The sequence below is a fragment of the Stenella coeruleoalba genome (assembly GCF_951394435.1).
Source record: "Stenella coeruleoalba genome assembly, chromosome: 12".
NCBI classification, from domain to species: Eukaryota; Metazoa; Chordata; class Mammalia; order Artiodactyla; family Delphinidae; genus Stenella; species Stenella coeruleoalba.
Window position 1 is genome coordinate 29,950,473 of NC_137158.1, and position 144,179 is coordinate 30,094,651.

The window sequence follows — 144,179 nt, forward strand, 5'->3', positions numbered from 1 at the left end:
ATAAATGGTTAGAACACCTAACACAATGAATGATTCCAGTGGGGTTGAAATGAAGATATTGGAAACCACTTAAAATTCATACACGCACTTATTCTTTGGCTCTCAAGATTTCAAACTTAACATGCATAGTACCTAACCACTTCCTGAATACATTGTTTGAAAGAGGTTTAAGACTGATTTTTTTTTCCTTATGTTTTGCTCAACATATTTAGAGAAAGAGAAAAAAACAATTTAAATTTATTGGCAATCAATTTAATTAGGTAAGAAGTAAAGAAATTCAGTTATAGTTCATTTGTCCAGTATTTGTCCATGTAAGAAAATTTTCTTGATAGCTAATGTTTACTCTTTCTAGCATAAGCACTTTTAAATTTATAATCATTTCACATTCAACCAACGATTTCAAACTTCCTATACACAATTTCTTTCTTTCTTAAAATCTGAACACTGAATAGAATTTTATCTTTTTCTTGATGCAAGAATTCTAGTTACTCATTTGCCCTTGCTCTAAATGTGCCTTTAGTTGTAATTGTGGTTTTTACAGCTTCTCCATGTTTCCATGGCTGACAGAAAATGCCACAACCTCACAAAATGAATATAGTTCAAATTTCCATGTCCACACTCAGGCTGTCAACACTGATCAGCAGCCTTTCTCTTTTTCTTGTTCATCTCTCTTTCATGCAGAATCTAAACTTTTACCTATGTCCACAAGCTTCCAATTCCACTACCCACTTTCACCTCCTTCATCTTCCTATTACTTAAGAAAATTGAACCATGAATCTGTCAAGGACTAGTCCATTCCTAACTCAACATTTAACATCAGCTTCCCTTCCTCAGGGGATGAATGGGCCCTCTCCCTTCAGCCTCTGCTCTCCATCTCACTTCTGGTGTACTGGCAGGATTTCCATCAAGTACTTCCCCTGACTCTTCCATCTTAAATCTGTTTTTCCTCTTGACCTAGAAATATATTTAGTCTATTCCATCTTAAAAAAAAAACAAAACAAAGCAAAACAAAAACTCCCATGGATGCTGTACCATATTTCAAACTCCATTGTTGTTCATACTGATTCGCATTCATGATGACTTGTTTCTTGAGCGTTTTATAATTTTGAATTTTGAGCTCAGTTAATCTAAGTCTATGGAAATAATGAGGGAATCTGAGTTACGTGTGGATCTTTCTAGAGAGTAATTTTATTTGCTTCTGTCAGATACCCATGGCCACATTATTTTAATTTCTAGAATTGGGATTATATAAATCCAACTACTGATTCCACTTGAAGTCATGGTTATATCTAGGAGTTCTTAAGAAACGAATTCTTTTTGCCCTACCTAGAGCCAGAGCCAAGGACAAACAAGTGACCTTGGCATGTATCTTTGTTGGCAGGAAGACATTATTTTCCTAGCTTGTCTTTTCACTGAGCAAATATCCCTTTGAAGGAACTGGCTATAGGGATCACTTTGCATAGGTACAAGGTATTGGGCCATGAAAACACAAGTCTCTTTGAATCAGAAAATACCTGCATGCAGCCACAAATCTGGTATTGGCTTACCAAGTCCGATTCCTGCTTTTTCTTTATTTTTGAACAATGAGGAGTGCCCTTGTGAACTTTAAAAAGCTATTGCATTATAACCAGCCCATTTGGAGTAGGTGATCTAGCCCTCCATATTGCTGAAGCGAAAATCCCCAGGTTTTTCTAGCAATAAAGATGGGAGTTCTGTCTTTCAAGGTAATATCAGACTGAATCATTGTGATTATGAGGAGCTCCAAAATACCAAGTTTTATATATCTACAGAACAAAACATGTGCATTGTAACTTATTTTCTGGTAGAAAGCAAAAAATTAGTCCAAGTTTCCTCACCTTTTTATTAACAGAACAGGTAAAAATAAAAATCTACATTGCACAACTAACTATGGAAATTAGATTTAACATAATTTCCATTTCAAAAAGGTGGAGAAAATTAAGCCTTAAAAATTTAAGCAAACTGCCTAAGGTCACACAACAATTAAGGGATGAATCTAGAATGTAAATCCAGAACTCCCTTTTTTAAAAAACCACAATAAGCAACAGGATTCTACCCTCCAAGAACTTCTAATAATGTAATTATTGAGCAGACACTACAAAATAACTATCTTCAGAATAAAAATAAAAGATGTGTAAAAGGAATCTAAGACATACCAAAAGAAGGAGACTTTGTAGAAAAGGACAGAATATTTTTTAAAGAATAAAATCGAACTTATAAGTGAAAAACCTAGAAATTGCTTATGATTTTCATTTCCAGTAATTGTGATCAAAGTAAATCAGGTCAACCTTCATGCTAATAAATATTAAAGCTGGCAAAAAAAAATTTTTTTATTAAATCTACTTGATTTCATTTGAGGATGAAAGAGGCAGGGATTAATTAAAAGAGCAAGATCTAGGGGATGAAATCAAAAAAAGAAGAGCTCTATATTTGGGACCACTTTTCCTTTATGTACATGCTCATACCAGAAGAGATATCTGGGAGAATCAGGAACTTAGCAGGATTTTCAACAGATCATCCTGCCAAGGGAACAAAAATTGGAGTTCACTGTCTGCCTAAGACAGGGGTAGTGATAAACACCTCAGACATTGGTTTGGAACCACAAAGAAATATACCCTACAAATGAGGGTCTATCATTAAAATACAGGCTTTTTATAAGAACTGAAGCCCAGATAAGAATCACCTCAAACTTTTATTAAATTAAAATGATCTGGAATTTCTAGCTATCTACCAGAAGAAAATATAAATCCTCTCTGGTGGAAAAATAACACCATTATACCCCTAAATTATCTCTATTACTTTATGGTAAATGTGATGTTTACTTTAAAAAATAAACAAGGTACAGGGAGACCAGACAATATGATCATAACCAAGAGAAAAATAGATAATAGAAACAATCAGAAAAATCCAAATAATAGAGTCATTAGAAATAGATTTGAATATTTTCAAGGCAGTAAAAGATGAGATTAAAAACATTGGCAGACAACTAAAAATTGTACAAAACGTAGAATCGAATGAAAATTCTAAATCTGAAAAAGTATAATGACCAAATATTAATAACTCAATATATAGGTCCATAGTAAATTAGTCATAGATGTAAAAAGGATAAGTCGGGCTTCCCTGGTGGCGCAGTGGTTGAGAGTCCGCCTGCCGATGCGGGGGACGCGGGTTCGTGCCCCGGTCCGGGAAGATCCCACATGCCGCGGAGCGGCTGGGCCCGTGAGCCATGGCCGCTGAGCCTGTGCGTCCGGAGCCTGTGCTCCGCAACGGGAGAGGCCACAGCAGTGAGAGGCCCGCGTACCGCAAAAAAAAAAAAAAAAAAAAAAAAAGGATAAGTCACCTGGAACATAGGTCAGAAAACAATGTACAGAAGAAGGTACAGATAAACAAAAGGAAGGAAAAATAGAGAAAATTACACAGGAGATTCATAGGGGATGCTGAGAAAAGTTTGAACAGGTGTATAATTGCCAGCTCAGAAGAAGAGTGAAAAATTTGGCTGAAAAATAGTTGAAGGGAGTATGGCTATGGAATTTTCAAAGCTGGCAAAAGAGATCAAGCCACACATCCAGGTAGCATTAGGAAAACTAGAAGAGATCAATACAAAGAAATGTACAGGTAGGCACATCATAGTGAAATCAGTGAAAAAGGAAGAAAAATAACAAAATCATAAAATCAGTTATAGGCAAGGCAGACAGACTAGCTTGATGGGATCCATAATAAGACTCATCATGGCCTTTCCAATAAAAGTAATGGAAGCCAGAGACAATGAATTATATTTTCAAGTGCCGAAAGAAAATAACTGTTAACCTAAAATTCTATAATCAATGAAAATGTCTTTGAGGCATTAGGATATTCACTGACTGAAACAAGGAGAATCTGTTGTGAGTAGACCCACTGATGCTGTTTAATAGATTCCACTAATGGAAATAGTAAAGGAATAATGGTTTCCTCTAGGTAGGAAGAAGATCATAGCGAGTGGGACTGGGTGTGAGAGGCTTCTGGGTGCTGGTAAATTTTATTTATTGACCTTTGTGGTGGTTACAGGTATGTTTACTTTGTAATGATTCACTGAGATTTATCCTTATGATTTGTGCACTTTATGTAGGTAAGTTAAACAGAGAGGATTAATGAACTCAATGTAAATTTTTTTTTTTTTTTTTTGCGGTACGCGGGCCTCTCACTGTTGCGGCCTCTCCCGCTGCGGAGCACAGGCTCCGGACGCGCAGGCTCAACGGCCATGGCTCACGGGCCCAGCCGCTCCGCGGCATGTGGGATCTTCCCGGACCGGGGCACGAACCCGTGTCCCCTGCATCGTCAGGCCGACTACCAACCACTGCGACACCAGGGAAGCCCGAAAGTTCTTAATTTTAATGTATTTTGATTTGTCATTTTTTTCCTTGTGGTTAAGATCTTGGGGGGTAATGTATAAAGAATTTGCCTATTTCAAAGACGTGTAACCATTATTTGATGTTTTCTCTTACAAACCAACATGTTTAAAGGATTTCTCTGGCTGCTATGTAGTCTTAGATAAATGTAATGATTAGGAGATTGCTAGTATAAACTCCTTTACTCAAAGATATCGGTGCCAAAGTCTCAGTAATTCTCCCAAATTTACTTTGTGGACTCAGTGGCTGCTGAAATTCTCACTACCACGTCCACATTACAGGCATTAAAATGCAGGAAGAGGCAAGAGAAACATGTTCTTCCCAGATTTATCAGCTTCAAAGAGCTTCTTCCAAAGCTTCCCCCAGGACAGCTCTGGCATCTCCTCACCCCCTTCATTTGCAATAAATGTGAGGAATAGAAATTTTTTAATCTAGTTACTTTGTCACTCTAATATAGTTAGGATATAATCTTTAACAAAAGAGGAGAGAACGGATCTTTTGGAAATAATTAGCAATATTTACTGAGAGGGGAAGCGTAGAAGCAGGAAAGAAAATGTTAAACCTTGGACTAATTTGGAGAAATAAAAATAGTGGAATAGAGTTTAAAAATCATATAGGTGGAAAAATTAGAGTTTTCTGAAGTCCTTATATTATTCAAGAGGAGAGCAGATAAAGGTTGTTAGAGCAAAAATAAGGGAGAAACTTACTTTGCCAGGGATGAAAAAGAAGGGAAGGTGTATTTCAGAAAGGTAAACTGTCATGTGCAAATATGCAGAGCCCTGCAGGAATCCTGCAGGTTTTGAGAAAGCTAACAATGTGGCACTTGCCTGGATCCCAGCCTTCCCGAAGGGTGCTGAGGAAGATTAGGCTGCAGCTGGGGCAAGCACTTGGGCATAGATTGTCTAGGGTTATTTCAGGAGATTTTTACGAGTCTATACTTCATTTCTTTGACCAATGAAGAGCTATTAAATGTTTTAAAAAGCACAGGTGGCATGACAAACTATGCTTTTAATACAATTATGTTTTAAATATAAATATGTTGTGGAAATGTAAACTGAAATCAACAAAACAGTTCAGCAACTATTGTAAAAATCAAGCATAAGGTGACAATTTAATATTTCACCTTAAGGCACCGTGCTATGTATATCTGTTTAGTACAAAAATAAATGACTATGTCCCTAGACTCAGGTAATTTACAAGACAGGTTGCTGGTGGTTGTAGAGAGAATTGAAAGGAAGTGAAGGATATCAGAGATCAGAGGCAAAGAACTTTCCAGGTTCATGAAGTACCAGAAAATGCTTCTAGTGGTTGGTTTTTCTGCACCTCCATTCCCCCTCGCCAATACCCACGCACATACAGTGTCCCTTTCCATTGTTTGGCTTGTGTGTTGTTGAATAAATGTCACCAGGAAGAGAAAACACTTTTGGGTTTAGAATATTATTTCATTCTGTATGTTTAAATTAGAGCATTTCTTATTTGTTCAAGATGGCAGCATATTGAATTTCTGAAAGCCCACAAATAATTAATAATACTTTACAGACTTGTAAACATGTTTCTTTTTCATATTGCTTTTCTCTGCCAAATTACCCAAAAGAAAGCTATCATAGACAGAATTAAAATGTGTGAAGCCCCCATATGGTATTGTGGCTTTTCATGGTATAGCTATAGTGTTGAATCTCAGTTCTGCCTCTAGTGTTAGAATCAGTTTCAAGTAGAACTACTGAATCTTTTTCTCTCCCATATCCCTATCTATTCTAGTGTGTATCGTTTGCTTGAAAGATGAATGTCTCATATTGCAAGGAGCACAGATGTGCCTCTCTTTCTCAGCTATGATGATGAAAAACTCCAATAAGCAATTATTTCATGAATGGGTTTCACAGAATGCCAACTCATGCTGCAGAACTAATTCATCCTTCTGTTAACAACAAACATTCACCCAAATGTTCCCCCACCTGCCACAATAAATATGCTAACAAATACAAGATTTTAGAAAAACAATGTATCTACCAAGTTCTAAAGCAGTGTTCAATCATAATATTATGGATTTTTATGGGGAAAAATCGTTAGATTTTAACATATTGCAGTATATCACAGTCTAGAACATTGTACTGTTAACAGTATTTCAAAGAAGCAATCTTGTTAACGAAAGTTCTTTCAACCTCAGGAAAAGCAGTTGGAAATTTCTAGCGTAACTTATAAAACATACACACCTTGAGGAGTTGGGTATTTCATTCCTGACCCTTTGTTTACTCTCTGGTGTTTTATTTATAACTGAAGACTTGAAGAAGTGAATTAAGAAGCTTTACTGTTGGTATTAAAAGGTTTTTTTGAAAGGAAACCTCAATGCTTTCCATAATATTTGGGGTTCAGTCTAAACTCTGGGTTTTCTACCTGATAAGCAAATCAGAAAAGTTCTTGAGGCTCATTATTTACCAAATGGACAGTCTCTAATTACTTCAACTACCGCATCACCACCACCTCCAAGATAATCAGTGTGTAACCATCCTTACGTTTGTATCTCAGGTCTAAAGGGAAGAAATGGCCCCTCTGATCTCCAGCTTAGCCCCTCTTTGGTTTCCTGTGGCTGCTGTAACAAATCGCCACAAACTTGAACAACAGTAGTCTATTCTCTCCTTGACTCTTCCAGCTTCTGGGAGCTCCAGGTGTCCCCAGGCTGCAGGCTGCATCACTTTACCTGCTGCTCTTCTGTGTGTCTGTCTTGAAATTCTCTCTGCCCGTCTCTCACAAGGATACATGTGATTATGTTTAGGGCCTACCCAGGGAATCCAAGATAAACGTCTCCTCTCAAGAGCCTTAACTTTATCACACCTTTCATCATATAATGTTCACAGATTCCAGGGAACTGACATGGATATCTTTTTCAACCGACCACACCATCTATCTGTAGTTTTATCCCATACTTTCCTGCTTCTGCTGAGATTTTCTCCCTCTGATTCCCACCCTTCCCCTTGCCTCCTCTTCCCTCCCCCTCGTATCTTTGATTCCTTGCCTTCAATGGTTTCTTCCCTTCATCATATAATCTCAACGTATTAGTCTTTTAGGGATGCGATAACAAAGTACCACAGATTGGGTGACTTAAATAACAGAAATTTATTTTCTCACAATTCTGGAAGCTAAAAGTCTAAGATCAAGGTGTTGTTAGGATCGATTTTTTTGAGACCTCTCTCCTTGGCTTATAGAAGCCCATCTTCTCTCTCTCCTCACATGGTCTTCACTCTGTATATTTGTCTCCTAATTTCCTCTCCTTATAAGGACACCAGTCATAGTGGATTAAGGACCACCCTAATGACTTCATTTTAATGTAATAACCTAAAGACCCTGTCTCCAAATACAGTCGTATTCCGAGGTGCTGGGGGTTAGGACTTCAACCTATAAATTTGGGGAGAGCAAGATTCAGCCCATAACACAAACCATTCTTTCCCATTCTGGAAAACAGCAACAGTGGCAACAACAAAAACTTCCCTTCTAAAGAACTATTCCCTCAAAGTTCCATCTGTATCAGACATTTACTTCCCATCAAATATCCGGTGCTCCTTCACATTTACTGGCCCTCTTGCTGTAAGTCAGAACCTTGGGACTAATTTTCAGTAGGCAGTATGCAGTTCTAATGGACCAGTAGGGGCTTGTACTATGAAAATGTGAATATAAAAAGGAAAAGTAATTTCCTTTTAGAGTCATGGTCTCATAAGACTGGCAACAAATGGATTATAATGTTCGTTTCACAAAAAGCGTTTTCTGTGATATTCTCAGTTGCATTTTGTTCTCATGCTGTCAGCATTCATCAATGGAGGCTATAAGAAATAGATTTATGAAGTCCATCATGACATTTCTGTAGGAAAACTATTTAGTACATCTCCAAAAACCTTTGCTTCCCCAGAGAAGCCCTTTTTACCTTTGTCAATGATAATCTTGTAATTGACATATTTGTTTGTTTGGTTTTGGTTTTTGGTTTTGCTTAAAGTCGTATTTGAGATACAAGTTATATAATTAGAATGTAAGCTCAATAAGGGTAAAAACTTGGGCTGTCTTAGTCATTCACTCATCCCCTATGCCTAATACTGGTGCACAATAAGCATTTTTTAAATAAATGAACGAGCAGCTTTAAAGGGTTATATGGCCTGACTATCTGCATTGTCATTTTTTTCTCCAGATCTTGACTTTCTATGTTTACTTGTATTTCCCTACATCTGATTATATTTTATTTATCCTTATTGAAATAATTATTTCTGTATCAATAATTTTGGAGTATACTTTCTCTAAATTATGAATGAACATACTGCAAAAGTTATGAAAATATCTTCAATAAACATTTAATTGAATGAATTATTTCAGTTGACCTATATTGTTTCCACAGGCTTGATACTTTTTGAATGGTAAAATGACAAGGACAGCCCTACCAAGAGACTTTCTGCACTCATTTTACATCAAGTCAGCAGTCATCACAGAATGGGTTAAGGCAGCAGATCTGAAAATATAAGTCAAGAGCCTCTGGTGTCCCCAGAATCTTTCGGGGGGGGGCGGTCTGTGAGGTCAAAACTATTTTTGAAAAAATACTAAGACATTATTTGTCTTTTTTGCACTTATTTTATCATGAGTGTATGGTGAAGTTTTCCAGAGACTACATAATGTGTGATAGCATAACAAATTGAATTAAGAAGCTAGCTACCTTCTATTAAGCCTGTTAAAAAGAAACCAAAACGGAGGGCACAGTTTGAATATACCTATAGGCCAAACACAGATAGTCATGTAACCAAAATTTAAAGACATCTCAATTTCCCTATAACGCTGACTCTGACCTTAAACAAAACTTAAGCTTTCCTCATATCAGCATCATCTCAGTTTCCTAGCCAATCAAGTGAACATATACACAAACAAGTCAGATAATAAAATGCTATTACCCTAAAAAGAATGTAACTTTCTAGTTACTGATCACTATAAGAAACAATGTACTTCCTCATTCATGCTTTATAAATTTTATTTATAAACTTTTATTTACAAATTTTATAAAGTTTATTTAAACTTTATGAACTGAGCTATAACTGCTGAAAGCCAACCTTTTACTACTCTTAGTTCTGAAGTCTCCCTGTTCATGAATAATTTGTTTCTCGATCAATAAAATGTTTATATCAAGTAAAGTTCTCTGAATTTTCTTTTGGCAAGCCAAATGTTAAAGAGATTTACAAAAACATGAAACAATGCCACTCTTCTCACTATTTTTTTTGTTCTAGAAGACCAGATAATTTTACCACAAATATGTATGTTAACAGGCATATACTGCAGTCATTTTCAATAATTATTTTATTTCTGTTTTAATTTTTAACATGGTAAATATTGTTATATAGGACCCACATACAAAAGCTCTTTGGGAGATCCTCAAAGTGTTTAAGACCACAAAATTTTCCCGAGACTAAAAAGTGAGAAACTCTAGGTTACTAGAAGGAGCTCCTTCCTCTATGTAGTAGGAGAACAAAACCAAAACCAAATGTTTTCTCTTTCATCCTCCTTTGGACAGCTAGTCCCAAGGAACACCTATGACATCACAATTGGCACCATCTTAGAACACACACACACACACACAAATGCTCAATAGAATGAGAAGAATCTGAGTGATGGCTACACAGATAGGCATATACAGATCTAGAGATGTAGCCCCAAAGTTTGTTTTCTCTTTTCACTTCCATCTGACATTTACTCCAAGTCCAAGCCAGAATTACCTTCCCTCAGTTCCCAGCTCCTGAGAAATTAGGATCTCTATCTGATTTTCTTAGCACAATTCCCCAATCAGAGAGATTTCTGTAATACTCAGTCGGTGACCCTTACATTTCTGATGGCACTGCCCACAGATCTTTTTACATGAGGCTATTTCTCAGAGGTATGGCCTTGCTCTGGAATGACATATATATTTCATAGCAAGTGCCAACTCTGATATATTGTCAGCGGTTGGCTGGAACATTGTTTGAGAAGAAATCTGAGGCATTTCCAGGCTTAGCAAGACAAATGCCATCATTGATTAGTGGTCTGCCCTGGGTACTAGAAGGAAGTGTTAGCTTGTGTGCTGTGTATTTGCTGACCCTATAAAATTGATTAGAATCGCTGTTGTCAAACAAATGTAGAGCAAGACAATAAATGTTTAGTCCACGTAAAAATTACGCAGAAATATAGTTACTATGGTAAGTAATAACAGATATCAGCAATATCTCCCTCATAAACAAACTCGATCTGCTTAAAATATAAGCATATATTTTAAGATTCAGAGAAACAAATTCAATTAAAAGAGCATAAGAATTGCCTTAAAGGTTTGCATTCACATAGCCTGTATATCTATATATCTGAAGACATTTTTACCTTTCACATGAGCTAGGATAGATGCCAATTACCCTTGATTTTGGCACTTTAGGAGCTTGGCCAGAACTTACTTTCAGAAACAATCTCCTCAGAATGGAATTTAGGAAGGTGAATTTTAGGGGTGCCAGCTGTGGGTCTTGACAACTTCCAGATGTTGTCACTGTTGCCGCTATAGTGTGGCATCTGCTGCAAGTCCGATTTCTTTACAACATGTCATCTTGTTGGTGTAATTAATAATTAACGCCTAGAGAAAGAAGAAGAGAAGGAAGAAATTGAGAGAGAAGAAGAAGCAAGAGAGAAAGAAGAAAGGAAACAGACAGAGAAAGACAAATACTGTATGGTATCACTTATATGTGGAACCTAAAAAAGAAAAAAAAATTTTTTTAACTCATAGATACAGATACCAAACAGATCAGTAGTTGCCAGAGGTGAAGTGTTGGGACTGGGTGAAATGGGTGAAAGTGGTCAAAAGGTACAAAAGAAGAAAAAAAAAGGAGAAGGAGAAGAAGGAAAGGAGGAGAAGAAGAAAGACACAGTTGTTCCTGGAGTTTTGAGCCAGTCTAACTTTTCCCTTGCTTGGCAGGAAACACAGATACTATGTATTTCTTTAAAATGTGTTCCTATGACTATTAACTCTGCCTACCACTGCCTTAGCACTGATACAAGCTGGCAATATATCCCTTTAAATCATATTTTGTTGGTGAAACAGAAGAATTTGCAGCTCCTTTGAGAGCAAAGCCCAAGCACTGACAAGAGCACTAATTTGTTCCTTTGCGAATTTGCCTTTTTGTCATTTTGCCTGGAGTTACACTGTGGAGAAGTGTACGCTGGAAAGAAAGTGATGCCTGGAGCTAATAAATCTGACTCTAAATACAGCATTGTGAAGGAATTGGGGGGGAAAAGCAAAACCAGAAAAGACTAATATAGTATTTGTTCCCTTGGAAACAAAAGAATACTTAGTGCTTTTGGAATAAATATATATATTTGCAGCACAATTTTCACAAAAGTGTGGCTCTAAAATGAAATTCTGCCAATATAATCACAAACAACACTAGTGAGGAATAAATAGGGGGCATAAATATACAGAGAATTTTATAGTTTACAAAATATTGACATGCATTTGACTCCATAGGTCAGACTACAAAGATTATGTACCAAAGATAAAGTGATGGGAACCAGAATCGATGCTGGTTATTGCTTTACTGATGAAGGTAAACGGTCAGAATGAGCAGAAACTTGCTCCCTCACCTCCCAACAAAACCTACAAATAACAAAAGGGAGTTTTAAACCTCATTTTGGAATAAAAAGGAAAAGAAAAATATACGAAAGCATGACATATTCTAAGATAAATCATTAAATAAATGGCTTTGCAGGATTTAAATTTTAAAAAATGATGATCAGTAGAAAACAGTATGAGTTCCTTAAGAGTAAATCTGGAAAAATTTACTCCTCCTAAGATTAATACATTTGAATTATGAAATTCCATAAACAAGGTGGCATTCCATGATCTTCCCCTTAAACAAAAGAAGTATGGCATTTAGGACAATCATACCCAAAGGCACATGTTAATCTCTTTTATAAAATAAATGAACCACACTGTTTGATGTTCCTAAAGTCCCCTCTGGCTCTAAAATTTTTAGAATCTAGGGTCCTATTGTATGAGTGTCACCAGTCATCACAGGTATATGTCCTTGATTCTCTCTTAATCAATTTTGTTATTAAGTTGAATAAAGACTTAATCATATTTATCAAATTTATAGATGACAAGTGATGGCAGAAATAACAATGTTGAATGACACAGATAATTTTTGGAATAGCCTTAACCATTTAGAACAGTTTGCTCTTCTTGGTATCCCCAGGGCATACCACAAAGCCTGGCATATAGTAGACCTCAAACACTATTTGTTGAAAGAATTAATGAATGAATGGGTCAAAAATAACAAGGTGAAAGTTATCAAATAAAATTAATTTGTTCAGGTACAGAATAGACTAAACCTGGTTTGATAGCAAGTTAGATGAATACCAGTCAGATACAGTTCATTACCAGCTCAATTTAAGCCAAGAGTCCAATTAACAGAAGTATAATATCTAGGGAAATTAATCTCACTGTCATCACTCTAGTCAGACTATGTGTAAAATATTAAATTCCTTCTGGGCATCACTTTCTAAAGTTGACATTGGCAAACTAGAATTTAACAAGAGAGGGTAGCCAGGATATTCAGAAGTCTGGAAATCTTGTCATGAGGTATAATTGAATTATCTGAGATGTTTAACTTGGAAAAAGAAAACAGGAGGGACATGCTTTGAATATCCAGAGAGTTGTCATGGGAAAGATATATTAGAGTCATCCTGTGAATCACCCAAGGAAAGAATATGGAAGCTACAGAGAAATAGATCTTGCTTTAGTATAAGGAAGGAATTTCTCACAGATCTGTCCCAAACTGAATTACTCTACCCTGCAAAGAAGGGAACACTTCATCACTTCAAATGTTCAAGCAAAAAGTACATAATCTATCAGAGACTCACAAATTATTACTGTGGATGGATATTAGCATGGATGATCTGAAGAGCCTTTCCTGCCCTGATATCCTCTGATTCTGTGACCCCTGAGTGATTTGCTGCCTACCTCTTCAACGTCATCACAATCTCTCTTTTCATTGACTTATCTTCTTTTCATTTAATATCTGATACGTTCTCTTTGTTCTTTCTCCCATCATTCTCATTTGCTCATGAAGTAGTCCTACAATCTGACTTTATGTAACTACTACCCAAAGTCCGTAGTTACATAAAGGCTCACTCTTGGTGTTGTACATTCTACTGATGTGAACAAATGTGTAATGACAAGTATCCATCATTATAGTATCATACAGAGCATTCTCACCACCCTAAAAAGCCTCTGTGTTTTACCTGTTCATCCCTCTTCCCTTCCCAAACACTGGCAACCACTGATCTTTTTACTGCCTTCATAGTTTTGCTTTTTCCATAATGTCATGTAGTTGGAATCATACAGTATGTAGATTTTCAGATTGACTTCTTTCACTTAGTAATATGTGTTTGTTTTCTCCTTGTCTTTTCATGACTTGATAACTCATTTCATTTTGGTGCTGAATAGTATTCCATTGTCTGGATTTACCACAGTTCATTTATCCATTCACCCTTTGAAAGAAATCTTAGTTGCTTCCAAGTTTGGGCAATTATGAATAAAGATGCTATAAACATCTGTGTGCAGGTTTTATGTGGACATAATTTTTCAGCTTCTTTAGGTAAATACCAAGGTGTGTGATTGCTAAATCATGTTAAGAGTATGTTTAGTTTTGTAAGAAAGTGCCAAACTATCTACAAGGCAGCTGTACCAATTTGCATTCCCATCAACGAATGAGGATTCCTGTTGCTCCACATCCTAGTCAGCATTTGGTGTTGTCAGCGTTCCAGATTTTGGCCATTCTGATAGGTATGTAGTGGTATCTTGCTGTTTAAATTTACATTTCTTTGATGACATATGATATGAAGCAACTTTTCATATGCTGCTTTGTCATCTGTATATCTACTTTGGTGAGGTGTCTGTTAAAGCCTTTGGCCCATTTTTCCACCTGGTTGTTTATTTTCTTATTGTTGAATGTTAAGACCTCTTTCTATCTTTTGGAAAATAGTCTTTTATCATATGTGTCTTTTGTAAATATTTACTCCCATCCTGCGGCTTGCCTTCTGTTCTCTTGATATGGACTTTTGCAGAGCAGTTTTAAATTTTAATGAAGTCCAGCTTATCAATTATTTCTTTTATGCATTGTGCCTTTGGTGTTGTATCTAAAAAGTTATTGACATACCAGAAGTCATCTAAATTTTCTCCTGTTATTTCCTAGGAGTTTTATAGTTGCATTCTACATTTAGGTCTGTGATCCATTTTCAGTTAATTTTTATGAAGAGTGTAAGGTCTATGTCTAGATTAATTTTTTTTTTGCATGTGAATGTCTAGTTGTTCCAGTACTATTTTTTGAAAAGACTGTATTTGCTCCATCATATTACATTTTGTTCCTTTGTGGAAGATTAGCTGACTATACTTACGTCGGTTTATTTCTGGGATCTCTATTCTGCTTCATTGATCTGTTTGTCTATTCTTTCACCAATGCCACACTGTCTTGGTTACTGTAGCTTTGTAATAAGTCTTAAATTCAGGTAGTGTCAGTCCTTCAAATTTGTTTTTCTCCTTCAATACCATGTTGACTATTCTGGGTCTTTTGACTCTCCATATAAACTTCAGAAACAGCTTGTTGATACCCACAAGGTTACTTGCTGGGATTTTGATTGGGATTGCATTGCATCTACAGATCTAGTTGGGAAGAATTGACATCTTGATGATACTGAGTGTTCCTATCCACGAATATGGACTAATCTCTCCCTTTATTTAGTTCTTCTTTGATTTCATTCATTAGAGTTTGTAGTTTTCCTCACGTAGATCTTATACATATTTTGTTAGATTTATACCTAAGTATTTCATTTGGGGGCTTGCTAATGAAAATGATATTGTGTTTTCAATTTCAAGTTCCACTTGTTCATTGCTGGTATAATCTTAATTTTAATTAACTTAAATTTAAATAGCTTCATCTGTCTGGTGGCTATCCTTTTAGTCAGCACAAGCCATCTCTACAAAGTACAATCATGAATTCTTCCCTTTTTAGGAATAAATGTAAATGTTACTACTGTACCAAAATGTAGTGCTGCACCAAAACATTTACACTGACTTACTCATTTAACATTTATGGAATATACCAGGCACTATGTACCAGTTGTCATCCTAAATGCTAAAGAGCATCTAGGAGCTCACTGAAGAGCTCAGACTACTGAGAGATGTAGTGAGTAAAAATTACAATATAATTTTGCTTGCTGCTAGAGACATCTGAATAGAAAATTGTGGGGATACAGCATGTGAAACAATTGCAGGAATTTAAAAAGTTTCATTGAAGAGTTTTATTTAAGCTGGGACGTCATGGAAGAATAAGTTAAAAAATAAATGTGGGTAGAGGAGAGTGAAGAAGAGGACAGGCATTCCAGAAGAGACATGAAGTCCTGAAAAGGCTTGGTGTATGGAGGACACAGTGTGCTACTCCACATGTGGTATGCAGCCGCAGAGGATGCTGCTGGAAAGTAGACTCCATGCTGATCGTGAGTCTTACATGATCAGTAAGAAGTCTGGATATCAAGTAGTCACATAGTTCATTATACTTCCCCTATTGTTATAAATTTCATACTTTATATTAAATGCCTTTTTAAAAATCTGCTTCCTTAGATTTTCAAGTTGTTTATGGCAAGCTCACGTCTGCCTTATCCACCACTGTACTCCATGGCATCTGGTAATCAATAAGTATTTGTTACATGAATGAATGTTTCTGCTTGTTCTGAAACTTGATGCCCTTTGGGACCACATCACCTACTCTATTCCAAGTTACCGCTTTAATGTCCGGTGTTCCACCTCTCAGTTTGCAACCACATTGCCCAACAGTTTGCCTGTTTGGTGGCAGTACTTAGTGACAGGTTTTATTACTGTTTTCTGCATTTTAAATAAAGCTGGATACTTTACTAGACAAGAACATTTGTGGCATTGGCTTTGAGTGACCCAGAATGAGATACTGAGACGGGAAAGTAACTGAAATAACTCCCCTCCACCAACTCTATAGGGCATATAGTTAAAAGGAATTATATATGTATAGTATATACATTTTTTAAAAAATGAAGAGTGAGGTATAAAAGTAAAACGGATCAACAAAGGTACTCCAGAGTAACTACTTTTTACCGATTTCAATGTAGGGGTAAGCAAAACAAACGTGCTCCTTGTTTCTTCCATTCCATCCATAGCCATATACATTTACTACCTTATGTTTATATTTCTTCATTATTTGATGGAGCTAATCCTCCGCGTAAGAGAAATCGGAAAGGCTCTAGACTACATGAAAGCAGTTCCCAACATTTATGGTACCCAAATTATTCACATTTGTGCAAAAAAAAAAAAAAAGTAACTATCCAACAGGTTCAAAGCTTTGAGCCCAAGTAAAAATAAGCATGATGGGGCTTCCCTGGTGGCGCGGTGGTTGGGAGTCCGCTTGCCGATGCGGGGGACAAGGGTTTGTGCCCCGGTCCGGGAAGATCCCACATGCTGCGGAGCGGCTGGGCCGGTGAGCCATGGCCAATGAGCTTGCGCGTCCGGAGCCTGTGCTCCGCAACGGGAGAGGCCACAACAATGAGAGGCCCGCGTACCGCCAAAAAAAAATTTTAAAAAATAAATAAATAAGCATGATTCCCTATACAAATGGGATTGCCCTTCCTTAATAGCTAGAGAAGAGGGGATGCTAACTGCAGGCCCCGGCACATCTCTTCCTCACCCCCCCTCCCAAAAATAAAACAAAGGGGAGGCAGAAAAAAAAAGAAGAGTGGTTAATTTGATTACACTGCGCCAAAAACATTAGGGATAATGCAAACAAAGACCTAAAGTAACACTTTATTAACTTGGCTTTCCTGCAACCCATCCGCGGCCGGGCAGAGACCTCGCGGCCTAGCTCTCAGCAGTCCCCGCCAGGCTTCCATAGCCGAGGACAAACCTCCCGCGCGGGGTGGGCGGGGCTGAGGCCTTTCGGGCCCCGCCCATGCCTGCGCCGGCCGCACGCGTTTCGTAGCTGCGTCGGGGAGGAGTCTCTTGTCCCTCTGCGCGGCCCGTTCCGCCCCGGCTCCCGTGGCTTTTCGGCTGACGTGTCTACTGGTGGCCGGCTGCTTGGCGAGTAGGGCTGAGATGGCGGACGCTTGGGAAGAGATTAGGAGGTTGGCGGCAGACTTCCAGCGGGCGCAGTTCACAGAGGCCACGCAGAGGTGCCTGACTCTCCCTCTCCTTTGTGGAGTCCAAAATAGCCCCAGGGCGGCCACGCCAAGATCTGAGGCCGCAAACCCCAGGCCTTGGACCCCGGACCTTCCCAGCCGCTGTCAGCGTTCCCGCCCCCTCCCCCGCTCCCAAAGCCTAGATTGCGGCTGCCAGTATAATACCCGGCGCGGGGAGACCGAGAACATCCCCCCACCCTTTAAGCCCCAGCCAGGTGCAGGCGCGGCCTCCCCCCACGACAGCTGGGGCTGGTGACTTGGAGCTGTCTTAAGAACGTCTCTCTAACCCTTACTTAACCGTCAGCAAGTCATTGCCTGTTATACACTTCCTGACTTAGAGCTTGAAAGGAGAGGCTAACCCCAAAGTACAGTACTTTGCAAATACTCTGTTGACCCCTTAAACATTTTGCCTTTTTATTCACCAGAACAGATGTCCTAGGCCAGAACCAGGGTCTTATCTGTCATTTTTAGGGACTCCGGACACTGATATTTCCTACAAACCCACTAACCTTTGCGGGGGGGTGTCCTGAAAAGCACCCTAACTCTGCTTTTTACCATTACCGAGCACGTAAAAAGCTAGTAGAACCCTTTTTTATCCGTTGACTATTCCTTGTCTTGTTTCTTCTGGGGCTGAAGACTTTAATCCCTTGATGCTGTGTTTTGTATCAGTGCGAGCAAACTAGGACACTTAACGTGTTTTCCTATCTCCTACCTACAGATGAGTTGCATGAATGAGACAATAATGCATTCAATAAAAGAAAATTTTGTTTTTTTTTAACTGAAGCTAAATTGAAAATTGAAATAAAAGTAGGGCAGTTTTTTCCCTTATGTAAATTACATGTCCTAATTTTTCAGATTTGAAGATTAGAAGCAGGCCTAGAAGAGAGAGCAAACTTGAAATCTGTAATAGAAAGATTTGTAACAATGAACTACATGATTTAAGTTCGTGTAAACCTGTTTACTCCCTAGAACTTTTTTTAATTTATTGAATTAGTATTATACTAATAAAAGATACAGATTTTGTAATATAGAACCTAATGACTACCCAAACCCTTTTAAAAGCCCATTTTCATACGTTTTCTTAATCATATTATGCACTGAATGTATCAAATGCATTTTTAAAAGTTAACTTTTGTTTCCCTCAGGTTGTCAGAGCGGAATTGCATTGAGATCGTGAATAAATTGATTGCTCAGAAACAGCTAGAAGTAGTTCACACACTTGATGGGAAGGAATATATTACTCCAGCCCAAATTAGTAAAGAAATGAGAGATGAGTTACATGTTCGAGGTGGTAAGTAATTCCTTAGTTTTTTTCTTCTGGTTCTTTGGAAGGGGGGGAAAACCCTTAAAACTATACATCATAAGTGATTTGGAGGTTATAGGACACCCTTTCAATTGTTAATATGGTAATCAGCCTTAATATTTTTAATAGGTTTAGGTAAACCTGATCGTATAATTTAAATGAAGTCAAATATTGTCACTTTAAAAATAGCATTTTTGGGCTTCCCTCGTGGCGCAGTGGTTGAGAGTCCGCCTGCCGATGCAGGGGACACGGGTTTGTGCCCCGGTCCGGGAAGATCCCACATGCCGCGGAGCGGCTGGGCCCGTGAGCCATGGCCGCTGAGCCTGCACGTCCGGAGCCTGTGCTCCGCAATGGGAGAGGCCACAACAGTGAGAGGCCCGCGTACCGCAAAAAAAAAAACAAAAAAAAAAACCATTTTTTTTTTTATTTTGAGTTATGTGGTTCTGTATGTGAATTAATCAGCTGTTTCTTTTCACAGTTCATGAATTTATTGGGTGACTCAGGGGTGGATACTTAGCTGCCTCTTACCAGGTGATAATTATGAAGAGGAAATAGAGATTTTAAAGTATAGATTGTTGAAAATCAAGGTTGTACTACCATGCTCTTTTTTAAACTTTAAGTATTTGCAAATTAGGAATCAATGTAATAGCGTGCTACATCTGTTTATAGGAAATGCTATTACAAGCATACAAAAAAGTTTTTGTTTCCTTTTTCTTTTTGAAATTTGAACAAATTACTGAGCAAATTTGAACACGTTGATTAGATTAGATGCATCTGTGAAAACAACTCATTAGATGTCGTTAGATATACCCTTGGTGTTTGTTTTTTATCTTCCTGCATAGTCCTAATAAAATATTAGCTATAATTTGGAATACTTAACAGATATTCTTTAGCTAATAAGTGGTAACCTACCAGTTTCAAATAATTGAAAAAAGTTTACCTGAATTTAGTTGTATCTCTTTGGTCACAGTAGATAAAATTGCAAAGGGAGGTAAATAACCCCTGTATATCTGGCTAAACCGTGTATCAGCTGATTCTCTAATTGGCCTGATATGACAGATGGAACTTTGAAAATAAACTGTTGTCTGTACCTTAAGTGATGAAAATTTATTCAGCTAATGGTTTGCTTTTGAAGACATTAATTATCGCAGCCCTGTGTCCTTTGTAGAAGGAGGACGTTGACGGTCCAAAACATAAATCTGTTGGAATTTACAGTTTTTGGCTGGTATGTACGTAACACATAATGTAAAATAAATGAATGTCTTTTCTTTAAAGGTCGAGTAAACATTGTTGATCTGCAACAGGTAAATTTCAACTTTATAATAGTTTTTACTTTGATTCCTCAACATTAATTTTTTCAGTGCCCTAAGTATTCCTTGGTACTGGTATCATGTTTTGTGTTTGTGAAGAAATAATTACATAACCCTCACTGACATATATTGAATCAGTTTAATAAGTTCTTCTTTCTCAGTTGACTTGCTTTTTCTTTATTCTTTATGAAATAAACTCATAGTTGTCATTTTATGTAATTACAGAATTTATGTAATTTTGGGAGAAAAATTACCGGTTTCCTGTTTGTTTGTTTTTAATATGTGGAAGTAAAAGAAATGTAGATATTTTTAGAAAATACAGGTATACATGTCATCAGTAAGGTACACTACAGTATATACAAGAAACTGGCAAATTTTGTGTGAAATGGTATATCTTTTAATTTTTATTTTATACTGGAGTATAGTTGATTTATAGTTTTTTTTTCAGATTATTTTCCTGTATAGGTTATTACAGAATATTGAATACCATTCCCTGTGCTATACAGTAGATCCTTGTTGATTATCTGTTTTATGTATAGTAATGTGTATATGTTAATCCCAAACTCCTAATTTATTCCTCCTCCTGACTTCTCCCCTTTGGTAACCATAAGTTTGTTTTCAAAGGCTCTGAGTCTGTTTCTGTTTTGTAAATAACTTCATTTGTATCATTTTTTTTTTAGATTCCTCATATAAGTGATATCATATGATAATTGACTTTCTCTGTCTGACATACTCCACTTAATGTGATAATCTCTAGGTCTGTCCATGTTGCTGCAGATGGCATTATTTCATTCTTTTTTATGGCTGAGTACTATTCCATTGTATATATGTAGCACATCTTTATCCATTCCTCTGTTGATGGACATTTAGGTGGTTTCCAACCTAATTGGAAGCAATTTACCTATTGTACATAGTGCTGCAGTGAACATTGCCGTGCATGTATCTTTTTGAAGTATAGTATTCTCCGGATGTATGCCTAGGAGTGGGATTGCTGGATCATATGGCAATTCTATTTTTAGTTTTTTAAGGAATCTCCGTACGGTTCTGCATAGTGGTTGTACCAATATACATTCCCACCAGCAGTGTAGGAGGGTTCCCTTTTCTCCATAGCCTCTCCAGCATATATTGTTTGTAGACTTTTTGATGATGGCCATTCTGACCAGTATTAGGTGATACCTGATTGTAGTTTTGATTTGCATTCTCTAATAATTAGTGATGTTGAGCATATTTTCATGTTGTTTTGGCCACCTGTATGTTGATGGAGAAATGTCTGTTTAGATCTTCTGCCCATTTTTTGATTGGGTTGTTTTTTTGATATTGAGTTACATGAGCTGTTTGTATATTTTGGAGATTAATCCCTTGTCACCCACTTCGTTTGCAAATATTTTCTCCCATTCTGTCGATTGCCTTTTCATTTTGTTTATTGTTTCCTTTGCTGTGCAAAACTTTTAAGTTTAGTTAGGTGCCATATGTCTATTTTTGTTTTTATTTTCGTTACTCTAGGAGGTAGATCCATAAAGATATTGCTGGGAGGGAGACGCAAGAGGGAGGGGATATCTGTATATGTATAGCTGACTCACTTTGTTATACAGCAGAAACTAACACAACATTGTAAAGCAATTATACTCCAATAAAGATGTTAAAAGAAAATATTGCTGCGATTTACGTCAAAGAGTGTTCTGCCTATGTTTTCCTCTAAGAGTTTTATAGTATCCAGTCTTACATTGAGGTCTTTAATCCATTTTGTGTTTATTTTTGTGTATGATGTTAGAGAGTGTTCTAATTTCATTCTTTTACATGTAGCTGTCCAGTTTTCCCAGCATCACTTACTGAAGAGATAGTCTTTTCTCCATTGTATATTCTTGCCTCCTTTGTCATAGGTGAATTGACCATAAGTGTGTGGGTTTATTTCTGGGCTTTCTGTACTATTCTGTTGATCTATATTTCTGTTTTTTGTGCCAGTGCCATACTGTTTTGATGACTGTAACCTGTAGTATAGTCTGAAGTCAAGGAGCCTGATTCCTCCAGCTCTCTTTTTCTTTCTCTGGATTGCTTTGGCTATTTGGAGTCTTTTGTATTTCCATACAAATTGTAAAACTTTTTGTTCTAGTTTTGTGAAAAATGCCATTGGTAATTTGATAGGAATTGCATTGAATTTGTAGATTGCCTTGGGTAGTATAGTCATTTTGACGATACTGATTCTTCCAATCCAAGAGCATGATATATCTTTCCATCTGTTTGTGTCATCTTTGATTTCTTTCATCAGTATCTTACAGTTTTCAGAGTACGGGTCTTTTGCCTCCTTAGGTAGGTTTATTCCTAGGTATTTTATTCTTTTTGATGCAATGGTAAATGGGATTGTACCCTTAATTTCTCGTTCTGATCTTTCATTGTCAGTGTATAGAAAAGCAAGAGATTTCTGTATTTTAATTTTGTATCCTGTGACTTTACCAATTTCCTTGATGAGCTTTACTTATCTGGTAGCATCTTTAGGATTTTCTGTGTATAGTGTCATTTCATCCACAAACAGTGACAGTTTTACTTCCTTTCCAATTTGGATTCCTTTTATTTCTCTTTTTTCTCTGATTGCCATGGCTAGGACTTCCAAAATGATGTTGAATAAAAGTGGCGAGAGTGGACATCCTTATCTTATTTCTGATCTCAGAGGAAATGCTTTCAGCTTTTCCCCATTGAGTATGATGCTAGCTGTAGGTTTGTTGTATATGGCCTTTATTATGTTGAGGTGTGTTCCCTCTATGCCCAACTTTCTGACGAGTTTTTATCATAGATGGGTGTTGAATTTTGTCAAAAGCTTTTTCTGCATCTATTGAGATTATCATACGGTTTTTATTCTTCGGTTTGATCAGTATGTGTCTTGACTTGTTGCTCCTTGGGTTTATCCTGTAAGGGACTCTGCGCTTCCTGGTCTTGAGTGAGTGTTTCCTTTCTCGTGTTAGGGGAGTTTTCGGCTGTTACCGCTTCAAATATCTTCTCATGCCCTTTCTCTCTCTCCTCCTTCTGGGACCCCTATAATGTAAATGTTGGCACATTTAATGTTGTCCCAGAGGTGTCTTAGGTTGTCCTCACTTCTTTTCATTCTTTTTTCTTTATTCTTTTCCACAGCAGTGATTTCCACCAATCTATCTTCCAGCTCACTTATGTGTTCTTCTGCCTCATTTATTCTGCTGTTGATTGCTTCTAGTGTATTTTTCATCACAGTTATTGTATTGTTCATCTCTGTTTGTTCTTTAAATCTTCTAGCTCTTGTTTAACATTTCTTGTATCTTCCCAGTCTGTGCCTTCATTCTTTTTCCGAGATCTTGGATCATCTTTGCTATCATTATTCTGAATTCTTTTTCAGGCAGATTGCCCATTTCCACTTCACTTAGTTGTCCTTCTGGGGCTTCATCTTATTCCTTTATCTGGAACATATTTCTCTACCATGTCATTTTATTTAACTTTCTGTGTTTGAGGATTCCATTCCACAGGCTTCAGGATTGTAGTTCTCCTTGCTTCTGGTGTTTGCCTCCTGGTGGGTGAGGTTGGTTCAGGGGCTTGTGCAGTCTTCCTGGTGGGAGGGACTGGTGCCTGCCCCCTGGTGGGTGGAGCTGGGTCCTGCCCTTCTGGTGGACAGGGCCATGTCAAGGGGTGTGTCTAGAGGTGGTTGTGGGCTCAGGACGTTAGGTAGCCTTTCTGTTGATGAATGGGGCGTGGTCCCACCCTGTTGGTTGTTTGGCCTGAGGTGTCCCAACACTGGAGCCTGCAGGCTGTTGGGTGGGGCCAGATCTTGGTGCCAAAATGGCGACCTCCAAAAGAGCTCATGCTGAGGAGTATTCCCTGGGGCCTCTGCCACCAGTGTCCTTGTCCCCACAGTGGGCCACAGCAGACCCCCACCTTCCTAGGAGACCCTCCAGGACCCTAAGGTAGGTCTGGCCCAGGCTACTGTGGAGTCACTACTTTGCTCTGGGTCCCAGTGGATATGAAACCTTGTGTGTGCCCTCCAAGTGTGGAGTCTCTATTTCCCCTAGTCCTGTGGAGCTCCTGCACTCAAGCCCACCGGCCTTCAAAGCCAAATGCTCTGGGGGCTCTTCCTCCTGATGCCAGACCCCTAGGCTGGGGAGCCTGACGTGGGGATCAGAACTCTCACTTCTGTGGGAGAAACTCTAACAGAGGATCCAGTTTGTGGATTATTCACCTGGCGGGTACGGGGTTTGATTATATTGAGAAAGCGCCCCTCCTGGCATCTCCTTCTGGCTCCTTCTTTGTCTTTGGATGTGGAATACCCTTTTTGATAGATTCCAGTGTTTTTTGTTGATAGTTGTTCAGCAGTTAGTTGTGATTTTGGTGTTTTCTTGAGAAGAGGTGAGCTCACGTCCTTCAACTCCACCACCTTGTTTCCCTACCTTCCAAAAATGAGCAGAACTGATGTCGTTAGGTTAGAGGACCTTGGTCCTTGTCTTTTTTGGAGAGAGAATTCCACTGTAAAGCAGGCACAGAGTTTATCGGAAGCACAGTATGTGCAAAGAGAACAAAGAAGCAATTTATTTAGAGCAAAGCAGAAATACACACCCAGAGAAGAGTGTGGACATTCTCCCTGATGAGGAGCACACCAGAGAGGTGATTTAAATCACTTATATGGAGGCAGTTTTTCCGGGCCTTTGTTTTCCTTTGGCCAGTCATCTTGCTTCATTTCCCACCTCTGACCAGACCCAGGGCCCTTCCTGATAGGCGTGTGCACCTTTTTGCCAAGGTGGATTCCAGCACAGAGGCCTATGGAAGATTGACAGCACCTTTTATGGGGCAGCGCCCCTTCCTTTTTGACCCCCAAGGAGTCTTTCTGCACATGTGCAGTCAGGGAGGTTTCCTTGACCTCAGGAGTGATAGATGCAGTCATCTTATCTAATTACTTCAGCAGAGCTCAGCTCCTGCCATTAACTTTGTCCTTGAAGTGTCTAGGGCATACAAACCTCCAATTACTCTGCCTGACAAACTCTAGCTCTTCATCCCAGGGGCCTGTCTACCTTCTACCTCAAATCCCCCTGAGAGATGTGAACCCCAAGAAATCTTTATTGGGAGGACGAACAGCAACAGTCTTTCCTCTATAGATTCTTTAGGCTGGCAAGGGGCTCATAGACCCTACCTACTTGGGGTCATGGAGTCCTCACCAGGTTTCATTAAGGGGCCCCAGGGTGACTTCTGTTATTATTCTGGCAAGATCCGTTTCAAGGAATGGCTGGAATCTCTGGATCACCATCATCTTGTCTGGGAAACTGTTGCAGAGAACAAACTGAAGAAGTAGATTAAAAGAAGGCAAGGGCCAAAGATCAGTAAAAGAATTATTGTAACCAGAGGCCCAAGCAGGAGTAAGAACCAGGTTACATTTGGTAACAGTTTTGGTACGGGTCCAGATAGAGTCAGTACTTGGCTTATCCTGTCCAAAGAATGGAACCATTTGGCCTGGTCATATATTTTTGACGTCCTTTTCTGTTAACCCAGTGTGATTGTTGTAGGTGTTACAGTCCCAGTTAGAAGGAGTTGGAGGATTGACAACCTGAACATTAATAGACTAAACAGATCTAATTTTTTTTTCCGGGAGAATAAACCTGAGACCCAATATGGACCTGGTGCTTCGGGGAGACCTGTAGCCACGTAGCCAGTTGTCTAGTTTTATCTAAGTAGGTTTTAACCTTTGATGTGTTATTAAAACATAAATAACAGGAGCTGTTGGTCACTACACATGTCCCTTCTTTCTGTTAATGTATGATCTAAAGCAATTTTATTATTTAAAAATGTAGTAGTTACAAAAGGAGACCTTGAAAACGTAAGGTTGTAGCTACCAGCTGTCAGCTGGTATTGTCCTGAGAACGGCCGGTGGCGTCAAGTTTGACACAGCTCATAAAACTTAAGTTCTCAGCAATACAAAGTCTTTTCTGAAATCACGCCCATAGTGTCACCTAGTATTACCTTGGATGGCTGACTTTTTGACTTTTAATTGTAATTTTTCCCTTAATAGCCAAAGCAGATGTCACCGTTAATGATTTTAATGTTTTTCTAGGTATGAGAAGAGGCAAGAATTAGGGATCAAAAATATCCTTACCTGAAAATATCTAACTATCTGAAGGCCTGTTCTGTCACTTTTTCCCAGAGCACAGAGTGCCTCATTTCTGATTTCCATTCCGAACTCTTTTCATGGGATGTTGAAGGTCAGCAGCTGAAGCAGCTCATGATTTAATCCTTGTAGAGGTAGATGGCGAGTGCCAGTTTCCAGTTGGCAGGGCCCTTTATAATCATAAATTTGAACATGGTTTGGGCGGCATTTTATGACCATTTTGTACCATGGTGCTAGGAATGTTCATTCCCAGGTCTGGTGAAGATTTTGCTGACAGGCCACTCACTGTGCTGTTTATTACTGGACGAGGCCTTGTTATCAGTAGCCAAAAGTCTCTGGACCACCTGTCTTACTAGTCTCTTATGATCCAGGAAAATATTCCCTTTTGTTGCTTCCTCCCATATCTAGAGTTACACTAACAGTCATTGATTTCGTATGAGACTATATATATATCATCATTTTATCAGAGATCAGTCATACATTTGGTAATGTAAGAAACAACAATTTTGTAAAACAGGCAATAAAAAATAATATAGCTAGCAGTATTAGTAAGGTCAGAAGTAAGGGTTTAAGTCAAGAACTTACATTAGGTGCAGCCTAGTACATCCCCAAGTTGTCTGTCTTAGTCTGTTTTGTACCACTTCGTATCTTTAAGGGAAATTATATACATTGGCATTGTCCATAAGACGTTCAGCCTAATTTCCTAATGTTACTAGGCTGGTTATCCTTAGTATAGTCTAATTGTTCGTTTAAACTTAAATGATCATAGCCTGGTGTTAATCTCCAGGTTGTAGATCATGGAGTATGTGACCTTTATCCAAAGGTTGATTATGAAGTTAGGCTTCAGAAAGAAACTTAGAATGTCCCTTTAATAATTTAATTAAATTTTGTAACAATATAATGTTAACAGCAAGGAACTATCTGGGAAGTGAGTCTTAGTAGACACAGGCCTTAATTAACAAAACTAGAATTTAATATTTAGTGAAACATAATCCTTTTTCTAAAATACCCTCATTTCCACCAAACACAGCCAAGATCAATTTGTTTTCAAAATAAGTTTGGTCCATTGACAGCATAGGCTCCTCCATGCTGACTCTGGTGTAACTCCTCAGGAGTCTCAGACTAAATTCCCAAAAGGCCTCTCAAGGCCAAGAAAGCCATGCCAAAGGCCTGCCATCAGATTTTGCTTAGGTGGATTTCTGTCTTCTAGAGGTCCCTAAAGTATTTTGAGATTCCTTTACATGTCAGGAGGCAGTCTTTTTTATTTACCTGATAAGGCTGTTCATAACCCAAGGATCTCCAATTTCTGGAGGGACCAGGCAAAGAGAAAAATGTTTTAATTTTATCCTCAGGTGTAAATTACCAAATTGTTGTAAGCCATAAGTAACTTGAGGAGAAGGGCTTTTATGTATCTGAAAAACAAAGATTAGAAGTTGGTAATATGTCAGAGTCATAAAAATTAATCATATTTACCAGTTCCTTTAATCCCATGTAATTAATTTTTGTTCTGTTTGAGTCCACTTTTTCCATTAGTTTTGTTGACCTTGCCTGATGATTGAGGATGATAGTTACAGTGATAATTTCAAGAAGTTTGCGTTAAGGCTTATATGATTTGTCTAGTGAAGTGGGTGTCTCGATCACTGGAGGTTGAAGAAAGTATACCCCAAGTGGAAAACACATTTTTTAACCATTTCCTTTTCATTGTGAGGGCATCAGCCCTGTAGCCAGGGAAGGCTTTAACCCATCAAGTAAAAATGGAGTTTGCCAGGGAGCTGGGAAAAGCCAGGTGGCCATCTTGGATTTCCCATAACCCTGTTTAATTTACAGCTATTGTTTACCCATTTTAAGTTCCCTGATTTAGGAGTAGACCATTGCCATGTTACAAGGACATCAGGATGGCAGAGTCTGACAGTCAGGGGTTAATCTTTGTAGAAGCAGAGTGAACTTTATCTACATGTGTCATGATCTTTACAGATTCTGTCATTGTTACCTTTTATTTGACAATGTTCCTCCTGTAATTTAATCTGTCAAATAATCCCAGTTAGTGTAATATTTTTCTGAGATGCCTCAGGGGCCCTGTGAAGTGCCTTGAAGTTAGCTGGAGGTCAGAAGAACTTTAATTAGAATTTGACACTTGGGAAGTTTGTTAAAAAATATCAAAAAAATATCAAAAAGTTTTAAAACAGTCAAATAGAATCATAGATCATTGTGAAATAATACTTATTTACTCAACCAAAGTAACAAAAGATTTCAAAAGCAAATACAAATCACCTAAAGACAAAGAAATTCACACAGTCTCTTATCAAAAGCAGCATTCCAAGAAAACTTTGTTCTCTTAACAGAGAGAGAAAAAATTCCAGTCTTCATATCTTCTATCACCGACAACATATATTCTACTTGCTTCACACAGTGAAATGCTTCCCTTATCATTTTAGTAGCTTTAATTACGTATTATACTTGTTAACCCTTAAAAACCTTAACCTCTAGTGAAAACCAAGAAGAAAGCAATTGTGAACTGTTTGTCGTATTGGTATTTCCTGATTAGCAAACTTAATATATTCCATAACCTCTAAAAACATGCATTTTCCCAAAGCCCAGTTTCTTTTCTCAATGTAGTACAAGGCATGTGTCTGATAAACCCAAACATCTTTAGTTTCCCTCTTGCGAGAAGACAAAAGTAGGTGAATTTAGATTTGTTCAGCAATCAATATTTCAGTATTTTATCTTAAAAATGATTTAGACGTTTAATGACTTTTTATCATTTGACTTGATTTAGCAAAACTAAAGTTTCAAGGTACCAAAAATCTGGAAAAACTAAAACATAATTATTCCCACACTGTTTACTCAAAAGCTTTTATCCCATACCAAGTTAATTCTCTTGTTGACAAATGTAACAGATACAGTGTGAACTTAATGACTTTCAGTAAACCTAGGTAAAACAAAGGTATTATACTTAATATTGATGACTCTAAAGACATGTCTGTATTAATAAACTTAAACTAACTTTAATATCAGATAGCAATTCAATACTGAATATTTCCCAGATCATGTGAACCTGAAATTTGTTTAGCTTAGTTTCTCTTATATATAGAATTGTTTGATTTATAAGCACTTACTTTTCTTTCAGCCAATTAAATAGAGTTCATTTACGAATTAGCCTCAGCAATATTATCCACAGACAGAGACACATACTGAGATATACATAAATCCAGACAGACAGAGACCTCACAGTTTCTGCTTGAGGTTTAAAATGCCTCTTTGCTTTTTTTTTCCCTTGGCTTGAAGTTCTACTAATTAACCCAAGGCTGAAGTCTCAGGCAAAGTGGGCTTTGTTTGTCTCTCAAGGACATGATAAGAGTTAACTTCAGGCTTTCTCCTAGGCATATTTTTGTTCTCTCAGGATCAGAATTCTGAAAAAAAGTATTTTAACAAGCTAGCTTTCTCTAATTGCATATGCAGAAAGAACCAGTTTTGCAATTTCAAAAGGGTTTTATCTTAACCAGTTTTTTCTGGAGTCTAAAGAGTATTGTGGCCACACAGTGTTAAAAAAAAAATCATCTTTTTCTGTATTCATAGTTTCATAGCTAGAATTTAGACCAAAGAGTGCTCAAATTGGCCCTAATGACAGAGGCAGACTGGCTGATACATTGTTGTCCCAGGGATACCTTCCATGGTGTTTATGACTAAAAGTGGACAGAAAGAACAAAAAGAACTTAGTGCCCTGGGAGCGTTTCTGAGGGGTGTTTTTTTTTTTTGGTTTAGAAGGAGATCCTCCCATGTTGAATAACCTGCAACTGAGAACAGTGCTTCTAGAAATGAAGTCCAGCATCCTGGAAACATTACTAGGAGGCACCTGGAGGAGATTCAGAGTGTCCTCTGAATGTCCTTCAATCTTAATGCTGATGGGCTTTGGAGCATCCTGTACTCCCCCACTGATTTCTAACCAGACACCTCTGGTCAGCTTTGGTTTCTTGCACAGGGTGCCCTCCCTTCTTACCTGGGGTGGACATTTGAACCAGTGCAGAGTGGTTGCCGGTTTTCCCTTAAGCTTTATAGACATCAGATCTCCCCTATGTCCTATAACAAGATTTCCTACTGGGATGTACTCCTCGGGGTTGAGCATTTGTAAAATTTATGACATTATCTGCTGGGAATTGGCCAGCCCAATAGGCTGTCCATAGCAGTGTAAGGGCTGCCAAAGCTTGAGGGGTTGGGGGGTCCGAGAGGTAAAAGGAGGAACTCTTGGAAGAATTGGAGTTGGGAAACATAATTATTTCCAAAGTCATATGCCCTGGTGTTTTTTGTAACCAAGATAAGACCTCAGGGAGCCTGTGCACTCAGCCTGACAAAGACAGCATTGGCAGTTTAGAAATAAAAAGCAAAAGATCTTCTCCCAGGAGGGTGTGAAAATATGTAGTGAAAAACAGACCCTTATGTGCAAGAAAAGTAGGAAAGAAAGGTGCAGGCCAAAGGAGAAGCTAAGGAAGATAGTGCAAGCAGAGGTCTCTAGCCATAGTTGAGCAAGACGTGCAAGTTTCCTTGGAAGCAATCCAAGTCATGGCACCAGACGACGTCGGCAGGTGAGAGGACCTTGGTCCTTGTCTTCTTGAGAGAAAAAATTCACAAAAAGACATTGTAAAGCAGGCACAAGATCTATTGGAAGCACAGTATGTGCAAAGAGAACAAAGAACCAGGTTATTTAGAGCAAAGCAAAAATATGCACCCAGAGAAGAGTGCAGGCATCCTCCCTAATGAGGAGCACACCAGAGAGGTGATTTAAATCACTTATATGGAGGGAGTTTTTCCAGGTGTTTGTTTTTCTCTGGCCAGTCATCTTGCTTCGTTTCCAACCTCCGACCTGACCCAGGGTGCTTCTCCATATGCAGGTGCATCTTTTTGCCAAGATGGATTCCAGCGCAGCAGCCTATGGGACATTGACAGCACCTATTATGGGGTAGCGCGCCTCCCTTTTTGACCCCTGAGGAGTCTTTCTGCACATGTGCAGTCAGGGAGGTCTCCTTGACCTCAGGAGTGATAGATGTGGTCATCTTATCTCTCTATTCTGGCAGAGCTCAGCTCCTGCCATTAGCTTTGTCCTTGAAGTGTCTAGGGAACACAAAGCTCCAATTTACTCTGCCTGACAAACTTTAACTGTTCAGCCCAGGGGCCCATCTACATCTACCTCCCAGCTCAGAACCACCAGCCAGGATCTGCCGAGAAGCCTTGTTCACGAAGCCGACAGCAGGTTTGGCTGACGTCTTAGCAAGCCTGAGAACCACAGCAGGGGCTGAGATGCATGGGCCAACTTGATCCCCTGAATTCTGGCCTGCAGAGCCTCTCCTGAGCGAGAGAGCCAGGGCTGGGTTGATCTTGGGCCAAGTGGCTGCCTGTGGGGCGGCAGTCTGGTGACTGCTCCGAGGCAATGGGTGGTGTGGGTCGCAGACTCACCAACTCACTGTGTGATCTCTGGCAGGTTGGGACTTGCCTGTTGCGCCCCACCAGACTCCCCAGGCTCCAGGGGGACTCTGGAGGAGAAAAGACCCCTGAAATGGTGTAACTTCTTAATACGAACTTTCTTAGCAAGTGAAAATGTACTTGTTCAGAAATCAAAGTAAATAAGCAACAAGCCTCTAATTTTTTATTTGAGACTTGTTATAATATTTCATATCAATTTGAAATTCACCTAAGGATAAGTAAGTTTTTTTTTTAAGTTTTAAATATGTAATTTCAAACTTAAACAGTATGAACTTATCACTAATAGAATTTGTACTTATTTTCCAGGCGATTAATGTGGATCTGACTCATATTGAAAATAGAATTGGTGACATTGTTAAATCAGAAAGACATGTTCAGCTAGTGTTGGGACAACTGATAGATGAGTATGTACGATATTTAAGTACACTTTTTTGTTTTCTTTTTTTGTAAGTAAATTTATACTTAAATTTAGAACAGTTGTGGCCACTTCAGCATTTTGTTTAGAACACTTAGTGCTGATTTTCATTGTAAGGATCATTGTACTTAAAAAGTAAGTATTTACTTGTGTGGAGTACTTGGAAATAATATAACTTTTATTTTTTTCTGTTGTTTTAAAGCGACACAAAACATAATTTTTATCATCTTTCCTGTATGAGTTTAACTCTGAAAGCAGAATTGTTCCAAAAATATTAATGAAAATGATTGCAGAATTTTAATTGTTGAAAACAATTTCAGCATTTATTATTTGATTAACCTTACATTTAGTTAAATTGATAAGAAAATTTTCAGAATATGAGTAATGAATGGTGTTTACCTAAACATATTCATTACTTTTGAGGCATACCTTATTGCAACAGGAATTAGACATAATAGATAGAGGAAAATTATTATTCCTAATTGGGTTTTTCCTTTTTTTTTTTAAACTATTAGGAACTATTTGGATCGGTTAGCAGAAGAGGTAAATGATAAATTACAGGAAAGTGGTCAGGTAACCATATCCGAACTGTGTAAAACCTATGATCTTCCCGGAAACTTTCTGACACAGGTATTTTTTTCTTAATACTATAATATGTCTTTTCAGATAAATAAAAGAATTTTAATGGGAGGGAAGAAACTATACCTTCTTACCATTAATTGATTTTTTGCAAGTGTTTGACTACTGATGTTCTAACAATATATTTGGGGAATACTTAAACATTGATGGCTCTGATGAGATTGTTTAGACATGATTGTAATCTTCCTGAACCCAGAGACACCCTAAACTTAAGTAGACTTAAGTTCTAGGCCTGCTTTGATGCAGTAGCAGGTATACCATAAGCATATAGGTTTATTTAATGTTCTGATAACAACTGTACAGAAACTTTAACCAGGGTATCATCAGTTCTGATTGCCTAGTTATATTTTAAGAAATATTTTAAGAAATAACTGATGAAGACTATAATTTAGAAGGGGTGCTACTGGCATCTTGTGTGGTAAAGGTCAAGGCTGATGCTAAACATCCTGCAGTGCACAGAACATCCCTTCCCAACAAAGAATTTTCTTGCCCAAAATGTAAGTAGTACCAACATCTTTTGATGTCACCTTTTTTCCTCTAAACTGTCAGTGTGACAGGAAGAAGAACCAAGGAATCACTTATATTCTCTTCATTTTTGGTACTTGTGTCAATACTCAAATCAGATATCTTGATTTATAGTGTAATAACAATGCTACCTGAAAATAGAGGCTAGTTCCCTGTTTGTTTTTTCTTAAAATGGTTTGACATTTTAGAATTATAGAAGTCCATTTGGTACAGTGGAAAGTGCATGGGCTTTGGAGTTAAACAGACCTTGATTTGAATTCTGGCTATGCCACTGCTTAGTTATTCAGTGTCAGGAAAATTATTTCATGTCTTTTGTGCTTCCAGTTACATATCTGAAAATGGGAATAATTGTCTCTTTCATAGATCTCAGTGAGGCTATATTCATGATATATCTACTGAAATGGCTGGCACAGTGGAAGTACTCAATAAATGATGGTTTTGTTTTGTATTTACTGCAACAAAACAGGGAAAAGCAAAATCTCTTTTTAGGTATACTTTAACTTAACAAACCATAATTGCATGAGATTAATTTATAATACAACAGATTTACTCACTCATTTTAGCTGAGTGATTTCTTCTAATTGCATCTAAAATACCATTTAGGGCATAGATCTGTTTTACAAAGCATTTCAGGAGCCTAAGCTCCTGAGCAAATGTATGTAAATCACAGAAGATAAAATCGGCAAATATATGTAAATCACAGAAGGTAAAAAAAAAAAATTTTAGACACTTAAATAAAAGTATCAGAACAGATTCAAATGATTGCTTATAAAATTGTGCTACTGATACATTTTAGAAATATATATAGTTTCTTAATAGTTTCCAGTTTTAATTTTTCTCAGAATCACAGGCAGTATTCTAAAAGCTCATTAAGAAGTTGTTTGGAAAGCATTTTTCTGTACCATAAAAGTATCAGCCAGCTGACTTGAGTAGATTTAACTTGTCCTGGGAAGGCAAATATGTCCAGGCTTATTTTATATGTACCTGATCCCAGTCATAGTGTAGCTGTGGAAAAATACTCTCTTGAGATTACCAAGAAATCAGGTTGTCTGTCAGTATAGATTTCTGGACACAGTTTGTTAATATTTGCATCACAGAAGATAACTTTTCAGGTCTTATGTTTCCCTAGGTCGCAGAATCTTGGAATAACATTTATTTCTCTCTGTTAGTGTTAGAAGCTCCATATAGGATCCTCTCGAAGACCCATGTATATGTCTTGGCTGTCTATGTGTCAGACTGCCTGTATCTAGAAAATTGGTTAATCAATCTCTTTTATTTTACCATAGAAATAGGCCTTATTTTAGCATGTAGCTGAGACTTTTAACATTCAACTATTTGATTTATTCGATTCTTGTCTCTGCCATAAGATTATGAAGTTTCCTAGATCCTAAGTCTTCATTTTACCTTATATATCTTGTTAATTCATGCTTGCTGAAATTATTCAGTCATATGATTAATACAGCATCAGCATGCAACATGACGCTAGTAAGACTGTACAAATGTAAATGTGTAATTTTCTTTCAAATTAATAAGAATTTTCATCCATCTTTACCCTCAGGCGCTAACTCAGCGACTAGGTAGAATTATTAACGGACACATTGATCTTGATAACAGAGGAGTAATATTTACTGAAGCTTTTGTAGCTAGACATAAAGCACGCATCCGTGGGTTGTTCAGTGCTATTACCCGGTAAGCATATTTTAAATTATGTATATTTTTACATTTGTTTGATTATTGTATGCTTTTTTTTTTTAAAGCAGAATCTCATTCAGGCCCCTAGTTTATTAAATAGACAGAGGGCAGCTTCTGTGAAATAGGAATGGGGATTCCAGAGCCCTAGAATGTGGCCACACTCTCTCTAACACACATCTCCTTTACTTGCCTACCTTCACCATCCTTATGACCCCAGATGTACTTCTGCAGAACACCCAGATCATATATAAAGTCACCCTGGGATCATGGAAAGAGTATGCAGTCAGAAGTCCTTGGGTCATATCCCTATCACATAGTAACCTTGTGACCTTGAGTAGATAAGTCAGTCAGTCACCTAACTTCTTTGGGCCGCAGATGGGGCTGGATGACTTTAGAACTTTTTTTTTTTACTAAATAACATTCTAGAATTCTAATGAATAACAATTTTACTTTCAAAATCACTTGAACTTAATGTTTGGGCCCTGTGTAACAAACTCCAGTGTGGAATTAAGAAAAACTACATTCTCAATTCTCTCTTTTCTCCTGTGTCATTTAGTTTATCTCAGTGGTTTTTGGGTCCCACCAGCATTTAAATGTCCAGATTTCTCCATTTTAAAACAATCAAACCTCTCTCAACCCCATCCACTCCCTTTACCATCTTGTTTATTCCTTTCCTTAAAGTGAACCTTCTCGAATTGATGTCTACAGTTACTATCTCAGTTTTCTTACCTTTATTCACTTCTCAACTCACCCACCTGGCTTGTTTTACTTTATAGCACCATTTAACCCCAATTACGGCTTCCTTCTTGAAATGTTCTCATCTCTCTTTTTTTTTTTTTTCTTAACACTATACTTTCCTGGTTTCTTTTTACCTCTTTTGGCTGTACCTTATTAGGCTGTACCTTTTCTGGCTCTTCCTCCTTTCACGAGCCTTGAAAGTTTTGTTTCAGGCCATCTTTTCTTCTCAGTCCTGTACTGTCTGCCTAGGTGCTTTTACCTTTCTTCTAAGTTTCAGACTCATACTATCTGTACAGCATCTCTGTTGAAGTGTTTTATTATAAGTGCCTCAAATTCAGCATATTTAAAATAACTCACTACTGTCCCACTTTCCACCTCTTCTGAATTTATTCTTCCACTGGTGTTTCCATTACCAGTAAATATCATCATCAGGTTGGTTTTGCCAGAAAACTGGGAGTCCTTCTTTATGCCATCCTTTCTCTTACCTCCCTTTCCATAACACATCTTTTGAATTCATATTTTAAATAGTTATGTAATCTTTACTTCTCTGACATCACCATTCTTACCACTTCAGTCCATTTTTTACCTAGACTGTTTCAGGAGCTTTCTAACAAGTCCCCCTTCTTCTACTCTTATTACTTTTCAGGACATTTTTTCGTGGCAGCCACAGTGATTTCTTTTTGTCATTCAACAAATCCAAAGCACTCATTGAACACCTAATACATTCAGGGCCCTGGTGGAACAAAAGACTAAAAGGATAGAAGAGAGAGCTTGCAATCTAATGCAACAGTTTTCTTTCTCTCTTTTTTCCTTTTTTTATCTCACACGTACAGAAAAGTTGCTAGAGAACCTTTTTGTTTTTTAATTCTGTCACATTTGAGAGAAAGTGGCTGACATGATGTCCCATAATCACACTTTAGTCTGTATTTCCTACAAACAAGGGCAACATCCTATAGAACTACAATACAAACATCAAAATCAGAAAATTGACCGTGATCCATTACTACCATCCAGTCCTTGGATCCCATTCATGTTTTACCAGTTGTTCCAATAATATTCTTTATACAAAAAGGATCCAGTTCAGAATCACATAGTGCATTTAATTGTCATGTCATGTCTCCTTAGTCACTGGAACACTTACTTTACTTTCATGACCTTGACACTTGAAGATCACAGGCCAGTTATTTCATAGAATATTAAATCTTTTCTTTCTGCTACTTTGTCATATTTATATTCAGGTTATGCATCTTTGGCAGGAATATCACAAAAGTGATTATATGTTCTTGTCATTGAACCCTATCAGGTGGCATACAATTTAGATTTTTCCAGTTACTGATGAGGTGCACTGTGACTTCTTAATAAGGAGATATCTGCTAGGCTTCTCATAAAGATTCTTGTTTCCCTTTATAATTAAGTATTTATGGGGAGGGCAGTTTGAGATCATGTGAGTTACCCTGTTTTTCATCAAATTTTCAGTTTATTCATTTATTAAATCACTGTGGACTTATGGTTTTCTATATTATTCATTGGATTATAATCTATTGTTACCATTATTTAGATTTTCAAATTGGCTCTGATTTAGCTAGTGGAAGGCCTTTCAAGCTGGCTTCTGTGTCCTTTTGACGTGTCCCCATCATTCTTCCAACACTTCTTTCTGGCACAACAAGAAGTTCCAGGCTCAGTTCATACTTTACCTGTTCCAACCTTGGAATCAGCCATTTCTCCAACGAGCCCTGGTTCCTTTTAGTAGAGTATAGTATTTAGAAACCAAGATCTGGACACTAGATTGTTTATTGCTGTTTGGTTGTTCCTACTCCCAAGCCCTCTCAGCAGACAAGCTAAGGTATACACGTTACACAATTGTATACACCCCCCTATATATCTATATTTTTGTATTTTTGTGTATCAGGAACCATGAGTTCACACTGATACCTCCAACACTCTAAGTCTTGTTCTAGTTTTCTCCTTTTCCATAATTGTAACTCCCTTCTCTGTCCATGAGAAACCTAGCTCCCATTATCCTTAATGTATTTACTTATTTGATTAATTCCCCTTTATGTGACTGATCTCCCATTTGCTGCTACAGCTCTCTTCCCTATGTGGATGTCTGCTTTACATAGGCTCTGACAGATTCCACCAGATCACCCTTCTAACACAAGAACAGTAGTTTTTTCCAGGAGAGGAACTGAGTAGCTGAGTGATAGGAATGGAGGGGGACTCCGTTTTGTAACTTTTTTGTACCCTGAACGTTTATCACTTAGTCAAAAAAAACAAAAAAAAAACCTAAAAGTGTATTTTTCCTATTAACAAATATTTATCCTTTTTCTTTGACTAGTTTTTGTGGTGAGTGTAGTTATCATCTGGTTCAGCAAATAATATTTTCCTGACTCATAGTAGCCCTGAGTTTCTCTGTATGGAGGTATTATCAAACCATGAGAGCAAAAACAAATTTTGAGCCACAAAAGATGTTGCTAGGCTGTGTGGCTTCTAGATAGTTCCATTTAAGGTAATGTATCTTCATATTTGCCTCTTAAATACAAGGAACCAACTCAGTTTTCTGGTCTAACTTCAGAGAGAAGACCTGCATCTCTGATTGAAAAGGGTTTATGTTTATTGTTACTATAGGTAGCCAGAAAGAAGAGCAGGAAGTAGTTAGTGAGAAGAATACTAAGCTACATTGTATTCCAGATTGAAATAATTCAGCAGCTAAGTTTCATTGTACAAAAAAAGCTAGAAATTTTGTGCAATCCAATTAAACTTTTATTGAACACCCACAGTAAGTTATGCACCCAGCAGTTTTAAGATAAATTTCTTCAAGATGCCCTCTGCATTTTTGTAGGAATGTGTTCAGGTAGAAAGGAACAGAAAACAAAAAACATGAGAAGGTTGTAATAAGATAAACAGGAGAGCAAACTTCACGTAATTGGACCTAATTGGTCCGGGGTGGGGGGGGGCTCTAGATAATTCAACTGAAAATTTTAGGTAAAATAATTTAATACAAACCAAATTGATCTATATAGGAATTCGGTAAAAATAATAGTTTAGTCAAAAATCCCCAAACACAGCGGTTTTAAGTATTAATTCATATTTAGACAACTGTTTCTGCTCTCCCAGGTTTGTCATAGGGAAAATTTATAACATTTCAAATAATCAACAAGAGAGAATCAAGTAGTTAGAATAACTTAAAAGTCTTTTAGTTATATGTGTAAGAATAAAAACACAGACTAAACCTAAACCAGAGAACTGGTATAATTGGCTTAAAATGAATAGGGATGAAAAAATTGGAGTCAGAAAAAAGTCTAGACCTTTTTCTTCAATAGTTTCCTTTACTTAAAATAAATTGTAATTATTATAAAAGAAAAGCATTCACAGGGATCTATCCAAAAGAAATGAAAACATATCTCTGCACAAAGGCATGAAACAAATCTTCATAGCAGCATTATTCATAATAGCCCCAAACTGGAAATAATCCAGGTGTCCATCAACTGACAAATGGATACAAACAACAAAATATGGTATATCCATACACCAGTATGCTATTCAGCAACAAAAAGGAGTGAATACTGATCTGTGCTTTATTATGCATGAACCTCAAAGACATGCTAAGTAAAAGAAGCTGGACACAAGAGACCACATACTGATTCCATTTATAAGAAATCTCTAGAAAAGCACATTTGTAGAGGCAGAAAGCAGATCAGTGGTTCCCTAGGTCTACGGGTGGCAACAGGAATTAACTGCAAATATCTGGGAAGGAACTTTTTGGGTGATGGAAAGCTTCTAAAACTGGATTGTGGTGTTGGTTGCTCAGTTCTATTAATTTATTGAGATTGTTGAATTGTATACTTAGAATTGGTTAGATTTATATGTAAATTTTGTATATCTCATTAAAGCTGTTCAAAAAAAAAAGAAATGGGGCTTCCCTGGTGGCACAGTGGTTGAGAGTCCACCTGCCAATGCAGGGGACATGGGTTTGTGCCCTGGTCCAGGAAGATCCCACATGCCGTGGAGCGGCTGGGCCCATGAGCCATGGCCACTGAGCCTGCGTGTCCAGAGCCTGTGCTCCGCAACAGGAGAGGCCACAACAGTGAGAGGCCTGCGTACCGCAAAAACAAAACAAACAAACAAAGAAATGTATAATCATTATAGAAAAGACTGATAAGCAAAAGAGAAATTAAAGTGGATTTCTCCCAGTCATACACCCTAACTGGAATACAGCATTCAGTTTCCTTTCAATATGTTCGTGATCTCGTTTTTCTTCAGAGATGAAATCATATAACATTCACTGACTTCCCAGGTGAGGGGAGCCTCACAGACAGAAAAAATAGAATGAACAAGAAATTAACATACAATAAAGGGCAAGACAGATAGTCAAGAGTCACCAAATTTGAGGTGAAATTTTGGTGGGAAAGCAAATTGATCACAGAATGGGAAGACAGATCAATTACCTGGTATTTCAATAGCATAATTCTGCTTAAGGATGTAAAATTTGGTGCAGTTTTTTTTTTTTTTTTTTAGTTGATTTACAGTGTTGTGTTGATTTCTGGTGTTCAGCAAGCAATTCAGTTATACATATATATGTGTATATATATTTTTCTTCATGTTCTTTTCCATTATACTTTATTACAGGATACTGAATATAGTTCCCTGTACTATACAGTAGGACCTTCTTGTTTATCTATTTTATATATAGTAGTTTGTATCTGCTAATCCCAAACTTCTGATTTATCCCTCCCCCACCCCTTTTCCCCTTTGATAACCATAAGTTTTCTATGTCTGAGTCTTTCTGTTTTGTAAATAAGATCATTTGTATCATAGTTTAGATTCCATATGTAAGTGATGTCGTATGGCATTTGTCTTTCTCTGACTTCACTTTGTATGATAATCTCTAGGTCCATCCATGTTGCTGCAAATGGCAACATTTGACTCTTTTTTATGGCTGAGTAATATTCTATTGTGTGTGTGTGTATATATATATATCACATCTTTATCCATTCATCTGTTGATGGACACTTAGATTGCTTTCACATTTTGGCTATTATTAATAGTGCTGCTATGAACATTGGGGTGTGTGTATCTTTTAAAATTAGAGTTTTTGTCTTTTCTGGATATATGCCCAGGAGTGAGATTGCTGGATCAAAAGGTAGCTCTATTTTTAGTTTTTTAAGGAACCTCCGTACTGTTTTCCACAGTGGCTGCACCAGTTTACATTCCCACCAACAATGTAGGAGGGTTCCCTTTTCTCCACACCCTTTCCAGCTTTATTATTTGTAGACTTTTTGATGATGGCTATTCTGACCCATGTGAGGTGATACCTCATTGTAGTTTTGATTTGCATTTCTCTAATAATTAGTGATGTTGACCATCTCTTCGTGTGCCTATTGGCCATCTTTATGTCGTCTTTGGAGAAATGTCTGTTTAGGTCTTCTGTCCATTTTTGATTGGGTTGTTTGGTGTTTTTTGTTTTTTTTTTAAATTGAGCTATATAAACTGTATATTTTGGAAATAACTCCTTGTTGGTCACATTGCTTGCAGACATTTTCTCCCAGTACGTAGGTTGTCTTTTCATTTTGTTTATGGTTTCCTTTGCTGTGCCAAAGCTTATCAGTTTGATTTGGTCCCATTTGGTTATTTTTGCTTTTATTTCTGTTACCTTGGGAGGCTGATCTAAGAAAACATTGCTACAATTTATGTCAGATAATGTTTTGCCAATGTTCTCTTCTAGGTGTTTTATGGTGTCATGTCTTATATTTAAGTCTTTAAGCCATTTTTGAGTTTATTTTTGTGTATGGTATGAGGGAGTGTTCTACCTTCATTGATTTACATGTGGCTGCCCAGCTTTCCCAGCCCACTTGCTGAAGAGACTGTCTTTTCCCCATTGTATATTCTTGCCTCCTTTGTCGAAGATTAATTGACCATAGGGGTGTGTGGGTTTATTTCTGGGCTCTGTTTGTCTTCTGTTATTGTTGTTTTTGGCCGTGTGGCTTGCGGGATCTTAGTTCCCTGACCGAGGATTGAACCTGTGCCCTTGTCAGTGAAAGCACAGAGTCCTAACCACTGGACCACCAGGGAATTTCCTGGGCTGTCTTTTCTGTTGCATTGATCCATGTGTCTGTTTTTATGCCAATACCATGCTGTTTTGATTACTGTAGCTTTGTAGTATTGTCTGAAGTCAAGGAGGGTTATGCCTCCTGCTTTGTTCTTTTTCCTCAGGATCGCTTTGGCAATTCTGGGTCTTTTATAGTTCCATATAAATTTTAGGATTATTTGTTCTAGTTCTGTGGAAAATGTCATGAGTAATTTGATAGGGATTCCATTAAATCTGTAGATTGCTTTGGGTAGTATTAGTATTTTAACAATATTAATTCTTCCAATCCAAAAGCATGAGATATCTTTCCATTTCTTTGAATCATCTTCAGTTTCCTTTGTTAATGTTTTGTAGTTCTTAGCATATAAGTCTCTCACCTCCTTGATGAGGTTTATTCCTAAGTATATCTTTTTTTGATGCAGTTTTTAAAGGGAATTTTTTTTTACTTTGCCTTTCTGATATTTCATTGTTAGTATAAAGAAATGCAACAGATTTCTGTATGATAATCTTGTATCCTGCTACCTTGCTGAATTCATTTATCAGTTCTAGTTTTTGTGTGGCGTCTTTAGGATTTTCTGTATATGGTATTATGTCATCTGCTTATAATGATAATTTTACCTCTTCCCTTCCAACTTGTGTACCTTTTATTGCTTTTTATTGTCTGATTGCTGTGGCTAGGACTTCTGATACTGTGTTGAACAGAAGTGGTGACAGTGGGCATCCTTGTAGTAAATTTCAGCGGGAATGCGTTCAGCTTTTCACCGTTGAGTATTATGTTGGCTGTGGGTTTGTCATAAATAGCTTTTATTATGTTGAGATATGTTCCCTCTGTACCCACTTTGGTAAGAGTTGTTATCATGAGTGGATGTTGAATTTTGTCAAATGCTTTTTCTGCAGCTATCGAGATGATCATGTGGTTTTTGTCTGTTCTTTTGTTTATGTGGTGTATCCCATTGATTTGCTATGTTGAACTATCCTTGTGAACTTGGGATGAATCCCAATTGGTCGTGGTGTATGATCTTTTTTATGTGTTATCGGATTCGGTTTGCTAATGTTTTGTTGAGATTTTCTGCATCTACATTTGTCAGAGATACTGGTAATTTTCTTTTTTGGTGGTATTTTTGTTTGGTTTTGGTATCGGGATGATGGTGACTTCATAGAATGTCTTTGGGAGTGTTCCCTTCTCTTCAGTCTTTTGGAAGAGTTTGAAAAGGATCGGTATAAGTTCTTTGTATGGTTGGTAGAATTAATTCCCCAGTGTAGCCATCCCGTCCTGGACTTCTGTTTGCAGGGAGTTTTTTTTATTACAGATTCTGTTTCACTTCTAGTGATCATTCTGTTCAAATTAATTTGTTTCTTAATTCCGTTTTGGAGGACTGTATGTTTCTAGAAACTTGTCCATTTCTTCTGGGTTGTCCAATTTGATGGCATATAATTGTTCATAGTATTCTCTTATGGTTTTTGTATTTCTGTGGTATCAGTTGTTATTTCTCCTCTTTCATTTCTTATTTTATTTAGTTCTCTCTTTTCTTCTTGGTGAGCCTGGCCAGAGGTCTGTAGGTTTTGTTTACCCTTTGAAAGAACCAGCTCTTGATTTTATTGATTTCTTTTTTTTTTAATTGCAGTATAGATTTACAGTGATGTGTTTCAGGTGTACAGCAAAGTGATTCAGTTACATGTATGTATAGTATATGTGTGTGTATATATATTTTTCAGATTCTTTTCCCTTATAGATTATTACAAAATATTGAGTATAGTTCCCTCTGGTATACAGTACGTCCTTGTTGTTTATCTATTGATATTTTATGTATAGTAGTATGTATATGTTAATTCCAAGTTCCTCATTTATCCCTCCCTCCTACCTTTCCCCTTTGGTGACTATAAGTTTGTTTTCTATGCCTGTGGGTCTATTTCTGTTTTGTAAATAAGTTTATTTGTATCATTTTTTTTTTTTAGATTCAACATATAAGCAATATCGTATGATATTTGTCTTTTTTGGCTTATTTCACTTAGTATGATAATCTCTAGTTCCATCCATGTTGCTGCAAATGGCATTATTTCATTTTTCTTATGGCTGAGTAATATCCCATTGCGTGTGTGTGGGTGTGTATGTATATCTGTCACATCTTCTTTATCCATTCATCTATCAATGGACATTTAGGTGGCTTCCATGTCTTGTGTATTGTAAATAGTGCTGCAATGAACATTGGGATGCATGTATCTTTTTGAATTATAGTTTTGTCCAGTTATATGCCCAGGAGTGGGATTACAGGATCATATGGTAGCTCTAGTTTTAGTTTTTTTAAGGAACCTCCATATTGTTCTCCATAGTGCCTGTACAGATTTACATTCTCACCAACAGTGTAAGGGTTCCTTTTTCTCCATACCCTCTTCAGCATTGTTGGTAGACGTTTTTGATGATGGTCATTCTGACTGGTGTCAGGTGATACCTCATGGTAATTTTGATTTGCATTTTTCTAATAATTGGCATTGTTGAGCGTTTTTTTATCTGTATTGGCCATCTGTATGTCTTTGGAGAAGTATCTGTTTAGATCTTCTACCTGCTTTTTGATTGGGTTGTTTGTTTCTATTTTTTTAAATCTCTTTTATTTATTCCCTCTCTGATCTTCATTATTTCCTTTCTTTTTCTGACTTTAGGTTTTGTTTTTTTCTTTTAATTCTTTTAAGTGGTAGGTTAGGTTGTTTGAGATTTTTCTGATTTTTTGAGGAAGGCCTGTATTGCTGTGAACTTCCCTCTAAGGACTGCTTTTGCTGCATGCCATAGATTTTGTATGGTTGTGTTTTCATTGTCAGTTGTCTCAAGGTATTTTTAAATTTCCTCTTTGATTTCATCTTGACCCATTGTTTTTTTAGTAGCAGTTGTTTAGTCTCCATGTAATCGTTTTTTTTCTTGTTTTTCTTTCTGTGGTTGATTTCTAGTTTCATGCTGTTGTGGTCAGAAAAGATACTTGAAATAATTTCTATCCTCTTCAATTTGTTGAGGTGTGTTTTGTGTCCTTGTATGTGGTCAGTCCTAGAGAATGTTCCATGTGCACTTGAAAACAATGTGTATTCTGGTTTTATTGGATGTAATGCCCTGAAAATATCAATTAAGTCTATTCTAATGTGTCATTTAGGATCTCTGTTGCATTATTGATTTTCTGTCTGGAAGATCTATCCATTGATGTGAGTCTGGTGTTAAAGTCTCCTACTATTAGTATTTGTTTTATGTATTCAGATGCTCCTATATTGGGTGCATATATGTTAAAGAGTATAATATCTTCTCCTTGTATTGATCCTTTTATCATTATTCAGTGCCCTTGTTTATCTTTTTTTATGGTCTTTGTTTCAAAGTCTGTTTTCTCTGATATGAGTATTGCTACCCCCGCCTTCTTGTCACTTCCATTTGCATGATACATCTTTTTCTATCCCTTCACTTTCAATCTATGTGTGTCATTTGCCCTAAAGTGGGTCTTTTGTAGACAGCATGTTGTAGGCTCTTGTTTTTTTATCCAATCTGCCACTCTTTGACTTTTGATTGGAGCATTTAGTCTATTGACATTTAAGGTAATTATTGATAGATATGTATTTGTTGCCATTTTAAACCTTGTTTTCCAGTTGATTTTGTATTTATTTGTTCCCTTCTTTTTCTTTTTGTCTTTCCTATTGCGGTTTGATGGTTTTCTTTGTATTATGCTTTTGTTCTCTTCTTTTTGTTTTTTGTGAATCTATTGTATGTTTTTGATTTGTGATTACGCTGTTTTTCAAGTATGTTAACCCATTCCTGTATCTACTTGCTACAAACTGGTAGTCATATAGGCTCAAACACATTCTAAAAAAAAAAAAATCTGTATTTTCTTACTTTTCTCCCCCATATTTTTTGATTTCGATGTCCTCTTTTGCACCTTCATGTTTATCCTTTTGCTGTTCATTGTAGTTAATATCGCTTTCACAATAATTTTTTTAAAATCTGTGTACTGGCTTATTTAAGTGATTTACTTTCCAGTTGTGATATTCTTTTTCTTTCCTACAGATTCTTGCTTCTTTTCTATTGAGAGAAGACCTTTCAATATTTCTTTTAGGATAGATTTAGTGTTGCTGTATTCTTTCAGTTTTTGCTTGTCAGAGACATTCTTTCTCTCTCCTAAATGATAATCTTGCTAGGTAGAGTTTCCTAAGTTGTAGGTTTTTCCCTTTCAGGACATTGAATATATCTTGTCACTCCCTTCTGGCCTGAAACGTTTTTGTAGAGAAATCAGCTGATAGGCTTAAGTAGGTTCCCTTTGTAACTAATTCTTTTGTTTTCTCTTGCTGCCTAGAAACCTCTCTTTATCTTTTAACTTTTGTCATTTTAATTATAATATGTCCTGTTGTGGGTTTGTTTGGGTTCATCCTTTTGGGACCTTCTCTGCTTCCCATACCTGGATATCTGTTTCCTTCCTTAGGTTTGGAAGTTTTCAGCCATAATTTCTTCCAGTACATTTTTGATCCCCTTTTCTCTTTCTTCTTCTGGGATCCCTATGATGTGTAGATTGGCACACTTTATATTATCCCATAGGTCTTATATATTGCTTTCATTTTTTTTCATTTGTCTTTCTGTCTGCTTTTCTTATTGGGCAATTTCCATTATTCTTTCTTCCTGATCATTTATTCATCTGCATCATTCAGTTTGCTGTTTATTGCCTTTAGCTCAGCTTTCATCTCAGCAAATGAGTTTTCTAATTTTTCTTGGTTTCTCTTTATAGTTAGTAACTAGTTCCTTGTTACAGTGATCTGCATTTCTATTGATAGCCTTTCTTAATTCCTTCAGTAGTTTTATTACCTCCTTTTTGAACTCAGGGTCTAGTAGACTGGAGAGGTGTTTCATTTTTTGTTCTTTCAGGGGAGTTCTCTTGATCTTTCATTGCATTTGGCTCCTCTGCTTCATTTTACTTATATTTCTCTTACTGTAAGAGTTTAGGAGAAACAGTTATCTACTGTGGTCTTGGAGGGCTGTTTTTATGTCGGAGCATCCCCGTGTACCCTGCATGAATCTAATATTTTTGGTGTGAGAGCTGTTTTTAGTGTGGGGCCCTGCCATGTCTTTGCTCAGTATGTGCTGGCCATTATCCCATTGATGGGGGTGTGACTGGTGTTGTGGTGACCAGAGCCTGCAATGGATATTGAGCAGGGCATCCTCTTTGCTCTGTGGTTGTCACAGCCCTGTTGGGGACAGGGTCTGCTCACCAGTTGTTGGAGTAGAAGCCCCCAGATACATTTCTAAGCTACTGCAGTGTGAGATAGGCAAGACTGGAGTGCTCCCGCTGGGAGAAAAGCCACTGCCTGTTCCTCCACAGGAGCTGTTTGCCGGGAGGGCATCTGTGGTGTTGCCTGTCACTCGTGCAGTCTCACAAAGTATGCTCTTGTTGGCACTGCCCCGGCCCTCCTCAATCATGGGAATGCAGGCAGTCGACCTGTGTGACCCTCGGGCGCTGTGCTCACAAAACCAGCAGCGCAGATCCACTGAAGTCAGGCATCTGAACTGTCATGGTCGCACACCTGGACCTGCCCTGGGAGCTACAGAATCAGCCCAGACCCCAGCTCCACCTCCACGTATGCATGCCCACAAAGCTTGCAGCTGCTAATGCCAGACTTGTCCCAGCCACAGGATCGCCAGTAATCTGCTTGGATGTCCCACAGGTGCTGAGCTTACAGAGCCACCAGCAGCAGCATAAATCCGCAGATTGATCAGCTGCTGGGACACAGCTCAGATTTCAGCCCCACCTCCAAGTGTGGGTAGCACTCCCGGGCTTGCATGCTCCCAGAGATCATAGAGGCAGAGCCACACCTGCTGTGAGCACGCAGAGATTGAGGCTGCTCTGATGGGGCCTTGCCCCTCCCTTTGCTTGAGGGTCACCCCATTAACAGTGGGGCTTCTATGGCAGACCCAGGCTCAGTCCTGTGTACACCTCCTGTTGCAGCCCAAAGCATACTCCACCCCCTTCAGGCTGTCTCTGCACAGCGAATCCCAGTCCTCTCCCCAGGTCTGTCCCCTGAAGCCCAAGTTTCAGCACCTAGCCTCCATGCCCACTAGCAGACATGCATCTGGCTGGGGAGTACAGCAAGGTGGTCAGGACCGTCTGTGCCAGCCTCTGTTCTGCCTGTGGCAGGCTGGTTGCTGCATTCTCCTCTGAGCCTCTGAAGCTGTCTTGCAGGCCTGGCTGATGTTCCAGTCAGTGAAGGGAGTTCCCAGTTTGAGGGAACCTTCCCTCTTTCACAGGTACCTCCCAGGGACGTAGATCCTGTCCCAATTCCTTTTTTTTTTTTTTCCTATCCAGTTAAATGGTGATCTTTCTTGCAACTTTGGTTGTATGAGATCTGCCAACATTCAGTAGGTATTCTGTGAGAATTATTCCACATGTAGATGTATTTTTGATACATTTATGGGAGGAGGTGAGCTCCACGTCCTTCTCTCCCGCCATCTTGATCTGTGGTGCAATTTTTGCCTCATTTTTTTCTTCTAAATTAATTTGTTTTTCATAAACTAATCATCCTAGTTTTTTTTAAATTCATAAGTCTGTGTAACTCTATGATGAGTAAAATGTTTTTAAAATTTTTTTTCCTTTCCGTAAAGGCCTACAGCAGTGAATTCTTTGATTTCAAAATACGGATTTCAGGAGCAGCTTCTTTACTGTGAGTTTGCTTTAAAGTATATATCACTTAATTAGCCGTTGAATAGACTAAATGTAAAACTTAACTAATTTTAATGTTTTTGCCTCTTTTAATCTTAAAACTTATGTAACTAAAATATTTCTAGGGGGCTTCCTGGTGGTACAGTGGTTGAGAATCTGCCTGCCAATGCAGGGGACACGGGTTCGATCCCTGGTCTGGGAAGATCCCACGTGCCACAGAGCAACTGAGCCCCGTGCGCTAAAACTACTGAGCTTGTGCTCTAGAGCCTGCAAGCCACAACTACTGAGCCCACGTGCCTAGGGCCTGTGCTCTGCAACAAGAGAAGCCACTGCAATGAGAAAGAAGCCTGCACACCACAATGAAGAACAGCCCCCACTCGTGGCAACTAGAGAAACCCCGCGTGCAGCAACAAAGACCCGACACAGCCAAAAATAAATAAATTTATTAAAAAATATATATTTCTGGGGCTTCCCTGGTGGCGCAGTGGTTGAGAGTCCACCTGCCGATGCAGGGGACACGGGTTCGTGCCCCGGTCCGGGAGGATCCCACATGCCGCGGAGCGGCTGGGCCCGTGAGCCATGGCCGCTGAGCCTGCGCGTCCGGAGCCTGTGCTCTGCAACGGGAGAGGCCACAACAGTGAGAGGCCCGCGTACCGCAAAAAAAAAAAAAAAAAAAAAAAAAAAATATATATATATATATTTCTGGTTGGGAAGTTTCTCTATACCAATTTTCATATACGTGTCTTGTTATACCCACCAAACATTTAGTGTTGGGTACCTCAAGGGGAGTGGAATAAAAAAAAATTGTGTGTGTATAAAATACTCTGTTACGCATATGCATATAGAGATTTAAAATTTGGGGATTAAGAATAATTTTTACTTTGTTTCTTACAGATTTTTACTACATTTTCTTATGAAAGTAGTGTTTGGCTAAAAAAAATTTTACAAAAGGCTTATAGACATTAAAAATTCTTAGCATTCAAACAGTACAGTAATATCTTCAAAATAATTTTGGTCCATTGACTATTTTGTGTTTTTGTGAAACTCTTATGAGATTTCGAAGATTTTTTTTAAAGCTTGGCTGGAGTAATTTTTAAAAGCAGTGACAATCTTTCAACTCAGGTATCTGTGCAAATATAAAATTAAAATGAATAATGGAAAAGAAATTTAAATACAGAACCAAAAATTAATTTTTGTTCACTATATTTTTCAGAATATGGAGTTCAATTTAAATTTTTAAAGACAAATTTAAAATTAAAATGTGACGTATTTCTGAATTTCCATAATCGGAGTTGGTGAAATTTCATTATAATGTAAAGTTCTTCAAGTAATAACTGATAAATTGATAACTTTGTCTGAATTTAGCTTGGGTTTGTGTTGTACAATCACACAAAATTTAAAATTATGTGCTGCAGTCAATTGTGAAATCTAGACCTTTCTGATGTACTCTAATTTACTCAGCATTGGAATTCTGAAATTCATATGTAAACTAATTTTTATTTCTGTTAAAAGCTAACTTTCCTGAATCATTCTTTGTGCCAGACATCTTTCGACTGTTCTTGTTGGTTCACTTAGGAATAACTCCTATCTGCTTTGTCTCTTTTTAGGGGATTTTGATATTTAAAACAACAAAGTGTGTAGTCAAATGTTATCGTTTAAATAAAAATCATAAATTTGGTGTTAATGGCAGGCACTAGTAGGTGGCAGAGTTGAGGTTTGGACTTAGGCTATCTGGGTCCATATCCATCCTCTTAACCATGGCATTATATTTCTGTTATGGGTAGGATTAAAATGTGTTCCTTCAATTTAAACAGTGGAAAAGTAATTAATTTATACAGATTTTCATGGCTTTATTTCACACTGTTGATTCTAATAGGATCCAGCTGTCTTGATTTTTCTAAATATGAGGAAATTGAACTTGGTAACACTAGTGATTGTGTATTATCTATTCTCAGAGTGTGTAATTGTCTACTTTTAATCATGAGATAAATATTGGCATTTTTTCCCAAAATTAGACTAAAAAATTCAACATTAATATTAATTAGTTTGTATTACAGTTCAGCATCTTTAGCTAGTTACCAAAATTTCCTGAATTTATGACCTGAGAATTCTCATAAATGGCAGGAAAGTTTTGTCTAAAATATAATGTCTTTATTTAGTATGAAATTTAAATTTTAAATTGCTTTTTTAAAGGGTAAGAATAACTAAATTGTGAAATTTTAGTGTTTTACTTTTTGAGATTTTTACCTGCTCTGATTTTTTTCTGTTTGTTTGCTTTTCTTTTAAGCTGTTCTTGAGGAACTTGTTAATAGTGGACGCTTACGAGGCACTGTGGTTGGTGGGAGACAAGATAAAGCAGTGTTTGTCCCTGACATTTACTCCAGAACACAAAATACTTGGGTGGATTCTTTTCTCAGGCAGAATGGCTATCTGGGTAACTTTTTTTCTTTTTAACTAAAACTCATTTCTAATATTAAACACCTTCTTAGAAAGATTGTACTAGCCCTGGGAGTACACATGTACTTTACTGTTGGCCAGCAGACTATAATGGTTCTTTTTGAGTATAAAAGCAGTCATCACACTGTAGGTTTTTGTGGGTCATGTTAACTGAGTTTAATTCCATAGTTATTGAACAGTTGTAATGTAGAAAGGCCAGAAGCCGGTATTGATTGTTACCAGCCTTCTAGTAATGTGATACTATATGTGATACTTCAGGTTCTTTTTAATTCATAAAAAGTAATTATATTTATTATATCTTGTAACTTATGAAGTTGCCTGGTTTTTTAGTTACATAATCTTAGAAATATTTTATTGCTGTCAGTTTTACAGTGTTCATTTTTATTAGTTATCCAGTACTTCAGAAACATAGAAGTTATTCTAAATTTTGTTTCTGAGGTTCCATCATTTGGATAAAGTAGACTAATTGAATTTAATCATTAAAACAAGTAGCATTTATATATAAAACTCAGTTTGATCAATTTCATAACCCAAGTCAAACTATGTAAGGGATCAGTTACCTATAAATAAGTCATTAGTGTTCAGTTTAAATGTGTGCTAGAATGAATACTGGCTTGGCTTATGTTTTCTTGACTTTCTACAATGTGCCTTCTCAGTTTCTTCAGCCAAGGACTTGGATTAGAATTTTGTTGTAATTAATTTCCTTAAATATTATTATTTGAGGACAGAGGGTGCATGGTAGATATCTCTTAATAACTTTAATGGCTGCAAATTTAAGTCTTAAATTTTTTACTTTTGTTTTATATGCTAAATCTTTTACTAGTGTAAATTAGACTAGAGATTGCTTTGTCCTCAGTTGTCTAATGAAACATTTGAAAAATAAGTTCCATTCCTTTAGTTAACTATAATCAAAATTCCAGTTTTTGTTTCTCTACTTAAATCATTACATTCCGTTATCCTCATTTCTACTTTTATTGCTCTTTAGTCCTCATGTTTCCCTTTGACCCCTCAATTGGAGAGAGATAAAGCTGAATTAATGAAGTACTTGAACCAATTTTTCTACAAATATGTTTAGTAATAAAAATTTGGGAAGTTTACATAACCAGGGAATAGGCTATGGTACACTTCTATGTTTTATTCTTAAAGAACTCTATTATTATACAGTGCATTCACAAAGAATAGATTTTGGTAGAACTTAACTTTTTCTGAGGTTTCTAAAAGGTGTGAATGATGATTCTATTCCAACCTCATGATGTATTTCTAGAATTTGATGCTTTGTCCAGACTTGGAATCCCAGATGCTGTGAGCTACATAAAGAAAAGATATAAGACTACACAACTCTTATTTTTGAAAGCAGCTTGTGTTGGTCAAGAACTTGTGGATCAGGTGGAAGCATCAGTAGAGGAAGCCATCAGCTCTGGAACATGGGTTGATATTGCAGTATGTTTTATCTTTTTCTTCTTAATTTTCCTTTAAACCAGTGACAACTGATACTTCACTAGTATATGGCCGTTTTAAGAATTAGGATGTAGCTTTCAGGAAGGATACTTTCATGGTTGATGGGGGGAGGAGGGGTATTAATGAAAATGTTAACTTCAGATAGTAGAAAGAGCTAAGAAGAAATGTATTTTGGAGGCAAAGTTATCAGGACTTGAAGTTGGAATGTTTGTGAGTTTTTGAGAGGAACTCAGTGTGACTTATAGGTTTGGGGCCTGATCAACTGAATGGAGAGTGGTTCCATTAATTGAGATGGGGGAGCAATGGGGAAGAGAAGATGGGAGTCTGGGGGCAGGAGGCGCAAACCACGTTGTTTTGAACAGGACATGTTAAAATATGAGATGCCTGTTAGGTATATGAGTGGGGGGAGGTTAGGGAAGCAGTAGGATATGTGATTTCAGAGTTCGGAGTGAGGATAAAGTAGAAATACAATTTGGGAAGTTGTCAGCATATAGAGGGTTTTGAAACCATTGGACTTAACAAGATCACTTAGGGAGAGAATACATATAACAAATGGTTTATCTGTATTATATTGCATTTATACTTTGTTTTCATTTTGTTTGTAATTCTAGCCTCTGCTACCCAGTTCCTTATCAGTGGAAGATGCTGCAATATTGCTTCAACATGTGATGAGGGCACTCAGCAAACAGGCTTTAGCTGTAGTCTTTAGCGATACTATTGTAGTCAGTGAAAAATTTATAAATGATTGTACAGAACTGTTCAGTGACCTGATGCACCAAAAAGCTGAAAAGGTATGCCAAATTTCCTTTCACCTACTAATTTTAACAGTACTTTCACATTAGAATCATGATGACTTTTGAAAAATGAGGTAAGCAGTATACCCAAAACTGAACACTGTGTTGTTTCATATGTTATTTTCCTTCAATGCATCATTCCTTTTTATTTCCTCTCCTGGATTTGTTTTTCTCCTTCTTCATTCCCATCAGAACATAGAAGTTAGAACTTAGGAAGCTGCTTTTATAAATTGAAATCTTACAAATGAAATTATATATTTCACACTTAAGTCACCTGAGGGTATTGGTCCAACATTAAAATCCATAAAAATGATACCTGTGGATTATATGCATAAATGTATAGTATATTTATCAATCAGTACACATTATATTTACTAAATCTAGCAAAGCCTCATAATTTGACCTATTTGGGATATACCAACGGGATAACTTATTGAGGAAAGAAATTGTTACTATTAAAATTGATTAGTTCCTCAGAGCAACTGCTATGGAAGTGTTTAGAAGCAGAGGTCATGCCAGGTCTGCTTTAATGACTGTTCAATTCATGTTTCTGGTTAGCAGCACCCTCATTATAAAGCTTGCTCACAAAATAGGTAGAAAAAGCCCATTTATATCTCAGACTGTTAATAAATTCATGAGGGCTTATTAAATATATAAATTATATTTATCTATATTCCTTTTAAGCTCCTTAATAGTCTTAAAAATGATATAACTTTTCTACCTTTGGCCTGCAAAGCATCAGAGAGGAGTAAAAAGTACACAGGATTGATATCAGTAAACCTGAGTTCTAATTTCAACTTGTTTACTCTGTTTGCCTTTGACAAATAGACTTCCAGTTTCCTCATCTTCAGAGAAAAGGATGGTGATGCCCCCTCTCACAAGGATAAATATAAATTAAGGAGCAATGTAAATAAAATGTTTAGTACATGTTAGCTACCAGTTACTAAATGACTACATTATTATTTTCATTTGAGACCCTTTACTAAAATAGAAATTTAACACAATCATTGATTTTTTTTTTTTCTTGTGCTCCTCCCTCCAACCACAAAAATAAATTCAGGAAAAAAAGTGATTTTTTGTTTGAACTGTTAACATTCTTAACATTTCTTTGCAAAACTGAAAAGCAAATATTTTTAATGTGAAAATGTATGTTTGTCACTACAGATTTAGAACTCTTTCCCATGATAAAGAATCAGTTTCTCAAATTGGAAATAGTTCATTGTTCCTAACATAAATTTATAAAAAGCAAAGATCAAGAATGAGTCCAGAGGGGAAAAAAGTTCACATGCCTAAGTATGCAACTCATATGTGATCATTATGGTGGGGTGGGGATGGAGATTTCATTATCTTTCTAGTAATCTCAGGTATCCAAGTGGCACTGGACCTTGGGAGTCTTAAAAAGAGAGGTAGCAAGGATCATCCATTAAGCAGTGCTAAAGTTAGCCAATAACAGTTGAAGAGGATTACATCTGATGCTGTGTGATCAGCTGTTCAGTGATAGGATAAGATTTCTCATTAGCTGGTAATAAATACAAAAAGTCAAGAACAGCAAGGGAGGAGACTTATTTGGGGCCTGGAGAAACAATCTCAGAGTGGCAGCTGAGACAAAGCTCTATAGTTCTTAGCAATGAAACCAAACAAGAACAGTTAGGATGTGAGTATAAACAACTTTTATTTTATGCTTTTTGTAATGTTATATATTGTTGCCTACAAAAAATAAGCATGTTTTATTTCAGGAAATGAAAAATAATCCTGTTCATTTAATCACTGAAGAAGATCTGAAACAAGTCTCCATTTTAGAAAGCGTTAATACAAGTAAAAAGGATAAAAAAGATGAACGAAGGAGGAAAGCAACAGGTAACAAATTATTATTAACAAGATTCAAGATGAGTTTATTTGTTGCAGTGAACTTTGCACTTATCAGACCTTTTGAAAGGCCTTTTATTTGGTTGATTCACCTTTAACTGTTAATATTAACCAAATCTTTTGCTAGTGAATTAACTTTTAATTATGAAAATATTGGTGATTATTTAGTTTCATAAGCTAATTTCATGATCTCCTGTTCTCATTCTTTATGTTCCTGCTCCAGTAGCTTTTCTTTTCTTTCTTGATTCTCAAATTTTGCAAGTTTGTGTTCACCTCAAGGCCTTTGCACAAGCTGTTCCCTCCCAAGCTTCAAGTAACTGTTTCCTTCTTGTCATTAAGAGCTCACCTTTAAATGTCAGTTCCTCACAGAGGCCTCCCTAACCACCCAGAATAGTATATACAGTCCCTCTCCATCGGATTATCCTCCCAGGTTTTTTTTACAGCACTTTTATCACTGTGATGTCTTTTATCGTTTGGGAGTCTGCTCCATCTCATTTATTGTTTCCCTAGTACTCAGAGCAGTCCTTGGCATATTTTAAGTGCTCCATAAATATTTATTGAGTGAATGAATTTCCCAAGGACTTTTAAAAATTCTTTTAATTTAGAGTCACTGGAAATTATCCTAGGTAGCACTGGCATACTAGTAACTTGCATTTGGAAATTAACATGTATTTTCCATACTTTTTATAGTAGGAATAATTTTATTAGTGCTGTATCAGGGTTAAAGAAATTAGATATTCAACATATTTCATTACTAAATACAGCTATATTAAACACGTTATAAAAACTTCATTTGCTGTGGGAATTCACTATATCTTTGAGATTCCTTCCTCTTCAAAAACCTTTTTCTACAAAGTCTTTCAATAATATTTTGAAATTTCTGTTCTAGGAAAACTACATAGTAAATTACCGCAATAAATCAGTAATATTCATAAGCATGCATATTTTGTTATTTTAAGATATAATTATAAATCCACCTTAATTAATTGATTGCACTTACGTCAGTAAAACTAGTCTGTTTTATATCCTTCTAAAAATTCAGGTTCATCTGGTGTTTTGTTCTGATAGTGCTGTTGTTTTATAATAGTTTAATTACAGTTCATGGAATAATGTCAAACAAGAACATCTTTCCCATAAGAAACTTATTACCAAATGTAAAAGATACATTCACTTTAAACTTGTGCTTTTGAAAGTTGTGTTTTTCTATCATGAAAGCAATAGAACTTATAGAATATGATGAAGTCTAAGGGAATTCTTAGAGTTTAGAAAAAGATCTTTGTTTATATAAATCATTTTATTGAAGAAATGAATCTTTTATGAAGAAATGTATTTTCAATATTTTTCAGTGTTACAGTTCCATTACTAAAGTATCCTATTTTGTTGAATAGATATTTTAAATGTAAATATATAATAGAGAAATACCTCGGTAACAATTTTACTTTTATTTACAGTGTTTTAGTTTCATAGTTTGTATTTTTTTAGTCTTCATTTAGCCAGTAGGTGATTGATAACTGTATTTTTCTACTTAATTTAATATTTATGGTCAACATTTATTGAGCCCCTGTTAGGTGTCAAGCATTGCCTTAACCTCAAGTATGCAGACGTTAGTGAGATGTTCTCCCTACTGTCAAGAAGTTATCTTTTTGGGTGGCGGGAGAGTCAGGATGTCTCCTGTAAACCTGGGGAATAATCTTTAAATCAAAAAGACAAAACCAAATTTGTGAGGTACTGTAGTTGGGGATGTTAATGAGGCTGTGGTAACAGAGATAAGCAAATTAGGGCACTTTTGAAAAAGGTAGAAGAGGAGGTAAAGGAATGGGTTTGGCCAGGAAAAAGTCAGTCAAAGCTGCAGAAAATAGATGTCATTAGAGAAACAGGAAGAGACTGCATTTAGAGCAGGCAGGTTATCTAAGTGAGTTGCTCAAATTCAAGAGATTTCATATCTTATTAATTTTTACTGATTGAGTTTACAAAACTTGGCTTTATTTTTCTACTGTAAAGTTAAATACAACAATGTATTGTCATTATTTCTAAAAACAGTATTTAGTTAGGTAATACTAACTAATGTCGTTTTCCACCAGAGGGCAGTGGAAGTGTGAGAGGAGGAGGTGGCGGCAATGCCAGAGAGTACAGAATTAAAAAAATCAAGAAGAGAGGGAGAAAAGATGACAACAGTGATGATGAGTCATCTCACACAGGTGTGTAGCTTATTTCACTCTTCCTTTGTATGTGCATGATTTTTTTTTTTAACATTTTCTTAAGATGCATACGCTTAGGTGTCTATGCTTAAAGGAAGTCCTTGCTTTGCAGAGTTTCAGTGAGCACAGATTTCACAGTTAGTTAAGTAACACCAGAGTCCCAACAACACAGTTCATATTTCAGTTACCAGGGTATGTTAACTGTAATTGCGTAAAGTACAAACTTTGTTGCTGGCTCCTTAGTCTACAGATCAGCACGTAAATAACAGATGTGCATCATAATCTGTCACAATCACATCACTTATTTCCAAGTTTTTCAGAGGCAGATCACTGTGCATCTCTTATTCACTTTATGCATAGAAAACACAGCATGTAGTTGTGTTGACTTCTTGTCCCCCAGTGATAAATCCATATGACATTTTACAAAAATGGATAATCAAAAGGGGGAATTGGCCAACAAAGATAAATGTGCAGCAAAGGAAAAGTCATAACCCTGGAAATAAAATATGAATCAAGAATGGAGTTATAAAAGAAATGCCTGACCGTGGGAATGTTGGCATTACCTCTGTTCAAGAGACTAGCTGTGCAGTCAGAGAAACTTGGTGAAGGCGGAAATAAGGGAAATGGTTGTGACGAAAAGGATAAACACGTCTTAGAGGAGGTGAAGTTGGCAAAAAGCTTCACATTAAAGGAATTCTCAGAGATGTTTCACAACGCTGAAAGGGCAAAGGATAAAATGTTGGAAGCTGATTCAGAGTTTAAAAAGGAATATGACAACTTGCCCAGGCATAGAAAAGATGCTTCCTCTGTATTTTAAGTTACTGGATGAGAAGGCAAGCCCTGTTCATACTATTCTTGATGAGTGTTTCACAAAGAAATAAAACATTTTCATTCTCAGTGTTTCTGATGTGCTAAATTACAGTGTACTAAACTAGAACTGTTAGTCTTTTTTTCATTTCCCTATACATTTATAACCAACAGTAAGAGCTTTGAATGTTTGCACAAACATTTTTAAAAGGTTACAGAACAATCGTAAATTTTCCCATTGTTTATTAAGAAAACTTTGCAGTTTTGGCTTGCACAGATTTTTATGGTCTCCCAACTTCCATGCAAAAGAAATTATAATATTTTATGAATAGTGAATTTCTACAAAGTTAAGTAGAAAACATTAATTTCATGCCTGTTTAATTTTTATGGTAACACCTAATTGGTTGGTTGCTTCTGTCTAAGCAGGAGAATTAAGTATATGCATCTTTTTTTGTCTAGACTTGTTATTGTTTGGTATGGTTAAGTTAGCAAGAGACATCTTTGCTTTTCTAAATAAAATTATGATTTTTAATGTTTCTGTTTTTAAAAAATTAATGAAACTGTGATACCTCCCGTCCTCCTTTTCCCCACCAAAAAAAAAAAACCTTGAAATGATGATGATTTGACATTTTCTTTTACCTATTCCACAGAATTATGTATGGGCTTGGGAGATATAAGTGTCAAGGCTTCAGATATTAATGTGCTGCTACCTGTAACAGAAAAATTGCTTAAGATCTGTCTAAAGTAGTCTAAGATAGGTAACAATGGCTACTGTTAACATACATAAAGCAGTATTAATTAAAGGAAAAGTATCTTAGAAACTATGAGCTCTACCTTTATTTTAATTAGCATTAAGACTATTCTGTGTTTTACTTTTTCATTAATAAATGGATTTTCCTATTTTCCCAGATGTAACAAGGAGTGGGAGTGAAGTAGCATTTAAGAAAATACTTCTCTAAAATGTGTAGCCCTAAGTAATTGTTAAATGAGGCATGTGATATTCTTTTTGTGTATGGTATAAGAGAGCAGCTATAAAAGAGTAAAACCATTCTCCCTATTAAAAAAAAGGTAATTTCAGTACTTTTGAAAAAGGGTTCTGTTGTCATCTCAGAAATGGAGGATGCAGTTAGGTTCTCAGCTAAAATATACAATCAACTCTGTGAAAGATTACTAGAAGGAAATACAATTTAATAACTAGTAAAATGCATGCAGGAAGCAGACAGAGAAATCAGATACTATTTGTTGTGAGAGATCAGGAATGAATAGCAGATCTCAGAAAAAAAGGATAGTACTTTTCCATCTATTCTAAAGCTATAAGTAGTTGTACTTAGATCTTGATGCATAGTGAAAATTGATTTTTGAGCTATTCTATTTTTATTTCTAAGGTTTTACTTATAGAGTCAATAACCTAATTTAGCTGGGAATAATCACTTTTTTATAGTTTTACAATTAGTAATGGAAATATTGTTAGCTTTCTTTGCAACTCATACTTTCCCAAGTAAGTGAGTAGGCATGACATTTCCACAGTTAACAATTATTTCCATTACATACAGATTTTTGTGAGAGCAAAAATAAATTATGGGTGTAAAATTTTAAGTTGTTTTTTCTTCCATGCCTTTCCAAAATAGACAATTTTTAGCTTAATTCTACTGGAGTTGTGCTTCACTTGATTATAAAGACCTTTCCTGAAAAGCTTGTGTAAATTATAAGGATGATTGGATTTTTATTAAATATTTTTATAAAGAAGGACATTCTGCTCAGTATCCATTGTTCAACAGAAAAATTATCCTTTCCTAAAAGATTTTTTTTTTATCCACTAGTTTTGATTTCCAACTATTTGCATCATCCAAGTTTGGGAGGAAAAAATTGTCTATTTTTTGATTGACTTGTAGAAAACAAGTTAGAAAATTATTACTCAAAAGAAATGCCACTATATATCCTATTTTAACAGTGTTTTCATTGGTTATTGCTATTGGACATTGGCGATTTTGGTGACAAACTAACAATGGAGACTTTATGGTAGGCAATAAATGAATTACCATCTTATTATATATATTAATGGAACCTTATTTGCTTGTAGGTTGCTTATTTTTGTTTTTTCCTATGGCTCATTTTTATTACAGGAAAGAAGAAGCCAGAGATCACTTTTATGTTCCAGGATGAGATTGAAGATTTTTTACAAAAACATTTACAAGATGCCCCTGAGGAGTTTATTTCTGAACTTGCTGAGTACTTAATAAAGCAAGTATAAGAACATATGTTTTCTGTTTTATAATAGAAATTTAGTGAGTTATTACTTAAAATTTTTACCAAGGTCATAGAAAACATAATTTAGGTGTTTTCTTTTCAAACCTTAAAATTTAACCTAGTCACCAAATTCCAGATTTGTTTGCTTACAGAAACAGTTCAACAAACATTTAAGTGCTTTGAGCAAGGCAGTTTCGTCGGAAATACAGGGCAGGAGTGTGGAGGTGGTCTCCTTCACTCATCTTAAGTTCTAATTGGGAGAAAAACACCAGCACTGATCACTGGCTGGTCTCTAACACTGCATGAAAATACATCTAAAATGAAGAAAAGAGTATTTTTTATTTGACAGAGATTAAACAGTGCACTTTTAGGGAGAAAAGTAACACACTGCCCTCAAAGAGAATAAAATAGCACTACCTTATAAGTGAACCAGGCTAAATTTATCTTTATACAGAAATAAAAGAAATTGTATAACTTGACTACTGCTAGCTAACATGGTTTTCCCCCAAGTTAGTCTCTATGTGTAAGCTTCTCTAAATGCAATCCAGGAGCCTAGTGCATCTAAATTTTTGAATTAGAAGAACAGCTTTTGTAAGTGAGATTTTTTAAAAACTTAAGTGAACATTCTTGTGCATGAATACATTACATAATTACATTTTTCGTATATAAAAAGATGAAATAGTTACTATTAATCATTTGCCATAACTTTTTAAAATAATCTATTCTGAGTTGGGCATAAAAAGATTTTTTAAAAATACATATCTTTTATAGTACGTTAGAAATTGAGAATTTATCATTCCTGAGGATGGGAAACAAATGTATAGGCTACTGTTCTCCAAGTTAACTTTAAAAAGCTGCTCTGAATTGAATTTGAACTGAAGCTTTTGTTACTGTTTTTCTTATTGTCTTTCATGCAATAACTTTTAGTACTTTAAAACAGAAAAATAATTCATTGAAGTTAGAATTTCTGGAATTTGAGGGAAAATTCTTATTAACTATTCTCCAAATTAATCTTATTTGTTTAACAGGGATCTTTTTTAAAGCCTTATTTGCATAGAAGCAAAATTTCTTATCTACATAAACCCAGTACATTTTAATAAACTAAATATATTTATCTCATGCACAGACCTCTAAATAAAACTTATCTCGAAGTGGTACGTTCAGTATTCATGTCTTCAACTTCTGCCTCTGGAACTGGCAGGAAGCACACGATCAAGGACTTGCAAGAAGAGGTTTCAAACCTTTATAATAATATTCGATTATTTGAAAAAGGGATGAAGTTCTTTACAGGTATTATACTTAACACTGTTTTTTCGTTGATTCTCATAATTGTCCTTGGACATTCATTTTAATGAAGCACTTTTATTTTCCAGATGATACCCAGGCTGCTCTTACGAAGCACTTGCTGAAGACAGTGTGTACTGATGTCACTAATCTCATTTTCAACTTCTTAGCTTCGGACTTAATGATGGCAGTAGACAACCCTGCAACAATTACAAGTGAAGTAAGTTAGTGATTTTCTTGCCACTCTTGATGTGTTTTGCTTTGAAATCCAAGCATGTTTTATTTTCTCACATCTAAAAGGAAAATAAAAGGAGTTTTTAGGAAGAAATCTGTCAGATTTTTAGTTCAAGTTTAGTACAATATATATACAGTTGCTACTAGGATTGGTAATATAACCAGTCTATTAACAGTAATAATAAAAGTAAGGAAATACTAGTCATTGTGTCTGGGAATGCCTGTAATAAATATAGCATGCGTGCTTGGCCTTCTACTTCCTATTATTGTACAGAAAGCAATAGGAAAACGTTGTATTATCTCTGAAAAAAAGTAAATAAGCTGAGTAGCCTACAAAATCTTTTTTTAAGCTCATCAGATGACTCAGATTGGATTTAATTTCACCAGGTAGCCTTGCAAAGAGTGAGGGTCACTATTCAAAGAGGGGTAGGAAAGAGAGACGGGACAAATGAACTGGCTTAATTTAGGCAGATCTTCAGGGAGAAGAGGTGTCCATCATAGAAGCTGGAAGTAAAGCAGCTGAAATTTTAACAGATTCTTAAAGGTCTAGGCTAGCATCACAGTTTAGAATCCCAGGAAGCACCCAGAACAAGGAAAAAAAAAGGGTAATGATGCTTAGTTACTTTGGAATCAGCTATTTTATTTTTTCCTGATTATTGTTACATCACATCCCTTTTTCCTGCTGAGTTGCAAGTCCCTTATCAGTGTTTTGACTTTGCAGTCATTTTCATTTCGTGACACCATCTCATTTATTTAGACTAATTCCAGTTCATTTTCTTAAATTCTAATCTCAAATTCAAAGCTCATCTCTTCCCTTCTTGCAATGTAAGGTGGAGCTATGGCTCCCAGTTGCCTACAGGAGGAAAGGTATGGCCTATCCCTAGGACTCCTCCTCCTCTTCTTCCTCACCCTAGATCTACTTAAGGTTGGAGATTAGGAAGAATGAAAGAGACAGCAGTGCCTTCATAAGACTGACTGCTATCACTGGCCTTGATCTAGGTCAAACCAAATCAGTCTAATGCTTGTGGCTTCTCGTGATGTGGCCTTTGTTGCATAGGTGGGATAGGTTGTTTTGTGGAGATGTTTTTAGTATCATGTGACTCCTCATAGCGAGGACTCCCCCTAAACCTCCAGATAAAGGTCCATTTATCTCTCCTACCCCAGCAAGATACTGTTTCCCTCCCATTCTTTGCGTTGAGCAGTGATTCTCAACTGCTTGGATAGTTCCATGTACCTGCCTGCATGCCAGCCTCTGCTGTGGGAAGTACCTGGGGTCCTTCCCATGCCCTTTAAGGGCCACAGGAGGATTGCTGTAGCATGGGGTAGGAGTCAATAGGTTGGTCCAATCTTCTAAGACATACTGTAATTTTCAGGGCCTGCTGGCCAAGCCATTCCAATAAGGCCTCCTCCAGAAATTTTGCACTAGAAGGAGCCCTAAGACTCTGGTCAAGAATGCCACCAAACTTCACAAAGCACAGCTGTGTGGAGAGGGATGCTGAAAAGGTTCCACACACCAGACAGTATAACAAGCAGCCATCCTTCTGTGGTTCAGGTCCCCTCGCTTATAGGCATCCTGGATCTTTATGGCCTTCTGGATCTTTATGAGTGGGGCTCCCTCACTTGGTCTTAGAGAAAAACACTCTTCCCACCACAATAGAAAAAAGCAGGAGCAGCCTCTTACCCCAAATTATTTTTCTTGCATGATGAATGGTGTGTATATGCTCGCTCATTCACTCATGTGCTCTCTGTTCATCATTCTTCTTCTTATACTGCTGGAGCAGATGGGAGGAGTAGCGGCTGCATCTAGCATCTTTGACTGACTGTTGACTAGCATTCTGATTTTAGAGTGTTTTAGCATATTTTTATCCCTAGTTTGTGGTCTAAAATATAAGAACAAAGATAAATTTCACTCAGCATTCTGTTACAATAGTAAATACTCATTTTTTGTTTTGCTTTGTTTAAACTTACATCCAGTACATGTCAAAGGCACAATTCCAAAGGAATTTCTTTTGCCCTATAGGTAAGAAAAAAAATTCTAAGTAAATTATCAGAAGAAACTAAAGTAGCTCTCACAAAACTCCATAGCTCTCTGAATGAAAAGGTAAGTGAAGTTTTATTCTATTTAGATATTTGGGCTAGAATTTGTGATCTTTGAATAGATAGATTTTTATCAGAATAACTGAAAACTAAATCTAAACCTATTATCCTGCACTCAGACACCTCTTTGGCAGGTGAAGGAAGAGACCAAGCTGGCGGCATTTTACCCTCTAGTCCTAAATCACAGCTTCAAACTTCATGACAAAATGACCTTTTTAAAAATTGTATCCAGGTTATAAAATTATAAAATGGTATTAAATGACTGCTTTTCTTTAGGCAACCTGTTTTATAAAAGTAAATCATGGTATTAAATACCTTTTCAGAGCATAGAAGACTTTCTTTCGTGTCTGGATTCTGCAGCAGAAGCTTGTGATATTATGGTGAAAAGGGGAGACAAAAAAAGGGAAAGGTAACATTGAATTAATGTCTGAAATTTCGTATCTGAAATTGGAGTCTGTCTGAATCTTGCATAGAGAACTGTTGTGTCTAAATGGCTGTAGACCTTCAGTCATAGTTAGTCGTCATATCCTCTCTCTGACCCAATAGAATACGGTAGCAGAGTTGCTAATGACATCGTTGATCAAGGCTGGGAACTTATTTAGCTTTAAGACCTTTATAGGAACACTTATTTAATCTAATGCACATCTGTTTGATCCCCAACAATTCAAAATAAAAAGCATACTTTGAGTATCCCTGCTCCATATATATATATATAATATATATATATATGTTTTTCTGTCATTTTCTAGCATATTAGTTTGTCCATGCTGTTTAGGATTATGTGTGTCTGTATCCCCTAAAAAGTCCTTTAAAATTGTCATGGAACTAGATTAATTAAACTAGAGATGCTAAAAATGAAAACAGAATAGAAGAATTGAAGTTGGTGAGAACTTGTTAAAATATGATAATGTATTATTTTATTTTTGTTTAGGCAGATACTGTTCCAGCATCGACAAGCACTGGCTGAACAGCTAAAAGTCACAGAAGACCCTGCTCTTATTCTGCATCTCACATCGGTTCTGTTGTTTCAGTTCTCAACCCACAGCATGCTCCATGCACCTGGAAGATGTGTCCCACAGATCATTGCTTTTCTGAATAGTAAAATTCCAGAGGTATTAGATTTTCAGTACACTTGAAACTTTTATAGCTTTTAGATTCTGACTATTTTGAATGGATAGATGTGAATCATTGTGAACACTAAGACACAAAACATATTAACATCATCTTCCTGCTTCCAAGAATGGAAACAGTGAATAAGGAGGTTGATTTTTAAAACTCAGCATAGCTCAGGAATCTTTCAGGATCCTGTAAGATCCATGGTAAGGAATATTCTGAATCTGGAAATTAAGCTTTTGGAAGAGAAATAATAATGTTCAGTCTTCCATTTCAGTTTATGCAGGTTTAACCTGTCCTTTAAGGACCAGCTCAAAAATTCTTATCCTGCACAAATTCATCTGAGAAACTCTTCAGCTAAAGGTAAATTGGCTTCTTTGAACTTCCATATCACTTTGACAGTATCTTTGGTGACAGAAGCTAGCTCAGTCAACTTACATTAAAATGATCTGTTCATGTTTTATTTCCCCCAAACTGTAAATTCCTTGAGAGCAAAGACCTTGCTAGATTCAGCTTTCTAATTCTATGGCCAGTAATTTGTAAAGATGAAGACTGTCAATGTATTGGGTTGGCCAAAAAGTTCCTTTGGTTTTTTCCATAAGATGGCTCCAGTAGCGGTCAGTTGTCTTTAACTTTATTTGAAACAATATTGTTAGATTGTATTAAGACAGCTGTCATATCAGTGTGCTGTTAAAAAGAAAACATCAAAATTGGTGAATTTTTGTGTAGCCATTTTAATATTGAAGATGGAAAAAAAAAAGCAACATTTTCGGCATATTATGCTTTATTATTTCAAGAAAGGTAAAAACGGGCTTCCCTGGTGGCGCAGTGGTTGAGAGTCCGCCTGCCGATGCAGGGGATGCGGGTTCGTGCTCCAGTCTGGGAAGATCCCACATGCCGTGGAGGGCTAGGCCCGTGAGCCATGGCCGCTGAGCCTGCACGTCCGGAGCCTGAGCTCCGCAGCGGGAGAGGCCACAACAGTGAGAGGCCCGTGTACCGCAAAAAAAAAAAAAAAAAAGTAAAAACACAACCAAAACACACAAAAAGATTTGTACAGTGTATGGAGAAGGTGCTGTGACTGATTGAACGTGTCAAAAGTGGTTTGTGAAGTTTTGTGCTGGGGATTTCTTGCTGGACAATGCTCCACAGTCGGTAGACCAGTTGAAGTTGATAGCAGTCAAACTGAGACATTAATTGAGAACAATCAACATTACACCATGCAGGAAATAGCCGACATACAATATCCAAATCAAGCGTTTTTCATCATTTGCACCAGCTTGGTTATGTTCATCGCTTTGATGTTTGGGTTCCACGTAAGTTAAGCGAAAAAAAACCTTGACAGTATTTCCGCACGTGATTCTCTACCGAAAATGTTCCATTTTTAAAACAAATTATGATGAGCAATGAAAAGTGGTGTGGAACAGAAGAGATCATGGAGCAAGCGAAATGAACCACCATCAACCACACAAAGGCAGGTCTTCATCCAAAGGTGATGTTGTGTGTATGGTGGGAAGGGAGTCCGCTATTTTCCAGAAAACCAAAAGACTAATTCCAACAAGTACTCCCAGAGAGACCAACTGAAAGCAGCACTAGACGAAAAGCACCCAGAATTAGTCAAGGGAAATCACATAACCTTCCATCAGGATAAGGCAAGACTGCATGTTTCTTTGATGACCAGGCAAAAGCTATTACAGCTTGGCTGGGAAGTTCTGATTCATCCGCTGTATTCACCAGATATCACACCTTCAGATTTCCATTTATTTCAGTCTTCACAAAATTCTCTTAATGGAAAAAACTTCAGTTCCCTGGAAGACTGTAAAAGGCACCTGGAACATTTGTGTTCAAAAAGAAAAAAAATTTGGGGGAAGGTGGCATTATGAAGCTGCCTGAAAAATGGCAGAAAGTAGTGGAACAAAACAATATGTTGTTCAATAAAGTTCCTGGTGAAAATGAATTTACTTTAAAAACTGAAGGAACCTTTTGGCCAACCCAATACTTTGTTCTACAGAAAATTAAATCATGTTTGTTAAACTTTTCTCCTCTTTTCACAGGTTCAACATACTCTCTTAGTAAAGTATCAAGGTTTGGTTATAAAGCATTTAGTCAGTCAAAGTAAGAAGCCTGGGCAGGGAGAAGATCCCTTGAGTGATGAATTAGACAAAGAACAAGAAGATATCATCAGTATGACTCGTAAAGAGCTTCAAGAACTTTCCTCATCCATTAAAGACCTTGTTGTCAAATCCAGGAAATCATCAGTGACAGAAGAGTAATGATTTTAATTTACTTAATGTTGTCATACAGTAAACGTTTTTTCCCCAAAGTTAAAGGTGAGTGGTTACAAAAAGAAATACGCATTTCACAGTCCAGAATCCCCCACCCAATAGCACTTCCCACACTCACAGTTCAGTTAAAACAGTAGTGTTGTATTCATTGTAAATCTTACAAAGATGTGAATTTTTGTAAATTGGGTTCTCCATGGAAGATTTCTTTTTCACATTATTCTAAAAATTATACGTTTCAGGTTTATTTTCTTTCTAGATGCTGAATGAAGAATAAATCTTCTGCTTTTATCTCTAGGAAAGGACTCATTTGTTGTGTTATTGGATTTCAAGTGACACGTGTAAATTTACACATATTAAGCAGAAACTTAAAATGCGGTCATGTTTTTTTTTGGTGTTGAAAATAGTGTTTTTACTTTAAAATTAATAGAGAATGGTTCAAACCTAAAATACAGAAACTTGCAAAATATTTTTTTATTACTAAGCCCTCACTCTTATTTCTGGCAGATAGATGGCTTCTCATCTCCCCCACAAGAGTGAACTTTTATGTGGCTGGGAGGTTCAGGGATGTGTTTACAGGTACAGAAGAACACCCGAGGAGCCCATGCACTGCTGTGCTCTATTCTAAAGTACAATGCTAACAAGAGTGAGAGAAAAAATATAATTTACTACTGATAGGTGTAAGTCACATTTTAACATTGTAATAACTAAAAATTTAATATAGTTTTTTTAACCCAGTTTGCATTTCTGAATTTCATTTTTTATATTAATAGTCACCATCACCTAATACTTTGTTGTAGGGGATCTATAAGTGCATTTAAATCATTAGAATTTTTTTTCAAAATAGAACGCTTATTAAAAAATAGGTGTTTTTGGGCTTCCCTGATGGCGCAGTGGTTGAGAGTCCACCTGCTGATGCAGGGGACATGGGTTAGTGCCCCGGTCCGGGAAGATCCCACATGCCGCAGAGCAGCTAGGCCCATGAGCCATGGCCGCTGAGCCTGCACGTCCAGAGCCTGTGTTCTGCAATGCGAGAGGCCACAACAGTGAGAGGCCCGCGTACCGCAAAAAAAAAATAGGTGTTCTTGTTCTGTAAAGATTAGTAGTAGTTAAAAGACTAAAATAGTTCCTTGGAGTAATCATTTCAATCAGATGAGTTTCAAGCAACAATTTATTGTATATAAAAGAGGAACTTATTTAAAATAGTAAATTAAATCTCAAATTTTTTTTTAAATACTGTTTTATATAATACCTTACATGGCATTTAAAACTATTTTTGAAAATGTTTGAATACAAAGATTGGTCTACCTCTACACTAATTCTAGACAAAGTATTAATATTGAAAGAAATATAATTTGCTAAGCAAAGTTGATAGGAATGTAACAAACTAAAAAATATTTTCCATTGCTAATTTTCTATTAATATATTTTCATAAGGGCAAAGGAAGAAAAATGACAAATCCTCTGTGAACACAAATTCCAATTAGTTTGTTGATTCAGCTTCCAAAATACTGAACACCCAACCTGATTTTTTATTCAGTCTTTAAGGACCTTACCATCTATGCTTCAAGAGATATCAAAGTAATCCACATTTGAGTCAAACTAGATCATAGACAATGAAGCAAATAAAAGCATTATGACTGTTAATTTGTGCAAATAAAAATAGAAGAGACAATGAAGCAAATATTATTTTGTTTGCATGAAATTTGTTTCATCAAAATGGTTATTTTTCCACAGTAAATAAGAGCAGTTTTTATTTTTTTGTAAATAAAATTATTTAGCTGATTTCATATTAAAAATCTAATTTCATTAATAAAAGTTCCATGTTTATCTACTATGATCTTAATGGGCAGATTTAAGAATGTTATTTAAAATAAAGTTGTCTGTTGTTTCTGTTAAATTTTATGTACTTTGAAGCTTGTTATTTTAATTACTAGGATTAATTGATACATATATGTATTTACATTTTAAAATTCTATTCTGAACATTTTTAAAGGATTTTGTTATACTTTTCTTACACAAAAATAATTCTAGTCCTTTCATTCCTTGAAAGTTTGCCATTTCATGAACCATTTCACCTCAGTAAATCATTTTCAGTTAGCTAGTTTTCAGCAAATGTATAGCTAAACTCCCATCTGCTACTTTCTACTGTTGCAGATAATGGTAGAGATATTTGAATAATGTGTTCAGGTATTCATATTCATGTGTTCCATCTCCAGACCATGTGTTTTTGAATAGTCAAAGGAAACTCACTTCTGACCATCAGAAAGATTCAGTGAAGAGTGGTATATCTTACCAAAATTAGTATATTTTCCAAAAAGACCTTAATGCTAACTTAGAACAATAAATGTAGAAATTGCTTAACCTGAATGTAGAACCATCTTGAACTTTTTGGAGAATGTATTGATACTTTAGTCAGACCATAAAGCACCAAGGACGAGGTCAAAGTGCAACAGTGAGCTGAAGAAGAGTGTGTGAAGAAACGGTTCATTCCTTCCTCAGAAATGCCACTTGACCCATGGCCAAACGGGATTTTTTTTCTATCAAGAGCTAATTTATGTGAGTTGGATGGGGGTGGGGACGATGGAAGGTTTGCTTTCTTTGACTAATACCAATGAAGTCTTTGACCCAGTGTACATGGGAGATGAAAGAAAAACACATTTATAAGCTCTGAGATGTACATTTTCCACAGAACCTAGGAGCACTATTAAAGTGGCTGTTAAAATGATCTACAGACTCACTCAAGTTGCTCCACTTTGAAGGCCACACCAAGCCAACAGGAGAATAAATAGAACCCAGGACTCTACAGCAATCAGAGAAGAAAAAGAATCCAAATTGGAAAAAGGAAGAAGTAAAACTGTCACTGTTTGCAGGTGACATGATATTATACATAGAAAATCCTAAAGATGCTACCAGAAAACTACTAGAACTCATCAATGAATTCAGTAAAGTTGCAGGATACAAAACTAATATGCAGAGATCCATTACATTTCTAACAATGAAATATCAGAAAGAAATTAAGGAAACAATCCCATTTACCATTGCATTGAAAAGAATAACATACCTAGGAATAAACTTAACTGCAAAAGACCTGTGCTCTGAAAATTGTAAGACACTGATGAAAGAAACCGAAGCGGGCACAAACAGATGGAAAGAGATACCATGTTCTTGGATTAGAAGAATCAATACTGTTAAAATGACCATACTACTACCCAAGGCATTTTACAGATTCAGTGTAATCCCCATCAAATTACCAATGGCATTTTTCACAGAACTGGAACAAAAAAAGTTTTAATTTGTACAGAAACACAAAAGACGTCAAATAGCCAAAATAATCTTGGGAAAGAAGAACAGAGCTGGAGGAATCATGCTCCCCAACTTCAGACTATACTATAAAGCTACAGTAATCAGAAAAGTATGGTATTGGCACAAAAACAGACACATAGATCAATGGAACAGGATACAGAGCCCAGAAATAAACCCACATGTTTATGGTCAATTAATCTACAACAAAGGAGGCAAAATTATACAACAAAGAGAAGACAGTCTCTTCAGTAAGTGGTGCTGGGAAAACTGGACAGCTACATGGGAAAGAATGAAATTAGAACGTTCTCTAACAGCATACACAAAAATAAGACGCAAAATGGATTAAAGATCTAAACATAAGACTGGATACTGTAAAACTTCTAGAGGAAAACATAGGCAGAACACTCTGACATAAATTGCAACAGTATTTTTTTGGATGTCTCCTAGAGTAATGGAAACAAAGGCAAAAATTTTAAAATGGGACCTAATTAAAAGCTTTTGCACAGCAAAGGAAACCATAAACAAAATGAAAAGACAGCCTACTGAATGGAAGAAAATATTTGCAAACAATGCTACCAACAAGGGATTAATTTCCAAAATATACAGTTTATACAGCTCAATATCAAAAAAAACAACCCAATTAAAAAAATGAGCAGAAGATCTAAATAGGCATTTCTCCTAAGAAGACATACAGATAGCCAACAGGTACATGAAAAGACGTTCAACATCACTATTAGAGAAATGCAAATCAAAACTACAATGAGTTATCACCTCACACTGGTCAGAGTGGCCAGCGTCAAAGTCTACAAATAATAAATGCTGGAGAGGGTGTGGAGAAAAGGGAACCCTCCTACCCTGTTGGTGGGAATGTAAATCGGTGCAGCCACTATGGAGAACAGTATGGAGGTTTCTTTAAAAACTGAAAATAGAGTTGCCATATGATCCAGCAATCCAACTCCTGGGCACATATCCTGAAAAGATGAAAACTAATTCAAAAGGATACATGCATCCCAGTGTTCATAGCAGCACTGTTTACAATAACCGAAACACAGAAGAAACCTAAATGTCCATCAACAGATAAATGGATTAAAAAAATATGGTATATATGTGCACACACTACTCAGCCATTAAAAAGAATGAAATACCATTTGCAGCAACATGGATGGGCCTAGAGATTGTCATACAATCAGAGAGACATATAATTATCACTTATGTGGAATCTTAAAAAAATCTAAAAAATGATATAAATGAACTTATTTACAAAACAGAAATAGACTCACACACATAGAAAACAACTTATGATTACTACCAGAGGGGATAGCAGGGGGTAGCGGGGAGATAAGTTAGTTTGGGATAAACATATACACGCTACTATGCATAAAATAGATAAACAACAAGGACCTACCATATAGCACAGGGAACTATATTCAATATCTTGTAATAACCTATAATAGAAAAGAATCCAAAAAAGTATTTTATATATATATAATTATATATATATGTAATTTATGTATATATATAATTTTATAGTTGATTTACCTTGACTTGGTAAATCAACTATAAAATTAATTAATTTAGAAAAATAGAACACAGGACAGACCTCTTCCAAACCACCTAAGAAAGAAAGCCTGACTTTTGGGCCTTCAGAAACAGTGTTTATTCCATTTACATCACACACAAAAAAAGAAGGAACAACTACTTTGAACAGGTTATTAAATTTTTATAAGTTCCCAGTGTTGTGTTTTATCTGTTTTACCAGGCTTGTCTCTATTTGCACCTCTGTGCCTCTTCAGTGATTAGTAGTAAGACCTAACCTGGATGTGTGTTTGAAGAGCAGGAAGGGATTGCATTGGGGTGTGATGGAAAAAAAGGAGGACATGGTGAATTTAAATCCTTGGCTCAGTAATCTCCTGGATCCTGTAAGACAGCTAAGTAGAAAGAATATGAATGAAAATCTTAAAAATGTGCCTTGCTTTCAAGGAGATGGCAAGAATCAACAATTGTAGTTCCATACAGTGTTTTGAGAGAAGCAAGCAGAGGATGTTATGGGAGAAGAAAGTCAAACTGTCTTGCACTGCAGGGAGGGAAGCTGAACAGGCTGGGGGTGACCCCCTGAACTGAGTCCTGAAAGAAGAGTCGGGCTAGCCTGGTATGGGCATTTCTGGGCAGAGAAAAGGAGATTCTGGAGTACTAAGATAATATGAAATGAGACATTTGAGAATCCCTAAAGTATGAAAATAAGAAAAAATGGTTTGGGGAAGTAGTATAAGATGAAGCTGGAGAGGTCAGAGGGGGATCACAAAATGCCTTACATGCTAAACGGAAAAGTTTAGCCATCCTCCGAAAAACAAGGGGTTGCTTTTAAAGATTAACCAGGGACGTGAGGTGATTAGATTTGTCTTCTAGAAAGATCATCCATTCTGAAAGGCAGTTTGACAATTTACCAAAATCCTTTAAAATGTATACATTATTTGTTTTGCATTTCTCTAATGATTAGTGATGTTGAGCATCCTTTCACGTTTGTTGGCAATCTGTATATCTTCTTTGGAGAAATGTCTATTTAGGTCTTCTGCCCATTTTTGGATTGGGTTGTTTGTTTTTTTGATATTGAACTGCATGAGCTGCTTGTATATTTTTGAGATTAATCCTTTGTCAGTTGCTTCGTTTGCAAATATTTTCCCCCATTCTGAGGGTTGTCTTTTCGTCTTGTTTATGGTTTCCTTTGCTATGCAAAAGCGTTTAAGTTTCATTAGGTCCCATTTGTTTATTTTTATTTCCATTTCTCTAGGAGGTGGGTCAAAAAGGATCTTGCTGTGACGTATGTCATAGAGTGTTCTACCTGTGTTTTCCTCTAAGAGTTTTATAGTGTCTGGGCTTACATTTAGGTCTTTAATCCATTTTGAGTTTATTTTTGTGTATGGTGTTAGGAAGTGTCCTAATTTCATTCTTTTACATGTAGCTGCCCAGTTTTCCCAGCACCACTTATTGAAGAGGCTGTCTTTTCCCCATTGTATATTCTTGCCTCCTTTATCAAAGATAAGGTGACCACATGTGTGTGGGTATATCTCTGGGTTTTCTATCCTGTTCCATTGATCTATATTTCTGTTTTTGTGCCAGTACCATACTGTCTTGATTACTGTAGCTTTGTTGTATAGTCTGAAGTCAGGGAGCCTGATTCCTCCAGCTCCATTTTTCTTTCTCAGGATTGCTCTGGCTATTCGGGGTCTTTTGTGTTTCTATACAAATTGTGAAATTTTTTATTCTGGTTCTGTGAAAAATGCCATTGGTAGTTTGATAGAGATTGCATTGAATCTGTAGATTGCTTTGGGTAGTATAGTCATTGCAAATCAAAACTACAATGAGGTATCACCTCACACCAGTCAGAATGGCATCATCAAAAAATCTACAAACAATAAATGCTGGAGAGGGTGTGGAGAAAAGGGAACCCTCTTGCACTGTTGGTGGGAATGTAAATTGATACAGCCACTATGGAGAACAGTATGGAGGCTCCTTACAAAACTAAAAATAGAACTACCATATGACCCAGCAATGCCACTACTGGGCATATACCCTGAAAAAAACATAATTCAAAAAGAGACATGTACCACAGTGTTCACTGCAGCACTATTTACAATAGTCAGGACATAGAACCAACCTAAATGTCCATCAACAGATGAATGGATAAAGATGTGGCACGTATATACAATGGAATATTACTCAGCCATAAAAAGAAACGAAATTGAGTTATTTTGTAGTGAGGTGGATGGAACTAGAGTCTGTCATACAGAGTGAAATAAGTCAGAAAAAGAAAACCAAATACCGTATGCTAACACATATATATGGAATTAAAAAAAAAAAGGTTCTGAAGAACCTAGGGGCAGGACAGGAATAAAGACACAGATGTAGAGAATGGACTTGAGGACACGGGGAGGGGGAAGGGTAAGCTGGGACGAAGTGAGAGAGTGGCACTGACATATATACACTACCAAATGTAAAACAGATAGCTAGTGGGAAGCAGCTGCTTAGCCCAGGGAGATCAGCTCAGTGCTTTGTGACCACCTAGAGGCGTGGGTTAGGGAGGGTGGGAGGGAGACACAAGGGAGGGGATATGGGGATGTATGTATACATATAGCTGATTCACTTTGTTACACAGCAGAAAGTAACACAACACTGTAAAGCAATTATACTCCAATAAAGTTGTTTTTAAAAAATGCATATACTAAAAAAAGACAAAATGCATTTTGATTGTATATCATGATAAAAATAAGCAAAATATATTAATAGATTTTTTTTGCAACTACATATAGCTCTCCATCCCTGCAGAGAGAAAAAAAGAAGTATACATTATTTGTGAAAACAATGTCTCCCCTTCTGAGAAGTAAAATGTGGACTTAAAAATGTGTACAAATATTTTTCCCATCCTCTGATAGAAGAGGAACATAGACAATGTGTCTTTCAAGGAAAGGAGGCAGTCTTCTTGGCTCTGAAATATTTTTGTTTATTCACATGCTAGTCTCCTGAAGAAAAACCCTTTCTCTGACTAGTCAAGCTAAAACTAAACTAGTCAAGCTAAAATTCCCACAGGTTTTCTCTTGTGTTTCTTGTTATTCAATGTAAAGAAGAAAAAAAGCACTTTATCAAATTGTTTTCCTACTAAACTTGTCTTTACTCACCTAAAATGCAGCCTTAAACTTTATTATATAGACTTACAGGTTAGATAATTCCTTGAAGGCATGAAACACAGTACAGAATATATAGTTGTTTAAATAGTGTCTAGTAAATGTAAATGAACTTAAAGTGAGTGTTCTGTATTTTTCTCCTTCCCTCTTTCCCACCTAAGTCAAAGTCCTGTGATTCATACCTTATAAATGCTCAGGCTAAGTTTTGGTGTTGAAGAAAACAGATCAGAGATAGAGAGAGAGAAAAGAGGAAGCACTATTCCATCACATATTTCATTATATTGCAGCCATTATTCACAGCCACTTTAAAAATATTTAATTGATTTGGAAAATCATTCACAGTATATTAAGTATAATAGATATACCATATGCAATGTGATCTTGGTTTTCTAATATATTTAACTATAGCTGTGTAAACATTTGCATGAAAACATTTACATAAACATTCCCTTGTATAGCTATATGTATGCATAATACCTGGGTGACGTTTTGAGTTCTGTCTCTTGGATTGCAAGTCATTTTAAACTATCTTTTTCATTCTTATTCCAGACTTTCTGCAAGAAGCATGTATAATTCAATAAACTGATACCTTTAAATAAATATCGTTTTATAGTGATATAAAGAAATGATAGAAGGGGACCAGACTGAGACAGATGTCAGTTGTTTTATGACTGATGACAGTAATCCAAGTGAGAAATGTGAGGACCAGAAATGCAGGGATAATGACAAATTTGAGAGAGATTTAACAAAGTAAAACCAACAGAAGTTGGGGTTGGGGATGAATAATGGGGATGGTGGAGAATAAATGAGAAAAGTGAGGAGTCCAAGGTATGATGGGTTGGATGATTGTGCCATGCCCTGAGACAGGAAATACAGTGGACTCTCTGTACAGTGGGGAGTCGGGAGGAGATGGTGTTTTGGGGACTGCTGAGTTTGAGATGCCTGGGGACCTCTAGACAAAGACAGCTAGTAGACAACAGGATACAGGTCTGGCACCTCAGAGTGATACCAGTTGAGTATACAGGTTTAGGAGTCATATCATTAATTTTTTCATAAGGAACCCCACGGAGAGCGTAGAGAGAAGCATTCTGAACTGAGGATGAAGCTCTAGGGAAGGGTGAGCGTGAATAAAGGGAGAGGAGGCTGACGATGCTAAGCCCAAGGAGAAAATCAGGAGAGTGTGACTTAGTGAAACCAAGGAAGAGTCCATTTCAAAAAGAAATGGACATGGCAGAGATGAGAAATTTCAGGTAAGATTAAAGACTATTCTTTGGGGTGTTAAGATCTTTATTGAGCTTAATGAAGCTTTTCTTTGGTGGAGTAGTTTGAGAAGGGAGCAGGAGGTCATAGGTTGGATAAGTGAATGTAGATTACCCTCTCAGGAAGCACAGGTTTAATAAAGAGGGTAATAGTTCCATAGCTAGATGGGGACATAGGCGATTTTATACCTCCTCGACTCCACTTCCTCACCTATAAAAGGAGAAAAATAATGCCTGTCTAGCCATGGTGTCATGAGGATTAAAATCTATTACTAATAATATTTTATGTTAGATTGACTGTTTTATAATAGATTGATTCAGTGAAAGGACAGAAGAACAATTTGCTGCTAATCACCATGTTTTCATTTTCATCACATCTTCATCATCAAAGTCGGGTGAATAACAACGCAGAGTTGATTGGCTTTATATTTCCCTAGTTCAAGTTTTTTGATTGCATGTAACTGAGTTTGTCCTCAGAAAATATTAACATATCATTCCTTTGGCACTTAGAACAAGGACAGTTCAAGTTTGGTCTGAGCATAAATGGAGTTAAGGCGGAACATTTCCTCCCTCACCCACCTTTACAAACTGAAGAAATGGCCTCAGATGGAGAGTTTAAGAGCAAATGTCCCTTGCTTTATGGATCAGTTTGACCCACTGAGAATTCCTGTTGTGGATTAGTTCAATATTCAAACATTTCTTTAGATCCAACTCATGAAATATCTAGCCACTTTTCAAGTTCTGACTTAAGATTTCAAAAGACTATCTGAGTCTGTGCTTAAATGAAGTCATACAGCTGTGGACGTGACATAACAATTGTTGCCAGCTCATAGGGAAATAGGCAACAGCAGGGAATGCCAGGTCCACGGTACTGGTGCAGGAAGCAGGCAACTACTATGAGTTATCCTAGTCAAATCCAAGGCTCAAAGTTAGCAAATTTCCCAGGAAGGCAATGATAGAAGCCACAAACCACCGTTCATCTCTCAAGCTACCAAAAACGCTACAGGTGAGAACATGGGGCCACATCTCTTTCCAGATATTTCAAAAGAAAAGCTCTATAGTTCAGCCATTTCTAACCTATAAGAAGGGTTCTGATAGTCACTGAAATAACAAAACAAAAAACAGGAAATACATCATCCTTTATAGAAATTTTTTTCATTTAAATATGCCCTCAATTTAGCCTAGGCAGTGGGAATTTCTTGAGTGTATGTGTCTGTGTGTGCACTTTATATTTTAAACTTTCTGGAGATTATCCAGACATTTCAGATACTAATTGTGGCAGGATTTCCCTTTAAAGATGTCCTGCAGAGAATCTGTTACTCATAATTTTAAGTAAAAATTGACAAGGAGTGCTTTTTCAGCCCAGTAGGCGTCAGCTATGTACATGTCACAAGACTTGGAGGAAACTCACACACCCTCCTGTTGTCTTCCACAAAGTTTAAAAAGCTGCAACTGGGAGGGAACCTCAGATAGTTTTGGTGGCCCATTCTGTTCCTCTTGGAGTTGACACATGAATGTGTTGGAGGGGAAAGTAAATCATCATATATTCTCCTTTCATATTGTTTAAATCCCTGGAAGAAGCAGCTTTAAGAAGAAGTTTTGTTTTCTTTAATGTTTTGTGTTTTTAATGTGGTTTTTATTGGCTTCTTTAATTTTTTTTTAAGTACAAGAGATTCTTATAAACTTTCTAGTGACTGCTTAAAAGAAACTTTGTAGTGATTTGTTTTTACTTAGCAAGTAAGTGTATATCTAGAAGTTTCTTAGAAACTTTTTAAACATTTGAGTCAACAGTTATCAAATTTTATATGCTGAGCTTTTCAGATTTCTCATTTCCGTGCCATGTGTATTAAGGCAACATTGTAGCCAGATAACTTTTGAGTTGCCTCCTTAGTTCTGAAAATTGTCTTTATAATTGGAGGTATAACTTCATTGTATTCATAAAAAAGGAATGACTCCATACTGGAGTTTTATTTGGCTTAATTTATTTGGATGACTGACTTTATCACTAAGGATATTTTATGGCTGGATTTACATATCCAGAGCACAATTTAAAGTTATTTACAGATTTTAAGTGAGTCAGTGAGATTCCTGCTATTAAAAAAAACAAAACAAATCTGCCTATTTTTCACAAGCAGGCATAAAGACAATTCCTAATCTTAGGCTTTCTAAGATTGAATTAAAATGTCTGTGTTTCTGACCCACACAGATATGTAATACACTGAATGAATCTAAAGCATTGCTTCTTGAAACTGGGATAGCGTTACATAAGCAAAAGTATGCTTCCCATATGTGTTTATGCTTTTTCCCTCACTATTTTAATCAGACCCTTTTTGGTGTCTGTCATGCATTCGAAAACCAAATGTAACTCCTCAGTTTGTCAATTTTTGTTTTGCAAATGTAGGAACTAACAACAATCATTAATAAAATGTGTAATTCTTATAAATAAAATGTAAGAAATTCCTCAAGCCATTTTAGCCCTCATTTCACATTCACAATACTATCGTGTATAAATTCCAGCATGTTTATTAGTAACGTATATGGATTAAAATTTAACACAAATATTGCAAATGTATGTATCACACAAGATATTTCTTAACATATTTATGATATGTGCCTAAAGCCATAATCCAAATTGCTTGGTGGGGAAGGTAAACTCTGATGTCTGTTTTCGATACTTGTTCTATTTATTCCCATGTGTTATCATTAGTTGCCAATCCTGGGGCTGTTCTACCTAAACAAGAGCAGCAGATTTGTGCTTTAATGTAACATTACCTCAGGGACAAGTCTACCTCTTATTTTTATTATACTTGCCAACAACATTCTGAGTAAAGCTGGATTAATTTGGGTTCCTTAAGCAAGCCTGGTAACTTTCTACTATAATATTGAAAATAAAATTTTATCTAGAACATGTTGGAGAAGCTTTGATTTGTTTTTTCACATTTTCAATCTAGGAAACATGATCTCTTTAGAATTGAAAACCAAATACTTGGGTTCACATGGAAAGTTCTGAATCAGATGTCAGCTAAACAACCGTACATTTCCATGTTCTTGTAATTACCTTTTTCCTCTCTCATTGTCATCATTTTTCTTGGTTACCTTATGGTACCCTGGAAGGAGCTGTGAAAAGGAGGGGAAGGAGGAGGTAGAAGACTCCTTCCTGCCGTAACACCTTGAGTCCCTCCAAAACGATCAGCTTGCGCATCATCTATCTCCACGTTAGACCACTTTGGGATCACAGATTCCCTTAAGAATCTGAGAGAATCAATGGACCCTCTTCCCATTAAAAAAAAAAAAAAAAAAAAAGCCCATTGTAAATGGATTTTTCCTTGACATTTCTGGAGTTGATAGACTCTTGAAACCTGCCCTTGAGTATTCTTGAGGGGTCCTGATTATGAACCACTATTCGCCATGAAATCACAGACTTCAGCTCCAGACAAACCCTGGGGTTGGTGGGTTTACCAAATCTTTAAAAGGCTTACGGTGGAAGTATGTCTAAACTGTCTCTCTCAACTGTCCTCACCTGAGGACAGGTAAGGTTAAGGTAAGGATTTTAGCTGAAGATGACATTTAAGGGTTAATTTTCAAAGCAGATACATAGTTAATTCGTAGCCATACTTGTTCTGGGCAATGTGTCCACTGAAATAAAAGTAGAAGGTTCAAGTATCAGAACAGTTCCTTTCGTGGAGAGTAAGGCTTAGAATGGAAGGGTGATAGGATTAAGCCTCTAGAGACCCCAGAATATGGAAGAGGTGACTGCAGTGGGACCTTCCTGTTTCTCTGGCCATTCTCCCCAATCCCCATACCGGCCTATTGGTAGATTGGAACATGAAAGGGAAGATCTAAACTAGTGCCCGTTATCTCATACCCTCTGCTTCAGGGATCACAATCTTCATTCTTTCCTTCTTTATTGGCTCCTCCTATCAACATTGAAACATGTTCAAATTCCCCATCTTGAAAAGCTTCTCCTTCATTACTGAGCTCCTCCACTTACCTCACTCTTCGGCTTCATAGCTCAATCTCGTGAAAGTATTGTCTACACCTTGTGAAGAGTCTCCACTTTCTTAGCTCCCACTTCTCAATCAACTGCAGTCTGGCTTTGGTCCTTATCCGTTTCCCCTGCCTCTCACTGAGGTGACTGATCACTAGTGTACTGCTAAATCCAGCAGACATTTCTCATTATCTTCTTAGTATCTCAGAAGCATTTTACCTTATTCTCCACTTTCCCCATCTGGAAACACTCTTTACACAGGGATTCCATGGTATCCAACTCCTGGTTTTCCTCCCGCCTCTACGACCACTATTCTCAATCTGTTTCACAGATTCCCCCTTCCTCTTCCCTACACATCCTAGATTCCCTTTCTCTTTCTGAGCTAAATGTCACTGCTTCAATTACAATCTATTCTACATGACTGAGTCCAAAATCTTTATGTCCAGCTAAGATATCTTTTCTGAGCTACAAACCTGTATGTCTAATTATCTGCTGAATACAGGACTGCCCAGAGCAGGCTTGGACCCCAGTGAATACAATGCGGGAAGGGAAGGGGCCTGAAGGGCAAGCCAGGTTAACTTTTTGACACAGAATTTCAAAATGTTCAAGTAACGTATGTGGTTTCCCTGCCCTCTCTCTTTGGACCTGGCTGAACAGCTCTACTTGGCTTTCCCACAGTCCTCTCAAATCTCATTTTAATCTAAAAGTAAATTCATCATTCCCCTCTCCTACTTTCCACCCTACTTCCCCCAAGTGTTCTCATACAGAAAATGACATCAAGATACAAGCCAGAAACTGGAGGTGAACTAACTCCACCTCTCCCTCAACTTGTATACGCAAAGAATCTCCAAATTCTGTCCATGCCACCTCATACATTCACCAGCTTCTCTCCTTTGTCACTGCCATCTTCTTTTACTTGGTGAACAGTGGCCCTTTCATGGGTCTCCGTGCCTCCAGAATTGCCCGCTTCTGCTGCATTCTCCACACTGAAGCCACTGAAACTACTGGTCTAAAACCAGATTTGATTTTGTCCATCTCTTACTTCAAACCTTTTCCTGACTTTCCACTGGCCTTAGGATAATGTCCAGATTCCTTCCCAAAGTAAAGAGAAGCAGTAGCGTTTAGTGGGTTATAGCAGATGTCCCCAAACTTTAAAGTGCTCAGGAACCACCTCTGGGTCTTTGTTAAAATGTAGATTCTGGTTGTGTAGGTCTGGGTTAGTGCCTGAGTTTTTGCATTTCTAACAAGCGCCCAGGTGATGCTGATAATACTGGTTCATGGAGCACACTTTTCATGCTAGATTGGCTGGAGCTCAAGTCTCAGCTGTATTACTCACTAGATCTGGGAACTTAGAGGAGTCAGCCTCTGTGTCTGTCATTTTCCTTGTATATGAAATGGAGATCATGATGGTATAACTTTTTCTTAGGTTTCTTAGGTTTGAAATGAGGAATCAATGTGTTATATTAAAATTACAACAGTGTCTGGCATAGAAAAAGTGTTAAGTGCAAGTTGTTATTATTACTAGTTAAAACCCTGAATAATTTAGCCTCTACATTCTTCTCCCAAACAGTTTTTACTACGGCACTGATGTGCGCACAAAGGTGCACATCCTCACCCTCTCTCTCTCTCCTGCTCAGTCATACCAAATGACCTTCAGCAGAATAAGAACTGAGCAAATGCCTCTCTTCTGCCAGGCCTCCATGGGCAACAACTAGTTGCTCAAGCCAGAAACTAGAGATGAACCCCACCTCTCCCTCAATTTATATACCCAAAGAAGAGCTCTCTGCATACAGACCTAACTCACCCTAGTCACCCTCAAGTGCTCCCTTCTCTGGAAAGAACTTATAGACCATCCTCCACCCAAATCTGTTTGGTGCCACTTCTGCATATCCTCATACTACCAATGTGCCCTCTTGGGCTCACATTGTAAACTCATTTATTTATCTGTATCTCCTACAGGACCGTATGCTCTTTTAGAGAAGGGACTGTGGCAATTACCGCTGAATTTCTAGCATCCCACACACTGTTGCAGGCTTCAGATGATCAGTAAGAATCAATGCATTTTATATACACATTTCTAAAGCCCCATAAAATGAGACATGGAGTCAGGGAACAGAAAGATTTAAGATCTGGTTGGAGTAAAGGGAAATATTGGATATAATAGAATGAGCTTCTCTCCAACTGCTGCCTCTGGGTTGGATTGTTAACCCACCGGAAAGGAAAAAAATTTTTTAATTCATTAAATAAATATGCAAGGCTAGAAAGTCAGTGCAAGAATGACAGAGAAGAGAGTCCAAGCTTTGAAGTCTGGTCCATGTTGAGTCTTCTGTGAACTCGGGCACATCAGTTTGCCTCACTACTTTAAAGATGGAATAAAAACACCCATTTTGTAGAATTCTGTTTTAGAGTAATGCTATCAGTAGTCATTTTTGCTTTTATCTCTTCTCAAATTCTGCTCATACAATTCTGTTGCTACTGGACCTTAAACCCATCTTACTTGATTGTTGGCAAAGCTTTGAGATTTTCCTTTGCTTATTCATTTTGCCAGAGCAGTATCATCAATGGACCCTGAGTTTTATTTTTCAGTAGATCATTTTGATGTATCAGATTCTCCCCTCTTTAAGAATATGCTTTGGGTTTTATTTTCAATTTAATTTTAATGATAGTACACGCTGAAGATGGTGGGGAAATGGGCTTCTGGGGTTCTTGTCTTCCAGCTTGATTCTGTCCTTTTTAACGATCCTTTATATTTAATGATCCTTACTGTTCATAAGACCATTTAAGTAAAATATCATAATCATGTAATTCCTAATACTTTTAAAAAGACTATTAATAGTTGTCCTGGTCAAAGTATCAAACTATTTATCATTTTTTTTACAGGGTCAAAAAGTCATACATACAGGTAATTCATTCATTCATGTATTCACTCATTCATTCACCAAGTAGATCAAGTCAGTATAGTATCTACAGAAACACTGGTCAAGCTGTTCAATTTTGCTTATATCATGAATCCTTGCACTGTGCTGATGACAATTTCATGGGTGAACAAGGAGATGCCTATCATAAAGTTTGACCAAAGGCTTCTCAGTATAGAAAAATGCTTTGATGTTACGTAAAATTTTTTCTTCCCATAAAATTCAGCACTTCTTTAACAGATTCATGGGTATAATTTGCATGCAGGAAAAAAAAAAAAAAGCATCTGACACCAAGCTTTCATGCCACCTAAAGGAAGTAAGATTTAAAAATGATTTCTGGTCTTGTAATTACATTCATTCTATTAATTTGTTCCCTTGAAAATTTCTGCAGTTATACTATTACAGAAGATTCTAATCTTTGAGTTTTTTTTTAAACTGAATGCACTCGAATTTTGTTCAATACTTTTCCTTGTTTTCAAAGCGATACATTATGCATTTAGAAAGTAATGAACAGTAAAAATCTTTTTTAAAAATCTATAACTTTAATCAAGCATATTTTCTTCTAATCTTGTCTCCTACTCTTCAAACGTATTTATGTGGTTGAGATCACACTGATTATTTAATTCCTACTTTTTTTTTTCACTTAAAGCAATATCAGGAGCATTTTGCCACGTCATTAAGTACTTTTCCAAACACCATGTTAATGATTTCTAGTATTATTTTTGAAGTCATTTAGTAAATAATTTTAGATGCTTTTAAGCAGTGTGCAGAAGTCCTTTTCAAACCCTAGTTAAGTGTAATTTAACAAACATGCAACAAAATATGACTAAAAAACACAAAATGTATTTTATGTTTTCTGTAGAGTCAGACAGGAAATATTTTAGGTTTCAAAACTAAGCAACTCTGCCATAATAGTTCAAAAGTAGCCATGGACTGAGGATGTGTTCCAGTAAAACTTTATAGATACTGAAACTTGAATGTCATATAATTTCAGATGTCAAAAAAAATTTATCCTTCTTTTGATTTTTTTTTTGATCACTTAAAAAAGTAAAAGCTATGTTTAGGTCTCAAGCCATGCAAACACAGGTTGTGACTAGATTTTGGTTCTTGGGATGTAGTTGGCAACCTCCACTCTACAGCCTGGTTCCAAGAACCCTGGCTTCATCAGGTCTGAGAAAGTTCTGTGAACGCAGGAATATGAATATATTTTTAAGAAGAGGTAAATAGCTTTCATTAGGTGCTAAAAAATTCTTAACCTAAAAATGTTTAAGAATGACTGTTCTAGATAATATACATGAAAGCACTTTGTAAACCATAAATTATTATTAGAATACCTATTGGTACTTCACTTATGATATTTTTCACTTAGGCACCAAATGATCTGAAAAATTGATTAATAAAAATAAATATATGCCATTATCAGAATTCCACCTGAAAAACTGATACTCAAAATCAAAAAATCTTATGAACTGTAACCTAAAGAGGAACTAGATAACAAGTTAAATTACCAAACACATTTAAAACAGAATTATTGGTTAAGGTAATTAGAATATTTATTATTTTGTTTGGTTTTTGACTGGGCCAAGAACTTAGAAATAATGCTATTCATTTCTTCATTTTGTTTCTGTTAAGTTTTAAACTACAAACCTAGCTTAATTAGAGAATCCTAATTTACCATCCTGGTTAATAAAAACTGGTATATATATTATTCTCTCTTTTCTTCCCTCCTGCCACATACATATACGCATGCAGTACAGCAAAAGGACTTAGGAATAAAGCCACCTTTATTGTAATGTATGTGTGGATTTGAAAGTCCCACTTAATCATGAGCCTCTTCTTTCAGAGTTCTAAGACAATTGTGAAATAGACACACGTGTCATGTATGAATCCATTTATTATCAATGTTATTATTGTTAAGGCTGGGTTGGAAAACAAAGCTTTTCCCTGAGACTGCCCCTGCCATCCTGAATTGAACTTATTTGCAGTGGGGTAGAGAACTCTAACCCAGTGCCCCCTCATGGGGCTGGGCAGCTATAGTGGGCTCCCTCCAGGAAGGAGGGCAGAGTTTAGGCCTGTGCACTGGCAAATCCCACTGGAAGGAGGGGAAGGGAAGTGAGTGGCACTTGAGCAGACCCCTTTGCCCAGTTGCTTCTCAATTAAGTCGCCCCCAAGGTAGAACAGAATCAGTGAGCCAAGGGACCAACATTTTACCCCCAACACTTTCAAAAGAGAGAAATTCCTTTAAATGACCAGTATAGAAACATGAGGGAAATGAAAGGTTCTCTTATATGATTTTTAATTCAAAAAACTATTCCTGCTTTTTTGTATAAATGCAAGTTTAATTTTAGTTTAGTATAAATTTAAGTCATCAATGTAAACTGTTAAAATGCCAAGTAAGAGAGATTTCTAGTTGACAGCATACATCCCAGACCTGTCTTTAAGGGTATGGTCTTCAGGTGGCCAAGAAGAGAAGAGTGGGCAAATATATATTCATAGCAATGTGTAGTTGAGTCTTTAAAGCTCTGACATGTAAAAGTATCTCATTTTGTAAGTGACCTTTTGCCTATCCAGGTATGGATAAAATGCCACCCTCCAGGTGTGGTCCCTCAAGCAGGTCTAGCAATGCTCTCTGCCTGGTCCACACTCCCAGTGGGCTGCTTCCCCACATCCACAACTGTGTGGATTCCCCACTGCTCTTCCCCACCTTTTCTTAGAGACTAGCTTTTATTCCATCTTCAAGCTACAGTTCTAGAAGTGTTACCTGACATTTTCTAGAAAGTTCCTGAAATTTCCAGGGCACCCTGTGCCTATGTCCAAGCATTTCCAGCTGCCCTCTCTTCTTTCTCCCCCCACTCCCTCTCATCCACAATGTTTAGTGAGTGCCCAGCACATGCTGATAATATGCTAAACACCAGTTAGTTTGGGGGTAATATAGCATTTGTCCCGCCTGAAGCTTACTGTTGAGCAGGAAAGACGATTAGCTAGGGCTACAGTGCACAGTGTGTGCTGAAGTATGGAGAGCCAGGGCCCTGATCTGGTAAGACTGATGGGGTAGAGTAATTATTTGTGAGCCTGTCTCCCATGCCAGAGTGGAGGCTTTTCACAGGGAGAGACCTGGTTTACCTTCACTGCCAAGCACTGTTTTGGCACTCAAGAGCTCTTTGTGAAACCTACAGAAGTAACGTTCACTGTGTTCAGAGAGCTGTTTGATATTGTTGGGTTTAAAACTGATAGAACCAGGCCAAGGCAGATGCCAGATTTTGAAAGGTCTGAAATGCTAAAGAGCTTGGACCAGGAATAGGTCACTGAAAGTAGTGTGATTTAAAGACAGTCATTTAAAGACTCTGGGTCAGCATCTATTTATAAAATGGGAGGGGAGTGGCTGTTTGGCTCTAAACAGCCAGAAAAGCAGCTTGTTAAAATTCACTTTGATTAGTACTGTGGGTATTTCCTTTTAAGTATTTACAAAAATTAATTTGGAAGGTATATTCCATTTTTCCTAATTTTTCTAGAAAGAAATACTAGCTCTATAAATATCCTCTTTGGAATTTAGTTTCTATCCCTGTAAAATGAGGAGCTAAAACTGATCTATCTTTTTTAGTTCTTATGTTCTATAGTCAAGAACAAGTGACTCAAAGGGAAATAAGTTTAGCCTTTTGATTTGTGTTAGGATTTCATTTAATTTTTAAAATAGGCCATTTGGTACAAAATTCAAAGGGTACAAAAGGCTATATACAAGTGGAAAGTAAATCTCACTACCTTCCCTGTCTCTTCATCACTGTTTTTGTGGTTTCTTCAAGAATGACTAGGTATTTTTAAGTTAAATGTCGGTTAATGAGAAGGTAAGTTTGGTTTTGATCAGTACCAAATGTTACACCGTTATTAGGGTAACAAATTATATATAGTCTTAAAATTTTCTGTCTACCATTACTTTAATTCCTATATATTCTCAGCAAGGTTTATTTTTGCATAACTCATAATTGTTTTAAGGTATTTTGATATGTATTATCTACTTTGCTCTAAATTACCATCTATGGGTATGATTTACAACATTCTACCTTATAAGGCAGAATATAAATGTCATGTTTTCTGCCACATACGTATTTAGATGCTGTCAAAATGCCAAATGAGATGCTGATAATGGAGTAGTTTTATAAACTGTTACTATGACCTGTCCCCACAAAAATCATGAAAATGATCAACTGAGAGTTAAGAATTTGGAGAATGACTGGAAATTGTATGCATATGACAAGGGGCACTTACGCCTTATGGCCAGCCCTCAGAGGCAGGCTGCTGGGATTGCCACCCCCATCCCTGGGCAGTGAAGGGCTAGGGAGAGCTCCTGCTACAGGCTCATAGGAGTCTAAAGGCTGCAGTGACTACTGTTGTTGAAAACAGAATAAAAAGTTCCAAAGAGACATCTACACCACACCTGTATCCACTTATTAAACTGCTGGTAGACTTGAAAGACATAAGACATTTGTTATCCTCAAGTTCAGAGGAAAAGAGTATCTGGTGCCTTGTCCCTATAAATCAAGAGAAGAATGTTTACCTAGCATGCTTAGTCACTAGGGAATCATAATGATGCCTCCCAACAGAAAATTCAAAACTGGAGGTGCTTCAGCTTATTTTCTTGGTCTTTAGCCATCACCACTTTCAATAAAGTAGAAATCCTTTAAAAATTACCGTAAGTTTTCTCTGCAACATTTTAAAAGATCACCCAGTAAGTGTGGGGGCACTTCCAGGCTCCATTTGGAGTATAGAAATGAGTAAGATACGGTGCTCTCAGTGAGCTTATATTATGGTCATAAGGAATACAACAACCCCCCTTCCAAAATTTATAATACAAGTTAGAATATAAGAATTATCTAAGAGAAACACAAAGGGCCTTCATTGAACATACCATAATACAACTCATAAATGTAACTCATATACTTTATATATACCTTATAATACAAGCTCATATACCCTAAAATTCAAAAACGTCTGCAGCTTTAGAACTTTTTGACAGACTCTGTTTCGGAAGGCCCAGAAATGAGTTCTTCTTTCATCATTGTGTTTTATGAAGTTGAAGAAGGTCATAAACCAACATAATCTATAATACGCATTAATGCCAGGATACATGAAAGCCAATATATTATATAGCCAGACTTGTCTCATTCTCAGGAGAGAATTAAGTGATTGATTATGAAATCTTATTTCGTGCTCTTAGTTCAACGACTGGACATTCTTCCCAATTCGCTTAACTGGCGTTGTCATTCTTAAGCCATTTTTCGATTTAGAAAACTACTTTATAGGCTCTATTAAAGAATACATCTATCATTTTATATTGGCCACCTTCCAAATAAAGCACGCTCTTCATTTCATTGGACAGTTTCTAACACTATCTTTCATCAGAATAGAAATGGTTTATTTCTCATATTTAAAAACATTTACTGGAAAGAAAATCATGGAAAGTATGTTTTGCTTGGTTCTTCTATGTTCTAAGGAGCACGTCCTTTTAGGTTTTCAAGATGACATGGGTTTAAGATACATCGACACCTGTGGGGATTGCAGCACTTGGCTCAGCTCCTCTAAACTCCTGGGTCCATGGTTATTACCCTAATCTGCTCTCAGGCACTGTGTAAATTGAATATGTTTGCCATCTTCTTAAGGTGAATTAATTAAAGACAGAGTTTTCTCATCACTCCTTTTGGAAGGAAATTAGAGTTTATTTTAAAATACCCAGGAAGGGACTTCCCTGGTGGCACAGTGGTTGGGAGTCCGCCTGCCAATGCAGGGGACACGGGTTCAATCCCGGGTCTGGGAGGATCCCACATGCCATGGAGCAACTAAGCCCGTGTGCCACAACTACTGAGCCTGTGCTCTAGAGCCTGCAAGCCACAACTACTGAGCCCACGTGCTGCAACTACTGAAGCCCACGCGCCTAGAGCCCATGTTCCTCAACAAGAGAAGCCACTGCGATGAGAAGCCTGCGCACCACAAGCAAGAGTAGCCCCTGCTCGCCACAACTAGAGAAAGCCTGTGTGCAGCAATGAAGACCCAACGCGGCCAAAAAAGCAAACAAACAAAAAAACCACCCAGGAAAATAAAATAGCTGTCTTGGTTTTACAGTGATCCAGTCACAATGTCTTTATAACACATGACATTGAACTCAAAAACTGAAGGAATAAACGGTACAAAAGATATTGCATTTCCTGTCTGATGAAGTACATTCCACTAGACCATAGCGAAGTTTTCATGTGATCTTGTGAACTCAAATACCTGGCCCTGTGGGGGTGATTCATATGACTAGCATGTGTTAGAGATTCAGTCCTTCCACAGGAGACTTAGTTTCTACAATGGCAGATCACACTTCTTGCTAAATATGCTTGCATTTGTCAACAGATGCAAGAGGAAGGAGGTAGAAACAGTGTTAAATAGATGAATCAATGAGCTCCCTTCCCACTGCTGAGAAAACAGCTACTAGGGCTCAGATACTGATAGTAGTTAATGAGCATGATGAAGGTGATCTTCAAATAGAAAGGAAAACCAATGAAACAAAGCAAAACAAAACAGAACAAAAAAACTGACACAACTACTACACTTAGTATTCCATAGAGTACTTGTTGAATTTTTCAAAAAGCTTAGAGATGGGTGGAGGGAATACTCTCTGATACTTATATTAGATCTGCAGTGATATTTAGATTAGAATCCATCTCCAGAAAATGAGGTTGATTTGGGGGAGTCACATGCAGGAAACATCCTGTCCCTACCATGTGCTAAATACATTTAGAGAAATCACACCTTTTAGTTCAGTCCTTGTATATACCAAACCCCAGCACTACATGAGAACTCAAGACTTTGAGGAGATCCTGAGGCAACCTAGGAACTGTATTTGCTCTTCCAGAACACCTTTTACAGAAATAATAGCAAGGCTACGGGGAGTAGAAGGAATGACAGCTTATATCTATTGAAATGATAGTGGTTCCTTTGGGATAAAAATTGAGGCAAGTCTAGTGATGGGTTTAAAAGCAGGAAGTTGGTATCTGGATAGACAGAGATCTAGATAATCCAGTTGCACCTTAAAAGGTGGTATTCTTTATGTCTTAAAATTTTTCTTATATCTCAGTAAGGAAAAAAATCAAAGATGGTATTAAACCTATACGAGAGTCCTACTTTTTTATTTTGTAAAGAATATAATGTTTGATAAAATGTGGTTACACTTATGTATTACCATGAACTACAGTGTACCTGTTTCAGTAATCACTGCCATAATTACAAGATTCTGAACGTAATCCCTCCAAGAAAATCATGCAAAGCACATTTTTCCTTTGTTAGTATCCACAGAACAAATTAACCAGATGGAAAGCTCTCGTCAGCTGTTCTGTTTCATGGGAGACCAGTGCCATCAGGTCTCAGGAGAATTCTCATTTGCCCTCTCTACACAAGACATTCAGCTTCCAACAAACTGGGCTTGTGAATATGTCCCTAGAGACTAATATCAAGCATTCCACCACAATTCTATGATGCTTGTTTTAGGTTATTTTTGATTGATGGCCTGAAGTTATGGCTTTAGTTATTTTTAAAATTGTTTAGTTTTCAAAAGTAGTGTTTGAGGGGTCTAGAAAATAGCCTCCTTCTTCAAAATAAGAACTACACTTATAATTACACTTTCCATCAAGTCAAGTACACCTACAGCCAACTCACTCATGACTTTTCCATTCTAATCTCGCTTGATCTGTGGGTGGGATCATAAGCAGCTAATAATGTTCTCATTTCATAGTTAAGGAAAGCAAGTGCCAGAAAGATTAAACGGTTTCCATAGCAGTAGTTTCCATGCTCGTGCTTAAGCAACTAGTGCAAAAATCTATAGCCTCTGCTTTCCAGCCCAATATTTTTCTCAGTATGTTATGTCTTGGGTTATAAGCAGAAAACAGATACGGAAGTACACACAGGTCTGTTCAACTCCACCCTCAGAACCAGGAAAAGAAACAAAGGAAAAAACTAAGAGTAGAACTTTACTAGTTATTCCAACTCCATGATATTTTTAAATCTGTGAATCTAAATTTTCCCACTGTACAACATATACTTATTTTGTCTGGCCTAGTTTACACAGACTTTGGAGGATATATTTTTTCATATATCTCATTTAAGTCCACCCAAACTGTCAACTGTGTGTTGAAGTGAGAGAGACACACACAGTACAAAATAACTGTTACCAAATGTGGCAAAAGAAAAAGAGACATATGTATGAACTAATGGGAGCAGCTTGTGTCCAGAGAGATCTGCAGAGAGAAAGATTTTTAGCTGGACCTTGACCGAGAAGTAGGTGGTCAAGGGGGAGGGGGGTGTGGTGACAAGAAGAAAGTCATTAGAGATAGAAAAAAGGTCACATGTGAAGGCTCAAAGGTGTAAAAAGACACAGTATATTTGAAGAATAGGGAGTCATGAGAAGTGGCTAAAGCATAGTGCGGTGTGTGTGTATCAGATGGTACAGGGTTAGGAAAGGGATGAAGAGACAGTGAGAAAAGTAGACAAAGTAGCAAAGGGTCTCTATGCTAAGTAATGGACTTTATTTTATAGTCAAAGAAGAGCTGTTGGAGGTTTTTCTCCAAGGAAGGGAGATGATCATGAGTCAGATTTTTCTTGAGTACTGTGGAAGATGTTCTGGAACTCCCAGGGAAATTGAGCTTATTTAGAGAGCAAAATTCATAGAGTAGAAATGTGCTTGGTTCCACTCAGTAGAGGGAGAAACTTTTAATAATATCTTCAGTTCGATGTAAGCCACTATGGTCCATCAGAGATACGAGGAGGGCCTAAACAAAGATTTAAGGAATGCTTCTGAAGTGGAATCAACAGGATATGGTACCCAGTAAATATATGTAGGGGGTACAGGCAGGGAGAGAGGGGAGAATGATTGAAACCACTGCCTTGGCAGACTAGGTGGATTGCATAACCACACACTGAAGATGGTTTCTATAACTCCTTATAGAGCACAGAGCAATATACTTTCATCAGTGAGGCTTCCAAAGTGCCCTTGACCGGCCATCAGCCCCTATCTGCCCTCCCAGCAAGAGTTCAAATTAAAATCCTAAATGGAAAAACTAGCACAGGTAAATTCACTTAGGTACAGTTCAAATTAAGATTCTGCATCCACTTTCCGTCTTCACCCAAGTTCCGTACATCAATCACACACGTTTCAAAGACGTCAGCATTCTGAACTAACATTTCCCAAGAGCATTTTAATATTCCTTATGCCCTTTAGATGTCAATTCTTTCAAGTTCTTTCCTAAAGAAAAGCAGAAACAGATCTACTTCACAGAATCAATGAAAGACCTGAACAGGCAATTGAAATACTCATGTAGCACTCTCAGATGAGCAGCAATGCATTTATACAGGCTGAATGAGGCTACTCTGAATAACCAGATGAAAATTAAGCCAGAAAACCCAACAAACTTTGAACTGAAGAATAGTGCACTTTTACGTATGTGCAAAACTAGTGATTGTGGCATTATTTTCACCCATTTAGCAAAATTTACAAATCATGTAGTAGAGATAGAAGTAATCTTAAATACCATTTACTGTATATCCTCTTATCAAGACACATAATCAATTTGATTTTATATAGTACTGCCTGCCTCCACATGGAACAAAGAAAGCTATAATCAAATCGATGTAACAACTTATATTTGATATTTAGAATATAGGGTATATGGTAATTCAACTCCCTCAAGTAAATAAAATTCCTCAAAACCACACCAACATAGAGACATTATTGGAAACCAGAAGGCCCAAATTATATCCTAGTATGTTTCAATTTCACCATAAAAAGTAAAAGGCCTCTTACTTTTGAAACTTGTAATCTCTGACACGATACTAAGACACAGTTCGTGTCTTATTGTAAAGTAATATGACAAAGATCATACATATTGGAACCATGTTTTGGCTTTGCACACTTTCATGGTAACAGTATTGAAAGAAAGAGAGAAAACTTTGTCTCCTTCTCTCTTTTGCATCCGAAATGGTCACCCTGAGAAATTTACCCTTTGAATCAGCCCACAATTATCCCCATATCTTCGCTGTTTGGACAATAAACTCCATGACCACCATTAGCACACAAAAATATTCTCAGGATATTACTACATCCATATGGATTACTTCTCTGTTGACAAACATAAGGAAAGAACAGTTTAATATATATCAATACTACTTCTACTCATTTATCACCCACTCATTTTTTAAACTATTAAAAACAAAACATTACATATATAGAAAATAATGTTTCTAATATATGCAAGGTATAAAAATAATTTGGCTTAAGAATCAAATATTTTCCACATATTTGAAACCCTCTGCAACTTCCTAATCCCAACTAACTCCAGAAGTTAGATAATCTTCAATTGCATCCTAATTCTTGTGTTTATCATCATCATGCTTTTTTAAACAGCTTTAATAACAGTTATTATGTTTAATAACATGTTACCATATATTTATCATAATTCCTAATCATCAATTTTGGTTGTTTTTTAACTTTATAAAAATGCAATCATGGTGTATTTACTATTTTATAACTTACTTAGTTCACTCAGTAGTGAGGTTTATCTGTATTAAGGAGGGCACCTGTAATTCATGTTTTATTGCCATACAGCAGTATGTTATATGACCATACATCTACTTATTTATCTATTTTCCCTCTGATAGACATTCAGAGTCTCCTGCTACTAGGGCTACTATAAACTATGTTGCCACAAACATTCTTTCAGGTGACCTTTGCAAGATTTTATGAGTCACACACTTAGGGGAGAAATTACTGAGTCATATGAAGGATACATATTCAACTTTACAATATAATGAAAACTTGTTTTTCAGAGTGGTTTATCCATTCATCTTTCATTCTTATTTCAGTGGGTGAGTTCCAGTTGCTCCTTATCCTCACCAACATTTCATATTGTCAGACTTGTTAATTTTTTCTGACCATGAGTACAAATTATTTCATACTGAGTTGAATGAGCTTCCTTTAAAATATCTGTCATTTTAAAATGAAAAATTTTTTTCTTATATATTTTGCCCATTTTTCCATTAGTTTATTTTTAATTCTTATTGATGTTTTATATATTCTGCATTTTAATCCTTTGTCAGTTATATACGTGGCAAATATCATCTATTAATCTGTCATTTTGTGGCTTGCTTTTCATTATTAATAGTATCCTTCGGGCTTCCCTGGTGGCACAGTGGTTAAGAGTCCGCCTGCCGATGCAGGGGACGTGGGTTCGTGCCCCAGTCCAGGAAGATCCCACATGCTGCGGAGCGGCTGGGCCCGTGAGCCATGGCCGCTGAGCCTGCGCGTCCGGAGCCTGTGCTCCGCAACAGGAGAGGCCACAACAGTGAGAGGCCCGCGTACAGCAAAAAAAAAAAAAAAAAAAATAGTATCCTTCAATGAGCAATTTTTTTAATTATCAGTCTTTTCTGCATCTGCTAAGTATATGGCTTACTCTTTCATTTGGTAAATGTGGTAAAATACAGTGATTCTCTTCTTAATTTTAAACTAAAATTGCATTCCTGGGATAAACTCAGCTTATCATGATATTAACTTTTTCATATATCACTGGATTCAATTAGTTATTGTCTGTGCTAAAATTTTTTGTATTTACTGCAAAATTTATTATTATGAGTATGATTGACCTATAAATTTTTCTCATGTTTTTTAGATTTTGGTAATCAAAGTTTTAATGGGTTCAAAATTAAGTGGATCATGTTTCTTGTTTTTAATTATGTGGTATAGTTTGTTAATATTGGTGTTATTTCTTCCTAAATCTTGGTAAAATCCACTGGAGAAGCCATGTGGTCTTGTATTTTACTTTATATGTAGGCTTTTAATTTCAAATTCAGTTTCTCTAATAGTTACCAACCAGTTAAAATTTTATATTTCTTCTTGTGTCCGTTTTAATGTTTTACTTATCTTTGAAGTTTCCCATTTTGCCTAAGTGTTCAAATTCTTTAAAGTTGTTCTGTTAATACTTATTCTGATTCACCTACATATTTATAATTTTTGTTGTTTTTCACCCCTTTATCTTTAAGCTTCAATCTGAGCTCAGTGTCCTTTTCCTTGAAGAACACTGTTTGGTATTTACTTTAATATGGGTGTGCTATTGATATATTCAGTTTCTGACTGTCTGAAAATATCTTTTCTTCACCTTTTTTATCAGAAGATATTTTACCTGAGTATAGACTTCTAGGTTGGTTCCCATTTTCTTTCAGCCATTTTATCTTTCCATTGTCTACCTTCCATTTTTTCCTGTTGAGAAGTAGGTAACTTCTCAATTTGTTGTTACTCTGGAAGTAATATTTTTAACCTACTTTTAAGATGTTATTTGTCTTTGATTTTTAGTAGTTTTACCCAGAGGTGCCTAGGTTGTGTGTTTTTAGTCTGGGTGAGGGTCATAGTTTTTGTTTTGTTTTTTAGATTTGTAACATGATGTATTTTGTCAGTCTTAATAGACTGGCCATTATTTCCTCAATAAGAATTCTTCTTCATATTCCCACCAAAATACATAAAACAACTCTTTTTACATGGGGATAATATTTGTTGATTAAATGGAATATTAAAAAATAGACTCCTTATCGATTTTCTGTCTGTGGTATATCTACCTTCCAATCCCTTCTCTCACTATTTCCATTAATTTTCACAAATCTCAGCTCAAAACACTTCACTCATCTATTCTCAATCGTCGGTGGTTATATCTTTTCTATAGAAAACACATGTTCATCTCTAGCTTGAAACTTAGGCCATTGGTGACCTTGCCCAGCCTACTTTTCCAAACTTGTCCTCCAATTAGTACCTTCTCATGCCCTGCAAGCCACTTCAAATAGATTACTTGCTATTTTCCAAGCAGGCCTCATGTATTCAAGTATAAACATCTTTCCTAATTCTGTTGGTCAGTCTCAAGTGCCCTCCCTCAGCATCTTCAGGAAAGGAGAGCTTTACACAGGCTCGATCCTAGGCTTCAGTTTCTGACAGGTGTAGGATAAAATCCTGGATTTGGCATTTTTATCAGCCAAGTTATCTCGGCCTGTCTAAGCTTCTTCATCTGTCAAACTGGGATATTAATAATAGACCCATCCTACAGGATTCTTGTGAGGATTAAGAGAGAGAATCTACACAAAATGGTTAGCACAGTACATGGCTCTCAGGAAACACACGGGAGCATTAGAACTCACTGTTAGTATTTTTAACAATTCCTTGACGGATGGTAGAGGCTGCTCTTTGCCCACCACAGCACCCATTCTGCCCTGTAATCCAGAGGTCAGGAACCTGCTGCCACCACTGATACCACTACCACGACTACCTCTCACAACCCGAAAACAAGTCCCTGGACCCTGGAAAACCTGAGTCCAGGCATTCTGAATGGGGGAAACCACTCACATTTCTACGACCCAGCCTGCCAGCAGCAACAGCAGCAGGAACGTATCACTCCCACCTTCCAATGTACACACACCTGTTTGGAGTTAGCAGAACCAATTCTGCATCCTCAACACTAGCTGTAAGAGGGTCCCGGAGATGTCTTTAGCTGCCTGACCTCTCCAACTAGGAGGAGGATAGAGCCAGGGTTGGGAGAACCAACCCATGATAGCTATCACATGATCCATTCAAATGCCATTTTCTCTAAGTTGTTCCGGAATTTTTCCCAGCTAAAAGTAATTTCCTTCCTCCTTCTCTTAACTGGTGGTTTTTAATTATCACTGGACATTAGAACCTTCTGGGAGCTGAAAAATACTTATTCTCTACCCCCAGAAATCCCAATTTAATTGGTTTCGAATAGGAGCGCACTTTGGAAATTTAAAAAATTCTAACATGCATTGTGTTTAGAACCATTGCTCTAAATTATCATAACCTTTCATTTCTCCTTATCACTTCCAGACTTTTCTTTAGTTATTTATAAAATGTCCATACTCTTCCTACTGGATTATATGCTCTCTGAGGATGGGATTTGAGTCTAGTCTATTTTTATGTCCTTCATAACTTCTAGCAGATTACTGTGCAAAAAAAAAAACATATTTACCTGTTTACAGAATGAATGACTGGTGTGTGATGCCTTGCAAACCAAAGCATATTAAAGATACCCTGCATAGCCTCAAGTCCTTGCCTCTCTCCTGCTTGATATTCTCTCAACTATACTTTTTGGGAATCTGTTCAGCATAATAAAAATATAAGTGACTATACTGCTCACAGCATTAAACTTCTAATCATTAACTCACCATATAACATAACTTGACACAAGATTATTCCTGGTTTTAAAAATAACATGTAAGAAACAGCACTCTGAGCTACAGAAGTTAGGACCAATAAACTCACATGCTTTTAGGTAGAAATCTAAAATCTAAGGGCGATAATTGGAAAAAGAAAGCCAAGTGCATTCATGACATTGGACTTCTGAGCTATTTATCTTATCTTCATAGGTTCTTTGATATATCGGTGTACCTCTAAATCAGTCTTCCAAAACTCCAGTATGTAATGATAAAAATTCTGTGCTTAAATTGTTCATAATTGCAGAATCACTTTGACAGAAGTTTGGCAAGAATATAATCTAATCCTTTTGAAAAGTTTGACAAGAATGTCTAATTGATATTGATACTAATGTTTCTAAAGTTCATGCCAGGAAAAGTTAAATGCTATTCAATTGGGATACTATTAAGATTTCTTATGACTCATAATTATAAATCAGCTCTGTTCAAGGATTTAATTTAAATCTTTGAAAGCAAACGTTTTTCAATATCTTTGCCAAATTAACCCTCAGATGGGGGTTCCTGAGATGAGAATCATATAGTCCCTATCCCCTTTCCTACAGTTTTACCTGTTAGAAAATGATTAAAAACTAGCCATTTGGTCTGCTCTTGAGGACCCTAGTTATTCTCTGATTATTCAAAAATATTAATGTAAGGGACAAAGAAGAGGGGGGGAAAAAGAGACAAAGGCCAAAAAAAAAAGTACAGAATGATGTTTAGGAGCGAATGAGGTGGTGAAATGTGACCCAGTTGGAAAAATTCATACTCTTGCCTCTGTTGCCTGCCCTCACACCACTTAGAACTGCTTTTATTAAAGGTCCAAATAGCTTTGAAAAGCTTTAAATAGTTTCAAGGTCTTCCTTTATCCTGAATGGACCCGGGTGAAAATCTGTTGGCAAGACGCACCATTCCCCAACTTCGGATGTAATCCTGTGCCATTCTCCCATTTGTCTTTTCCCCTTCCTTCCCTGCTAATCAAGATCCTTCTTCCCTTCCTTCCTTCCTAACAGACTTGCAAAAGCTTAACTTCCTTCAAATCTTCTTAGAAAGGTCTCCCTTTACTGTAGCTCCTCACCCCTTTCTATTAGTTGCTAAGAATGCTATATGGTTCTAGTGGAATGTGTATCATATTTATGGTTATAACACCTCTAAGAAACTCTATATAGATGTATTCATATACCCATAGTTAAACGATAGACTTTATGAAAATGAGGACTGAATTTCTTAGTGTACTTTCCCCAACTAAGAATAAGAGCACAAACGTTCAGTTTGTTCCTTATCTCAAATTATATTCACTATTACCAAGGTAAGAGCTAAGAGAATCCAGACTTCTTGAGGGCAGGGACTTCAACTATTACAGAGTAGACATTTAACACATGTTGACCTGGACCAAATGCCTACTCCCACTGTATAACTATAAAATGCAAAATTACATAGCTCTGAGATATTGAACTGACTCTTCTCACCCTCCCCAACTCCCTGACTTCGCTTTTAAAAAACAGATGGAATAAGATGTACTTTCTCCTTTAAAAAACTGCAGAAGATAGGGTCAATTTTGTTAAGAATTTTTATGGAGCAAGGCCTATTATGTGATTAGAATGGGGATGGGGCAGGATCTTCTTGTACTTACATTTAGACAAGTATTTATATTCACTGATATATATTTCTATATCAATATTTATATTATAAAATAAATATTTATTTAGATATTTCGACTTCTGATCACCAAATGAGGTACAGGTATTATAATGTTGTATTTAGAGTGTTGTTTAAAATAAAAACTTGAAATTCTACCAATTTTGTGATACCTTTGGTGTTTCTTCATTTTATAATATACTAAAAGCCTCACAAAATGGAAGTAGTCTGGGAGTTCCTAAGTCCTGAGAGGCTGTGCTTCATGGTGCTATTATATACATCTAAAACTAAAGAAATATTAACAATGAAAATGGTATTTTCCGTATTAAGTGATGAAAGTTAAAGGTATATACCGTATTTCACTATTAACAGATAAACACTTGATCACTGTAAACGTGAATAAAATTTGCATTTTTAAATCTTTCAGGGGATTTAGATCTATTTCCTCCAGTTTCCAAGCTCTCAGCAATCCTTTTAGTGTGTTTGTATTCACTAAAAAGGGATATTTCTGTGGAATTAATCAAATAGGGAATTCAGTGTTCCCTGCAGATAGTTTTGGCATGTTCCCCTGGGAACTTCTAGTCTGAATTTTCATCTTTCCTGGGAAAAGACACATATATTCTAAATCCTTAGTCTTTTCTTTGTTAGTAAAGATCTGCTATAAACAGAATTAATGATAATGTACATTCAGCAAGACACTGGCTGGAAACTTCATCATTAAAATAAAAGGTGGCAAAATATGTGAGAATGCAATTTGAATGTAGTAAATAAAAACTGGCATGAAAAATGTTGTAAAAATCATCCCAATAATCAATAGATTTTCTGATTTTGCTAAAATTAAAAAAACAAATTTCTGGTGTGGAGAATTAGAAAATATTCATAGTTCCCAATATATTTATTTTCCAAGAAAATCAGTGGTACTATTTTTGGTGACAATGAAAAACTTGTGTTCGATGCCTAATTAAACCCTTTCGAAATCCACGTGTTTTGTTTTTTAATTTACAAAATAACTAGAATTCTTATCCTGACCTTGGCTTTATGTTTTTCATTCTATAAAATGCTGCTGTTATTCTTCCTTCTGTGTACATGTTAGTTTAGTCCTAAAACCTGAAGAATCCGATAGCTCTTTTCTACCTCTGATGGTTTTAACTGCATGTCCACATCTGGAAAACTGCTCAGTGGCAGTCCCAAAGACCTAACACTTGGACTGAATCCTCACTGCTGAGGAGTTTTATTTGACCAGCTAAGTGTGGGGCATTTAAGTGGAGATGTCCAGGACGCAAATGAAGCACAGGCTAAAGCTAGAGATTTAAGTCAACAGTATATTTAGGGAGGTTGAAGCCACAGGTAAGGAGGACATCCCAAGGGAGAGTCTATGGTACAGGAAGACCTTAGGACTAATGTGCAGAACCCTCACTAGGTACCCGACAACGAATTGGGAAATAAAAGGATGGCAGGGAAAATGACAATGTACTTGATCAGTAATTTCTATTTCAGTTAGAGCAAAAGAAAGACTCTTGTTATCCCCATGGAACTCCACCTCCAGCACTCTCCAACAAGACAGTAAGTGATGACAGTTAGTGAAAGCTCCATCAACAGTTCATATTTATACCCTTGAGGTGAAACCATCCTATTTCAACACATATTACATTCTCATTGAATTCCACATTAGTGAATGAGGAATACAAGATGTTTTTTCCACACTCTGTCTGCTGGTTTAATGCATTTTGCTAGTAAAACACACAGGAACTGCCAAGATGGGAGAGTAGCCTCTTCTAAATCACTCCAAGTGTCACCATGACTACAGCATATTTCCTAAATTGGTGGGTGTTCATATAAGAAAATATAAATCTATTCAAGTGCTTGACTCATGTTGTATTGAGGCTTTATAATTTACCTTATCAAAAAATTTTGCCTTTATATACGTAAATTATTTTTTTATTCATAGGATTAAGCCAAAATGACAACTGCTCAATTTGACTGTCAACACTGCACGGCATCACTTCTTGGGAAGTATGTACTAGAGGATCACAATCCACACCGTGTTACTTGTTATGATCGTACCTCTGCTAACTATTGTGAGGAGTGCAAAGAACCAATCGAATCAGATTCCAAGGTAGGCCTTACCTCAGTTCCCAGAATTATTGCATAAGAACAGCAGACAAGTGCTTTGGAATGCCTGTTTTTCTTGAGTGTTGACTGTTAATACTCTAATGCTCTGCTACTAGATATAAGGATTTTCAAAGCTATCATCAATCAAGTTCCAGGCACTATGCTCAGCACTGTGACATGTAAGATACACTTTAATCCTTACAATGATCTTGGGAGATAGTTCGGGATGCTGAAGATTACAGAAGTTATTTGCCCAAAGTTACACAGCTGAAATGTTATTTCTAGAATGATAAGAGTATAAGTGAATAACTATACAAATAACTGGAGCCGTAAAGATTCAAAAACCTGTATCTTCTCACTTCACATTAGCCTCATCTTCATTAAACCACTGTGCGCTGATACGTCTCACACACACACCCATTCCTCCCAGAATGCACGTTATTATTTTTTTTTTTCTCCTTTTTTGGGGGGGAGCCGGGGAGGTCTTTGTTTTAGTTAACTAGTGTTGAGATTTTGTTCAGGTAAATCTCAAACAGCAATAGGATGTTACAACCTAAAAATAAAAATCATTCCATGAAAATCTTTTCTTATAGTTTATAAAAGGAAGGTAGAGGAAATTTGAAGAAACAGGAGAGTACACTTATTTTCCATCTGTCTTTTGTGACCAACCAAGGAAGCCCCAGGCTCTAGTTCTTAATTGCCCCAGAGAGTCTCCTCTCTATGGGTAACAGTATCAATAACAACATGCCCTCAAGCTACCAGCACCACCTACTGGCACCAGAGTCCCAGGAGTGTTTAGTATTGTTTTACAAAATGGCCTGTTTTGTCACAAACATACTTAATTAACTTTTACTTACTGTCTCAAAGGATCTTTGTTACAAAGGTCATCACTGGCATGAAGGATGCTTCAATTACGACAAATGCAATCAGTCTTTGGTGGAAAAGCCTTCTGCTGCCAAGGATGAGTGCCTGCCGTGCTCCAAGTACTATTCTAACGAGTGCTCCTCCCAGTGCTTCCAGTGTAAGAAGACCATCATGCCTGGTAAGATCACAAGGCACTTCTGGTCTATAACTGAACCTGCAATGCTTTGAATTAAACCCAAGCACAGTAAGAGTGTAGTACATTAGTCCCCCCTTATCCACGGTTTCACTTTCCATGGTTAAAACTGCCCAAGGCTAGGGCTTTCCTGGTGGCGCAGTGGTTGAGAGTCCGCCTGCCGATGCAGGGGACACGGATTCGTGCCCCGGTCCGGGAAGATCCCACATGCCGCTGAGCGGCTGGGCCCGTGAGCCATGGCCGCTGGGCCTGCGCGTCCGGAGGCTGTGCCCCGCAACGGGAGAGGCCACAACAGTGAGAGGCCCGCGTACCGCAAACAAACAAACAAAAATTACCCGAGGCCAAAAATATTAAGTCTGAAAATATTAAGTGTAAAATTCCACTAGTAAAAGTTTCTTAAGTTTTAAACTGTGTGCTCTTCTAAGTAGCGTGATGAAATAACCCTCCATCCTGCCCATGACGTGAATCATCTCTTTGTCCAGAGCATCCTGGCCAGTAGTCACTTAATAACCATCTCAGTTATCAGATCAGACTGTTGCTGTACTGCAGTGCTTGTGTTCAAGAAACCCTTATTTTAGTTAATAATGGCCTCAAAGTGCAAGAGTAGTGATGCTGGCCATTCAGGTATGCCAAAGAAAAGCCATAAAGTTCTTCCTTTAAATGAAAAGGAAGTTCTCAACTTAATAAGGAAAGAAATTGTATGCTGAGGTTGCTAAGATCTAATGTAAGAACAAATTTTCCATCCATGAAATTGTGAAGGAGGAAAAAGAAATTCGTGCTAGTTTTGCACCTCCAACTGCAAAAGTTACGGCCACAGAGCATGATAGGTGCTTGGTTAAGATGGAAAAGGCATTAAACTTGTACAATAAGATATTTTGAGAGAGAGACCACATTCACATAACTTTTATTACAGTATACTGTTATAACTGTTCTATTTTATTATGTTATTGTTAATCTCTTGCAATGCCTAATTTATAAATAAACTTTAACATAGCTCTGTATGTATGGGGAAAAAACATAGTATATATATATATATAGGGTTCGGTATTGTCTGCAGTGTCACACGTCCACTGGGGGTCGTGGGAGGTATCCCTCACAGATAAAGGGGGGACTATACTATACAAAACGCTGCTTTGCAGAAAGACATCTTTCTGCTATCTCTTTATCTCATTTAGTGTACTTTAGACATGAAAAGATTATTCTTTCTGTCTCCAATGGGCAAAGTACTGTCTTTTGTGTTTTTTCATAAACCTAATTCATAGAAACATTTTGAACCAGAAACTGAGCCATGGAATAAAGATAAAATCTATACCAATAAATTATACTAACACTGCACTAAACACCCTGTCCTAGGCAGAACCAATAGCATCAGAAAACATAATCCATCATAGGACAATGGGACCAATCATCATTTTGTAGCTCAACACAAACTGGTGTGAAGGTCAGTCATCTTTATTTTCTCTCAGGGAAAACAAGGATCCAAGTAAATTGTTACACCTTTAGGCAAGTACTAATTCTCTGTTTTGATCCTCTTCTCAATCCCTATGGACAGCAGCATACGAACAATTCTCTCTCATTTTCTTATTATAGGTTCAAAGATTTTCTAGGAGACGATAACTACACAACATCAATCTCAGGAGTTTGTGCCTTGGGCATTCCTAATATCCCTGTAATGCTTATTATGTCCCAGTTTATCTGAAGCATGTGCAGCCTTTCAGAGTCTACATTTATAGTACTTTCACATCTCAAAATTGTGAAACAGCACAAGAGTTTCCAGCGAAAGAGTGATGCACCATCATCGTAGGCTGAACTCTATTTATTGACCTCTTTTTTCAGATAAATGTTTTGGAAACCAGTAAACGCTATTTTTTCTATATGGACGATTGCTTTTTTCACCTTAACTTTAGTATATATTTTAAGTAATTTGACATATTACTGCTTAAAAGAACAATTATGCTTGATTTGTACTAACAGGTTCTTACTTTGGGGGTACAGGTTCCCGGAAAATGAAATTTAAGGGAAACTACTGGCATGAAACCTGCCTTGTGTGCGAGCATTGCCGACAGCCAATAGGAGCTAAACCTTTGATTTCCACAGAGAGTGGCAATTATTGTGTGCCGTGTTTTGAGATGGAGTTTGCTCACTACTGCAGCTTTTTTAAGGAGGTAAATATCTAAAGAGGATGAAGCTTGTGAAACCTTCCAAACCATCGCTTTGCAGCGGCATTATATGTTTGCAATGAACTGATACTATCATGTTATATCCATCTTTGCACATTCATGTTAATTTTGAATTCCAACATGTTCGAAAGCACTACCTGTCACAGTGAGGAGGCCCATCTATTTTTATCACCATAAAATTCCACCCAGAACATGAATTTAATGTTCCAAAGGCTTAAGTGATTTGATATTCCAGTTCCATTCACAGCTGTTCAGGCAAGATTTCACATGTTCTGGTAGAGGGCCCACGTCTCTCTTTGAATACAAAATATTTCTTAGAAAATTTTTGATCCATTTAATTTCAGAGAGATATGGATTTGTCTCACAGAGTGACTAAGGGAACCAATTTAAACAGGATATTTCACTCCTCACATCATGTCCAAGCAATATAAATGTCTTCTAAGCTTGAAGCTTTTATACTTCTAAAGAGTAGATAAAAAACAGAACTACCATATGACCCAGCAATCCCACTACCAGGCATATACCTTGAGAAAACCATAATTCAAAAAGAGACATGCACCACAATATTCACTGCAGCACTATTTACAATAGCCAGGACGTGGAAGCAACCTAAGTGTCTATTGACAGATGAATGGATAAAGAAGATGTGGCACATATATACAATGGAATATTACTCAGCCATAAAAAGAAACGAAACTGAGTTATTTGTAGAGAGGTGGATGGACCTAGAGTCAGTCATACAGAGTGAAGTAAGTCAGAAAAAGAAAAACGAATACTGTATGCTAACACATATATATGGAATCTAAAAAAAAAATGGTTCTGATGAACCTAGGGGCAGGACAGGAATAAAAACGCAGACATAGAGAATGGACCTGAGGACACAGGGAGGGGGAAGGGTAAGCTGGGACAAAGAGATAGAGTGGCATGGACATATACACACTACCAAATGTAAAACAGATAGCTAGTGGGAAGCAGCCGCATAGCACAGGAGATCAGCTTGGTGCTTTTTGACCACCTAGAGGGGTGGGATAGGGAGGGTGGGAGGGAGGCTCAAGAGGGAGGGGATATGGGGATGTATGTATATGTATAGCTGATTCACTTTGTTATACAGCAGAAACTAACACACCATTGTAAAGCAATTATACCCAATAAAGATGTTAGAAAAAAAAAAAGGAGTGGATAGATAAGAGAGTGACACTCAAGAGACTGACAAGATCTTTAGGGAAATTCATTAGACAGAAAGACAGAAAGATGACTTAAGAACTGCAAGTGGTTTCCTTCACCTCCAGCTCCAGAGCTCCATGCAGGGCCTTTCAACTTGGACACCCATTCAAAACATATTTTCCAATAGGAAAAAAAGTCATTTTTTTCCAAGTAAACATGGTCCAATTCTTTTTGTATCCTCTAAGCTTTTACATGAAAGTCACTCATCTCTATCACCTTGATAAAGTCTGTCTGTATTCCATAAATATATATCGATGTTCTCAAAGAAATTCTTGACCTGTGAGGCATCATAAGTTTCAAATAACCCTATAACTTGTGATGAGAAAGCTTGAATCATGAAAACATATTGGATAAGTCCAGTGGCTTCTAAACATTTTTGATCTACAGGCTACTCTGGCAGGTCTCTTAAGACCATTTGCATACTTGCATCTGAATTGTCATTGCCACTTTCTACAAATGCATGTACAAACATACACACACTCAACGATTTTCCATATATACTTAAAATACTGGTACTGCATTTGAAGAGGCATCAATCAACCCCTATGTTATAATTATTAAATTACACTGTCATGATGGCTGAAAATTACAGTTGAAAGTAACATGCTACAAAACCATCTTACACCCGAAGACTTCCAACAACTTAGAAAATGACTTTACAAGAAACAGTCAGACCCTATGACTCTGTGACAGATGAAGCTCCGAAAAATTATCAGTCAATGACATGCATTTAGAAAGGGATGCTGGAAATAAAATAGATTTATCTCACTGTTTTGCAGGACAACTAAGTTGGCCATTTTTAGGCTACGTTTCTTAAGGACTTACACTAAAATATTAGTGACACTCGTGAGACTCATCTTAAAATCATTTGTTGGGCACACAGTATAAAGTTTCTTTCAATGCCATAAAGAGTCAAAAGAACTTCTCTAGTACATCATCAGAGCTGAGCACTATCTGGGGCCAAAGCCCTGGCGTTTCCCAGGTTAGAGGAGCCTGCCCTATAGTTAGGACATGATTTGAAGTCACCGAAAAATTTATGAAATGTTTCTATTGGGTAGTAGACAGATCTCAACATGCCAGATTATTTTCTATTTAATTTTTTAAAACCACAAGTCCTTTAAGTAAAGCTGGATATAAATGTTTCGGATCAAGATGATCCAAGCTGAAGAAAAACAATTTGTTTCAACCCAAGCCAAAGATCAAAAATAAAACAAAAGAAAATAAGTAAAAACTACTTGACCATCAGGCCCATAGAACTTTTTTCATACATTTTAGTTTCACAAAATAAAATCTATTTTCTACCAAAAAGCAAGTAACCTCAAACCGTAGTACTCTGAATTCAAACTCCTCAAGTTTCACACACAGTATTCTGTCATTCATCAGCTTTCATCCACTGGGTGCAAAATCATTATTGCCTCCACTTTGCCAGAGAAGAAACTTGCTCTAAATCCTGGGATCAATCAGTAGCGAAAACCACGCTTGGATATTAGACTTCATCTTAGCCCGTCTGCCTCTTCAAAAGAATATAATCACAAGCAAACAATTCTTAATGTTCCAGAGTTTCTTCTCCCTAATGAAACAATCTTTGGAGGGTACATCAAGTTTTATTTTGCTGTGAATACAGTTTTCAAGTTTTGAATCTTTTAAGCATTGCCTGCTAATCATTTGACCAAACGAATCAAAGGAATCTGGAACTCTGCTGTGCCTTCTGTAAGGCCTTTGAAGTCAGTAGGGGGGGCATTTTAAATTGCTTTAGCTCACACACACCATTATGTTTCCTATTTACTTATTTAGAATAGTATACTTTTTCTCCTTTGTGAAAAATAACTTTCTATCAAGTGTCTTTAATTTTTAAGACAGTCATTGTAAGATTTTAAAATATTTTTAGAATCATCTTTCCAAAAGCCTATAGGATAGACAAGTATCCTATAGGATGGCTATAGGATACTTAAATGTCACAATAGGATGGCTCAGAATAGACTACTTTTTCTATATCTACTTAATTTGTATACAAAGATTACAGGCGGCATCTCAGATATCACATTGCTTCAGTCATTATAAGACATTTCCATGAGCATATACCAGGTTCCCTGGACAACCCAGGACCTCAAGAGCCGTGGATTTGAAAGATGCTATGACTTAAAAATTGCTACACAAGAAAAGTTGTCTAATATTTTTCCATTGATTTTTAAATAAAGATATCTCAGCCTTTAAAAAAGTAAAATCCAGATTAAACTGGTTTAGAAAATAAATCTTATGGAGGAATAACAAGCATCTCTGCAAAACCCTAGCATATCACACATTAAGGTTCAATGTACAACCAGCACTTATGACTTTGAGCCCTAATGCTGAGAACTCACACAGTTGCCCAGAGCACCCCTATCTGCGCTAGATACAATACTGGAGTTGCTTTCCAAACATTTTTTCCCTTAGTGTTTGTTCATTCATTCAACAAAGACTTGTCAACTGCTTATCAGTGCAAAGTAATCTAATCTCAGTACTGTGTTCATGGTTAAGCACATGGGCTGCAGAATAAGGCTGTGCAGGTTTGAATGCTAGCTCTGTGTGACCCTAGCAAGTGGTTTAACTACTCCAACTCTTAGTAGTTGCTCATCTCTAAAGGGAGAAAGATAATAGTCCCTACTGTGTCAGGATGTCAAGAATGTTAAGAAGAAGTTAAGAACAGGGTTGAAGACTGAAAAAACACCTCAGAAATATTATTCATTATTAGCAGATTATGGTGTTGATCAATTCCTTTCAGGATTACTACTGCTGGAATAAAGCATTCAGGAAGAAAAATAGCTTTTTTTTTTTTTTCTTAGGATCTTTAAAAGTTATACATGGACATAAGAACATAGCATATAAAATATCTTAGCTCTAAAAACAGATCTTTGAAAAACAACAAGAAAGAGAAAGATGAGCAAAGGAATCAAGGGCCTATTTCTTTTTCATCTTCCTGAGTTCATTATGGTCCTGCTTCCTTTCTGTTCCATTGTAGGAGAAAAATTAGGACATTTATCACCAGTCCTATTTAATCCCTGTAGCCTTCTGTTTCTCATATAGATTCAAAAAAATCACAGGGAAAAGACATCCTGACACAATGTGATAGAGTAGCCCAAAGTACCACTTGTGGGCACAGAAGAGAATCACAAAAGGTCTGAATTGTAATAACTTCCACAGTCATTGCCTTTTTTGTGATCATTTGCCAGGCGATTACTTCAGGTGGGATAATGTTTTGTGACCAGCCATGGCATAAAGAGTGTTTTCTGTGCAGTGGCTGTAGGAAAGAGCTCTGTGAAGAAGACTTTATGTCCAGAGATGATTATGCATTCTGCTTGGACTGCTACAATCATCTTTATGCCAAAAAGTGTGCCACCTGCACCAAGCCTATTATTGGTGAGTTATTCAGTTTAATACGGTCCTACCATGAGACAGTTATGGCTCTGTAAATGCTATGTAGTTAATTCAGGAAATGCAATTTAAAAAAGATGATCTTTCCTTTATGTTTCCTTTTGAAATAAACATGGGTACCTATATATAAATATAAATATTACGCACAACCCTCAAGGCAAGTATAGAGTGTAATTAAGGTAGCTATGCTCTGTAGAGGGTAATTAATACTAAACCTCATGGTACTGACTCTACATAAAGTAATAATTCAGGGAAGAAGGAGGATAAGATGAGCGGAGAAGACCTTCACAAGGAGGCCTGAACTGAAGCAGAACTTTAAGGAGTTGAGTGGGGGAAGGGATACTTATAAAACAAAATGCTGCTGAATTCCAAACAAGGGTAACAGGGCCTTAAAACAGAAAAAGTTTTAATTAAATGCAAGTACTGCACAAAAATCTGAAGCTATAATAATTAGGATAGCATAGGTCAGGAATTAATTAAACCTCAATTTAAGATGCTTCTAACAAATGTATTATTCTCTTTGCTTTCTATTCACTTACAATAAGTTTTTTGGGGGTTTTTTTGTTTGTTTTGTTTTTGCGGTACGCGGGCCTCTCACTGTTGTGGCCTCTCCCATAGCGGAGCACAGGCTCCGGACGCGCAGGCTCAGCGGCCATGGCTCACGGGCCCAGCTGCTCCACGGCATGTGGGATCTTCCCGGACCGGGGCACGAACCCGTGTCCCCTGCATCGGCAGGTGGACTCTCAACCACTGCGCCACCAGAGAAGCCCTACAATAAGTTTTAATTGTGAATAGATGAGATTAAAAAAAAAAACAAGATAGCATTCCGTTGAAGAAACAAAATATACATGACATGATTTGAAAATAACATAAATGGTAAATTGATCTGTGTTAAATGGATTTTCAAGGTAAAAAGAGCATTATATTTTCCTTAGAGACATTTCTAAAACGCTAATCCTGTAGTAAAGGAACTGAAGAGCTCATCACCTGAGAAATCCAACAGCTATCCTTTTAGGCACTGTATGGTCACCAAATAACACGGCAGAACTATACTTCTGTTCTCCATTCCTACTACTCTTTGGTCATATTTCACTTTTAGCTCAGTCTATATAACACAGAATTAAAGATTATTTTATCCTTTTCCTCCTCCTCTACCTTCAAAGATATCACAAAGTAAAACTGAATATTTATTCAGCTTCAAATAAAGAGTTTTGCTGCAAACCCAGCTTGACAGGCTTTCACTTACTTGCAAGGGAGGGAGTTTCCTGGATGAACAGAACATAGTTCTGTCTGTCCGTACAAGGAAGGCACCATGTTTTTCAGAATCTCACACTGGCCTATGGGCTATATCTGGCCAGCAAGCATGGTTTGTTTGGCCTGCACTTGTTTGTAAACAACTAATGTAAAATCCATCTCTGTAGCCTAAAAGTAAACAAAGAGCCTGCCCAGGGTGAGCAGACTACCCTCACATTCCCGCCGGGTCACGGTCATATGGAGCTGAGTGGCTGGCCCGTTATGTAGGGCATGGCCCCTTTGCTGCTTCCACTTTGTCTCTATCACTCGGCTCTGTCACCTCTCCAGCCCTTTCAAGGGCTTACGTTGGCAATCCCAGACTATAGGGCTCCAAATCTTGGGCTCTTAACCACTCTGCTCTCCTGCTTCTATACATCTGGCGACTCCTAAAGCCAAGAGAATAAGCCACCATCTCTACTGGTTTTAGTTAGAAATGGGACTTCCATAAATGCAACAGTAACTGGAGCAGCAAAATCTTAGTAGAATCTGCAATCACTGCCCAATGGATTTAGTCAATTTATTCTACAACACTTTTCTTGAATTGGCCAGAAAAAAAAATGGGGGCCGGGGCGGGGGGTGTTCCGTGAAGAAATGAGAAAATTAAACAACTCAAAATGGTTTGAAAATTTTCTGGGGACCCAAATGGCTAATACTGATCTGAAAGTGCCTACACAAGCCCTGAACTTGATGAGTTTCATTTCTGACCCATCACAGATTCATGTGATTTTTCTGATGGGTTGTTACAGGTCAATCACTGAGCACAGCGTTTTTTTGTTTTTTTGTTTTTTTTTTTTTTTTTTAGGTCAGACAGAAAAACCATATTGTTCCACATGAAGCATAGGGATGATCAGGAACCAATGATTTGTCCCCAAAGTAATCCACATGCAGGATATGCATTTAATTTAGGACAGTCTTTTGGTCATTATCTTAACCTTCTTTTAGCTCTGTGATTGAGAGACACCAGAAACTAAATGCCTGCAAAAACTTCCAACTCACTTTAATATGTTTTGATCTGATTCTTAAATGTATATAGGCCCTGTAGTAGTGCTTCTTTAAAATTGAACTATTTGAACTAATGTACCATAGGGAACTATACTACCATATATTTATCTTCTGAAAGTTGTACATTCATGCAAACAATATGTCATCCTAAGAAACTATGTTAGAATGTTTTCAAAACACTATTTTAAAGTAACTAAATCTATAAGGAACAAACTCAAGACGTAATTACAATTTTTTCTCCTCCTCTAAGATAGGATTTACCTTGCAAACTTTCTGGGATAAACGAAGCAGCTTGATCTAGTAGGAAGAGCTCTGATCTAGGGAGTAAAAGACCTTGGTCTTGCCTCTGCCCCTGACTACTGTGTGACCCGTGGGTACAAAACTCACCTCCAAGGTCCTCATCTGCCTTATTTGCAAAATGAGGAATTGAACAAGATCACATCTTTGCTTTCTTCTATTTCTGTTTATTTTTAGTAAAGTGAGTTTCAAATGTTGATTTCTTCAGAAAGGGATGCTAAGGTTCCTGGTTATGTTCTTTAAAAAAGAAAATTCAGACAATTTGGTGAAGTTAGGAGCATAGGCTCTGAAACCAGATGGCCTAGGATTGAATCCCAGATCTGCCACTTAGCATCTGGGTGATTTGGCCAAGAGTCTGAACCTCTCTGTCCAACAATTTCTGTCTGCAAAGTTGGGTTGATGGTAATACCTACCCCATGAAGGTGAGGTGAGAGCTATATGAAGTAAAGGGCTTAGAACAGTGACTGGCTCATCTTCAAGTTCTCAACAAATGCTAGCTCTTATTCTACAGAATTTTCAGGAATGAATGAAGCCAAATAAAACAGGTGTCAGAGACCTGTTGTTGACTTTCTTACTGCAAATGACCCTTGTGACCTGAGGGAGTAAACATATCCAAAATCAAAAAACTTTACAATCAGCTCACATATTGAGTCAGGACTTTCTTATATTCCTGCTACCAGATGCTTCTTTTTTATTCTTTGTAAAATTCTAGAAAGAATTATTTTTACATTTGCCACCTGTACAAGGCCTAATAATAAAATCAAGAAAACCTCATGTGCATCAAAATGCTGGATGTATAATAATTAGTTTTACGAAGAGATGATTTATGTATATACAGAACATTATTCCTGCAGTCAGCTTATTAATGTTCTGAATATTAAGGGAATTAATTGGTACATTATTTACTCTTATTAGAAAGTAGTGATGACAGCATTATAAATAAGCTATAAATTTAATCAAGAAAAGTACAAGAATTTGATGTAAATTTATCCCTGAACTAGTAAATTTATGTGAAGACATCAAAAAACGTTTCCAGGATGAAAACAAAAGTTCATTATCATTGGCAAATAAAGACTCAAGCCTAGGGCATCCCAACCCCTTCCCAAACCTTAGACCTTTTCTCCTTTTCTACGACTCCTCAAAATCAGTTCCTTGAACCGTATGCTGGATTCATATTTGGGATATAGAGATGAGTCTCACTGAAAACTCAAATTCTCACACCTTTCTTAGGAACCCTATGGCTCAAGTGAGGCCCAAGTTGAAGTGACAGAGGCTGACAAAGCACCTATTAGAAACCCATCAATGGGGAGCATGGCCTCATTGGCCAGAGGGATCAGATTCACAGATCTTTGCTGCAAGCCTGTGTTGAAGTCACCTCTGGGCAAGGTAATGAGGTCATCACAACAGGCTAGCTACAGGATAGATGGAATTCTCTATTTAGGGCTTTTGAGAATTGTGTTCCACACCACAATACGACCATGGGACTTTATCCTGAATAAAATGAAACATGAAAAAAGAGGGAAGAGAAGAGAACTAAAAGTCATTAAAATATCAAATAACAGGCTGGGAAGTATACATTTATTTTATCTTAACTTTGCTTCTACGTAAACAGGGTCACAAAGAAGGAAAAAAAATATTCATACTTAGATATGTCTGACTTCAAAACCTATACCCTCTTCTCACGGCACCACCCTGTATTTCCTTATGTCTTAGGCAATCCTTAACTGTCTCCAAAAATATGTGCTTTGTATACCCAGATTCTACCTACTTATGTCGATTATGGAAAAATTTGACTGAGAATCTGGCTGGGTCTCATAGAAAGAACTTGTCCATGGGTGACTCTCCCAAATAGACACAGGTCACTGAGGGCAGCCTCCTTTCTTAGGTTACTTGCCTCTACGTGGCCTTGCTCACTGCTGTATCTCCAGTTCCCAGAAGAGTCCCTGAGAGAACGCTCAATCTATTTGTTGAAAGAATAGATTACTCTTTTTCTCCAATTGCTTTACAGGTCTCAGAGACACCAAGTTTATCTGCTTTCAAGACCGCCAGTGGCACAGCGAATGCTTTAACTGTGGGAAGTGCTCAGTCTCCTTGGTGGGGAAAGGCTTCCTGACTCACAACAAGGAAATCTTCTGCCACCAATGTGGCTCTGGGGTGGACACTGACATGTAGAAGGAGACAGTCCTTCCGCACCTGAAATCCACCTTGCTTTTGTTCTCACTAAATCCAGAACTCGATCGATGTTGTATTTCTGACTTAATTTTTAGAAAAAAATCATGTAGAGTTTACAGTGGAAGAGTTTTTGCACACAGTCTGATTGAACCATGTTATAAGAGCTCAAAAAGAAAAAAACAACACAGACTAACAGAAATGAATATATACTAAGTCACAAAGGCACATTTCCTTGCAAAATACTGCACTCTGCTGTTAGAAATACAGGAAAATATTTCTTTATTGTAATCAAGTGTATGGTCTATACCTAGAAGTCATGGATGTTATTACTGAAAACTGATGTTTTTCAAACCTGCAGAGTAAAAAGGAAAATAAGAGATCAAATTGAAGGGCATACGTGAGACTAATGTTTGCATTCCTAACTAGCTAGTTACATGTAACATGATTGGCTGTGAATGGTAGAAGAACAGAAATGATCAGGAGGAAGTGATTACTAATCATCACATTTAAGTATTTTGTCATTTTATCATTCTTTTATTGTTCACAAGTACTGACTTCAGAGTCGAAAAACAAAGCTACGATTTGCCCTCATCCATCCTGCTTCCACAGCTGGTTGGTTACCATATTTAATCAATGGAATCTGAGAATTCTGGACACTATGCCTCTCATTCTCTGCATAGATATAAAAGGGTCCTTTCTCCCTAAGGATAGTCAAAGCATAGGTTCCAACACATTTTGCATTAAACGCATTTCAAAGCCCACAAAGATTTTTGTCTAAATACTTAGAGATTCCATGAAAGAAAAGTCTGTTCTTTCAAAAGAGCTAACCAAGATAATCAGTCCCCAAAGGCAAACCTTTAAAGTAAATAGATCATTAAATCATCACTTCTGGAAATGAGTTTTAGGGAAGGGATTGAGTGTTAGAACCTGACTTTCACCCAGATATCTAAAGGCATAACAGAATGCATAATTAGCTCTGAGCGTCATGCATTTTGCCTTCCAAAATTACATAGTTGACTAATGGGAAGACATAAAAGTGGGCTTTCAAGAAACCTAGTAATAATAAGAACTGAAAAAGAATAATTCACGGCTGATAATTCAGGACCTGCAAAGCAGCACAACAGAGCGATAAGGTCTACAGATGAGCCCTCCCCACTGTTCCTCCATGCCCATGCAACTCACCTCACCCACACCAATGGTGTTCTAGAGCTTCAGGCTCTTGCATGGCTGTGAGGGGCACTCTCAACCCTCGGTAGCCAATCTACAAAGAAGCCAGTGTTTATTGGTCACAGCCTTAGTGAAAAGCCTATCACCATGTGTTTAACTTTATACCAGACATCTACTGATGATGACCCTACCTAGCTGCCCCCGGACAAAATTTTCCACATTATGTGGGATAAATGGAAATCAACCTCTGCTCTCCATGCTCAGTTACCACGCTTTGTTATAGTGTCACTTAGGTGAAGCAGAGAGAGGTCATGAGAAGAAACGCACATTGACATAACATTTTTAAAAGTGTCTACTCTCAGATTACTGCATAGCATTAAAGGTTCTGATTGAAGTCTAATTATATGCTGTGGCTGATTACAATTATATCACAAGAGATTTAATTAAAATTGTTATGGAAACACATTTTTTGAAACAGTTTAAAATGCAAGGATATTTGGAGATTAGCAATTTAGAGATACTAATAAAAGGTCAGGATTCATAGGCGATTTGAAAGATATAATTGCCCTTTTTTTGGTATTAACAATGCCAAGATATTTTCTCTTATTCACATTGTTAAATGTAGGCAAAAATATCAATATTTTTCCTGCATTGTTTGAAATTACACATGTGACACTGAATATGCCAATTGTTTTATGATCTAGAATATAACAGTGTATCATATATATAGAGAACCAAGCCATTTTGAATCTGTGTAGATATACAACATGTAATACTGTCTCAGTTAGTCAATTATAAACAAACATACAAAATGTAATGGTTTTTCTAAACAATTGGTATTGTCTAGGCATTTTGCTGTGTGGGATGGGGGGTGGGTGTGAGTATGCACGTGATCAGGCTTATGTTCAATCTTTACAATTAAAAAATTCACAGAACCATTTCCAAGACAGAGATTTTGTGATCCTTTGATAAGTGTAGTTAAGTATATATACTTTCACATGACTAAGCTACCTTCTAAATAGAGAATTATTTCTATTTTTAGAAGATATTTATTCCCTATTTAGAAGGTAGCTTAGTCATCAAACATGCATTAAACATTTACTGTGCACAGTTAGAGCTCAAGCTACTGTGATTCTGGGTTGGTGGGAGGGTAGATCAGGGTACGGAAGCAAGGGAGAGCCAGATGCAGAGAGCTTATGAAAAGTGCCACTGTAGACATAACACACATATACACAACAACTGAGAAGGAAGACACCCTTAGACTGACACACAAAGATAAAAGTAAAAACCATACACAATATACTAGAGTTGATTTAGCTCAGTAAAGAGAAAACCTCTCTAAGTGACCTATCCAAAGATGGAATGGGCTGTCTCAGGAAGCAGCAAGTTTCCAGTGATTCAAGGCGTGACATCTGCACAGGTAGGGAAGCAGTTAGAAGCAAATTCTGTGTGCTAAGAGCAGCCAGATGGCTTGGAAGTAGCAGAACAACTGTGCCAAAGAGCGAGAAGAAATGGGATTGCTAAACGAAAAAGGGTCAGATGAAGGGAGAATAATGAACTCTTAGGATTAAAGGTTTACACTTAATAGAACAGGGAATAGAAATTTACTAATTGTTCTTAAATAGGGAAGAAAAAGCATTAACGACAGTGTGTGAGGAACACTGTGCTAACGCTCCCATGTGGCCTAGAACTGAAGAGGGCAAGGTTCCGAAGGTGAAGATCTCTGACTGAAGTAATACATTTGGTTAGTGGCTACAGAAGTGAAAAGAGAGAAACAGCAATAGGTAATGCAAGCCAAGAGCGAGATTTGTTGATACAGATGAGTAGACAAGTCAATGAATCAAATATTTTGTGTTGTCATGTTGGGTTAGGGATGAAAAAGAAAAATGAAGACAAGAATTTCTGCTTCCATGATAACAGGAAGGGTGACCAACCGTTCAGTTTTCACTTAACAAAACCATAAACGTTATTTTGGGACAACCTAGGCCCATTGGTTAAGTGAAGTGTGACAGCGCTACAATCATGGGTTCAAAACTTACTTTAAAAAAACGTTAAGTTGTACTTTGGAGTGAAAGATTGGTCAACCATTGTGAAAATGCATAACACTGTCACAAATGGCCTTGGTTAAATATCACTGCAAAATTTAGTACTACAAATGAAAAATCAGCCTAAAAATATATGTCTATTGTTAGTAACACCATTTTTGAATTTAAGAAAAAACTACTTTTTAACCTACTTTTGTATTGATAATAATTCATATTTCAAATAGGAAAATGATGGCTACAGTATGTTTTAGATATATTTAATTGAGCACATAAATTATTCTCAAATACATTTACAGATGTTTATTATTACAATAATACTGCTTTTACTTGTTTTACAAATTCTGGTTTTCAGAAGTTTCTTATGCTGAATAAGTTTGCATAGTACACATTTCTCAAATTGTTTTTAGATATTTATTTTTTACATTAACTGCAGTAAGCAAAAGAGGTATGGAATAACTTTTGTAGTGTTTCTACTTTTGTTACATAAGTGGGCATAATGACTTTTATCTTCATTTTTGTAACACCTAAATTAACCATATGTCCAAATATCATTTCGTATTAATATAAAAATAGCATAATTCAATTCTGTCTGACCCAAATAGTAATGCCTCCACATCTATGTTCTTTCCTAGTGATCAAATTTTAAAATATTCTAAACTAAGAATTATTTTAATAATTATTTGTGATTCCAAAAATGTTCTATCAGAAATATCCCATTCAACTGGATTTTCCTGTTTTGACTGAGGTAGTCTTCTGCTAATTTCTTTTATATATTGGAGGAATACTATTTATATATAAGAGGAATTGTTAAAACTCTTAGTGGTTTTAATCTTTTGTTTTATCTAAAGCAAAATCTGTGTCTGTAACAGACTTCATGAAACTTTTGCTAATCCACACTACAAGCATCAATTAGGTTCTCTCTAGAGTTACATTAGATGATTAATTCATTTAATGTCAGAACGTGTTCCACAAAGGTTCAGAAGAATATCTCTCAAACATTTCTAGAGCATTTCTAAAAATCATATGGCTTTGAAATATAATGAAATTCTAATGGGTACTCAAAAGATAAACTTTTATGTCCTAGAATGGTGTTTTTTCAATGAAACAGAATATCACTAGAAACTATACTTGCTGGGGTATATAACCTTTAGCATGAACCTCTTCCCTCAGAAGCATCAGACCTTTAAATCTTTATTATTCTATCAGAAACATTCCAAGAGTCAGCTGGGATAACTGTAAAGAAATGTTTGGGGAACTTTGAGGTCCTCTTTCCAGGAAGAGGTAAAGGAGACCTAGCAAGACTTTGGTAAAATGTCCTAAGACAGATTTCACCTGATAACTTCCCAGAAGTTTCTGTGTTTAGATGTGTTATGCCAACATAACAAAAGAACACCAAGGGGCAAGGATACCAAGAGTCTTCATCTGAACCATCAAACTCAAGAGAAATTAGAAATTAGTCCATCCACTCAATCATCCATGTGACTTCCTAGATGGTCCTAAAAATGAATTATCCAGAGAGAATTAGAGAAGTTCTTGTTCAGAATTCTGAATTTCCCCAGATGACCAGCTTTTGGACCAGATACCCTGTTGAATGTGGGGTTGGAGGAGATAGTTCTCAAATTGGGAATCAAAAAGGAGGGGAAAGAAACGGAAGAGATTCACGCTCAAGTTTGAGTTTATAAAAGAAATAACAGAGTTTATGTGTATTTGGAATGCCTGGATTGTATATCTCTGTGGTTGAGAAAGGAAACAGCTCACTGTGATAGAATTAGGATCCATGTCACAGAGAAGCAAAGAGTATTTGGGTCAAATATTTTCCCACAAATGGTAATAAACTTATGGAGTGGATGTCCATAAAGGGTTCTCTGAATGGGGAACATTAATGAGCTCAACAGACACCCATTCAGTGACTCAGACAGTGACGTTAAATTCTATTCCCACCACATACAAAAACAAAAGTTAGGTTTGACATTTATGGAAGTCCACACACTGAATCCCAAAGGCTTATTCTTTCTTTATACAAAGGACAGCCTATCCTTGATTTGTTTCTGTAGCATCACTTATGAAGCTGTTTATCTGAAAACTCTAACCCAAGGAAATAAATGAGGGAGTATGGATAAAGAAGAAATGAAGAAAAAAAGAGTGGTGATAAAAAATTAACATTCCTGAAAAAAACAGAAAATTAAATTGATTTTTAAAAACATTGTTTCCTACGGTATAATAAAACATTTTCAAAACCACAAGGCATTTGAAGAAAGCAAAATAAATGGACAAAGAAAAAGAACATTTTTAATAAAATTTTTGAGAATTATAATTTGGTATCTGTCTCCCCCTCTCAAGGGAAAATTACTCTAAGATGCCACCAACAGATACACAGTTGCCAAAGTCAATAATATTCACCTTCCAATGCTGCTGTGAGGTATTTGCTATTGTTGGCGTTCCCTTGTTCCTTCAAAATCTGACCACAGTAATCATTTCATTATGTATACACATATCACATTACCATGCTGTACACCTTAAATAATTTTAAAAATTAAAAAATTAAAAAATTCTCCAGGCGGTTCTCGTCAATAGGTGCTCACAGCAATCTTGGAAACAGATCTTCTAAAATAGTAATGATGTTAAATATTGTCCTTACGTTTATGAGATATTCTTTTCGTGTTCAATACATCGGGCTCATTATTTTTATACACAGCTGGGGAGAGAAAGGTACTACTGGAAGGCAATTTGTCAACGTATATAAAAAGAACCTTAAATTTTTTTCCATAAGCTTTGAATAAGAAATTCTGATTTCTAAGAACTTATACTGGAGGATCATTGGAGAGCCAAATATTTTTGTACTGGAAGGTTTACTGCTGTGTTCTTTAAAAAGCCCCAAACGAGAAACCAACGTAAAGGTCCAAAATAAGAGAATAAATCATGATACCTACTTATAATGAAATAACTTTAAAAACAGCCATGAAAAAAATAACTTTTTAAGACTACTTAGTGACATGAAAAAATGTTCATGACTTGAGGTTGAGTGGAAATAAAGTGTTATAAAACACATGATATATTCCAATGTTAATTTATTAATTTAGGTGTGAAGAAAAACACTGAAAAGAAGTACAATAAAATATCAACATTAGCAAAATTTTAAGATTGTCTTCCAATGGCATCCATGACACCTGTCTCTCTTAATGTCACCTAAAGTTGTGCCTCCCTTGCGTGTACACTATTCTTTATCCACTTCTTTAAAACAGATATTCCTAAACATTCTCTCCTCAAGCTTCTTGCTCCACATTTTCCCGGTCAATGAACGCATCTAGTTTCTTGATTTCAATTGCCTTTTCTGTGTAACTGAGCCCAAATCTACGTGTCCTGCCTTCAATTCTCTTCTGAGTTCCAGACCCAAGTTTTCTCTGCCTTCTGAACACCTGCAAATCAGTATTATGCGGGCAGCTCACAACTTTATTATCCTTCCTACAAATTCCACTTATTTTCTTATGTTCCACATCTTAAATGCATCATCCAACAGAGCCTTTAGATTTTGTCTTGGGCACATGAAAAGATGCTCAACACCATTCGTCATGAAGAAAATGCAAGTTAAAACCACAAGATACCATTTCACACAGACTAGAATGACTGTGAGTTATAAGTCAGACAATAACAAGTGCTATTAAGATGCAGAGAAACAGGAGCCCTCACACACTGCTGGCAGGAATGTAAAGTGATGCAGCCGCTTTGGAAAACAGTTTGGCCGTTTCTCAAACAGTTCAATATAAAACTACCAAACGGCCCAGCAATTCTACTTCTAGCTATCTACCCGAGAGCTATGAAAACGTATGTCCACATAAATGTTCGTAACAGCACTATTCCTAAGAGCCAAAAGGTGGAACCACCCAAGTATTCAATTGATGAATGGATAAACAAGCATCGCATAGCCATACAACGGAATATTAGTCAACCATAAAAAGGAATGATGTACTGAAACATGCCACAATATGAACTTTGACAACATTATCCTAAATGGAAGAAGCCAGACAAAAATGGCCACATATGCATGATTCCATTTATATGAAATGTCAAAAATGCAAAGTTATAGAGACAGAAAGTAGATCTGTGGTTTCCTACGGCTAGGAGTGGGAATGGGGATATGATGTAAATGGGCATGAGGGATCTTTAATAGGGGAATGAAAATGTTCCCAAACTGATTTATGGCAAAGTTACTAAAACTCATTCAATTGTATACTTGAAGTGAGTGAATTGTATGATATGTAAAGTACATCTCATAAAGTTGTTGTGTTTTTTTTTTAAATCTGTCTTGGTTCCCTGCTCTCCCCAGTCCCTTTACACCTAATTCCTATAAGAAAAGCCACACTTTTAAAATTTTCCCTTGCAAACTTTTTATTTCTTTCAAATTTCATTCCTTTACACTTTCTCTGCCTAGAAGTCTCCTGCCTGTCAAAATGTTAATCAACCTCTAAAGCCCAGATCAAAGTTACCTCCTATGTCAAATCTTTACTGATATCCCTTAGAAAAAAATTAATCATTTTCCTCAACTTCTTTTACAATTCTGTGAGCAGTTTAAATAACTCAATTTATATTACAGTTAGAATGGGAGAAAATCTAATTCAAAGATGATGGTCTTTGGAGCCAGATAAACCGGGTTCAGATCCCAGCCTAGCCACTTCCCTTGGCGCGTGGCATTTGGTAGTTACTAAACTCTCTGAGCCTCGGTTTTTCAATCTTTAATTGGGGATCTGTAATATAAACTTCAAAAAGCTGCTCTGAATATTAGACGAAATAGATGCAAACTGCTTCCCATCTACATAAAACATATTTAACTTATTAAAAAGTTATTAAACGTTAGTTATCTTCACCTTCTTTTCCACCCTGACTCCACCCCTAGATTATGCTTTTACTGATCTTTATAAACCCAGAGCTTGGCAAAATGTCTGCCACTTGGTAGATGACCAATAAATACTTACTGAATTAAATTTTAGTTGTGAAAGTGTTATCATTGTTATAATAACACTCTTCCTATGTTGATTGTCAGTAACCATGATAAATATGTAAATCTTTTTGCTACTCATCCTGATTGTGTTGTATGAAGTTGCCCATGTGAGAAGCAGCTAGATTGCAAATCAACACCTGCATCTTCAAGCATCTGCTTTGAATTTTTAAATTTGATGTCGCGGTTTCCTCTGCCCAGTGACTACTGATCTGTAGAGTGTGCTTCTTTCAACCAGAATTCACATGGGTTTCTTCAGACACTTAATTTTCAGGTGCCCTGGAGAATAACTGCCTATACTTGAAGTTTCCTCTTGGGCCCTCAAAGTAGATTTTGCATGCAGAGTAGCTTTTATGTTAAGCCATACCATCCCAAATACGCCTGCCAAATTTGGAGTCGATCTAACCAAACAAGTTTTGTTTCATGTACTTACAGCTAGAAATATAACTGTACTGACTTTGCTTAAACTGCAAAGTGCATTCTCTGTGTCTCTCAAAAGTGCAAGACAGGGCTTCCCTGGTGGCACAGTGGTTGGGAGTCCGCCTGCCGATGCAGGGGACGTGGGTTTGTGCCCCGGTCCGGGAAGATCCCACATGCCGCGGAGCAGCTGGGCCCGTGAGCCATGGCCGCTGGGCCTGCGCGTCCGGAGCCTGGCTCCGCAACGGGAGAGGCCACAATGGTGAGAGGCCCGCATACCGCAAAAAAAAAAAAAAAAAAAAGTGCAAGACAATTTTACTCTAACCTGTTGTTGAGTATGTGTAGCTCTGGGCATCCTAAATTTTCTTATCGTACCAGAGCAGCATTCATGAGCTGCCTCATTCCTCCCCAGGTACTGTGTTTCTCTTGTTTCTCCTTATTAAGCTTCCCCTTTGACCATTTCAGTGCTCTCTTTGTGTTAATGTGCATTAATTCCCTCTGGACACAGATTCAGACTATTCACCTAATTATTTTGGAAGGAATTCCAGAAAACAGACATCTAGGCACACTTCTTTCTTTTTTTTTTTTTTTTTTTGCGGTACGCGGGCCTCTCACTGTTGTGGCCTCTCTCGTTGCGGAGCACAGGCTCCGGACGCGCAGGCCCAGCGGCCATGGCTCACGGGCCCAGCCGCTCCGCGGCATGTGGGATCTTCCCAGACCGGGGCACGAACCCGTGTCCCCTGCATCGGCAGGCGGACTCTCAACCACTGCGCCACCAGGGAAGCCCTAGGCACACTTCTTGATCCATAGTGCCTGGTCCTTAACCAGCACCCACAGTTCTGCTTCCTGATATTATGCTCTATATGTAGCTTCTAACGATGGGATAATAAAAGTCTTGAGCTGGCAAATGTTCAGAGACAGGTCCTGAGATTGGGGGAAATAAAACACTCTGGCCATTGAAACTTTAGTCCAATTCTCATTCTTAGGTTTTTCACGAAATCTCTGTCCCTCGTAAGAGGTATGTTTCTAGCTGCTGAAATAAGGACTATGCCAGTTTATGAGGAGAATACTACCAAAATTCACAACTGCTTGGATTCCCAAAGGCAACATAAATTGCTTTAAATCTAAAAAGAAAAAAAAAAGGTACAAATGAACTTATTTACAAAACAGAAATAGAGTCACAGATACAGAAAACAAACTTACAGTTACCAGGGGGTAAGGGGGCGGGGATAAACTGGGAGATTGAGATTGACATACACACACGGCTATATATAAAGTAGATAACTAATAAAGACCTACTGAATAGCACAGGGAACTCTACTCAATACTCTGTAATGGCCTATATGGGAAAAGAATCTAAAAAAGAGTGGATATATGTATATGGATAACTGATTCACTTTGCTGTACACCTGAAACTAACACAACATTGTAAATCAACTATACTCCAACAAAATTTTTTTAAAAATTAGGTCCTTTAATCTGTGATTCATTTTTTACTGTGGAATAATTGTCGAAAACGTCTTGGCTAATTATCTTCTTTGTGAACAACTGTCAGCTGTAAGGTGAGAGCAACACCCCCCCCCCCTTGCAAATACATCTGATGCTAAATACAGGCAGGTGTAAGTGACTCTGCTTAGCCTTCTTTACTTCCTCCAAGAACAGCCTCCAGGGCCGAGCGCCCACCATGTCTGCAGTAATGTGGGAAGGACTTGTCTTTATTTTCTACAACAATCTAATAAAGTGGTGCTTTTATTTATTCCCATTGTGCTGATGAGGGAACTGTGGTTTAAAGAGACACTATAGTTGGCTTGAGTCATGATACAGATAGGTCTGACTCCAGCGTCTGTGGTGCCAGTAATGCTGACGACGCACTACGTAACTATGCCTCCCCTCTCCTCAGCAAGCCTAGTGCCATCATCTCGCATCACTTTTTTTTTTAACATCTTTATTGGAGTATAATTGCTTTACAATGGTGTGTTAGTTTCTGCTTTATAACAAAGTAAATCAGCTATATGTATACATATATCCCCATATCTCCTCCCTCCTGCATCTCCCTCCCACCCTCCCCATCCCACCCCTCTAGGTGGTCACAAAGCACCGAGCTGATCTCCCTGTGCTATGCGGCTGCTTCCCACTAGCTATCTCTTTTACGTTTGGTAGTGTATATATGTCCATGCCACTCTCGTCCTGCTGGCCCAAGTCCTGCTCCCCCTGTTGGATGTCTTCTAAGTCAGTTTCCTCCTTTTCGCTTCCATGGTTCAAGGCATCATTATCTCTCACCTGGACTTCCATCACCGCCTACTGAAGTATGTTTCTGTGCCTCTACAGCATCATCCTTTTATCTGTCACACACACTTCCTCCACCACATAAATATTTCTCAAGTAGCACCTGATCATGGCTCCATCTTACTCAGCAGCCTTTGTTGTCTCCTCATTAGGGCTCCTCCAAAATCTAGTCCCACCCTCTCTTCCCAGACTTCCTCTCCCAGTATTTCTTCCTCATTGGAATATGCATCCTTAAGGATGGAGTCTTTGTCTACTCTATCATATACATACCTCGACAGAGCCTGGCACAGAGTAGATGCTCAAATAAGTGTTGGGTGAAAGAATGAAGAAATCTTATGCTTCAGCCCAATCTTATTGCATCCAGAATAAATAAATCCTAGATTTCTCCCAATTTGATTCCTTTGCTTAAAATATGTACCTGTGGAGTCCTCCCTACCATTTCCACTTAGGCAATTTAATTTCCATTAAAATATATCCATTATTTAAGTTACAGCTCATAAGTCAACTTCTCCAGCTGCAAACACCCTCCTCCACCTCTATACTTTGTTTATAACTCTGGTCTCACGCTCAGTATGCTTCCAGTCTCACACTCAGTGTGATTGCTTTGAATTATAGTTAATTCTCCCCCATTCGTTTATGAGAACACTGACTCAAAACAGGGCAATGTCTGATTGAGTTTTGTATTCCCTGTAATGTTGAGTATAAAATACGCCTAAATAAATGCTTGTTAATTTTTTTAATTGAATTGCGTCTCAGTACAAGCCACTTCTGAACTTCTTCCCCATAATTAGTAAATACTGATACACACGTAAACAACAACAGTTAAAAATACTAATGACATTCACACCAAGGACTTTGCATGGATTTCATCCTCTCAGCAGCCCTGTGAGGCAGGTACTATCCTTATCACATGGGGAAACCGAGGCACAAAGAGGTTAAGTTCTCTAAGTTCCCACTGTTAATAGAAAGCCCAAATTTTAAAACAGGAAGTTTGGCTTTCGAGTTCATGCTCTTAAACTTGGACACTACTGCCCCCAATATTGGAAAGGAGAATGTTTTTAGAGTAAAGCAATGTGTTTATTACTCTGAATATTAGTTATCGAACTTTTATTAAGCCTTATTTATATTTTGGCTGGTACATAATTCCCTGAATTGCAGAATAGTTCTTTGTCTGCCAGTAGGTTTTTAGTCGTAATTTTAAGCATACAGATCCTACACAAATTTTGTTAGATTTATACCTAAATACTTCAGTTATTTTGGAGCTTTTATAAATGGGATTTTTTTTAAAACTTTGATTCTCCATTGCACATTACTTGTTTGCAGGAATACAGTTGAGTTTTTTGTGTTGACCTTTTATCTGCAACTTTACTAAACCCCCTTATTGGTCCTAAGAGCGTTTTTGTAGATTCCTTTAGAGTCTCTGTGTAGACAATATTTTAATTTCTTCCAGTAGGAGAAATTTTTAAAAGAGCCAAATATAAACATATATATCTATACCACAGGCCGATAAGTATATAAACTTTTAGGAATTTAGCATATTTGGATTTATATTTTGTGTATCTACTATTTTTTTTAGCAATATTAAGAGAAGTGATGGGAAAATATATTTTTTTCCATTGAAAAAATAAGTCAGTAAATGAATAAAAATGGAAGACTACATTTCAGACATAGCGTGTGGAAAACTATTTGTTTCACTAACCCCAAAACGTTTCCTTCTGGTAGCAGGACACTTAGAAGTCATTGCTTTGTGATAATGTTGATTTTTTTAAAAAATAAAAATATGGCTTATTCTTTGAAGTATCCACTAGGTGGCAGAAAATTGTTACTGTCTCAAGTGACATTACTGGCCTAGTCCTAAAGCTTCAGATTCAGGCAAATTGCCTTCACCTCTACCCTTAGCAATGCTGGCCTTGTCACACGTGGCGTTTTTTTTTTTTTTTTTAACATCTTTATTGGGGTATAATTGCTTTACAATGGTGTGTTGGTTTCTGCTGTAAAATAAAGTGAATCAGCTATACATATATCCCCATATCCCCTCCCTCTTGCGTCTCCCTCCCTCCCTCCCTATCCCACCCCTCTAGGTGGTCACAAAGCACTGAGCTGATCTCCCCGTGCTATGCAGCTAATTCCCACTAGCTATTTTACATTTGGTAGCATATATATGTCCATGCCACTCTCTCACTTCATCCCAGCTTCCCCTTCCCCCTCCCCGTGTCCTCAGGTCCATTCTCTACGCCTGCGTCTTTATTCCTGTCCCGCCCCTAGGTTCTTCAGAACCATTTTTTTTAACATCTTTATTGGAGTATAATTGCTTTACAATGGTGTGTTAGTTTCTGCTGCATAACAAAGTGAATCAGCTATACATATACATATATCCCCATATCCCCCTCCCTCTTGTCACGCTTGGCATTTTAAAGCAAATGACTATTTTTAAGTTGGGAAAGAAAAATCAGAGGTTTTCACAGTAATAAATATTAGGTATGAGCACACTAATTATATGTTTCTGTTGTTTGCTTTAACATAGTGGGAACGGATGCACAGACGTTGGGTGAAAGGCTGAGAGCCCTTATAGAATGTTCCATCCAGATGTCAGATAGTAAGATTAAGCAGAAAAACCTCCAGTAGAACAGTTTTCTGTAACTTTCAAGTCACCGTTCTCACCCCTGGTTGCACATTAGACTCACCCGAGGGCCCAACCCAGATGCCAGCTCTCTGATGGTGGAACCTGGACACTGATATTCGTTCACGCCTCCTAAGCTATAAAATAAGAGGATTAGACTAGGCTTCCTAGTCTTTTTTCAAGCTCCAACATTCTAGGATTGATGTCTTAACAGCCTATCTTACTATAAGCTCCGTGACTGCAAAAGCTAACTCTGTTCTAGAGCCTCTATGAATATTAACTTAGTTAAACCACTACACTGTGAAAGAGTTGGGGAAAAATGAGACACAAAAAGGCGTCATAACTTGCCCAAGGCCACACAGTAAGAGGAAATGTTGAGATTCTTGCTGGCAGTCTGGCTCCAGAGCCCACGCATATACCATTATGCCATAATTCCCTCCTAAATGATTAATGAATGAACAACATCCATCTCTCTATTTTTCTGTCTATATCTAAAAATGCATCTGCACTAACAGTAGGTTCCAACATTGTTATCTAAGCTGTAGCTGCCGACCTTGTTGGAAAACTGACATAACCTATCTGGCAACTGTGCTTTAGCAATGACTAACTCTAAAAAAAAAAAAATATCAGTGCATTGGGAGTGCTCTTGCTTTTCTGCAGAAAGCTGTAATTGAACTTATTACTCCACGGCATTTTGCAAAACAAGAGAATCTGACATGCACTTAGAATTTTTCAGGAGAATTCTAATTGAATAAATTTTATAAACATCCACTGACATGGATTTGATGCCAAGGCTCATAGGGACTAATAAAAACTGAATTCTAGGGAGGAACCAAGATGGCGGAGTAGAAGGATGTGCTCTCACTCCCTCTTGCGAGAACACCAGAATCACAACTAGCTGCTGGACAATCATCGACAGGAAGACACTGGAACTCAACAAAAAAGATACCCCACATCCAAAGACAAAAGAGAAGCCACAATGAGACGGTAGGAGGGGCGCAATCACAGTAAAATCAAATTCCATAACTGCTGGGTGGGTGACTCACAAACTGGAGAACACTCATACCACAGAAGTCCACCCACTGGAGGAAAGGTTCTGAGTCCCACGTCAGGCTTCCCCACCTGGGGGTCCAGCAACGGGAGGAGGAATTCCTAGAGAATCAGACTTTGAAGCCTAGTGGAAATTGATTGCAGGACTTCGACAGCAGTGGGGGAAACAGCGACTCCACTCTTGGAGGGCACACACAAAGTAGTGTGCACAGCGGGACCCAGTGGAAGGAGCAGTGACCCCCGGGGAAACTGAACCAGACCTACCTGCTAGTATGGAGGGTCTCCTGCAGAGGCGGGGGGGGGGGGGGGGGGGCGCGGTGTGTGTGGCTGTGGCTCACCATGGGGACAAGGACACTGGCAGCAGAAGTTCTGGGAAGTACTCCTTGGCGTCAACCCTCCCAGAGTCTGTCATTAGCACCACCAAAGAGCTTAGGCAGGCTCCAGTGTTGGGTTGCCTCAGGCCAAACAACCAACAGGGAGGGAACCCAGCCCCACACATCAGCAGTCAAGCGGATTAAAGTTTTACTGAGCTCTGCCCAAGAGAGCAACAGTCAGCTCTACCCACCACCAGTCCCTCTCATCAAGCCTCTTAGATAGGCTCATCCACCAGAGGGCAGAGAGCAGAAGCAAGAAGAACTACAATCCTGCAGCCTGTGGAACAAAAACCACATGCACAGAAAGACAACATGAAAAGGCAGATGAAGGAACAAGATAAAACCCCAGAAAAACAACTAAATGAAGTGGAGATAGGCAAACTTCCAGAGAAAGAATTCAGAATAATGATAGTGAAGATGATCCAGGACCTCAGAAAAAGAATGGAGGCAAAGATCGAAAAGATGCAAGAAATGTTTAACAAAGACCTAGAAGAATTAAAGAACAAACAAACAGAGATGAACAATACAATAACTGAAATGAAAACGACACTAGAAGGAATCAATAGCAGAATAACTGAGGCAGAAGACCGGATAAGTGACCTGGAAGACAGAATGGTGGAATTCACTGCTGTGGAACAGAATAAAGAAAAAAGAATGAAAAGAAATGAAGACAACCTAAGAGACCTCTGGGACAACACTAAATACAACAACATTCACATTATAGGGGTACCAAAAGGAGAAGAGAGAGAGAAAGGACCCAAGAAAATATTTGAAGAGATTACGGTCAAAAACTTCCCTAATATGGGAAAGGAAATAGCCACCTAAGTCCAGGAAGTGCAGAGAGTCCCATACAGGATAAACCCAAGGAGAAACACGCCAAGACACATAATAATCAAATTGGCAAAAATTAAAGATAAAGAAAAATTATTGAAAGCAGCAAGGGAAAAATGACAAATAACATACAAGGGAACTCCCATAAGGTTAACAGCTGATTTCTCAGCAGAAACTCTATAAGCCAGAAAGCAGTGGCATGATATACTAAAAGTGATGAAAGGGAAGAACCTACAACAAAGATTACTCTACTCACCAAGGATCTCATTCAGGTTCAACAGAGAAATCAAAAGCTTTACAGACAAGCAAAAGCTAACAATTCAGCACCACCAAACCAGCTCTACAACAAATGTTAAAGGAACTTCTCTAAGTGGGAAACACAAGAGAGGAAAAGGATCTACAATAACAAACCCAAAACAATTAAGAAAATGGTCATAGGAACATACATATCGATAAATGCCTTAAATGTGATGGACTGAATGCTCCAACAAAAAGACACAGGCTTGCTGAATGGATACAAAAACAAGACCCATATATAAGCTGCCTACAAGAGACCCACTTCAGACCTAGGGACACATACACACTGAAAGTGAGGGGATGGAAAAAGATATTCCATGCAAATGGAAATCAAGAAACCTGGAGTAGCAATACTCGTATCAGATAAAATAGACTTTAAAATAAAAAATGTTACAAGAGACAAGGAAGGACACTACATAATGATCAAGGGATCAATCCAAGAAGAAGATATAACAATTATAAATACATATGCACCCAACATAGGAGCACCTCAATACATAAGGCAACTGCTAACATCTATAAAAGAGGAAATCAACAGTAACACAATAATAGTGGGGGACTTTAACACCTCACTTACGTCAATGGACACATCATCCAAAATGAAAATAAATAAGGAAACAGAAGCTTTAAATGACACAATAGACCAGATAGATTTAATTGATATTTATAGGACATTCCATCCAAAACCAGCAGATTACACTTTCTTCTCAAGTGTGCATGGAACATTCTCCAGGATAGATCACGTCTTGGGTCACAAATCAAGCCTCAGTAAATTCAAAAAAATTGAAATCATATCAAGCATCTTTTCTGACCACAACACTATGAGGTTAGAAATCAATTACAGGGGAAAAACCGTAAGAGACACAAACACCTGGAGGCTAAACAATACATTACTAAATAATCAAGAGATCACTGAAGAAATCAAAGAGGAAATAAAAGAATACCTAGAGACAAATGACAATGAAAACACGACGATCCAAAACCTATGAGATGCACCAAAAGCAGTTCTAAGAGGGAAGTTTATAGCTATACAAACCTACCTCAAGAAACAAGAAAAATCTCAAGTAAACAATCTAAACTTATGCCTAAAGGAACTAGACAAAGAAGAGCAAACAAAACCCAAAGTTAGCAAAAGGAAAGAAATCATAAAGATCAGAGCAGAAATAAATGAAAAAGAAACAAAGAAAACAATAGCAAAGATCAATAAAACTAAAAGCTGGTTCTTTGAGAAGATAAACAAAATTGATAAACCATTAGCCAGACTCATCAAGAAAAAGACGGAGAGGACTCAAATCAATAAAACTACATATGAAAAAGGAGAAGTTACAACAGACACTGCAGAAATACAAAGCATCCTAAGGGACTACTACAAACTCTATGCCAATAAAATGGACAAGTTGGAAGAAATGGACAAATTCTTAGAAAGGTATAACCTTCCAAGACTGAACCAAGAAGAAACAGAAAATATGAACAGACCAATCACAAGTAATGAAATTGAAACTGTGATTAAAAATCTTCCAACAAACAAAAGTCCAGGACCAGATGGCTTCACAGGTGAATTCTATCAAACATTTAGAGAAGAGCTAACATCCATCCTTCTCAAACTCTTCCAAAAAATTGCAGAGGAAGGAACACTCCCAAACTCATTCTAGGAGGCCACCATCACCCTGATACTAAAACAAGACAAAGATACTGCAAAAAAAGAAAATGACAGACCAATATCACTGATGAATATAGATGCAAAAATCCTCAACAAAATACTAGCAAGCAGAATCCAACAACACATTAAAAGGATCATACACCATGATCAAGTGGGATTTATCCCAGGGATGCAAGGTTTCTTCAGTACACGCAAATTAATCAATGTGATATACCATATTAACAAACTGAAGAATAAAAACCATATGATCATCTCCATAGATGCAGAAAGAGCTTTTGACAAAATTCAACACCCATTTATGATAAAAACTCTCCAGAAAGTGGGCATAGAGGGAACCTACCTCAACATAATAAAGGCCATATACAACAAACCCACAGCAAACATCATTCTCAACAGTGAAAAACTGAAAGAATTTCCTCTAAGATCAGGAATGAGACAAGGATGTCCACTCTCGCCACTACTATTCAACATAGTTTTGGAAGTCCTAGCCATGGCAAACAGAGAAGAAAAAGAAATAAAAGGAATACAAATTGGGAAAGAAGAAGTAAAACTGTCACTGTTTGCAGATGACATGATACTATACATAGAGAATCCTAAAAATGCCACCAGAAAACTACTAGAGCTAATCAATGAATTTGGTAAAATTGTAGAATATAAAATTATTGCACAGAAATCTCTTGCATTCCTATACACTAATATGAAAAATCTGAAAGAGAAATTATGGAAACACTCCCACTTACTATTGCAACAAAAAGAATAAAATACCTAGGAATAAACCTACCTGGGGAAACAAAAGATCTGTATGCAGAAAACTATAAGACACTGATGAAAGAAATTAAAGATGATACCAACAGATGGAGAGATATACCATGTTCTTGGATTGGAAGAATCAACATTGTGAAAATGACTCTACTACCCAAAGCAATCTACAGATTCAATGCAATCCCTATCAAACTACCACTGGCATTTTTCACAGAACTAGAACAAAAAATTTCACAATTTGTATGGAAACACAAAAGACCCCGAACAGCCAAAGCAATCTTGAGAACGAAAAAGGGAGCTGGAGGAATGAGGCTCCCTGACTTCAGACTATTACTACAAAGCTACAGTAATCAAGACAGTATGGTACTGGCACAAAAACAGAAACCTAGGTCAATGGAAGAAGATAGAAAGCCCAGAGATAAACCCACACAGCTATGGTCAACTAATCTATGACAAAGGAGGCAAAGATATTCAATGGAGAAAAGACAGTCTTTTCAATAAGTGGTGCTGGGAAAACTGGACAGCTACACATAAAAGAATGAAATTAGAACACTCCCTAACACCATACACAAAAATAAATTCAAAATGGATTAAAGACCTAAATGTAAGACTGGACACTATAAAACTCTTAGAGGAAAACATAGGAAGAACACTCTTTTACATAAATCACAGCAAGATCTTTTTTGACCCACCTCCTAGAGTAATGGAAATAAAAACAAAAATAGACAAATGGGACCTAATGAAACTTAAAAGCTTTTGCACAGCCAGGAAACCATAAACAAGACGAAAAGACAACCCTCAGAATGGGAGAAAGTATTCACAAACGAATCAACAGACAAAGGATTAAACTCCAAAATATATAAACAGCTCATGCAGCTCAATATTAAAAATACAAACAACCCAATCCAAAAATGGGCAGAATACCTAAATAGACATTTCTCCAAAGAAGACATACAGATGGCCAAGAAGCATATGAAAAGCTGGTCAACATCACTAATTATTAGAGCAATGCAAATCAAAACTACAGTGAGGTATCACCTCACACCAGTTAGAATGGGCATCATCAGAAAACCTACGAACAGCAAATGCTGGAGAGGGTGTGGAGAAAAGGGAACCCTCTTGCACTGTTGGTGGGAATGTAAATTGATACAGCCACTATGGAGAACAGTATGCAGGTTCCTTAAAAAACTAAAAATAGAATTGCCATATGACCCAGCAATCCCACTACTGGGCATATACCCAGAGAAAACCATCATTCAAAAAGACACATGCACCCCAATGTTCATTGCGCACTATTTACAATAGCCAGGTCATGGAAGCAACCTAAATGCCCATTGACAGATGAATGGATAAAGAAGTTGTGGTACATATATATACAATGGAATATTACTCAACCACAAAAAGGAATGAAATTGAGTCGTTTGTTGAGACGTGGATGGATCTAGAGACTGTCATACAGAGTGAAGTAGTCAGAAAGAGAAAAACAAATATCGTATATTAATGCATGTATGTGGAACCTAGAAAAATGGTACAGATGAACCAGTTTGCAGGGCAGAAGTTGAGACACAGATGTAGAGAACAAACATATGGACACCAAGGGGGGAAAACCACAGTGGGGTGTGGATGGTGGTGTGCTGAATTGGGCTATTGGGATTGACATGTATACACTGATGTGCATAAAATTGATGACTAATAAGAACCTGCAGTATAAAAAAACAAACAAACAAAAAACAACTAATACTAAACTTTCTTTGGGTTATTTGTATGGAAATATGTGAATATAAATGTTTCAGACATTACATGAATTTCTAAAAATCTTATATGTTCTGGTATAATATTATAAGTCATAATTCTAGTTATTACTTTAAAATGTATATCTCAGAAATAACTAAATTTCCTTGTCAATTGCATTGTTATGAACTTTCATCAACTCTTTAACCGTGGTCATTTTTAAGTCTTTTGTCATTTACAGACAGTTCTGGGCGTACTCTGATGCTTTCGCAAAAATGTTCCTATAAAAGGGTTTCATCGTCTATGAGTTCATGGAAAAGACTCTGACAAGTACAGGTTTCTGGTAACTGACTATACTGCTGAACTGAATGAATAAGCATTTTCCGAACTCTAACGGAAAACTGATGAATTCATAAAAGTGCTAACAAAAGATCAAGATGAAAAAAAATTAATTACATGGGACTGAGCGAACTGATGAGGATGATTATAATTTTTGTGACTTTGTTTGAATAAAAAAAAAAATCCCACAAGGACTCAGAGGCAAAAAATATACAAATCAATTTTCACTGCAAAGTCAAGGAGCTGTTATAGTGGAGGATTACTGGACTGAATGTCAATATTATGACAGTATTAGCGTGTTTCATCTTCGGTAATTGCAAACATTGTTGCTTTTGTTGTGGTCATCCATTTACAATGCCTGGTGTCAGTTTATTTATCTCTTGTAAAAATAAAATACAGTGTGTGTGAAAAAAAACACAACAACTGAATTCTATCCACACTCTGTCCTCTCTTTTTAGAACCTCACTTTCTTCTGGCACCTGAGCATGTAGGTCTCTTGACCCAGCAGAGAGCTCTTCCTTAGAAACGCAGGTGGATATGATATAGATTCCTCCACACTTGGCTTAATCAAGCTGAATTCCTTGGAGCTTCCTCCTTGAAAATATATCCATACTTTGTGCCAACATTTCGTGCTAAATAAAGACCTGGGGGCAGAGCTAAGTAGTAAGCGTGATGTACAGTTGCTATGAAAGTTTGGATGATCTGTCTGAGGAAAGTAGTCAAATTCACAAGAATTAAATGCCTCTAAGATTGACCATTATGTGCTATCATTTTCCAGCTTTTCATGATGGAAAACATATGCAAAAGCACAGTGGGTAGCACAATAAACACTCATGTACCCATCACCTAAATTCGATTAATTATTAACTCTTGGCCAGTCTTCTTTTTTCTATACTTCTACCTATTCCTTTCCCCTCACACGTGGATTATTTTGAAGCAAATCCCAGACATCGTACTACCTCATCTGTAAATATTTTAGTATGAATCTCTAAAGAGGCTCTTTTTAAGAAAATATAATTTATCAGATAAAGTAATAATTACATTTTTAGAACTCATTTTATCTAGGTCCCATTATTTATTACCTAGGTTCTTAAGAATTAAGGTTAGCATTGAGGAATTACATTTTGTTTCCAGAAAGTAATTTATCAGGCGAATTTTAATCAGGAGGAATATAAAGGGCCTCAGCACTGCACCACAATTTACCTTTTTTTCCCCTAGCACTTTGTCCAAACTTTAGACTATGTTTGGCTCCTGCCAAATAGTTGTAATCTCCTTAGTAACCATTTACTTTTAGAAAAAAAAATTGTTTCTTCTGGGTTAAATGCCAGTAGCACATGTTGTGTGAGATACTAGGCTATGGCGATTTAACGGACCCTGGAAGTCTACGGCACATCCCCCAAACTGTGGGTCGGGTGATAATTTTTAAGCTGTGGAGAAACTCCCATTGCAACTGGACAGTGCGATGGAAGGAGGCTGACTTTTAAAAGGAAGGACTCTCCACAAGGACATAACCTTGAGAGCAGCTCCTTGGGCTCAGACACTCTCTCTTGAAGATCACTAGATTATCACGGAGGCTCTCTCCCCAGGTAGAGCTTCACTATGTGCAGTCACTGGTCCATGAATTCCCAGAGGGGTGGGCTACAGCAAGGCATATTTCCCCCATGGTATGTGCAAACTCCCTGAAATCAGGGAGAGAGGATTTTTCTAAACCATTGTCCCTACTAGGATTGGCAGCCACCCAACAATTATCTGAGAGAGTCAGGCGTAAATTCTGGCCTAACCAAGTGAAAAGGTGCAGGAAGGAAAGGAGACAATTTAAACGTGTAGTCTCTCTATCCTTGCGGTTCCCAAAGGGCCACTGTGGTTAATTTTAGAGTTGGAGTGGGACTTGGCACTTGGTTACGGCGCTGGTGCCTGGAGTGCACTTCCATCAGCAGAAATCCAGACGTGAGGAGAAGGGATCTACAGCAGGCTCCACGAAAGTGATATTTCTACCAGCCTAAAATTACCTGAAAATTATACCCTGATATTGTTCAGCACAGTGAAACGTTCTACCTTAAACAGTTATACAAACGCATCTGATTCTTTCAAAGATCTATTTCAAATCTATCAATCTATCATTGAACCGATTCATGGTCTCTCTCTTTCCTCCTCATTTTCTCTAATTTAGGAGTCTGGTTTTCTTCATCTTTGTACTGGCCCTGTCCTTTTCCTTCCAAGTATGCCATCAAAACAAGCTTAGCCATCCTAATTGTCTTGAGTCACGACCTCCTCATACACTTCACATCACTCTGCCCTCCTGTCGGATAGCCAGTCCTCATCCCCTGTCTGAATAACATCCTAACACATACAGCAGAACCGGGCAACAGAAGTATTTCCCTCTCTTTTTTAATTAACCAAGATAACTCTACTACCAATTTTCACTAGTAAAAGGCACCACCATGTCCTTTTCCCCAGGACAGAACATCAAATGTTTTGCTCTTTTCTCCCACGTTCCATTTTTTGACAAAATGTTTTTCATACTTTCTATAAAGTACACATTTCCTTCATGATGACCCAAGCATCTATGATATCGCAGGCATTTCATTATACAGACTACTTTAATCTGGTCAAGGAGTTACCCAATTCTGGCCTCTCTCCCCATGAACTCTTCTGGAGATAGATGTGCTGCATGTCGTTCATCACGGCACCACCTCTGCTCTGCTCATCTGATTACTCCTCATTCAGATATAAGCAGGGCAGCAAAGAGCGTACACTTTGGTATCAGACAGACCTGCATTGAATCTTGGTTCCATTACTTACTAGCTATATGATGTTGGAAAGTTGTTCACTTCACCTATTTTATAGATGAGAAAAATAAAGTATGATAATACCGAGTATGATAATAATACAACTTGCGTCATAGCGTTGTTACAAGTATTACATTAGTAAGTGCAGAAAGTGCTTACATGGTGCCTGGCATCTAACTGTTTTATACATGTGGGCTCTTTGGGATAGAAAGTGAATTGAGAAATGACTAGAAACCTGAAGACTAAACTGTAGGATGTGCCATTTCTCCTTCTCTCTTACTACCTCTCCACCCCCCCCCCACACACGCACACTCATGCAGTATCAAGATAAGGGTTGAGTCAATGAAGTAAATAGACTAAATGAACACTGACCCAAGAATTAGAAAGTTTAGTTACCCGACAGCCAGAGCTGACAGCTTCATAGTGACGAGTTCATACCAAATAAAGAAAATGAGGATGGAAAAAAGTTAATTACATTTGTTAAGTGTGCACAAGTGTGTCTATTTCTCGTATTTCTTACTATCTTCTATTTCACCACTCAGCTTCCAGCTTTATTTAATCCATTCTCCACGTTTTACATTTTTATTCAACTAGATTTGTCCTCTTGGCAAATCTCCTAACTCACGTTTATAAATCAGTTAGCAAGCGTGCAACAAATTATTAAATAACTAATAGCATGGAGAAGTGTACAGGTATGTATCAAGAAAACACATATACTTGGCCTATGGGACTTTATAATCTAAAACAGAAGCATATATAAATTGGAAATTTAAAAGAACATACAGTGAAAAGTCTCCTTTCTATTCATGTCCCCCCATTTTCCCTCCATCCCTCCCTCCCACATTTTTAAATTTCTTAAGAATTTTTCTAGCATTCCATTATTTATTTACAATAAAACAATTATAGATTGTTTCTCACAATTTTTATATACAAAGTAGCATATTATCCATGCTAATCTGTACATGGACTCTTTTTAATTCAACTTTTTATTTTGAGGTAATCACAGAGTCACTTGCAGTTTTAAGAAATAACTTCAGAGAGATCCTGTGTATCCTTTACCCAGTTTCCCCTGATGGTAACATCTTGCAAAACTATAGCACAATATGACAGCCAGATGTTGACACTGATCCAGCCTGGATACAGAACACTTCCATCATCACAAGGATTCTTCATGCTGTCCTTTTGATAGCACCTGTTTTCTTATACAATGTGTTTGTTATCAATAATTTTCCTCAAACTTACATGTAAAAAAAAAACTACATTATGTTATTTTAAATTGCCTTTCCTTATTTTGAGAGGAGTCTAGAACCAGTATATTTTCTTCAGAGTCATTTGTATTTCCTTTTCTGTGAATCGATTTTTCATATCCTTTGAAGAATATTCTATCAGTTAGTTGGACTTTAGATTAATTTCCACAATTGCTTTATGAATTAGGAGCCAGGCATGATTTAAATATATTAAAATTCATCCATTTTGAATATATAGTTTGATGTGTTTTGACAAACGTATTCACTCATGTAGCTACCAGCACAATCAACATATAGGACGTTTCCATCACCCAAAAAGTTCCCTTGGGCCCACTTGTAATCAGCCGCCCCTCGCAAAAAAAAATTCTCAGATATCATCTACTCAATAAAAAGCTGACTTAATTAAGAATGACTAGGGAAGACTGTTTCACTCACAGCCTTATTGCCAGTCTCCTTTGGATCCGGTGGGTAAGGAAGGCAGAGGCTGAACATATGACTATCTTTCAGTCTTAGATTATGCAATGTTAGATAACAGGAATTATGGCTTTCCTAGGTTTTATACTGCATTTACCATTTGCATGTGCTTAATAGATATTATCATCAGTCAACATTTGCTTCTAACTTGAAACTAGTCATCAGTTGCTCATAAAAATGAGGAAATAATTGACTCACAGTCTATAATAATAAACAGTCCCCTGCTTACCTGATGCTTTGTTTCTGACTAAAAATTTGTAAGTAAATACTTATATTCTTGTGAAGAGAAAAAGGATGACAGCAATAGTATACAGGCAACGATTCAAATGAGTGTGCGCAATGCACCGTTGAATTTGGGTAATGCATCATCTCCACACGGAAGCTCTCCGCCTCAGAGTTGATGTGTAATCCCTGAGCTGCAGCCAGCTTTGCAGGGTTGAGCGGGAAAGCCATTATGTACCCACAGACCAGAGTGGCAGCTTTCAATGGCTACAGTTTGACTTATCTTTTAGATTGTCTGTATCAATGTGGGACCAATGGAAGGAAGCACAGCATCTGAAGACAGATGAAAGCCATCTGAACTCATTTTCTATATACTGCTGTAGGAAGCACAGAGGTATTTAACCTTCTGGATCAGCCATTCCGTCAAATAAACGTGAACCTGCTACAGACTGCTGTGTTTCCAACACCAATACCATTTCAGATAGGCCACGGGGGAAAAAATACCATTCCTCTAAAATTAAAAGAAAACAAAAACTGTTTTTCCATTAGACGTAGCTAAGTATGATTAAGATTAAGTGCTACTTAAGACCTTATTTACAGTGATGTTGTACATCTGTGTGACTTTCACCATCTAAAATAACAACTTGCAAACTCAAGTAAACCTCCCTCTAATGGAGAGTCAAGGCTATTTTCTAAAATTATCACAGAAAAAAATAAAGACTTCTTAGAATATCTACAGAAGAGAAAATACTTCCCCAAGAAATAGAATGCCTTATTTGGGCTAGGCACAAAACGAATACAAACCCTAAATAACATGCAAAATGGAAAATTTAGTCCTAGTTCAAGGCCACTCAACCAGCAGACTCCTTTCTTCACTCCTAACTACCCTACTACCCTATTTGTTTTCTTAAGTCCAAGAAGAGGCCTAGTCAGAAACACACTACATATGTTTTCCAAACTTATGATCTAAACTTGAAATCCTTCCAAACTCCAATTTTCTGCCAGGTAATTTTTCTCCATGAAGTTTCACAATTATTAGATTCCTTGTTCTTTAGCCTCTGAACATGGTACACAGAGTTTCCCTGGTATAATTTCAGTTAAACCATTCCGTGCCTCTCCTGTTCAATGACAATATTAGAAGCAATGGTAATCAACAGATTCACATGTAAGTTTATGCCATTTCACTTTTGGTCATTAGTTTGTAGATTTCTACACATGCAAATAAGATCTAATTTTGAGAATTCTACAATATAGGATTTGTAAAGAGAGACTGACCAGAAGACATCCCAAACAAATCAGGCTGTTAAGAGACCAAATGGATAATACTTATGGGACTAAAGTACACAGAGAAATGAATCAATAATTATTAGAAGCAACTACGTATTATCAACATACATTTTAATCCATTCCTGACCTCTCAAGTTGTTCTTTGAGGTTAAGAGGGTACCTGAGCAAAGAAAATAGAAAAATCTTACAGAAGGTGTGACTAATGTGAATCTAGCAGAACCTGAAATCTAAAAGGGAGAATCACCCTACTGATAGTGGTGAACTTTATACTAGCTTTAAAAAGAGAAATATGAGTAGATTGTTTGAGAAGTGGTACACTGATTACAACAAAGATACCACTCTTCAAGATCACTGACTATTCATAATTGATTTTGTATATATTAGAATCAAATTCCATGCTATGAGAATGTATTGTTTTCACCTTTATTGAAGCATCATTGATCAGAAAAACTGTAAGATTTTAAAGTGTATAATGTGATGATTTGATATACTTTGTGAAGGGGTTCCCCCATCAAGTTAATTAACACACCCATCACCTCATATAATGATAATGAAATATTGCATCCTACTGAACAAAATAAAATCCATGAGTCCAAACTCATGTAAACTGATATAAATAAGTGAATAAATACATAACAGGGGATAAAGTTCTTTGCTTGCAAGAAAATTTAGAAAGTCACCACTTTGGAATACCACAGTCATAATTCCTTCAGCCAAGAATCATCAATGGATGATCCCACAAATTATTTATTAATGACAAAGAGAGAAAAAATAACTTTACAGAGGAGAGACCTGGTAGATACCATGTTACTAAGTGGTGAAAATCAAGATCATCAGTAATGGGACTAAATGAATCTTGTGCTACCTGCTGTGAAACACCAAGAAAGATACGTCACTTCTTTGGAATTCTTGCTAACAACACATGGTCTAATGTCTAATTATGAGTTAATATCAAACACGCCCAAACTGAGGGACATTCCATCAAGGAGCTTGCCTGTACTTTGTTAAATTGTCAAAATCATGAATGACACAGAAAGACTGAGCAACAGTTCCAGATGAAAGAGACATAATACAATGCATGGTCCTGGATTGGACCCTAGACTGGGAAAAAATAACTATAAAGAACATAATTGGGACAACTGATAAAATTTGAATATACACCATTAGATAATAGGAATGTATCAGTGTTACGTGTCCTGATTTTTTTTTTTTTTTTTTTTGGTACGTGGGCGTCTCACTGCTGTGGCCTCTCCCGTTGCGGAGCACAGGCTCCGGACGCGCAGGCTCAGTGGCCATGGCTCATGGGCCCAGCCGCTCCGCGGCATGCGGGATCTTCCCGGACCCGGGCATGAACCCACGTCCCCTGCATCGGCAGGCGGACTCTCAACCACTGAGCCACCAGGGAAGCCTAAGTGTCCTGATTTTATAATCGCAGTTATGTGGGTTAGGTAGAAGAATATCTTTGTTCCTAGGATATACACATTTAAATCTTTAGGACAAAGGGGCATGATGTCTGAGATTTATTCTTAAGTGTTTCAGAATAAAAAATAAGCATTTAGAGAGAGAGAAAATGATAGAGAAAATGGGAGAAATGTAAGCAACTGGTGTATCTGGTTAAAGGTATGGACATAGTTCTTCAAACTATTCTCATGTTTCTATAAATTTGAAATAATATAAAAATAACAAGAAATAAAGGAGCACATAATAACATTTTCTTAGGAAACCATGGGATATTTACAAAAATATTTCACAAAAGATTTGGAATCATGGAAACATAGCAGGAATTGTAAGAGTCCTCGCTAGACACCCTTACCAAGAAGGGCACAGGAGATGGCGTGCTGCTCGCAGGCCCAGGCCAGCTCCATGCCCTTGGTGGAGCATGGCCCCATCTCTAGTGGCCACCAGGTGCCGTGACACTCAACTGACAGGAGTCCACATCTTAGCCACACGGTTTGAAGCAATGAGGTCCCCATTTGTGCAGTTAGTTCCATACGAGTGTGTTTATTTGGGAAATAATCATTTATACTCTTTGCTTATAGAACACTACTCAGTGTTCACAGCAGGGCCCCTTTCAAATAGAGCTGCAGACATTTATAAAATTTATATATACATCCAGGCCCACAACTTTTAAGCAATATACCAATTTCATAAAATGAGGATATTTTCTTTAATCTTGGTTGTTTTGTCCCAAAATATCACTCAATTTTCAAACTGCTAGGAAGACTGGTCTCCCCACTAGTAGCTCTAAATCCCACATACCAATCTCAAAAAGTGGGAAAGTCATTTAACTGAGATTCGAATTCCTCCTCTGCTAATTGGGGTGATACTGGTATCTATGGCATAGGACTGTAATGTTAACAATTGTAAACGCTTTTAAAGTACATAGCACAGTGTCTGGCAAATAATCAGAACTCACATGAGGAACACACATGGCAGTATTCTGGCCTAGAAGGACATGGGCTTGGTAATCATGAAGGTTATCTCTCATTGAGCTTTTCCTCAGTTCTCTCAAAGTTATATATATGTAAATAACATTTTCCTCACATGTCAAGCAGCATATGCATTGAAAACCTATTTAAAATAATTTGAAAATAATCATCCAGTTCTTGTCATCAGCTTTAATAGCAGTTCATTTCCTGGGATCAATCAGATGCTGATACAGAAAAGCATATTGGTTCTCCTATGTGCACTGTCTCTATTTATAGTGGCTCTGAAGCAGGGCTGCAGGGGCAGAGCTCAGCATAGGAGCCCCTCCCAGGGGCTGCATGCACGCACCCTTTGTTACTAGAAATGCCTCTGTCACGTCCTGAGATCAAATATATTTATGATTGTTTTCACTGACAGTTTAAAAATATCTTTAATTACAGAAAGACTTTTAAGTTCAACTCCCAAGTCTCTTAAACACACACACACACCTGCTGCTTTTATAAACAGATGAACTCAATTACCTTTTTGGAGAAGTTAAAATAGAAAACAGTTTTCCAACCGTGAGGCACAGCACTTTCTTTTTCTTCCAAGAGGTGGCATGTTAATAGGAAAAGTTATTAAAAAGCTATTATTCTCTGTACACAGAGAATAATCCCTGGACATGTGATGTCACTGCAGATCGATTTCTCTCTCACTGTTCCTTTGAATATATTATTTAAGAAACGATACAGAAAAAGGATATATAACAGGACGAAACACGTGCTCCCATGAGGGCTTTAAGAGAGATCTTATGTAAGTAAGTGCCAAAAATAATGATTCATCTTTCTGAATTTACAAATCCTACTTATCCGAGAAAGCAAAACAGAAGAATCAGAGAACAGATCCTCAGGGACCCTGCCCTCTCATGTGTACTCTTTCCCATATATTTTTCCTCTTTTCTG

General features: G+C 37.2%; 2 protein-coding genes and 1 long non-coding RNA gene across 3 annotated transcripts; 2 read left to right on the top strand and 1 right to left on the bottom strand.

Annotated features, from left to right (window-relative positions):
* The first annotated feature begins 16,711 nt into the window (after positions 1 to 16,711).
* On the top strand, positions 16,712 to 70,119 carry UFL1 (UFM1 specific ligase 1). Its single transcript, XM_079938624.1, has 19 exons — positions 16,712 to 17,624; positions 18,776 to 18,921; positions 20,209 to 20,237; positions 32,134 to 32,231; positions 32,758 to 32,872; positions 34,965 to 35,095; positions 48,535 to 48,593; positions 50,880 to 51,026; positions 52,314 to 52,489; positions 53,119 to 53,298; positions 55,038 to 55,158; positions 57,249 to 57,365; positions 60,296 to 60,413; positions 61,546 to 61,709; positions 61,793 to 61,923; positions 63,958 to 64,038; positions 64,358 to 64,443; positions 64,966 to 65,146; positions 67,199 to 70,119. Exons 1-19 carry the CDS (start codon positions 17,548 to 17,550, stop codon positions 67,415 to 67,417), a joined length of 2,376 nt encoding a protein of 791 aa, XP_079794750.1. The 5' UTR covers positions 16,712 to 17,547; the 3' UTR covers positions 67,418 to 70,119.
* Positions 61,720 to 64,439, bottom strand: LOC307195011. The gene is made up of 4 exons (XR_013830697.1): positions 64,350 to 64,439; positions 63,906 to 63,951; positions 63,619 to 63,817; positions 61,720 to 61,996 (listed from the first exon to the last, which is right to left on the bottom strand). It is a non-coding gene; the product is annotated as an uncharacterized lncRNA (long non-coding RNA).
* A 31,313-nt stretch (positions 70,120 to 101,432) lies between the features above and the next one.
* Positions 101,433 to 115,053, top strand: FHL5 (four and a half LIM domains 5; the record flags this gene model as incomplete). Its single annotated transcript, XM_079938625.1, has 5 exons — positions 101,433 to 101,588; positions 102,452 to 102,626; positions 104,637 to 104,806; positions 109,255 to 109,441; positions 114,057 to 115,053. 5 exons carry the CDS (start codon positions 101,433 to 101,435, stop codon positions 114,218 to 114,220), a joined length of 852 nt encoding a protein of 283 aa, XP_079794751.1. The 3' UTR covers positions 114,221 to 115,053.
* Positions 115,054 to 144,179: the final 29,126 nt, after the last annotated feature.

What these genes read in the sequence shown, in the direction of transcription:
- UFL1 (XM_079938624.1), top strand. Translation starts at nt 17,548, where the DNA reads ATGGCGGACGCTTGGGAAGAGATTAGGAGGTTGGCGGCAGACTTCCAG. An exon ending in TCAGGAGCAGCTTCTTTACT is followed by an intron (nt 48,594 to 50,879) that starts GTGAGTTTGCTT and finishes TTTTCTTTTAAG; the next exon opens with CTGTTCTTGAGGAACTTGTT. An exon ending in TGATGAGTCATCTCACACAG is followed by an intron (nt 57,366 to 60,295) that starts GTGTGTAGCTTA and finishes TTTTTATTACAG; the next exon opens with GAAAGAAGAAGCCAGAGATC.